This window comes from Galleria mellonella, unplaced genomic scaffold (genome assembly GCF_026898425.1).
Source record: "Galleria mellonella isolate WM207_F2 unplaced genomic scaffold, CSIRO_AGI_GalMel_v1 utg63, whole genome shotgun sequence".
In the NCBI taxonomy this organism is placed as follows: Eukaryota; Metazoa; Arthropoda; class Insecta; order Lepidoptera; family Pyralidae; genus Galleria; species Galleria mellonella.
The window spans coordinates 11,976,720-12,094,295 of record NW_026442130.1 but is presented as its reverse complement, the minus strand read 5'-3'; the positions used below and the strand labels follow the sequence as shown (position 1 = coordinate 12,094,295).

Below are 117,576 nucleotides of genomic sequence, written 5' to 3'. Positions count from 1 at the left end.
TTCCAGCAAATCCAAAGTGGAAAGGAGCATCAATGTCAGCGGATACAGCAGTGTACAATTTTTAAACAGCCAAAATTAAATGAATTACATTATATTTTATCGTACAAATACACATATACATATACATAAATATATACCTACATCTATGCATATACATACACATACATACACATATACATACAATATACCTACATATATAGATAAATAAATATATGTTCATAGAGATAGAAGATGCACTTTAAGTCTACTCTTAAAAATATTAAGGGATTGACTCACACGGATAGATATGGGAAGAGAATTCCATAATCTAGCAGCATGGACGGTAAAAGATTTATAATTTTTAATTAACAGAAAATATAGTTAATTTTGAAATTTTGCGTTGTTTTGCACATATTTTAAATATATTATTGGGACTTAACAGGATGAAAAATATTTTTTGTAGGTAAATACCATAATATCTGCATACCTGCTTCTTTATTGCAGACTTTTAAAACAGTTATGTAGGTAGGTACTATTTGTCTGCAAAAAATGTTTTATCGCGTTAAGCCCCGATAGTATATTTAAAAATAATATAAAAACATTTTATTTCCTTATTCTTGTTACAGTTTACAAGATAGCCAAAGATACAGAACTGATTTACACGACGAGAGCTATATGGCGTCCCATCAATAGTAAACATAATAATTATCTTAAAGCACACAGTAACAATACTAACTTCGCTATATCTGAAGATAACGAAAGGAACATGTTAAACACAAGAATAGTAGACACTAAGCATGGCATCACAGAAGATTACAGAGGATCCACATCGTTGTCTTTCAGACGAAAAGATTTGAGAGGGCATGTGCTTACAATGGGTAATGTGATCACCGACAGTAATGAAACGAGAGAACATTTAGACGATAGATTGTAAGTTAAATTTGTTTTTAGAATTTTATTCCACAGAAACCACCCGTACATTGCTTATTTTGCTCAACAAAAAATGGTTACTTCGATTATTATGAGGTCTCTGATCATTAATGATCAAAATGATGTCTCATAGACATGAATTTTTTTTTTAATCCAAATTCAAAGTGATTTTTATTTCAATAGACTTATTTAAATCTTCTTTCATCTCGTCTTCTATGATTTTAATTTAGAAGTCGCAATTATGTGTTTACTTATAAAATGTTTTGTACCGCAACAAGACTTTTTTTTTTGCTCTGTGAATAAAATGTATAGCTGTGGAAGATCTTTGAGAGAAAATTATTATGGAGTAAACCTAGTAAAAAAATTTAAAAATTGATTCATAATCAATGTTGTAAACGAATAACATAGCCGGAAAAAAATATACGAATGGATAAATTACCTTTTGGAATTCGGTTTAAGAAAAATAGAATAACATTTTTTTTTCTCCCTTAAAGATCTCTTTGAGTAAACTAGCATTTATATTTTTTTTTATCCTTTTATGATTATGAAGTATTATTATAAAGATTTGTGGTACCATTTGCTATAGCAAATAAGTTAATGATCCACACACAGAAAAGAGCCAATCTCACGGTATCTAATCTTTAACCATCGTTATTATGTTACGATTACTTACATTTATTTTATATTTTAGGTTACTTCATCAAGATTTGATAGCGAAAATATCATACGTTATTGTGAAGATATGCTTTCAGGCGCTTAACGTTACAGAACGACTTATTTATACCTCCTCTTGGGGATATAAAGATAAAAATGGCAACTTTAATGGACTCGTCGAATCTTTACGGATAAAAGATGCAGATTTAGGTATTCTTTTTTATTCCTCTACTAGGTTTTTCCAGTGACATCGTCCATATGGCCAGGATATATCAAGATAAAAACTAGTATATACGTATAATACATATTGCCATATTATATTAGCTGATAATTGTTCATTACTTAACATAGGCCTCCCCCAAAAGAAAAGTTTTGCCAATAGTTGCCACGTTTGGCAGGCGGATTGGCAGTTAGGTTTTAGTGATATTTTAAGAGGAACGCTGCTCCCCATTCCTCGACTATTAGGTTCCTTCAGTTGTCTCTTACAACATATACGAAAAAGAAAGGGATGGCCCACTCTATGTCAAGACCACACGGCAAATATATATTTATTTAATTCCGTTTCCTTAAACATTTGTTTAGTCTATATCATTAGCATCGTATAGATTTAGACTTCTGCCAGTGAAGCTGGATATCTTTGCCAAAGGAATATATGTAAGTCGAGAAACGAGAAAGAAAAGCTAAACGCGATAAAGTATCAGACCTCCTATAAAAATACGGCACGTCTAGCTGTTAAGTTATTATGGTAATTTTGTTGTCTCTTGTCAATTTTTAATTCCCATAAATTTCTGTACCAGTATATTTTAAGATAAAAAAAAAACTCATGACAAATTACCACTCAGTGTAAAATACATAATTTACATGATCAACACTGTGGAGACTATAATCTGTGCTCTATACCATCACAAAATATATCAAATAATATTTACAAAAAAATATATAAACATGTCGATAAATGAAAACATGGCGTGACATCATCGATTTTATGCTTATTAGCTGATTATCAGTTCCCTGCTCAATGACAGTTGTATATTTACTACAACTAAAGAATTTGCCTTGTTCTTAGATTATAACAGCGAGGGTCTGTCGTCTCAGTAACTGCAAGCTGCTTAGACAAAAATTCCCCACGCTTATAAATTCCTCTGATAATGTTACAGCGAACCTACTAAAATGTATTTGAATCATACTTTACCTTCGGCTGTTAATTGTCAATATGATGATCCTCTGGGACCGGCCATTAGCCTAGGAATAAACCCAATTATTCGGCTTCTAAATTCAAACTCCAATGTGTGATATTTAGACGACGGTACTCTAGAAGGATGTGTAAACACTGTACTCGATGACCTCCATGTCCTAATACAAGAATTTAAATATAAACTAAAATTTTCTCAATGTGGTCCCTTCATCCCGGATAATATGTCTAATAAAAACGGAGTAATTTTTAAATTTAACACCCTAACCCCAAATATCAAAATTTTAAATAAAAGTTCATTTCACCTCCTGGGATTACCTTTTTTTATATTTCCAAAACTTTGTGGAATACAAAATTAATAACGTCTGTTCAAGCTCCATCCGCCTCCTAAATATTAACACTTACATCGCGTATAACATTATTCGTTACTATCTTCTTGTACCTAACTTTACTTATGTTCTCCATAGTACACCGTAGTCCCTTTTAAAAATATCCAGAACTCACCGCAAAATTTGATGAAAAAATAAAGTCAATCTTGAGCTCCCCCTTTAATATCGCCTTCAAAGACCGTATATGGAGTCAGGCTTCTTTTCCTATCAGGCATGAGGCACTGCCCAAATCTCCAATATTTCTCTATCAGTTTTTTGGCGTTAACGCATGGTACGCACAATCTCATGAAAAATATACTAACACCATTTTTCAGTGATTTTGAGATAGATAACCTGCCTGAGGCTAGAAAAACTTTATCTGGCTTGCCCCTAACGTACCTTTGCCCTGAAATCGCAAAAAACCAAAGACAATTGACTGAGCCGATTAATGAACTGTGCAGAAATTTGCTACTCGACTCATCCCAGAACACCACTGAGTACGCCCGCCTACTGGACGTGTCCACATGAGAATCTGGCTTACGGTTACACACAATTTCCTCGCCTAATATCGGAACATTATTGGACGATATTTCTCTCAATCCCGCTCAGATTAGGAACCAAAACGAATGCTTCCCAGCACTGCAAGCGTAGGTACAACGTTCATGCCTTGGGACACCATGGCCTCTCTTGTCTTAAGAGCTCTGGGCGCTTGCTGCGCCACTCAGCTACCAATGACATTCTCTGTCGGGTCCTTATGTTCATATTAATATTTTTTATAGATATAATTAAATAAATAAAATTTACAATTTCACATCTTGACAGAATCTGTTTATTATTATTTTTTCAATTATATGACTATCCCCAAGAAGTTGCTATACACACAACACTTGTCACGGCGGGTGTGCTTGCTATCCTGGAACCTCTTGGTTTGATACGTGGCGACAGCAAGAGACCTTACGAAATGTCAATGATACCTTGGAGGACGGGGTGTCCGTTTGTATGGGATTTCACCTGCGTCAATACGCTGGCGCTGACATACCTTCCAAGTACATCCATGAGGGTTCGTGACGCTACCATACACCAGGAGGCTATCAAGCGCCATAAATATTCATCCTTGGAAATGGATATATATTTGCGGCGTTTAGAGTTAACCCGTGGGGTCCCGAGGCAATGAGTCTTTTTAAAGACTCATATGTAAAAAACTTGTATTTTAAACACAATATACCTGGACACCCATGAATCTCTTGTATTCTTATATATAAACATGAATTTTACGTAAACTAAAACAATAGACATATAGATACTCTTTGTGGATCTCCTCAAGAGATTACAGTACTACGAGTAAATTTATCAAAATGAAAAATTTACAAAATTCGAAAACATGGACTACATTTTTACACTTTACTATAATGCAAATGTGAAAGTGAATTTATTTGTTACATTATAGTACCTTAACGACTTCACTATTAAATTTAGTATACACGTACTATACGACATGGAAAGGAAAGGGTACTCATATCCTGGTCAGAAAGCAAATCCCGGTCCCGATAAAAGCTATTAATCCCTAAATTAAGGATCGTTCCTGACATTCTCTTTCTACGACATATTTTAATCAAAATATTTTTCTTCTCATATAGGTACTATGGCATTGCTTACTGCAGATCGCTTGGAAGTTATCGACTACATAGCCATGGTGGGATCAACAGGCGTCAAGTTTGTCTTCCGGAAACCTCCTCTCTCGAATGTCTCCAACATCTTCACACTACCTTTCACGATGGATGTTTGGCTGGCCATTTTAGTTTGTGTTTTGGGATGTGCCCTGTTTTTATACATTACTTCTAAATGGGAAGCCACGATGTCTCTGGTAAGCTATATTTTCACGTAAAGAACTCTTTTAACCTCTTAATTACTTATGTCTATAAAATCTGTAAAACATAATTGGAAATTGGAGGAGTCAAAGCAATGTTATGCCCCCATGGCGTTCCTTGGACTTGGAGAATTCTAGTATTGTTTTTACTCTTATTTATTTTGCATAATAATTTCAGAACCAATTTCAACTGGACGGCTCGTGGGCTGATGTCCTGATATTAATCATAGGAGCAGTTTTACAACAAGGCTGCACTCTGGAACCACGATACGCTTCTGGTAAACATTATTTTTTACATAAGTATAGAAAAAAGAAAAAAGATTTATTACTCATATATGCTGTTAATTCAACTACAACAGCAAAACTTAGTTAAGCCAAAAGCAATGAGATTTTTATATGTACACACTTCTGTTACTATTGTCAAGCAACTACGTTTATTTGCATGGTTGTACAGTTTGGTGGACGGTTGAAATCTTCATCATCATATCAGCTTTTTACTGTCCACTGCTTAACATAGGTCTCTACGTATTGGGAAGTATTGCCACGTTCGGCAGGCAGGTTGGCAATCGCAGTTAGGCTTTAGGCGTTAGGTTAGTTTTAAGAAGGACGCTGCTGCCCATCCTTTGATCATTTAGTTCCCTTAGTCGCCTCTTACGATACCTACGAGAAAGGAAAGATGGTTCATTCTATGCCGGGACTACACGAGATATGGTAATGAAATTGCAGAGTACAGGCATAACATCATAATTCTTATGAATGGCAATGGAATAAGAGGTACCATGTCCGTTATAGTTTATTCTATGATATCCATGGTGCTTTTTATATGTATAGGCAATGGTTACCATTTGCCATCATGTGAATTGACAGCTTGTTTGCCATTCCAAGTTGCATAAAAAACGTGTTCGTGTTTGATGTTTATCATATAATTTTCCAGGTAGAGCTGTAACTCTCTTACTTTTCATAGCTCTGACAATCCTGTACGCAGCGTATTCAGCTAACATTGTGGTACTGCTGAGAGCCCCCAGTTCCTCAGTGAGAACTTTATCTGACCTTCTCAACTCGCCTATTGAACTAGGAGCTAGTGATGTTGTATATAATAGATATTTCTTAAAAGTAAGTATTTATATTAAGTGAGCTAATAGATATTAACAAAAATAGATACATCTTACTAACATAATAAAATTGTAACTAGACGATGTCTGTACATTGGAGATATTTAAGAAAAAATAATATGAAGAATCTTTATTAACTCAATAGAACCGAAATAATAATTTTTAAATTTGTTTTCGGTCTGTACGTTTGTAATGGCATCGCGTAAAAACTACTGCATCTAATTGGGTGCAGTTTTCACAGTAGTATTCTCAAAAGTCTAACTTAAAATCTGTGAACTAAAGTAATCATGATACGCCATTTAGAACTCTTTCATTTATTTTTCTGTTTATGAAATCCACACGTACGAAGTTACGGACAATAAGCTAATTGACAATAAAAACTTTGTTAAAGATTTTTCCAGCAAATAATAATCATAATTGCCACACAATCACACTAAACGCCTGGTGCTGATGCAGTTCCGAGTATTATGGGGAACAGTTTAAGCCAATTCGAGAAAGTTCGCTTCTTAAATTGGCCAGCCCTGTAATTGAACTCGGAGACTCTTTTCTACAAAACGACGCACTCGCCACTACACCACACAGATCGTCAAATAATAATAAATAACATAATACTAAAAATATACGTAGTTATTTAATGTATTCCACTAGTTCAGGTATTTTTTAATCTAAATAGTGCAATTTAAATTATTAAGTCTACAATATATTGTACTAAACAACGAACCAAGCCTTAGATTTGTACTCTTCATTTGATTTTCTATAACGTGATTTTGTTCTCAGTATTAAGATAATTAACTAACAATAGAATAAATTTTATCACAAGATAGAGCTCTAATAAACCAGATATTGAAGTAATCCAATAATTTCAGCAATTGAACGACTCGCTACGGAAAGCTATATACGATACAAAAATAGCGCCTAAAGGGAAGAAACCTAATTTTTACAATATGGAAGATGGAGTAGAGAAAATTAGAAAGGCAAGTATTCGATAAATAGAATAGAATAGTATATCTTTTTATACCGCTGAGATGGCAAACAAGCATACGGCCCACCTGATGGTAAGCGGTTACCGTAGCCTATGAACGCCTGAAATACCAGAGGTATTACGCGCGCGTTACCGACCCTGAAGAAACCTCTTTACCCCCCTTTTGAAGAGCCCCATGCTTTAGTCTCTTGGGAAAACCTCGGCAGGGAGCTCATTCCATAACCTGAGTGTTCGTGGGAGAAAACATATAATAGGAATAGATTAGGAATAGAAGAGGAATAGTATAGAAATAGAATAGGAATGGAATAGGAATAGAATAGGAGTAGAAGAGGAATAGTATAGAAATAGAATAGAAATAGAATAGGAATAGAATAGGAGTAGAAGAGGAATAGTATAGAAATAGAATAGAAATAGAATAGGAATGGAATAGAATAGAATAGAAATAAAATAGGAATAGAATAGAAATAGAATAGGAATAGAATAGGAGTAGAATAGGAATAGAATAGAAATAGAATAGGAATGGAATAGGAGTAGAAGAGGAATAGTATAGAAATAGAATAGGAATTAATTTGGAATTGGAAAAGAATAGAATATAAATAAAATAGGAATAAAATACAATTTTATCGCTGCCTGTGTACATATTCATACAATAGTAAACATTGCTTGGCTTGGCATCAGTATCAAATCATTCTCTTATCGAACATGCAACAATTTCAATATGGATAATTAGCAATTATATAATATAAATACAAATTGATTGAAACATCAGTAAATATTCTTTACAGAAATGGACAAACTGACAAAGCTCATAATGGACAATTCATTCTAATATTGTTTAATACATGGTAATTATAATAATTATTTATTACTAATAACAACAAAGGCATTATTTATGTTATGTTCAGGGTCTCTTCGCATTTCACGTAGAAGTAAATCCAGGGTACCGTTTGATACAAGAGACGTTTCAAGAGAACGAGAAATGTGATTTGATGGAGATAAACTATTTTAATTTAATAGATCCTTGGCTGACCGGCCAGAAGAAGTCTCCTTTCAAAGACTTGTTCAAAATCAAGTAAGAGAGTTTATTAATTAAATTCTTGTATAACTGGGCATATTTGTATATTATAATATAAAATATAAAAAAATATTTTTGTTTTGTCACACAGTAACACAAAAATTTATGTTGAATTATGTTAATTGCTTTATGATGAAATCATGGCTAGCTTTTGATTATGGCAGGAAATTTGTGACTTGTATGTGGAAACTAAGTTACGAGTGATTAGTGGTACTGTCTCGCACACATGATTACAATGATTTTGCTCACCTTCATCCTTTTTAAATACTATTATTTTGATTCATTTCGTTGTGAGTTGTGTGCCAGAGATGCAATTAAAGAATTTATTTATTTATCTATCTACTTACAAACTTTTAAATGTATTCCCTGTACATAATATATGATTAGGTATCTTATATTAGGCAAGGTGTAAGATTAACGACGATTAACACCTTTTGCGTGCCTCATTATATAATAAGACGCATTGCTCTGTCTGGATGTATCTTTGGAGAAAAAGTCTTTAATCTGTGATATTATTGAGAGTGGTAAACAAATTGAAGAGAATTCTATGGAGAAGAACGTTATGCATATCACATATTACACTGGCTGTCCCTAGACAGAGACAAAATTTCACGTCCTGTTGATTTTTGACAGAAAGAGGATAGCAATATTGTTTTTAAATTGTGTTGATAGCAATCGACATTTTATACATACACATCGTCATTATACGCATCTCCATATCCAAGAATAGAATCGATCGCCTTCAAAGGTCTTGGACTCAAAATTATTAAATACAGTGCGTGCATAGTTTCTAAAGGAATTTCCTTTCGCGAAAACTCACTTTAAGGAAGAAGTTAAAACCAAAGGTTTTCTAAAAGAATTCGGTACAGCCTTTTGGTTTAAGGAGTTGGCTTTGGTGGTAAAATCATACAATCGTACTTGGGAACCATATAATTATTTAAATTATATATTAAATTAATTTTCTACAGCTTTATAAGGATTCGCGAAACGGGTATCCAATCCAATAATCACCAGCGTCTAGTTATACCCCGACCGCGCTGTTCCGGCCAAGTGGCCACGTTTAGCAGTATTGGCATCGGTGATATGTACCCCGCTATGTTGGCCACACTGTATGGCATGCTGATGGCGCCCGCTGTGCTCTTAGTGGAGATTGCTTATTGCAAATTGTAAGTTTCTTTTTAGATACAAATAAACTAATAATCTGGCCTTAATACAATATTTGATATCTAATCATAATGAGACTAAAATCAACTACATTTTTATGAAGTCGATTTCGGTCTCTTCTTTTAAAGACCATACTAATATATAATATTCGAACATACGTGAGTTTATCTCCATTTAAGTCACCATAAGTAAATCATTTCATAATTATAATTTGTTTCAGGATGAAAGCAAGAAAACAAAGAAAGCTTAAAACGATTTATCCCGAGAACAATTATATTGATCTTGAATAAGTTACATTATCACTATTTTAAAATATAATTAGAACTATTGTTATAGTATTAGATGGTAGTTGCAACGGCAGAGCAATCAAATTGACACAATTAGTTCAACAGTCAACTGCCATCCCTCGTATAAATACAAATGAATTCTCTCTCTATAAAAAATTTGTAAAATAATATTATGTATTCACACTTTAGTAGATGTACATTTAAGTAACGAGTTTCTAATATTAGACTAATACAATCTGTTATAAAAACAAAATATTACTGTACAGTTTGTATAGATTTAATAAACCAAAATAAGTATCTAACGTATCCAGACGTGTAGGCATACTTCATTCATTTGTTATTATTATATAAATGACGGTTGATATTTCTACAACAAACCACTCGTCGTCAAGTCGTTAATGGACATCAATATGTATAGAACAGTGATATTATTACTAATGATACATCTTGTTCAGTATAGAAATGAAACTGTGATTAATTTCGTAAGAAATGTTATCGAAAACGAGCAGAAACCAACAGATTTGGTTCTCAGCGGATTATGTCGGGAGAAACGTATGTTACTTAAGTATTCAACAAGTTTAATGAATTAGATAGGTATAGAGACATAGGAACTTTATTTATTACGGAAATAATTCCTATGGCCAGTTCAAAACTGGCTAGCATGTGTGACTTACCTACATAAAAAAGAAGCAGGCGAATTTGGGAGCCTCCTAGAGAACACAACCGTGCAAATACAGCTGCTTCACGGCAGTAGTGCAGAGATACCCATGAAGACGACTTTAATTATATACCTACTCTTTATTGCAATAAAACATACAGTAATAATAACAAATTAGTAACAAAGTCAGCAAAGGCGAACTTATTTCTAAAAGAGATTTCTTCCAGTCAACCTAACACAAGGGCATAGAGAGTATGAGTAGGCAGTAGGAGTATATACGTGTCATACATACATATATATATATATATAATTATGATAAATAAGAATATATGTTAAATACAATTATACATATCAAATAAAAGAGAACACAATGATGACAGTCTTGTAATTAATAATAGTAATAAAGTAACTATTCAAGCAAAATTAGAAAGATTATTTATTACGAACAATTCTGACTATCTACGGGAAGTTTATTCCACAGCTTTGCAGCATGGAATGCAAATGCAAACCAATAAAATGAGTTTTATAGCTGGGAAGCTTCTGTACCCTATATTGTTTTAAGCATAGACACCTAGGTCTGGAAGTAGGAAGTAACAATTGGAACCGGGAACGAAGATAAGTAAGACAACTGGGATCATTAAGAATATTATAAAGGACAGACAGGGTATGTATCGCATGAATAATCCCTCCCTCTGATGAAATAAATCTTTTATGATTTTTTTTTTCAACGCAGGGGGCAAGCGAGCATGCGGCTCACCTGATGGTAAGTGACTATCGCCGCCCATGATCACCCACAACACCAGCAGCATTGCAGGTGTGCTGCCGGCCTTTTAAAAAGGAATATACTCTTTTCTTGAAGGTTATGTTGTCGTATCGGTTCGGGAATTCTGTTGCTGGAAGTTGATTCCAAAGAATGGTTGTGCGTGGAAGAAAGTGCCTTGAAAAACGCACAGTGGAAGACCGCCACTCGTCCAGATGATTGGAATGGAACTTTAGTTTATGGCGGGTTGTACGGTGGTGAAAATCAGCAGCAGGTATCAATCCGAACAATTCTTCAGAACACTCTTCATGATAAATTCGGTAGAAGATGCACAGAGATGCAACATCTCTACGCAGTTTCAGTGGGTCAAGTCGGACAGTAAGGCGTTGATTAATAATCTTTTATGATTCTATTTTTGTCGTGTTATAACTATTGACACCAATCGTTCAATTTAAATACAATGGTAAATAGGGAAGGCCCAGTACTATACTCGTATATTTGAGACTCGTTGTTTGGGTTCTAGTCTGCTTCTATTAACTACGAGCATTATCTACATTTTGAAAAAAAAAATCAAAAATATTTGGAGGAGTACTTACTGTACAAATGTTCCTTTCCATGACTAAAAACTTCGTAAAATATTTATTAGATGTCTAAAAATTAAATTATTATTTCTATATGTCTTTGAGATAAAGACTGGCTGATAGCCTGCTGATGGAAAATAGTAACCGTTACATAAAGACATAAACAGCACAATAATGTCATCATAAAATATTCTTGTAATCTCTTTGGTACTTTAATGCTATTCCAAAGAATTTGACATTATACATATATGCGTACCTTGTAATTTTTATAGCCGTAAAAAATCACAACACAGCCATACAAGAACTGGTACTCTCCAACAAAAACAAGAGAGAGAGAGAGTATCAAGAGAACGAAAAATGAGATTTGGTCTAGGAAAATATATATAAATTTAGCAAGAAGAGGTCTCCTTTCAAAGACTTGTTCAAAATCAAGTAAGACAGTTTATTAATTAGGTGTCTATATTGCTTGGCAAAGATGTAAAAATATAAGAATTTCATTTTGTTTTGTCACAAAGGTACACACAAATTTATATTTATTTATTGTTAATTGCTTTGTATGAACTTAATATCTTGGTTCATATTAATTTGATTTGTTATCATTAGAAAGTTGTTTGGAAATTTTAATTCATAAAGTTGTTTTTGTTAAATTAAAGAGTAGCCACCAGTATTGGGTGGAAGATAGAAAGCACTTTAAATGTCTTCTAACCATAGTAATTTTATATTTAGTTTTAAAAAGAGTCATAATTTACATAATAAATGACAATTGTTAAATAGGCGTAATCAGTTACAAAAAATGTTTATGGGCGGTGACTAGCTCATAAATAGTAGGTTCAGAATCACTAAACATGTCATTACTCTTGCTTACCGAACTTAATATAATTTATACATTAACTCGACGAAGCAGTACATTTATGATCAAAACAAATTTATAAAAATTAGTAAACTAAATATTAAAAAAAGTAAAAATAAAAATACAAATGTCGATCATCGATCTCTACTAGACTCAGTTGGACTTATACAAACTTTCTTTGACAATAAATACATTTCAACCGATTTCAAAAAAGGTTGTATTTGGTTCCATTTTTTTTATGTCTGTCGCCGTCGTTTATAAACCGTTATGGAAATTTGTTCTTTTATCTAAAAAAATATAATATCATCCCATTATCCCACTATCCAATTGATCCCATAGAAATTTTATCAAAATCGGTTCACTGGTTTTATGTACCATGGGGAATGATCTAAGGAATCGTTAGGATTGATACCTGCTGCTAATTTCACCGTCGTACAACTCGCCACAAATTAAAGTTCCAATGCACTTGCTTCCACATACAACCACGCTTTGAAATCAGTTTTCCAGTTAAAGTATTTCCAAACCGATATGTTCGTAAACTTCAAGAAAAAAATCATACTCCTTCTTGTGTCGGCAGCACACCTGCAATGCCTCCGATGTTGCAGGTGCTTATGGGCGGCGATAGTCACTTACCATTAACCGCATAATCGTTTAATAGCTGTGTTATAAAAAAAAAAGTGAAATAGTTTAATATGATATTGTCAAAATTCCAATGATTTAACTTTACGACTGTACTTGATATGTCTGATAAGTACACACACTCGAATTAGTATTTCGATTATAAAAATATATACATTTATAATATCAACGAGAAGCAAAATAAATTATTTCAAAAGTCCTTTACATTATATCTCGATACTAGCTAGTGTTGATTTATGAACAGAAATATTAAAAATGTTTAAACCAAAAACAATTATTTATATTTTATTTGTATGTTTTAGGCTAACGAATTGTTTGAACAATAATGTGGTCAACATGATGGTATCGTTTTTAAAACTCGATGACAGACCCACGTCTTTGTTAATACCTAATCCATGCTGGACCAGATGTAAGTTACCATCTTTATTTATTGATATAAGACAAGTGATCCGGCCCGATTTCATACGGGTAGATATTTTTTTTGAAAATCATTTATTTACTTATTTAAACTTCAATGCATAATCAAACGATTATGCATTGAAGTTTAATTCTTTTAACACCTAATGCTGTTCTCTACCAGTCAACCTATGTTACTCAAGAATTATGTAGTGTTCTAACGATGAAAGAAATTTTTAAATAGTCCAGTAATTTTTGAGTTTATTCGTTATAAACAAATCAAAATATAATATCATCTTTTACAACAATTCAATATAATAGACATAATACTATTATTAGGCTGAAGGCTGCATGAATATATCAATTAGTGGCGTATACAGCTCTCACTGGTAAGTATTTATTTATACCATGGTAACGACTATATAACGAGTGAAGACTTAGTTATTAATCTATACTATTAATAAACTTAACAAGTTGTATTAAGGAATTACTAATTACAATATTTCATTATTAGGCCATAATTCGTTTTTTTAGATTTTTCATTCTTGTTGACAATATAATCCTTTTTTAAATACATTTTTGGTGAATTTGGATGAAGTTACAAAAACGAAAAGCATGAGCGTTTATAATAAATTTTTGCTTAACTTTAAATTTCTCTTTTTCAAGGACAACATACATTGTAAATACCCTCCATATTTCTCAATTCCACCATAAGTGTTGTTGTTTTGGTGTCTATATTACGATAGATAATTTTTAATATTCTTTGCTACCGAAAATGCCATCGTCAGTACGTCGTAAAATATACGTTCATGTGTAGTTTTTATTAATTGTTCCGACAGCAATGTATTTATTTTTAAAGTCTTAAAATATGTGATCTTGTAACCAACTTCTTTACCATTCTTAATAAAATATAGTTAGAAGGAAGTTCAGAATTATCAACCACTTTTAAAGTGTCAACCAAAATGGAACTGAATATCTCAACTTTATTAGACAAGTTAGTTTAGTAGGCCACAACAAAAAATGCTATAAAAACAAAATAATAAATTTGTTATAACTATCCTTCTATTTTCGCCTCAAAAATTCTTGAAAAACATCTAAAAATATATCTTCCGTGCATTTACTGCAGATTTTTATTGTCGATCGATTTCGCAGATCAGATGACGTCAATGGCTCGATCGATGGTTGAGAACAGCATCAGCGTCGCTTCCTCACTGCAGAGAAATAGGACGGAGTACTTTCTACAGTATATCGTTGTGTTCGCTGATTTGGATTGCCCTGATGCTAAAGGGTTTTTGTTGAAGGTATTTATGCTTACTATGATGTTATAAATGTAGAAGGAAAGGCTGTACATATTTTTTATACTACTTTGGTGGCAAACATATAGCTTATACTAGCAGTGTACAAAGGAGATCGACCTCTCACACAGTCTCTCCTGAAAACCACTTAGCAAATGAGCCAACTGACTGAATAGGCCAATCGACCTGACCTCAACCTTATCGTTCACTGGTACCACGTCACCGCATACCGTTAACATAAATTGGTGTACAATTTAAATTCCAGTTTATAAAAAAAAATGTTAGAAATGTAAAAATAAATTTGTTACTTTGATAACTCATCTAATCATTATGAAATTTTTATACATTTATATTCATAAAAAATGTATGCAAGTAAAAAGACGTATTTGTACAATTGCATGAAAGAAATTGAAAGTAAACTCTAGTAAGTAACATGTGAAAAAACAATATTCATGGCTTTTATTTTGCTTAGTATTTAGAAGCATACATCGACTATTTCCATTATGATGAACATGACTGTATGTAAACGTTTTTTTTAATTGAAGAAAATGAAGTAGTAACTTTGTCTGTGCTATTGATATACACTGGCGAGGGTGACGATAAGTGAGTATTTAAAATAGGTTAGTTAGCCTATCGTTATAAATTCATCTAGAATTAACCACGATAGTTTACAGGGGGGACCACACAAAGGTCAACCTGGTAGGGTTATTACTAGCAACGAAGTCGTTTTTTCTATGAGTAAAAATGGCATGGTAACCCCTACTGCGCTACCGGTATACACTGACTGTCTAGAGAGAGATGATAAGTGAGGATGAAAGCAGAGAAGTTGGCCCACTGTGATAATTTAAACAAAATTTATTATTTCCAGGGGAAACCGGGTGAGGTCGACCTGATAGGGTATATTGCTAGAAATAGGACCATTAGCCCCATTACTAACAATCCCTTTTCCCCCGCAACAGGGTCGTTACTACTCATTATTAACAATCTCTTTGCCTCCAATTTAACGCCAGCCCATATTAGAGTCCAGCCAGTCAGGCGGCGAGCCTAACGCCGTAAAATTTACTAATTTTCTTCAATTTAATTCAACCAGGCCAGTGAGGAGGGCTATTTCAAATCACCATACCGTTGGCTGCTGTTAGCACCTGATGACTTTAACAGGAATCTTGAGGTTTTAAACAATCTGGAAATATTGGTGGATAGTGACGTGGTGATTGCTGAGAGAAACGACTATGGATACATATTTACTGAGGGTAACGTATTGATTAGTGAAATAAATCATTAAAGTTTCAAAGCAGGATTTCCTGAAGAGATACTTTTTATTAATTCTTGTTAGTAACCTGATGAATAAGTTTCACAATTTTCTATTATAACTATCAATCACCGACTGCCATTTTGTTCACGCACATTTTGCGACACATGTTTCACCTCTAAACAAGATATCTTCAGGCAAATTAATAGATCGCTGCTCGGATCCTAATGTTAACCGTTCGGCACCTAAATTAAAAAAAATGTTATTTTTTGCAAATAAAGGGATAGCTACTATATTATCTATGCTCCCGTATTGATATATCTTTTTTTGTGTAGTAAAATATTAAATTAAGATCTTACTATAATCTTATTAAAATATTAAACTAATTTATTTACTTGTAAAGATATAAAATATTTCTACAAAAACAATACGATATAAGAAAAGTCACGAGCTATAAAGATAATGGATTACATAATACCTATGTAATTTAAAATTTTGGTTGGAAATAATTAGTTAAGGAAATAAACGTATTGAATCACTTTTTATTACGTCTAAGTTCCTGATACGCTTAAGTCGACAACTCTATAGGATCCAAATCGTCCTGTCTTGTCTAGATAATCAAATATTTGGATAATCGATGTTCGGATAATCGAGATTCTACTGTATGTTTAAATATAAGTTAAAAAAGAGTTTCCATTCTGTTCTACTGGTAGCTACACTGTGTTTGGATTACTCATTCGCCTTTTACGGGATGCTGAGATTGAAAAGGAGTAGAAGAAGATAATTAATTAATTACTTTAAAATATTACTGGTGTTATTTTAAGACACAATATAGGTAATTATGAAATTTCGCATTGTTTACACATATTTCAAATACACTATTGGGGATTAACGGGATAAAATATTTTTTTAAATAATACCTACAGACCTGCATCATTATTGCCGACTTTTCGAGATGGATTGTACCACGTCGAAAGCAGGTATTTAAGGTATTTAAAGTAACATAAAAATATTCAAATTTCCTTATTCTTGTTACAGTTTACAAGATAGCCAAAAATACAGAACTGATTTACACGACGAGAGCTATATGGCGTCCCATCAATAGTAAACATAATAATTATCTTAAAGCACATAGTAATAATACTAACTTCGCTATATCTGAAGATAACGAAAGGAACACGTTAAACACAAGAATAGTAGACACTAAGCATGGCATCACAGAAGATTACAGAGGATCCACATCGTTGTCTTTCAGACGAAAAGATTTGAGAGGGCATGTGCTTACAATGGGTAATGTGATCACCGACAGTAATGAAACGAGAGAACATTTAGACGATAGATTGTAAGTTAAATTTATTGTAGTATCAACCATTAACTATTCACTGCTGAACATAGCCTTCCTTAAAATGAGGGTTTTGCCTGTAGCTGCCCCGATTGGCAGACGGATTGGCAAGTGCAATTTGACTTTTGGTAATGTTTTAAGAGGCACGCTGCTACCCGTCCCTCCACCATAAGCTCCCTTAGTCACTACTTACGACACTCATTGGAAAGGAAGCGGCCTATTCTATGCCAGAACCTACACAGCAATTTTGTTGCATAAAGTTGAATATGTTTTTAGAATTTTATTTTACAAAATCTACTTGTACTTAGTACATTTTGCTCTCCAAAAAATAGCAACTGTGATCAGTATGAAATCTCTGAACACTGATGATCAAAAAGTTGTTTCATAAACACATGAAATTGAAAATATTGTTTTAATTCAAAATCAAATATTTTTTATTCAAATCGACTTGTTTCAATAGTCATCGTGTAGTATGTTACTTAGAAGTCACAATTGTGTGTTCACTTATAAATGGTTTTGTACCGCAACAAGACATTTTTTGCTAGTAAAATGTATAGCTTCGAGGGATCAGCAAATTATTATGGAGTAATCTTGGTAATAAATTACTAAAATCACAACGAGTAACATATCCAGAAAAACAAATAGACGAATTGATAAATCTCCTTTCAGAATTCGATTTTAATTAAAAATAGAATAAAAGACTTATTTTTTCTTTCTTTCGAAGGATCTCTTTGATAATCGTTAGTCGATAGATTACTCTTATAATAATGAAGATGATATCATTTACAATAGCAAAGAAGACACACAGAAAATAGCCAATCTCGCGGTATCTAATCTTTAGTCATCGTAACTACCTCACGACATTTTTTTATGTTTTAGGTTACTTCATCAAGATTTGGTAACGAAGATGTCGTACGTTATCGTGAAGATATGTTTTCAGATGCTAAATGCTACAGAACGACTTCTGTATACCTCCACTTGGGGGTATAAAGATAAAAGTGGCAACTATAATGGACTCATTGAATATCTGCTGAAGAAAGATGCTGATTTAGGTATTCTTCTTTATTCTTTTACTAGCTTTTTCCGGCGATTTAGTCCGCGTGGCCAGGATATATAAAAAAAAGGTAATATATACTTATAATACATATCATCGTTATCATATTAGCCGATATCTGTTCATTGCTTAACATAGGCCTCCACATAAGGGAAGTTTAGCCAGTAGTTGCTACGCTGGCAGCCGGGTTAGGCTTTGGTGATGTTTTAAGAGGGCTATTACCCATTTCTCGTCCATTATGTTTCCTTAGTTACCTCTTACGACATATACAAGAAAGGACGGGATGGCCCACTCTATGTCGGGACCACGCAGCAAATATAGATGATTTTTTTAATCGATATAGGTCGAGAAACGAGAAAGAAAAGATATGTGAGATAAAGTTTCAGGCCTCGCATAGAAAACACGGCACGTGCGTGGTCGGAGAATGATGGCTAATATGGAAGGTTGTAGAACTTATAGCAATAATAATAGTAGTCAGTCATCAAGTGTTGATAGTCGCACGTCGCTGTAACTAACCAGAAGAAAAATGGCATCTAATACCATCGCCATCGAAGACATGGTTTGTGTTCTAACACAAACGCGAATCCGTAGTTCTAGTAAGTGACACTTTGAGGTGTATCATGTAGTTTTTATTGGGTAGATCTTACATATCTCATCCGCTTTCGATAGCGAGTAATCCAATGTTAAAAAGTTTTTATACGTAAACAATTTATATTTTAAACACAATATACCTGAAACTTTTTATCTTGATCAGTAAACAAATCCTGGTCACGTGGACGAAGTAGGAGATATGACTTATTATCTTTAAATTAAGAATCGTTTCTGGTATTCTCATTCTTCAACATATTCTAATTACAATACTTCTATTCAATATTTTTTTTTCTCATATAGGTACCATGGCATTCCTTACAACAGATCGCTTGGACGTTATCGACTACATAGCCATGGTGGGATCAACAGGCGTCAAGTTTGTCTTCCGGGAACCCCCTCTCTCGTATGTCTCCAATATCTTCACACTACCTTTCACGAGGGATGTTTGGCTGGCCATTTTAATTTGTGTTTTGGGATGTGCCCTGTTTTTATACATTACTTCTAAATGGGAAGCCACGGTGTCTCTGGTAAGCTATATTTCCTTATGTCTATAAAATTTGTAAAAAATAATTGAAAATTGGAGAAGTCAAAGCAATGTTATGCCTCCATGGCGTTCCTTGGACTTGGAGAAGTCTAGTACTGTTTTTACTCTTATTTATTTTGCATAATAATTTCAGAACCAATTTCAACTGGACGGCTCGTGGGCTGATGTCCTGATATTAATCATAGGAGCAGTTTTACAACAAGGCTGCACTCTGGAACCACGATACGCTTCTGGTAAACATTATTTTTTACATAAGTATAGAAAAAAGAAAAAGATTTATTATTCATATATGTTGTTAATTCAACTACAACAACAAAACTTAGTTAAGCCAAAAGCAATGAGATTTTTATATGTACACACTTCTGTTACTATTGTCAAGCAACTACGTTTATTTGCATGGTTGTACAGTTTGGTGGACGGTTGGAATCTTTATCATCATATCAGCTTTTTACTGTCCACTGCTTAACATAGGTCTCTACGTATTGGGAAGTATTGCCACGCTTGGCAGGCGGGTTGGCAATCGCAGTTAGGCTTTAGGCGTTAGATTAGTTTTAAGAAGGACGCTGCTGCCCATCCTTTGATCATTTAGTTTTCTTAGTCGCCTCTTATGATACCTATGAGAAAGGAAAGATGGTTCATTCTATGCCGGGACTACACGAGATATGATAATGCAAATTGCAGAGTACAGGCATAACATCATAATTCTCATGAATGGCAATGGAATAAGAGGTACCATGGCCATTATAGTTTATTCTAGGATATCCATGGTGCTTTTTATATGTATAGGCAATGGTTACCATTTGCCATCATGTGAATTGACAGCTTGTTTGCCATTCCAAGTTGCATAAAAAACGTCTTCATGTACTTATGCTAGAAAGTTTAAAACTTTAATAGTTATTTGATGTTTATCATATAATTTTCCAGGTAGAGCTGTAACCCTCTTACTCTTCATAGCTCTGACAATCCTGTACGCAGCGTATTCAGCTAACATTGTGGTACTGCTGAGAGCCCCCAGTTCCTCAGTGAGAACTTTATCTGACCTTCTCAACTCGCCTATTGAACTAGGAGCTAGTGATGTTGTATATAATAGATATTTCTTCAAAGTAAGTATTTATATTAAGTAAGCTAATAGATATTAACAAAAATAGATACATCTTACTAACATAATAAAATTGTAACTAGACGATGTCTGTACATTGGAGATATTTAAGAAAAAATAATATGAAGAATCTTTATTAACTCAATAGAACCGAAATAATAATTTTAAAATATTGTTTTCGGTCTGTACGTTTGTAACGGCGTCACGTAAAAACTACTGCATCTAATTGGGTGCGATTTTCGCAGTAGTATTCTCAAAAGTCCATTTAGAACCCACGCGTACGAAGTAACGGGCAATAAGATAATTGACAATAAAAACTTTGTTAAAGATTTTTCCAGCAAATAATAATTCATAATTGCCACACAATCACACTAAACGCCTGGTGCTGATGCAGTTACGAGTATTATGGGGAACCGGACATGGACATCTGGGGTCGCAACCCAGAATACCCAGTTTAAGCCAATTCGAGAAAGTTCGCTTATTAAATTGGCCAGCCCTGTAATTGAACTCGGAGACTCTTTTCTACAAAACGACGCACTCGCCACTACACCACACAGATCGTCAAATAATAATAAATAACATAATACTAAAAATATACGTAGTTATTTAATGTATTCCACTAGTTCAGGTATTTTTTAATCTAAATAGTGCAATTTAAATTATTAAATCTACAATATATTGTACTAAACAACGAACCAAGCCTTAGATTTGTACTCTTCATTTGATTTTCTATAACGTGATTTTGTTCTCAGTATTAAGATAATTAACTAACAATAGAATAAATTTTATCACAAGATAGAGCTCTAATTAACCAGATATTGAAGTAATCCAATAATTTCAGCAATTGAACGACTCGCTACGGAAAGCTATATACGATACAAAAATAGCGCCTAAAGGGAAGAAACCTAATTTTTACAATATGGAAGATGGAGTAGAGAAAATTAGAAAGGCAAGTATTCGATAAATAGAATAGAATAGTATATCTTTTTATACCACTGAGGTGGCAAACAAGCATACGGCCCACCTGATGGTAAGCGGTTACCGTAGCCTATGAACGCCTGAAATACCAGAGGTATTACGCGCGCGTTACCGACCCTGAAGAAACCTCTTTACCCCCCTTTTGAAGAGCCCCATGCTTTAGTCTCTTGGGAAAACCTCGGCAGGGAGCTCATTCCATAACCTGAGTGTTCGTGGGAGAAAACATATAATAGGAATAGATTAGGAATAGAAGAGAAATAGTATAGAAATAGAATAGGAATGGAATAGGAATAAAATAGGAATAGAATAGAAATAGAATAGGAATAGAATAGAAGTAGAAGAGGAATAGAATAGAAGTAGAAGAGGAATAGTATAGAAATAGAATAGGAATGGAATAGCAATAAAATAGGAATAGAATAGAAATAGAATAGGAATGGAATAGGAATAGAATAGGAGTAGAATAGGAATAAAATAGGAATAGAATAGAAATAGAATAGGAATAGAATAGGAGTAGAATAGGAATATAATAGGAATAGAATAGAAATAGAATAGGAATGGAATAGGAATAGAATAGGAGTAGAAGAGGAATAGTATAGAAATAGAATAGGAATTAATTTGAAATTGGAAAAGAATAGAATATAAATAAAATAGGAATAAAATACAATCTTATTGCTGCCTGTGTACATACTCATACAACAGTAAACATTGCTTGGCTTGGCATCAGTATCAACATCAGTCTCTTATCGAACATGCAACAATTTCAATATGGGTAATTAGCAATTATATAATAAAAATACAAATTGATTGAAACATCAGTAAATATTCTTTACAGAAATGGACAAATTGACAAAGCTCATAATGGACAATTCATTCTAATATTGTTTAATACATGGTAATTATAATAATTATTTATTACTAATAACAACAAAGGCATTATTTATGTTATGTTCAGGGTCTCTTCGCATTTCACGTAGAAGTAAATCCAGGGTACCGTTTGATACAAGAGACGTTTCAAGAGAACGAGAAATGTGATTTGATGGAGATAAACTATTTTAATTTAATAGATCCTTGGCTGATCGGCCAGAAGAAGTCTCCTTTCAAAGACTTGTTCAAAACCAAGTAAGACAGTTTATTAATTAAATTCTTGTATAATTGGGCGTATTTGTATATTATAATATAAAATATAAAAAAATATTTTTGTTTTGTCACACAGTAACACAAAAAGTTATATTGAATTGTTAATTGCTTTATGTAGAAATCATGGCTAGCTTTTGTTAATAAGCTATGCTGATGACATGGTGTTGCTGGCTCCCTCGGTTAGTGCATTAAGAAAACTGCTCGCTGTGTGCGAGTCGTATGCTATTTCACACGGTTTGATATACAATGTAAAGAAAACTGAGTACATGGTCTTTAAGGCGGGTACCAGGTGTCCAACATATATAACTCCTATTATGTTGGATAGTGTTCCAATTAGAAGAGTGCATCAATTTAAATACCTTGGTCACCTGGTGACCACCAGCCTTAGAGACGATGTAGATATGGAGAGGGAGCGTAGGGCTTTGTCGGTCCGAGCCAATATGTTGTCCCGCCGATTTGCGCGATGTACAGATGCAGTGAAAATAACACTATTTAAAGCGTATTGTACATCGTTGTATTCGGCGAGTCAGTGGTTCCAGTATACTCGGGGGGCCTGCAATGCCTTGCGTATCCAATTTAATAATAGTTTCAGGTTACTGTTGCGGCTTCCGCGCTTCTGTAGCGCCTCAGCGATGTTTGCCGACGCTCGCACAGATAGTTTTGACGCAGTCTGGCGAAAAAAGACAGCTTCGTTTTTACGTCGAATACGCGGGAGTAGCAACAGTATCCTGAACATGTTTGTTAATAAATTGGATAGTCCTCTCGTGAAAATGCTCTCCGAGAGGACTAGATCATTATTAGTAATTAAGTATTAACATAGTTTTTAAGTACACTTACTAACAAGAATGGATCCCAGTTATCTAAAAATAAATAAATAAATAAATAAAAAAATAAATTATACGCATCTCCATATCCAAGAATAGAATCGATCGCCTTCGAGGGTCTTGGACTCAAAATTATTATATACAGTGCGTGCATAGTTTCTAAAGGAATTTTCTTTCGTGAAAACTCACTTTAAGGAAGAAGTTAAAACCAAAGGTTTTCTAAAAGAATTCGGTATAGCCTTTTGGTTTAAGGAGTTGGCTTTGGTGGTAAAATCATACAACCGTACTTGGGAACCATATAATTATTTAATTTATATATTAAATTAATTTTCTACAGCTTTATAAGGATTCGCGAAACGGGTATCCAATCCAATAATCGCCAGCGTCTAGTTATACCCCGGCCGCGCTGTTCCGGCCAAGTAGCCACGTTTAGCAGTATTGGCATCGGTGATATGTACCCCGCTATGTTGGCCACACTGTACGGCATGCTGATGGCGCCCGCTGTGCTCTTAGTGGAGATTGCTTATTGCAAATTGTAAGTTTCTTTTTAGAAACAAATAAACTAATAATCTGGCCTTAATACAATATTTGATATCTAATCATAATGAGACTAAAATCAACTACATTTTTATGAAGTCGATTTCGGTCTCTGCTTTTAAAGACCATACTAATATATAATATTCGAACATACGTGAGTTTATCTCCATTTAAGTCACCATAAATAAATCATTTCATAATTATAATTTGTTTCAGGATGAAAGCAAGAAAACAAAGAAAGCTTAAAACGATTTATCCCGAGAATAATTATATTGATCTTGAATAAGTTACATTATCACTATTTTAAAATATAATTAGAACTATTGTTATAGTATTAGATGGTAGTTGCAACGGCAGAGCAATCAAATTGACAAAACTAGTTCAACAGTCAACTGCCATCCCTCGTATAAATACAAATGAATTCTACCTCTATAAAAAATTTGTAAAACAATATTATGTATTCACACTTTAGTAGATATTTCAAATGTACATTTAAGTAACGAGTATTCAGTAATTCCTAATATTAGCACAGCTGTGCATCATGGAATGCAAATGCAAACCCATAAAATGAGTTTTAGAGCTGGGAAGCTTCAGTACCCTATATTGGTTTAAGCATAGACACCTAGGTCTGGAAGTAGGAAGTAACAATTGGAACCGGGAACGAAGATAAGTAAGACAACTGGGATCATTAAGAATATTATAAAGGACAGACAGGGTATGTATCTCGTGATTTTTAATCAATACCTCCTTCTGATAAAATAAATCTTTTATGATTTTTTTTATACAACTTAGAATGGCAAACAAGCTGACGGCCCACCTGATAGGAAGTGGTAACCATCGCCTATAGACATGAGCAGTACCATGGACATAACAGAGTATATTGTTTCGCCCATGATTCCCCCCGTGCGTTGCCATTCCTGAGGACTGAGGTGTTATTCCTCTGTACCCAGTAAATTCACGCCATATCCCACCCTTCAAACCGAAACACAGCCATGCAAACACAAATGTTTCACGGTTGAAAAAAATAATTTGTTATTAACATTAATTGTTTAATAATATATTTATGTTAAGTATTTATGATGGTTAATATAGTTTTAGACTAAATTCAATAATAGGTACTGATATAGATAGAAAATATATAATTTCATAACCGTTGAAACAGAATTCGCGAACGCTTACCAATGGAGACTATATTTTTTTCAGAATGAAAATAAGACAACAAAAGAAGCAGAAATCAGTAAATCCTGAAGACAATTATAATAATACTGAATCCTTCATCTCCACAGCTAACGTGTCCAATATAGAAGATAATGATTGAGATTAAAAGACAAGAAGAGCTATATTTTAAACAATAATATCACCAAATTAGAATAATCACTTGTAACAAATGTAATAAAATAATCCAATAATGATCAACATTGCCTTAAAGATTTCCAATAATTATATGCAAAATATCATATTGATAGGCGCCAAGAAAACAAATCCACTTTTTTAATTGACTCCATAAAAGTAGGAAGGTCCTCAATTCGGTTGTATTGTATTGTACTGTTAAATCTTTATTGTACATAATTTATAGTGAATACATTAACAGATTTAATACACAATGGCGGACTTATCCCATAAAGGGATCTCTCACAGTCAACCTTTGAGAAGCTGAAAGAAAACTGTAGAATGTACAAGGGTAATAACCATACAGCTAAACATAAACTCAATAATACCCAGTAAAAAATTGAATATATAATACAATAAAAACAGGTTGTATTTTTTTATTTGTTACTTCATCACTCCGTTATTAATATACCGAGTTGGAAAATTATTTTTTTCTAACAGGATATGCTTTCAGATTGATCCTAGAGGAATTTTATCAATATTGGTACATTAGTTTAATTTTTTATTCAAAATAATTGGTCTGACTGTTGATTGATTAAAGTCGATCTTTTTTTATAAATATCTTATTGAATTATTGTTGGTAAGGAGTTACACCACGAAAAGTGTCACCAATCTGACCTTTTAAAAATGTATAGCCACTTTTAAGCAGCGTAACTTTACTACTGTTACTATCCCTGTGAGGATATCACCCTCTGATGACAAGAGTTTCTAAAGTGCCCTCATTATATATGTAGACCCTGTAATATATGTAATTATTTACGAGGTATATATATATATATATATATATATATATATATATATATATATATATATATATATATAACATATAATACCTCGACTTACGCGGCCCTTACGCCTTACCTACACGAACCCAAAATTACGCAATCTTCAAATCTCGTCTTTATTGATATAATTGAACGATATTATTAACCTAGACTCGAAAATATTAAGTAACACTTACATAAATATTATATTATATTATTTACAGAATGGCATAATTTGTTCTTTATTATTAAATAGCATTGACATTGAATTGAATTAAAAGTATTGTTACTGATTCATTTTTAACATACTATTATGATTTTATTATTATTAATCGAATGAATAATTGATGTAACGTTAAGTATAATAACTTGTAGCTAGGCAATAATGATTTTGCATGCTTTAGACCATTTGTACACAAATTCGACTTACGTAATTATCGTTCAGTCCTATTACGTTATTACGAGGTATTATTAAAGTAAATATACCTAAAGAAGGCAAAATGATTGATGTCCTGACACGTACGTATTGTCAACTAATATCTAATTTTATCACGTTCACTTAAACTCTAGTCTAGACATATTTTGCACACAATACAATGTATCTAATTGAAAAATAAACGCGTTCCCTAGTAATTTACATGGCTTGTTTTATTTATTAACTGCGTATGGCCAAAGGATTATTTCATTGTGTATAGATATTTATTACGAAATATGTTACCTAACGTCTTGATATCTAGCTATTTAAGACGAGTCCTTTTATGTAGATGCCTACTTTATATGTATGTATCAAATTATATTAAATTTTAAACAAACATATATAATAAAAGGCTGCCAGCCTCCTTTACTATATTACTATATTCCTTTCCCGTATCCTGATCCGTTACTAGATATAAGAGATTATTTTTCTGATAATAAAACCATAATAATGTTAGAAGCTTTAGAAGGCCATCTTGTCATACCTAACGTTAACCCAAGTACGATTATGTTCCATAGACACGTAATGGACTTTTAATATGTAAATACATCGTTAAATTGTCATTATTCTGTATTTGAAAATTATACATTATCCCTATTTTTGTTATTGCTTGACACACCAGAGGGAGACTTTGTACAAAAGTCGATTGCTTGGGTACCTCTGTCCCATTCGTGTTTCAACCGTGAAGCAGCTGTGTTTGCATGGCTGTGTTTCGGTTTGAAGGGTGTGATACTATTGCGTGAATTTACTGGGTACAGAGGAATAACACCTGAGCCCTCAGGAATGGCAACGCATGGGGGGGTATCATGGGCGAAACAATATACTCTGTTATGTCCATAGTACTGCTCATATCTATAGGCGACGGTTACCACTTTCCATCAGGTGGGACGTTAGCTTGTTTGCCATTCTAAGTTGTATAAAAGAAAAAAATTAACAACTGCAGTTAGACTTTTAGTGATGTTTTAAGAGGGACGCTGCTGCCCATTCTCATTCTTATTCGGTAGTTATTGCGTGATGCCGGAACAAACAGACGGACGAAATTTCTATCATTATAATTTCATATCATACAATTTTCCCTTAAACATCTGTATAAAAAAAAAAAAAAAACTTCCACGTACAGATCTCGTTTTATTACAATTTTATTATATTTAATACTACTTATGTTTACATTATTCCTATAAATTTCAGTAAACACTTCTAATGTTTTTTTAATATCACAAGCTCACGCAAAGGTAATGATTTCTTCGATGCTATAAGGTAGACTGCAGTTGAATCACATAAGAACATATCGAAGATGTTCAAGATAAAAATAATTGTTACAATTATGTTACTGAGTTGTAAGTCAATAAATGGTTTAAATAGCAATATTAATAATATGTTAATTTCATTTTTAAAACTCGATGATAGGCCGACGTCATTGTTAATACCAAATCTATGCTGGACTAGACGTAAGTTATCTTTTTAATAATAAATAATAAAATTGTAAGGAGACAATATCTATAGGTGGGAAATATTTAAGAAAACTAAATATCTGAAATGTACTATTAAAACAATATATTTTAAAAATTTTGTTTATCTGTATGTTAATTCCGGTAATATGCAAAAGCTACTGCACAAAAATGGATGCTGTTTTCATAGATGTATGTCTGAAAGTCTAACTTAAAATCTGATAAATATTTCTTCTTAATTCGTTACCTAGAACAGGTCTCTTTTTGATTTTCCTACTTCTGAAATCTGCGGGTACGAAGTAGTGAAAATTTAATGTAAAATAAAATATTGTATAAATATTAGGTTTACAGTTTGTTACGAAATGTTTGTACAATGGCTGAGAAATTTGGCATCTAAAAGTATTCGATCAAAGATGTAACTGGCAACATATTAGATCCGAAACGGTTGAGTGTTTCGGGTTCGAATCCTGACGATCTATAGAAAGGTTACATATTTATAGAATACTAGGTTTTACTCGCGACTTTATCCACGTGACTGAGATTTACTGATCGGGATAAAAATTAGCCTACATCCTTCTCCATTCCACGTGGCAAGTGTATACCAATTTACATTCAGATTGGTTGAGCCTTTAGTGCATTATGAGATAGGTAACAAAGCAACAAATTCGCATTAACATTTATAATATTAATAAGGATTAATCAGAATTCCTAAATGCAAGATGCAAGCGTCACTTTTTAGGAATAGAAAAATTAAAATTTTCCTTAAGGTGATACTTTCATGAAGGTAAGATAAAATAATTGTAATAATTCCCAGGGAATTTTAAGATGCCGCGTGATCCCGGCATAGAATAGGCCACCCCTTCCTTTCCCATGGGTGCCGTAAAAGACGACTAAGAGAGAGCGAGGGATGGGCAGCAACGTCTCTCTTAAAACATTCCTAAAACCTAACTGCGATTGCCAATCTGCCTGCCAAGCTTTGCAACTACTAGCAAAACCTCCCAAGGGAGAGGTTTATGTCAAGCAGTGGACAGTTAAAGGCTGAAATAATTTTTATTATTTATTTAATTAACATGCAAATACATTAAAAAACTTTGGATTTTTAGTACCACTTAAACCTCTTGAGCTTGTGTGTGATGGCAATAAATGGCAATAAATAATATGTTATACAAAACATTTAAAGATTGGTATGATGACGATGATTATTTTAAGATGCACTAAGTAACATGTATAGGTACGCTTATTATCAAAAGTGGATCAAATTTTAGAAAATCTAAAAAAGCAAAATACAAATAAATCTTCAGTGTAATTAGTTGTTATAATTGATTGAATATTTTTGTAGATAAAATTATTTCAATGAGTAAAATGATGGCAGAGAATGGCATTAACATTGCATACTCAATGCAGAGAAATAAAACGGAGCGTTTTCTACATCATATCGTTGTGTTGGCTGATCTAGAATGTTCTAATACAAAAGCATTTTTGTTAAAGGTACGTTATTTATTTTAATTATTATTATAAAGACAAAATCCTTTAAAAAACTTGCTGAAAAACCCCTGGTCTGTTTTACTACAAAGTAAAATGAATGACCACTGATCTACGTTTATCCTAAATATATACTTCTTATGACGTGTGGTCACGTTCTAGAGTGGGTCACCCATTTCTTTCCCGTGATTATCGTAAGAGATGACTATCGTAAAAGGTATCGAATGGAACTTAATAGTAGAGGAATGGGCAGCAGCGTCCCACTTAAAACATCACCTAAAGCCTAACTGCGGTTGTCAACTCGCCTGCCAAGCATGTCAACCACTGGCAAAATCGCCCTTATGGAGGGAGGCTTATGTTCAGCAGTGGACAATTAACAGCTGATATGATGATGACGAGGATATACTTATTATACTTTAAAGAAGTTTCGATTATTTTATGTCCTTTTCAAACAGTTTATTAACTGCTAAGTCTTGGACGTCTTTACCAACACAAAGTGTGCATTGTCTTGTTTATTCTACATCTTCTAATTTATAATTTTCTACTACAATAGTGATGATTGTGAGTTCGTGTTAATCATGTTACTAATTGTATCCATATTTAATTGAAATAAATTAATTGAAACATATTTTAATACTGGATAATGAAATTTGTATATTGTCTTATTTCCTATATTGTATAAAGCAAATAAAGTATACTTATCATTCATTCATTCAAAGCATATTATTTTACCAAAGGGAGACTTTGTACAAAAGGCGTTTGCTTAGGCACGTCTGTCCCATTCGTGTTTCAACCATAAAGCAGTTGTGTTTGCATGGCTGCGTTGCGGTTTGAAGGGTGGGATATGGCGTGAATTTACAGGGTACAGAGGAATAACACCTGAATCCTCGGGAATGGCAACGTATAGGAGTTATAATTGGCGAAACAATATACTCTGTTATGTCCATGGTACTACTGCCTAGTCTATAGGCGACGGCTACCAATTTTCATCAGGTAAACCGTCAGCTTGTTTACCATAAGTTACAAAAAAATATAAATAAGAAATAATTAAAATAAAGAATAATTATTATAATAATTAGGCTAGCGAAGACGGCTACTTCAAATCCCCATATCGATGGCTACTTTTAGCACCAGAAGGCCTTAAAGATAAACTTGATATACTTGATCATTTGGAGGTGTTGGTTGACAGCGACGTGGTGGTCGCAAGGGATACTGGCGAAAAATTCATATTAACTGAAGGTAGGTAATCAAATAATAAAATACTAAATTTAATTATCACATCATACAAGTTTAAATATTTGACATAATCTGTGAAATATCTTTGTGCGATTTAATGTTCAAATATTATTATATTAAATCAAAACGCCAAATCTAATTTCGAAGACTTCATTTTGAAACCAACTCAAATAGATAAAATGTCTATAGATAAACAGTCCGTCCAACACTCTCATCAATTCTAATTAAAAATAATAATTAACAATAGTAAATATGTACGTACGATATTTTCTTTCTTTGATTATAAACTTTAATGTAAACTTTTTTTTATTTCATAACCATCTTAAAGTTCCATAATCCATAGTATTATTGATTATATTGTTTTCCTTATGCGTATAATTATATATATTTTTTCTAGTATTAGATACATATTTAACACACACATATATATATATATATATATATATATATATATATATATATATATATATATATATATATATATATATATATATATATATATATATATATATATATATATATATATATATATATATATATATATTGTATGTAGTAGTATTCTATATATACAACACTATCATACCTACTTGTACAAGAATTAGTCCATTACCCTAAGCTTGTCTTGAAAAGATTGCTCTCAGCAATAAGACCGCCTGTGTTACTGTACTTATACAATTGTATCGTTATATTTATTGTCTTGATTATTTCCCATATGTATTGTATAATGCAAATAAAGTATACTCATTCATTCATTCATAATTCATAAAACTTTAATCAAACAAATAAATTTACATATTGATACTTAGAAATCTAATATTATATTTGATGATGATGGTGAAACGAATAGGTATAATTATTTTCTCATTGTGATTATTTCTTGTAATTATTTATATTTATAATAAGTTTACTATTGTAATCTTTTGGAGGAAACAATAAAGAGTATCTATCTATCTATCTATAATAAGAAGCATTTTGTTCCAGTTTACAAAACGTCCAAAGATACTGATGTAATGTACACTTTGAGAGCTACTTGGCGTCCCATAAACTTAAGTCATTACGATGATCATGACGTGAATTATTATGGATTATCATTTGTAATTAAAAATAATCGAAGTGATATCCATACTAGAACAGTAATATCGAAGTATGGTTTTATAGAAGACCATAGACGATCAACATCGTTGTTTTTTAGACGGAGAGATTTAAGAGGGCATGTTCTCACAATAGCAAACGTGATTTTGGATAGCAATCAAACTAAAGAACACTTGGATGATAGATTGTAAGTTTGTACTACCTCTTATATATATCATAAAATTGATAACATTTGCTGTTACGAAGCGATGGACTGTGATGGAATGATACATAATAAAGACACGGATTTTAAAAGAGAAATGTATAGTACAGCGAATAAGAAAACGAAAACAAAGTCAAAAATACAAGATATATCAAAATTATAAATTAAAACATTCTAAAAGTAAATCTATTAAAACGTATATAAGAAAGGTATAAAAGAGTTTGCATTAGCCGTTCGTTTCATTAGACACTTGACTTTCCTCAGCAAATGAGTTAAAATATTTTTGCATGTTTATACAATAAGAGGGTTTCTATTAGATGTTAATTTTAATCATGGTTTTGGACAACAATAACTTGGGAATAAATAAATTTAAAAAGTAGCTTTTGATATTCTCAAATATTTGTTACGATTTTTGTAACTATAATACATAGTTGAATGATACTATGACTATCGGATTAATGTGCTTTCAATTCAATTTTTATATAGTCTTTACTCAAATGCTTAATTGTATAATTCTAGACACATATCCTTATCTTATTTTAGAATAAATCTGCAAGTTGACGATCGCGAACACACTGTAAATTGCTGTCATGGCGATCCTCACGTTTGGACCACATTACTTGTTTAACATCAGCTCACTCTGACTAGCCCCTATAAAAAAATAGTGCCTTTTTATTTTTAAAAGTTCTTAAAAATTCATTTTATTTTAATGTAATAACCACCGGTTTATCTTACGTGTAACTTGGTCGAACTTTCTCGACTAGTTTTGGAACCATTCGGAACCCTTAACTGTGACGCAAGCACGAGTCTGACTGCACACCTTAACCCGCTAAGTGCAAGTTAAATCGTTTTTAGTTAAAGTTTTTTATTCACAATTCGCTTTTCTTCTTCAGATTTCTTAAGCAAGACTCAGGGGCTAAAATGGCATACGCTATCGTGAAGATATGTTTTCAGATGCTTAACGCTACAGAAAATATTTTATTTCCCTACACTTGGGGATATAAAGACAAAAATGGCAACTACCAAGGGATTATAGAACATCTGCTGAAGAAAGAAGCGGATTTAGGTAATTTCGATGTGTTTTTTAGATGGTAAGAGCGCGGTATAATCCATTCTTTCTCTTGAGATGAAAGGGTATATGGACATCGCTACAAAAAAAAATTGCATATAGGTAAGCAAGATTGCGTAATGTTCTAATAAAAGAAGAATAATAAATAATAAAGAGTATTAAATTCAAATTGGTCTAGTATTTTTTTTATAAAAAAGGTAATAATAAAAATATATATAGTATGCGATATAAGTATGTATCAAGAGACGATATTCTCATTTAAATTTAATATAATTATATTTATAAACAAATAAATAATATAATAAAAACAACAGCATTATAAACAATATTTATATTTATTTGTTTATTTTTATAAAGGTTTAAGTTGAAATTTTTAATAATGTAAATATTATTTTTAAATTTTTAATATTTGTTCAAAAGTTGATTGCTTGGGTACCTCTGTCGCATTCGTGTTTCAACCGTAAAGCAATTGTGTTTGCATAGCTGTGTTTCGGTTTGAAGGGTGGGATATGGCGTAATTTACTGGGTACGAAGGAAGGGGTATCATAGGTGAAACAGTGTACTCTGTTATGTCCATGGTACTGTTCATGTCTATACGACGGTTACCACTTTCCATTAGGAGAGCCGCCAGCATGTTTGCCATTCTAAGTTGTATAAAAAAAATAAAAAAAACATTTAAACACACACCAATTGTTATAATTCTTATATTTTTAATTTACATTTATAATTATAATGCACTAAAAATATTATATAAATAGAAAAACTAATCATATAATTTTACTATTAAACGTATTCTAAATTAACAAAGCGATTGCGAGGAACGAGTCTGAACTGTTTGGTGTCTCGGACAATACTCTCGTTTTCATTTTGTCTATAAGTGGGCGATTACCTTACGCTCCACTACCACATTTCCAGATGTAATTGCCGAAAACTACAATTGAGGAGTTTACATAATTCTATCTATCTATCCTATTTAAGAGCTGCGCTCTTGTCGGTGGAGCTCTTGCCACTCACTACGATTTTCAGCGAGTCTTTTCACCTCTTGATACGACACGACACCAACTTCTTCCTTGATCTGCCTGATGTAACTATGTCTCAGTTTACATAATTACTTATTTTATATTTTCTGTATTGACAGGTACTATGGCATTCTTTACTGAAGAACGTTTGGAGATTATCGACTATGTAGCCATGGTGGGAACTACAGGCATCAGATTCGTGTTTCGGGAACCGCCTCTCGCGAACACCGCCAATATCTTCACGCTACCATTCACGAGAGATGTTTGGCTGGCCATTCTTATTTGCATTTTGGGATGTGCCCTGTTTCTGTATATCACTTCTAAATGGGAAGCCACCATGTCTACAGTAAGTCATTTAATTTACTAATTTTCATTTATATTTTTTTTCCACAATGAAATAATAAACAATCCGACTTTTTTATGCAATTTTGTATGGAAAACAAGCTGCCCACCTAATGAAAAGCGATAACCATCGCCTATACACATGAACAGTTACATGGACGTAACAAATTATACTCTGTCGCCCATGATACCCTTATCACAATTATATAATGCCTTGCCATTCTTGAGAACTAAGGTATTTTTCTCATATCTAAGGAAAATGTTAACAGTCGGTACAAATAACTCTAATTTTACTTGATGTTGTAATACATTTTTTTAGATTTCTCTAGCTATTAAGTAAAAAGAAGTAAAACAATGTTAAATAAAACTTATACTAAGATCGCCAGCAAAATACCCTTTTACATGGCTCCCTCTAGAGACCATCAGGGTAAATTATTTTTATATCACGATAGGCCAACTGACTTGTTTTCATCTTGGCCTATCATCTCTTATTACCGGGCTAGCCAGTGTAGAGCGCAGGCGAAATTAATCACCCTTTAAAAATATGTAATATATTACTTGTATATCAAATACTCTATCATACATAGAAGTAAAAACTGCTATCAATCCAAGACTTCGTTAAACCATGAAAATGTTTTGAAAAATTTGTGTTGTTCAAATCTTTAAAAAAACTGGCTCTTCTATTTCTTTAGAATTTTATTTTATTTTTATACAACTTAGAATGACAAACAAGCTGACGGCCCACCTGATGGAAAGTGGTAACCGTTGCCTATAGACATGAACAGTACCATGGACATAACAGAGTATACTGTTTCGCCCATGATACCCCCCATGCGTTGCCATTCCTGAGGACTCAGGTGTTATTCCTCTGTACCCAGTAAATTCGCGCTATATTCCACCCTTCAAACCGAAACACAGCCATGCAAATACAACTGCTTCACGGTTGAAACACGAATAAGACAGAGTTACCCAAGCAATCGACCTTTGAACAAAGTCTCCCTCTGGTAAATACTTCTACTAATTACTTCTAGTTTTTCGTTTTCAGCATCAAACTCAACTGGACGGCTCGTGGGCTGATGTCCTCATACTCATTATCGGTGCAGTATTGCAACAAGGATGCACCCTAGAGCCACGATATGCTGCTGGTAATTTTACGAGTGTAATACTTTTCTAATAGAGTTATTTATAAGAAAACTAAAAATTTTTTGTATAAGGATAAAACAAACACACATTATTCAGGCTACATAAGAATGAACTAGAAGGTTAACATAAACTCATATAGTAAATACATGTAACAGAATAGGCCACCCCTTCCCTTCCAGTAGGTGCTGTAAGAAGCGACTAAAGAAGCTTAAAATACCAGCAAAAGCCAAACTGCGGTCGTCAACACCCTCCCAAGCGTTGCAACTACTAGCAAAACCCTTCTTATGGGGGAAGCTATGTTCAGCAGTGGATTGTTAACGGCTGATACATACATACATATAGTAAATGAAATCCTTGTTTCAACTACGCTTTCAAGCCTTTTAAACAGAGGCGTAGCTGTTTTGGTCTTAGTGGTCTTAGATCATAGCTACGCGTCCTCCGTAAAAATGTCAATGAGTACTAATGGAGACTCCGGGAACACTAATGGAGTGGACGCCCAAAAACTCCTTGCACAGCGGAGTCTACAGATCAGTTACACCACTGCTCTTCGAGCAAGTATTACAAGAAGTATGACAATGTTGTATTCCAATTCCAATTTGGGTTTTATTATATTATATGATACATCAGCCGTGGGGGAAAAGGGATTGTTAGTAATGGAGACTGAGAATCCCATTGCTAGCAATATACCCAACCAGGTAGACCTCGTGGTTCCCCCTGGAAACTATCATGGTTAATTCCTGATGAATTCATCATGATGGGCTAACTGACCTGTTTTCATTTCCATCTATCACCCTTCACTGGTGCTCCGCCAGCGTATCCCGTTAGCGCAGGCGGGGTTATCATACCATTTTCACCCATCAAAAAAAAATATACATCAGTCGTTAACTGTCCACTGGGATGGCCTAAGTTCATTCTGAACTTAGGTCATCCCCTTAAAAGAGAAGTTTTGCTAGTAATTGCCATACTTGGCAGGCGGGTTGGTAACGGCAGTTAGGCTTTGGTGATGTTTTAAGAGGGATGTTGCTGCCCATCCCTAGACCATTAAATTCTCTCAGTCGCCATCCATGTGAAAGGAAGAATTTTTGTTTGCTTCCCTTATTTGTTTGCAATCATTAATTAAGAATAATTTTGTGTTAATGATCTATATATCTAATTACTTCCTAAAGAGGACTAGTGAGCAAATGATTATTGGGGTTATCATCAACATTATCGTCATCATCAACAACATCATTATCATGTTAGCTGTTAACTATCCACTGTTGAGCACACACATTCCCCTATTGGGGGGTTTTTCCAGTAGTTACCATGCTTGACAGGTGGATTGACAACCGAGATAGAGTTTTAGGGTTTTGATCTAATTTCAAGGCCCTTGAATCTGCTATGTGTTTTAATATGTTATTTTACCTAATTTTACGTTACATCATTGTGCACTTTCCAGGTAGAATAGTAACCCTCTTACTCTTCGTAGCTCTAACTATCCTGTACGCAGCGTACTCAGCTAATATTGTGGTACTGTTGAGAGCTCCCAGCTCCTCGGTGAGGAGTTTATCTGATCTCCTCCACTCGCCTATTAAACTGGGAGCTAGTGATTTTGTATATAATAGATATTTCTTCAAAGTAAGTATTTATATTAAGTGAGCTAATAGATATTAACAAAAATAGATACATCTTACTAACATAATAAAATTGTAACTAGACGATGTCCGTACATTGGAGATATTTAAAAAAAATCAATATTATTGATTGATTTTTATAAAAGCAATAGAACCGAAATAATAATCTTTAGAAATTTTGTCGCTCTTTACGTTTGTTCCGATATCACCAAAAATTACTAATTAAATTGAATGCGGATTTCACAGTAGTATTTCTAAGGGTCTAACTTAAAAACTATGTAATATACAACTTTTCTATTTCATTTATCATATGAATATGAAATAACGGGCAAAAAGCTAATTGTCAATCAAATCACAATTGCCACGAAATCGCACTAATCGCCTGATCTAGTAGAAGCTAGTTATGAATATTATGGGGAACCAAGCAACGAAAATTTAGGATCATAACCCAGAACACCCAGATCTAAGCCAATTCGGAAAAGTTTGTTTTCTACATTGGTCAGACCTGGAATTGAATTCGAAGCCTCTTTTCTACAAAACGATATACCCGCCACTACGCCACAGATATCATCAAATAATAATAAATAACATAATACAATAACTATATATATATATATATATATATATATATATATATAGTTAATTGATTTATTCCACACATAATGAAGGTATTTTTTTTATCTGTTCCAATGGTATTTTTTAATGTTCCAATTTTAATTAACAAATTTACAATATTTAGTACAACGAACCAGGCCTTAAGTTTGTACTCTTCATTTAGTTTTCTATAACATGATTCTGTTCTCAATATTAAGATAATTAACTAACATTAGAATAAATTCTTTCACAAGATGAAGCTTTAATAAACTCGATATAGAAATAATCCAATAATTTCAGCAATTGAACGACTCGGTACGGAAAGCTATATACGATACAAAAATAGCGCCTAAAGGGAAGAAACCCAATTTTTACAGTATGAAAGATGGAGTAGAGAAAATTAGAAAGGCAAGTATTCGATAAATAGAATAGAATAGGATATAATGAGATAGGATGGGATAGATTGGAATGCAATAAGATGGAATAGAATACAATAGAATTTTATTGCTATGTACATATAACAGTAAAGATTGCTTTGTTTTGGCATCAGTATCAACAATTAGATCCTATCAGGCATGTAATAATTTTAGTAAAGGTAATTAGCAATTATATAGTATAAATGCATGTATACAATTTGAAAACTCATTGAATATTCTTCACAGAAATAAACTAACAAAGCTCATAATAGAGAATCCATTCTAATATTGTCTAATATATAAAAATTAAAATAATTATTTACTATTAATAAAAGCAGAGATATAAATTATGCTATGTTCAGGGTCTCTTCGCATTTCACATGGAAGTAAATCCAGGGTACCGCATGATACAAGAGACATTTCAAGAGAACGAGAAATGTGATCTGGTGGAAATAGACTATATTAACATGATAGATCCTTGGCTGATTGGCCAAAAGAGGTCCCCTTTCAAAGACCTGTTCAAAATCAAGTAAGACAGTTTATTAATCAGGTATTGCATGGTGTAGATGTTTTTTCTTTTTGTTTAATACATAGGTACATACAAAATATTGAATTGTTAATTGTTTTGTGTAGAAATCATGGCTTGCTTTTGATTATGGCAGGAAATCAGTGCTTTGCTCGTGTAAACTGAGTCATGAGCAATTTGTGTTGCTGTATCGCACATGATTAAAATTGTTTTGCTTGCCTTTTTTCTTTCCTTTATGTAATTTTATTTTAATTTATTTACTTGTTTTGTGTGAGCTAGAGATGTAAGTATCTACCTATCTATCTACGATCATACATTATGTACAGAGAATATGTCTTTAAATATGTTACTTCCAAATAATGTATGAATAGGTGTCTTATATTAGATGTGGATACAGGTTTATTATCAAGGTCCAACGCCTTTAGCATACCTCATTATATAACGGGACGCATTGTTCTGTCTGGTTATGTCTTTGGAGAAAAAGCCTTTTTCAAATCAAATCAAATCAAATCATTTATTGCACGAATATGGGTACATACATTAGTTGAAAAAAATAATTACATGTCCATTATTCCATATTCTACCATATCGGCGTGTACAATATAAAATTATAGTAATAATAACTTATAACAATAAAAATAATGTCCTTCAGTTAGAAATTGAAGAAAATCTTATAGAGAAAGACGTTATGCATATCAAATATTACACTGACTTTCCTTAGACAGAGACAAAATATTACGCTCTGTTGATATTTGGCAAAAAGACGTTTTTGCAGTGTTTTTAAATTGTGTTGATAGTAGTCGACATTTTATACATACAGATAGTCATTATATGCATCTCCCAGATTAGAATCGATTGCCTTCAGACGTTTTCGAATCAATATGGTTACATACAGTATATGCATAGTTTCTAAAGGAATTTCCTTTTGCGAACACTAACTTTATGGAAGAATTTAGTACCGAAGTTTTTCTAAAAGTCTTCGGTATAGCCTTTTGGTTTAAGAAGTTTTGCTTTTTATTAATGGGTGAAAATGTAATAGTGACTCCACCTGCGCTATCGGTATACACTAGTGGGACACCTGTGAGGGACGATAGGTGAGGATGAAAGCACCTATCGTGATTAATTCAAAATTAATTACTTAAGTTTCCAGAGGAAACGCGTGAAGGTCGACCTGATAGAATATATTGCTAAGAAGTCAGTCAGTCATCAGTCAGGCAGTCAGGCCTCTTTACTAACAAAACAATCCCCTCTCCCCCCAGGAGTTGACTTTGGCCTTGAAACCATATGTACTTAGAGACCATATAATTATTAAATTATTTATAGCTTTATAAGGATTCGCGAAACGGGTATCCAGTCCAATAATCGTCAGCGTCTAATAGTACCCCGGCCGCGCTGTTCCGGCCATGTGGCCACCTTCAGCAGTGTTGGCATCACTGACATGTACCCCGCCATGTTGGCCACACTGTACGGCATGCTGATGGCACCCGCTGTACTCCTCGTGGAGATTGCATATTACAGATTGTAAGTTCCTTTTCGAATTACAAATAGAGTAATAGAAAATAATTTGTCTCAAATCAATACTAACTTCGGTAATAGTAGCATATGCAAGTGTACTTACCATTTCATTTTCAAATATCAAAATAATTTAATATTGTATTTCACAAAAAACCGACTTCAATCAGCGGTACATCAAAACCAGTTATTTTGATATAAAATCTGATACTCAATAATATAATAATCTAATAAACAACGAATACTGAACCTATTTTGAAAAATTTAAATTCAAAAGGTAAAAAAAAGAATTTTTCAAACTGATTTAGTCAATTAGACGGAGTTATGAGGTAAAAAACTCCTTCTTTTTAAAGTCGGTTGAAAGAAGCCTAAAATTCGATTATACCTAAATTTATGTATGTAATGTCGTAATTATAATTTGTTTCAGAATGAAAGCAAGAAAACAAAGAAAGCTTAAAACGATTTATCCCGAGAACAATTATATTGATCTTGAATAAGTTACATTATCACTATTTTAAAATATAATTAGAACTATTGTTATAGTATTAGATGGTAGTTGCAACGGCAGAGCAATCAAATTGACACAATTAGTTCAACAGTCAACTGCCATCCCTCGTATAAATACAAATGAATTCTACCTCTATAACATTTTTGTGCACCTATATTTAAATATTTTTTTTTAAGTATGAAGTTAGAATTCACACTTTAGTAGAGATTTCGAATATATATTTAAATAACGAGTACCCAGTAATTCCTAATATTAATCAAATCTAATACAATCTGTTAGGGGGGAAAGGGATTGTTAGCAATGGAGTTTGACAGCCCATTGCTAGCAATATGCCCTATTAGGCCGACCTCCGCGTGGTTCCTCCTGGAAACCATCGTGAACAATTCTTGTTGAATTCGTCACGATGTGCTAACTGACCTGCTTCATCCTCGCCTATCATCCTTCAGTGGTCCGATAGCGCGGGTTTTTTTTGTTGAATGAAAATGGATTGGTAACCCCACCTGCGCTAACGGGATACGCTAGCGGAGCACCAGTAAAGGGTGATAGATGAGAATGAAAACAGGCCAGTTAGCCTATCATGATGAATTCATCATGATGAATTCATCATGAAGAATTAATCATGACAGTTTCCAGGGGGAACCGCGTGGAGGTCGACCTTGTTAGGTATGTTGCTAGCAATGGGATTTTTAGTCTCCATTACCAACAATCCCTTTCCCCCCCGATAGCGCGGGTGGGGCTACCATTCCATTATCACTCATAAAAAAAATACAATCTGTTATAAAAACAAAATATTACTGTCTAATTTGTATAGGTTTAATAAACCAAAATAAGTAATTAGTGTTAATGTCTAAAACAAAATATTGTTAGAGCTTTAGATGTTTGCTTAAAATGCTTACAATGTTATTAAAAATTAAAAAAGATTTCGAATAAGTAGTACACATTTGACTTTTATTTATTTACAAGGTAATCGTCTACGTTTTCCCCATTACTGTCCGTCAACAAACAATTTTTCTGTTTGAAGTCTTATTTTATGCCTATTACTTTAAGCATTTAACCTAGCGTGTAATGTAAAATTGACTTATATTAAATTTTTAACTATATTTGACAGCATACTTCAGTCACTAGTTATTATAAATGACGGTAGATGTTTCTACAACAAATCACTCGCAACATTGAAACCTTCAGGTTGTCAATGGCCATCAATATGTATAGAACTGTCATATTATTATTGATGATACATCTTGTTCAATCTAGAGATGAAACTGTGATTAATTTCGTAAGAGATTTTATCGTGTACGAGCAAAAACCAACAGATTTAGTTCTCAGCGGATTATGTTGGGAGAAACGTATGTAGTTAATTATTTATATGAGTTTAATGAATCAGATAGGAAGTTTATCCATCACGGAACGTATTTCCATATTCGATTCAGAACTGGCTAAGTTGTCTATGCATAAAGTTTATATAGATAAGTTATGGCATAAGTCATAACTTATCTAGATAAAAAAAATACAGACGAAGTTGAGAGCCTACTTCTTTTTGAAGAATTATTATGAAAATAATAATATTTTTTAAAAGAAAGTTTAAGAAGTTATTTCCTTACAAAGTATTTATTATCAGTTTTTTGTCAGGAATTTTTTGTCAGTTTCACTGAGTTTTTGTTACATCTATAACTGTAATTGAAAACATTATTGCAATATTTTTTTCTGACCTTTTCAGATAACCAAATTAAATTGGTGAATACAGTATCAAAGATAGGCGTTAGATCATCAAGTTTTTCAAAGTTCAAATGCAAATTTCAATTTCATTTTGTGTTACTTCTTATAGACTTAAGCTGCCCTGGTACTGAACACGTTTTATTAAATGTAAGGACAATTCCATTTTCATTTTTCTATACTAATACTATTATATTATAAAGAGATAAAGTTTGTGAGTTTAAATGTTCGCGGTAATCTACGGTACTACTGATCTGATTTTTTGTACGAGTATGCAACTTAGAATGTCAAACAAGCTGACGGCCCACCTGATAGAAAGTGGTAACCGTCGCCTATAGACTTGAGCAGCACCATGGACATAACAGAGTATACTGATTCTCCCATGATACCCCCCATGCGTTGCCATTCCTAAGGACTCAGGTGTTATTCCTCTGTACCCTGTAAATTCACTGCCATATCCCACCCTTTAAACCGAAACACAGCCATGCAAACACAACTGCTTTACGATAGAAACACGAATGAGACAGACGTGCCCTAGCAAACAACTTTTGTAAAAAGTCTTCCTCTGGTTTCTAATGGATCTTTTAATGTTCACCCTTGATACTTCATACGTTGTTACTTCAAAAATTAGACGTCATATGTGCAAACCTTGCATGGCTGTAACTAGGAGGCGTGGCATTGAGGGGCGATGCCCTACTTTAAAAGGCCCAATTCCCTACCTTAACCCTTAATCAAATGGATTTTTTTTTTTAAATAAAATTATGAATTAAACATGGTTTCTAAGTAAAAGGGCTTTGTAGATTTCGAAAAAAACATCATTTTTTTATAAAAAGAGGGGAAATGGGGGTTTTACGGTGGGAAATTATTTCCCATTATCCAGTATGGAAAAGCAAAATATAATTAAGTGGGAAATTATTTCCCATCATCCGGAATGGTTACATTTTTTTGGGACATTTTTACTACAAATTCTATACATATTACTTACTCCTACTTTACTTGTTTATTTTTTTTATATAAAAAATTCAATATAACATGATTGAGTGATTGAATAAAATTATAAAAATAAAATGAAACTAGAATGTTTCAAATAATATTTTATTAAGAACTTTTCAAATACTATATGAAAATAACATTACTGAGTAAGAACTGTGTGAAAGGTTTTGAAACAGTTTTTGGCACAAAGAGCTACTCCACAGGAGGAACATACTATTTTTGTCCTCTGTTCTTTGTGCTTTGTGCTGCAAAAGCGACATCTTTTGTAAGTGGCACTTTCTTCAGGCAAGTGTATGCCAACATTTAGCAGCCGAATCTCATCGGGAACGCCAAACCTACCACCTTTTTTATTTTTTTTAAAAACTACATCTGTTTGTGTGTGAGTTTTTCGTGTCGTGTGATTATCTATAAGGGCACGTGCTAACCGTAGTCTGAAATCACGGTGGCCATGCAGGGTCGGGACATGGGAGTAGTTGTACGTTATGTAGGCATTAATTATAGATGCATCGAACAGAAAGAAGAATAGTCGCATCCAATATTTCCTGGATTTCCGGTTTATAGGGTATGACGATCTAAAATGGTCAAAAAGATCTACTCCGCCCATACTGAGCGTATATGAAGCAATTGCAGCCGGGCAGAGAATGTCAGCTCCAGAGCCATCCTTTTGGGTTCTTTTTATCATCCTTGTGTCTAAGGGCTGATGTGCTGTTGTCAGGACAGTAACTTCCTTTGTGTCAAGCCATTTAATGGCTGTAATTGGCTCTGCAGTAACCGCTGAAAACTGATGTTTATCTAATCGCAATGGTTTCGGTTGTTTTTTTTTTTATCATATCAGGTAAGTCCTTTCTGTTGCATCTGACTGTTCCCACTGCATAAATATTTTTATCGTAAAGATCCTCCATGAGGTTACAGCTAGTAAAAAAGTTGTCAAAGGCAATTAAAGTGTTTCTTGGTACGTTACTGCAGAGTTTCATGACAACATTGTAGCCTAACCCTTCATTTTCGGTGCTGTCGCCTTTTCCTGAATACACTTCGAATTGGTACAAGTACCCAGTTTTGGCGTCACATCTTGCCCATACCTTAAATCCTCTTTTGATGGGTTTTTTCGGCATGTATTGCTTTAAGGAGCTCCGCCCTTTAAATTTGACCATACACTCATCAATCGATTGTACTTCTGAATTGTATGCCTCTCTTTGATAAACTTTGTTGAGTTCTGTGAGGAGGGGTCTCAATTTAAATAATTTGTCATATTCAGGGGAGTTTCTTGGTGGTTCCATCTCGTTATCATTTAAGTGGAGGTTTTCTGTATTTTTTTTAAATCTTACTATTGGGAAAACCTGGGCAATTTCCTTATTGTAATAAAAGGGATCTGATGACCAGTAGAGTTCCATGTCCGGTAAAGGATTTAAGCCCATAAGGATTAAAACTCCTAGATACGCCTTAATATCTTGTAGAGTTACAGGTTTCCAGTTAGTACTATTTTTCTGACGGGCGTATCTGTTGGTTTGTTCCACAATTATTACCATCAGTTCATCAGGAAAAAGCCGCTCAAAAATACTTAGAGGTGATGTTTTATGAGTATCGTTAGCCTTGGGCTTAAAACGTTTTTTGAAAAGAGGAACTTCATGGGTTTCCGATTTTATCTCCCATACTCTTGGCTGAGAACGATCTCTGCGTACTTCGTTGTTAGTTTCAGACTCTTGCCCATCATCTGCCAAAAACTCTTCCATGGGGGCATCAATGACATCAAAATTTTGCTGAACTTCATTAAATGTGTGAACGTCAGAAGGCTGATCATAACATTGCTCAGTTTCAGTACCTAAGTGAGTTGGCAAAAGACTGTTGTCTGTTTTTGGTGTGTTTGTGAAATGCGATGTTTCATCTAAGACTGTCAGTAAGGCATCCGTTGAAATCTGTTGAGTTTGCATAGGGGGAGAAGGTGGGTCTTGTTTGTCTCCCGTCAATCCAAAGCCAAAGATATGTTCAAGACGTTGTTCAATTAGGTTATCATCGAGCTGATTTAGGTAACTATCGGAAGGAGAATGAATACTGTTGATAAAGCATGAGTCATCCTCAGAATCTGAGCCTGATAAATCAGACAAGTCGTCTAAATTTTGTACCACCTCTTCTAATAGTTTCTTGGCGAGCACTTTACGTTCCTTTCTTGCGTCCATATTTGAATAGCTGAAAGTAAATTATAAAAAGTTGGCAATTATGTAGTTTTATCAGCATATTGCACAAATAGTTACAAAAGTCCTAAAACTTATAAGTGGCTTCGTTTGGAATAAAGCATAGAAATCACATAAACGCAGTCACAATTTTGCAAAAAGCCACTAATTTGACTTACTCGCTATCGTATTACAAGTTCCTATACCGTTATTATTACAGCTGACAAACAATTTTATATATATATAAAGACACTGATGTTTATCAAAGCAGGAACGAACATTGGGAAATTATTTCCCACCTAATTAAACCTAATAAAATCCAAGAAATATCAGTGCAAAAAGCACAGAAACCGTAAAAAGCATTCAGAAAATAAGTCTAGTTTACATCAATATATTGTTTATGTACTTACCAGATTTTTTTTCTACAAAAATTTTCGAAAGTCCTGCGAGAACCGGTTTTGTGCACCAAAAAATTCAAATTGTGACTTTGACATTGACATACGATGACATTACGCAATTTTGTCCAAAATGTTGCCAAGTAAAATATTTAAAAAGTGTGTAAAATTATTTTGTTCCTGGATTGGTACTGATTAGAGTTACCAGTAAAGAAATAATAAAGAAATATTACGGTACTGTCAAGTGGGAAATAATTTCCCAATATTTGAATAAGGGTTAAAATGAAAAGCCCCAAGAAAATTAGACAGATTTACTTTTTTGAAATCCCTTAATTATGGCTTCTACCCTATCAAAAAGTTCTTTTGCCATTTAAACCGCTACACAGCCATGCAAGAACTGATACTCATCAACAAAAACACAAATAAATATTTAATTTTTCATTCAGGCAACTGATGAAAAACTTTTTGCGTCCCCATTCCGTTGGTTAGTTCTCTCTAACGAAAACTCTGGTAGGTCAAGAGAGATCTTGTACAGCAGACCACTGTTACCAGACAGCGAGCTAGTATTAGCTGAACAGACTGCTGAAGGATTTAAATTGATTGAATGTAAGTAGAGTTTCATTTAATCACGGTATTTTTTATATGACTTGGGATGGCAAACGTTGAAAGGAACTGACGTGACGTCCCTAAACCGTGATGGAATTTAACAATAACACTAATACTCTATTCATAGAATACTCATAGTAACTAGTTTTAATAGATTTGGTATACTGTGGTACTCTCCTTCACTGGTGCCCCGCCAGTGTATACAGATAGCGCAGGCGGGGTTACCATTTCATTATTATCTACTAAAAAAATCTGTGATACTCCTTACGCTTTGCCTCAAGTCTTTGCTATTCTTAAGGACGAGAGTATTGTGGGTCTGAACTCAGAATTTCTGCATTTCATTACCATATCCTACTCTTCAAACTGGGGGGAGGGGATTGTTAGTAATGCAGTTTACCAGTCACATTACTAGCAATATACTTCATGAGGACGTGATCCCTACTGGAAACTACAGTGCTGAACACCAAATGTATTCGTTATGATGGGCTTAGCCCATCATGACCTGTCATCGTGAGCATGACCTGCTTTTTCATTCTTACCTGTTATCCCTAACTAGTGCAGCTTAAACGAATTTACAAGCTAGATACATTGCACCAATTCCAAAATGAAATGATGATTTAAAATAGACTGAAATAATAAACAATATAATGTCTAAATTTTCACTGCACTCGTCTACGCGATAAATTCAGCACACAAGAGTTTACCCTAAAGTTAATTTTATTCCTTCATGCCCAGTACACAGACCCTCTATCAATATCTCGATGATATCAACACCGAGAGGCTTCTATAACGGGTCTTTGGTCGACACCAGACCTTACAAGAATTTGTTTCGAAGAAGAAGGGACCTAAAAGGTCATTATCTTACGATATCAAATGTGATACAAGATAGTAACACAACAAAATATCATCTTGTTCAAGAGGACAGACAGTAAGTTTTGCAAACGTATATAATCTAGTGAACCTATTGTCACTTAAATATAGAGAACGAAACAAATATTAGGCGACGTCCTCATTTTCGTAGAAAAACATGTTAAAGATATTTGAAAGTTACTGTAATTATTATTATACTGTGACTGTTTGTACCAAGCTGTAAGATGTAAGAGATCAAAGCGCGCATTCAGGCTTACATTCACGTCACGGCCGCTCAAGACTAAGAGTCCTGGATGATCCCGAAATTAGTAGAGCATTCTCTACTAAAATACGCGTGATATTTTTATATCGAAATACAGAGTAATGATCATAAATTTATTTTAGTGAGTCAGTGTATGTAGGTGGCTCAGGATTGTTCCTTATGACCAAACTATGGGGGAGACCTATATCCAGCAGTGGACAGATAATGGCTGAGATAATAATGATGATGATTTAATGGACCTTAATAGCAGTCGAATCATGGAACCACCTACGTTCATAGGAATGTATTTTAAGGTAATCGGTAGTCAAAACCTATCTTCAGCAGTTAACAGCTGAAGTAATAATGATGAACTAACAATACATTTGTGTATAGTGCATAAAGAATAAACCAGTCAATGTAATTTTTGAAGAGAACTCCAATACGATGCAGTAGCAAAAATTTGCTGGATATCTGCTCTACATGCTTTTGAGATGTTGAACGCAACTCCAAGATACATCTTCAGCTACAGATTTGGATATAAAGTCAACGGCCAGTGGTCCGGCATGATACACGATATACAGCTGAATAAAGCGGATTTGGGTAACAGTTTTATTATATTTACTATCCAATCTACTTATTAAAGATTTTCCAGAAGGATACTTTGTACAAAAGTCGATTGCTTGGGTATCTCTGTCCCATTCGTGTTTCAACCGTGAAGCAGTTGTGTTTGCATGGCTGTGTTTCGGTTTGAAGAATGGGATATGGTGTGAATTTACTGGGTACAGAGGAAAAACATCTGAGTCCTCAGGAATGGCAACGCATGGGGGGGGTATCATGGAAGAAACAGTATACTCTGTTATGTCCATGGTACTCATGTCTATAGGCGACGGTTGCCACTTTCTATCAGGGAGGCCGTCAGCTTGTTTGCCATTCTAAATTGTATAAAAAAAAATTTAAAACTAAACAAATTGTGAAACAATAGATTGGAAAATAGTAATTGTGCCGTACGTAATTTTTTTTTCAATAGACTTAAAAAAAGGAAGAAGTTGTCAATTAGGTTACCGTTATATTTTTTGAGTTTCTTACCTCGTAACTCCAGACGCTATAAACCGATTTAGAATTTTTTCCGAAACCATATACTTTTAGATTGATCCCATAGGAATTTTATCGAAATCGACCAAGTGGTTTAGTTTTTAAATTGAAATAACCAATCTTGCCACAATTGAAATCTTTTTATTTTTGGTGCAATACAATCATAAATTATATTGATACTAGCGACCCGCCCCGGCATCGCACGGGTGCACATTGCATAATATCACATTAGAAACCTCTAAAATTATCAATGTTTCTTTACTATATTATACATATAAACCTTCCTCTTGAACCACTCTTATCTATTAAAAAAAATGCATCTAAATCTGTTCGATAGTTTCAAAGATCTAAGCATACATAGGGACAGACAGACGGCAAGCGACTTTATTTTATATTGTGTAGTGATATAAAAGTGAAATGGTAAATACACTCGCCTATGTAACTCTTCTCGGCAAAATGGCTCGAGTGCTCGCTTCATCACAATTGTTTAAAATAAATATTCGACAAATGTCTCTGAGTATTCCGTTAGGAATTATGGGCTTGAATATATTTGTATCTTTAATTCTTATATGTAGGGGGGAAGGGATTGTTAGTAATGGGGATTAGCAACACCATTGCTAGCAATAAACCCTATCAGGTCGACCTCCTCGCGGTTCCCCCTGGAAACCATCGTGATTGGTTTATTGTTGAATTCGTCACGATCGGCTAACTGACCTGCTTCACCCTCATCTATCATCCCTCACTGGTGTCCCGCCAGCATATACCAATAGCGCAGACGGGGCTACCATTTCATTATCATCCATTAAAAAAAAAATCTTATATGTATACCTACATTAGTATATTACAAACAGGGAAGATTTGAATGTTTGTTTATAATGGATCAACACAAAAACTACTCAACTGATTTTAAAAATGTCATTCGTCTATAAAAAAAGCTACATTTTCAGTGAATAACATAATTATATGTATATTATTTTTAAAAATTCTATTTAACTATAGGAAACTGTTTCTAGTTTCTGTTTCTGGATTTCTAGCCCATTGTTATATTATATTGCTACAATCGCCGTGTCGACCCCGGCATAAAATAGGTCACTCCTTTCTTTCCCATGCGTGGCGTAAGAGACGACTAAGGGAAATTATAGTCGCAGCAGCGTCCCTCTTAAAACAACCCCAAAGGCCTAACTACGGTTGCCAACTCGTTGCCAAGCGTGGCAACTACTGGCAAAACCCTCCTTATGCGGAACGCCTATGTTCAGCAGTGTACAGTTAAAGGTTGATAGGATGATGACGATGATGAAATTGTTACAACTTATTATTATTTCAGGTACCAACTGCGTGGTGTTCATCGATCGCATGGAAGTGGTTGCATATACTGACACAGTGGCGCCCATGCGTATGCGCTTCGTGTTCCGACAGCCCCCTCTCTCTTATGTCTCCAATATATTCTCCCTCCCTTTCTCGAGGAATGTTTGGATTGCTATAGCCGTGTGCTCCGTGGCTTGTACTGCAACGTTCTATCTCACCAGCAAATGGGAACTCAAGTTTGAAACGGTATACTAAACCTAAAATCTTTCTACTAGGAGGAAAAAGGATTATTAGTAATGAGGATTAGTAACCACCTTTCTAGTAATATACTGTCAGGTCGACCTCCTCGTGGTTCTCCCTGAAAACTACAGTGGTTGATTTATTGTTAAATTTGTCACGGTGGGTTAACTGAACTACTACAGCGGCTCACGGCCCACCTGACGGAAAGTGGTAACCGTCGCCTATAGACATGAGCAGTACCATGGACATAACAGAGTATACTGTTTCGCCCATGATACCCCCCATGCGTTGCCATTCCTGAGGACTCAGGTTTTATTCTTCTGTACCCTGTAAATTCACGCCATATCCCACCCTTCAAACCGAAACACAGCCATGCAAATACAACTGCTTCATGGTAGAAACACGAATGGGACAGAGGTACCCAAGCAATCGACTTTTGTACAAAGTCTCCCTCTGGTGTCAATATAGAAGTGATGGTGGGGATAAGTGGGCTTTTTTATTGTTCGGGAGGCAAACGAGCATACGGTCCCCTGATGGAAAGCGGTTACTGTCGCCCATGAATATTTGCAACATAAGAGGAATTGCTTGTGCGTTGCCGGCCATTTTTAAATTTGGGTGGTAAGGAAATGTTGTCTATCCTTATCTTTGCAGAACCCAACACAGTTGGATGGCAGTATTGGTGACGCGCTGCTGTTAACAATGAGTGCTGTCACTCAACAAGGCTGTTACATTGAACCAAGAAGGATGCCAGGTAATACCTACCATGTTATATAGATAGATAATTTATTTGCATTACTTACAGCACACAAATTATAACATATACATAAACATAAAATACATATACATAAATAACATATACATAAAATAAAATAATTAAAAAAAATATATAAAGCTAAGCAAAAATTTCTTTTGTGCGTGTGCCATAACAATACATTCCATTTCCATCAATAATTCATCATGTAGATGTGTATATTTAGTAATTATATATTTTTTATATATGTATTAAGGTTTATTTATTAGGGTAGACAACGCTCTTGTGACGTTCCTAATGTTGCAGGTGTCCATAGATTAAAGTAACCATTTACCATCAGACGGGCCGTATGATTATTTGAAAGCTTTGTGGTATGGAAGGGGTGGGGAAAGGATTGTTAGTAATACAGACGGTAGTCCGCATTACTATACAAACAATCCATGGAAACTATCGTGCAGAAACCCAGGTGTATTTATCACGATAGCCTAACTGATCTGCTTTTTTCATTCTCGCCTGACATCCTTCACTGATACCTCACCAGTGTCACAGATAATATAATACTATATCCAGTGTATACCGTTAGCGCGGGTAGTAACATTTTCTTCAGATAGGTAGTTACTTAGTCTGTCCTGTTACTCAGACATCTAAATACATACATACATCAGACTCAGACATATAAATATAAATAGGAAAATATATTTTATACGTACCTGTAGTGTTATGAATTATAAGAGATATGAATAGAAATAAACGCGATCGTTAACTTGGGTTATCTCGATATTTCAAGTAGGTTACACCGACTGTGGTTTTTAGTAAACTGATGTTGCGACGTCATACCTTTTTTTCTCCTATCCATGAGTGAATAGGATCATACGTCATATAAATTGAAAAATTCAAAATTCAAAAATCATTTATTCATGTAGGACATTTTAGCCGCTTATGAACGTCAAATTTTTACATTATAATTTTATTTTTTTCCCTACCGTCCAGTTCGGTATATAGATCCAATTGAGAAGAACTGGCAAGAAACTCAATTGAATTACTTTTTTTTTTAAAGCCAGTTTATTTACAATGTATATTTATATAGGTGTCTATGTCTAACATTAAATGAAAATTCAGTGCATGAACAACTATTGCCATGCACACTCGTCATTCAAGTAATCGTTTAGTGAGTAATAGGCTTTGCTCAGTAAATATGATTTAACAGATGTTTTGAATTTATTTAAGGGTAATTCCAACATATCCTTTGGTATCTTATTGTAAATTTTTATACCTATTCCCATAAAAGACCTATTAACTTTTTCTAAACGATACTTGGGGACAGCAAGTTTGTCTTTAAATCTAGTATTAATATTATGAATATTGCTGTTTTTTGGAAATAAATCAAGATTTTTATGAACATATAGGATATTTGAATATATAAATTGAGAAGCAACGGTGAGAATATTTGCCTCTTTGAATTTCTCTCTTAATGAGTCACGACTCTTCATACAGTAGATCGCTCGAACGGCACGTTTTTGTAATATGAATATATTCTTAATATCTGCCGCTTTTCCCCATAGTAATATTCCATAAGAGAGTAAACTATGAAAATAACTAAAATAGACTAATCTAGCAGTATCAGTATCAGTGTACTGTCTAACCTTACGCACGGCAAAAGCTGCTGAACTTAGTTTCGCTGCAAGGCTTTGAATTTGTGCACCCCATTGTGTTTTATTATCTAGTGTGATTTCTAGAAAGACAGTAGATTCTATAAATTCGAGAGATTCGTCATTTAATTTAATATTGCAATTAGTATTAAAACTTTTAGACAGAGAGAAATTAACACATTTTGTTTTTTTAGCGTTTAACATAAGATTGTTAGTTGTAAACCAGTGCAGGAGACGCCGCAAAGCACTATTTACATCGTCATAATTATTAGTCATTCTATTAACTTTAAAAATCAATGAAGTATCGTCTGCAAACAATACTATGCCGCATCTATCCTGCATGGCATATGGGAGATCATTAATGTAAACTAGGAATAAAAATGGACCGAGAATAGATCCTTGAGGTACACCCATTTGCACAAGTGACCCGTCAGACGTAGCGTTGCTAATCTTCACTTTCTGTATTCTATCAGATAGATAAGATTTTATTAAATTTAAAGCATTGTCTTTGACGCCATAAAAAGCAAGTTTTTTTAGCAATGTATTATGATTAACGCAATCAAAAGCCTTAGAAAGGTCACAAAAAACACCTATCACATCCATTTTAGTTTCCCATGCAGCAAATACGTGTCTAAGCAACTCTGCACCTGCGTCTGTAGTTGAACGACCTTTGGAAAAACCGAATTGACTATTGTGGATTAAATTATTTAAATTGAAATAACTGACAAGTTGCATAAGGATTATTTTTTCAAAAATTTTACTGAGTGCTGGGAGTATGGATATAGGTCTATAATTTATTGGGTCACTCCTATCTCCAGAACTCTCCTATCTCCTATCTCCAGATTGTGTTCCTATATTAACAATAGTACCTACTAGGCATGAGTAATATGGATACCGATCCGATATCTATGTATTAAATTCCTCTGGACATTGATGACAAAAAAAAGATCAAAACACATTTAGTTATCGCCCATATCGGTCCGATATCTATTTTCGAATATATTAAAAGTCTGTTGTCTAATATTATTTTGTGGATAATAGACTTTTAACATATTCTTTATTGGATAAATATATAGATATTGTAACAAAAATAATTAGATAAGATCTTCCTCCACCAATTCGAAACCTGAAAAATGTACATACGTTTAAGAGTAATCTAAAAAAATATTATCTACACCAACAAAAAGCCAATTAAATTGATGGTCTCTGTCCGGGATCTTCCTTACCAGAGACTTTCTAACGAGTATCCTATTAGGTGCAGCTAGGAGTTCTATGATACATATATGAACAGTTATTTCACTTTAATATAATACACAATCAATAATATATTTTTTATTATTATCTAATTACTGGTTGCTATTGATTACATTATTGACATATTGCATATTGCAAGAGGAGCATATTGCAACTCAAGGAGGTAAGTACTTACCTAGTTTTTGTGGTCCTCGATTGAATGTGGGGATGATTCAACTATATTCGATATTTGGTTTCTTTAGCGTCTGTAGTATTACTACGTAAAAGGAAAATACTTATTCTATACCTATTTTATGTTTTTCGTGTGATTATTATTATTCAACATTGACAACGTCACAATTTATCATTCAATATATACCCACCACAAATTTATTATATTTATTTTATTTTTATTTTTTACACAATACACTTTAAGCACACCACTGTGTTGGTCAAGTTTTCAAACATTATTGTTATTATTAGGACTCCGCGGGTTGGCGAGGCGCGTGCTGAAAATCAGCGCTGTAGTGTCCCTGACACTACAGCATAATGCTGAGCACGCGCCTCATTTTGCAGGTATTGCGACGCACGCACACACACACTCATTTTTGATGAAATTGTTATAATACGAATCGTTTTATTTTTCTTTTTTAATTTTATATATATTTTTTTTTATAAATATTTTTTTGTGTTGTTTCTTTATTATAATTCTTAATATATGGATTTTTTTAACCCCTGTGTGGGTGCCGTCGCATATTTCTTGTAAAATAAAGTTTTTTTCTTTCAAAAAAAAAAAAGATAATGCAATATATTACCCACCCTAGTATATTCTTAACTAATAACTACCAAGATTGTCCAGGTCGAGTAATGGAATGGGTATTCTTTGCGGGATTAATGGCACTCTACGCAGCGTATTCAGCCAACATCGTTGTCCTGCTGCAAGCACCTTCCAACTCCATCAAAACATTGGCCCAGCTCGCTACTTCCAAAATCGATTTGGCAGCTAACGATTTAGACTACAATCGATTCGTGCTAAGTGTAATTATATACTTTCTACTACTATACATTTATAATGTACTGTATCCAATCAAATACGAAGAATTCTTTTTTTAATGCAACTTGGCAACCAAGCTTGACGACCTGGCTAATAGAAAGAAGCTACCTCCGCCTACGGATGTGAATAGCATAATGAGGAGAAACACTTGATGTCCATAGTATCGCTATTGCATTCCTGGAACTAGCGTTGTTTCCACACCCTGAAATTTTACTGCTATATATCCTACCCTTAAAATCGAAACAAGCTCCTGGTTATCAAAAATGCAAATGAAATGTACTTCATACTTTTCAGCCTGCACAAACTCTCACAGATCCAATACACCAAAGTATCCATGACAGAATCGACGATGGAAATGGAAAAGGCAAATACTACCACATTTACGAAGGAGTTGAGAGAATAAGAAAGGTTATTTTTAATTATTATTTAAGATTCCGTTAAAGACAATATAATATTACTGGAAAATGCTAAAATTTAGATATCAATAATTTTCGTCAACTTTCCATCAAGAATCTAATCCATCCTCATAAGATTTTCTATTAGAAATACTTATAGGACTACAAATAGTCACAGTTAATATAATTTCCAATTTGATTAGTAAGTTTCAAGCCTAGATTCGAGCTCACGATCTCTGGGGTACCAAATATAGATATTAGGTGGATAAAAGTCGAAGTAATGGACTGTTCTGTTTTAGAGGTACTTGAAACTAGACCTATGTTTAATAGTGGACGATAGATGAATAGTGGTGTGGATTGGCCATTTCGCTACAAAATAATTGCGGTACTGAGCCATCTGCATTAATTCATTCCTTAAAATATATATGAATTTAACATTCTCATCTCCTGAGGATTTTACACTTCTATTGTTTATTTGTACAGAGACACCTCTTAATGTTGCCAACAGAAGAATAACTAATTATTTCAGGGTCTGTTCGCTTTCCACTCTATAGTGGAACCAGTTTATCATCGCGTTGAGAAAACATTCCTGGAATCGGAGAAGTGCGATCTAACTGAAGTGGACTTCATCAACAGTTTTGACGCCGCCACTCCTGTGAAGAAAGACTCACCGTACATAGAACTGCTTCGAGTCGTGTTAGTTTAATGTGTCATTTACTAATTTTTACCTGCGATTTCGTCTTTCTCTATCCCAAACTAGTGTACACCAAAGTACACGACTCTATGGCAAACCATTAAAGCACTAAGAGATAACAAACAAACTCCCTTTCATATTATAAATATGGAAGTGAGTTTAGTTAATAAGAAGATAAGATACAAAAAAATTGTCCAGATGAGATGAGCCAATTGAATTGACACAATTTGAGATCCTTAGAATTATTTTCTATATCTGGTAGGTTCAAAATGAAATGGCGATCTTAAAGTATTGCATAGAGTCGTAGGATATATTTATTTTATTTATTTATTTAAACTTTATTGACCATAAAATGTGGTACAAAAGGCGAACTTAATTTTATAGGCATTTTTTATCAATCAACCTTTAGGATGTGCAGAGATACTATATGACAATTTAAATAATAAAATTATATACTAGTAATTGGCTTAGAATCATATTTTATGGCGAATATAGATGTGCGCTCAATAGACAATAATGCTTATTCAGCAATTTTACTTCCATATTTTAATCTTAAAACAGGAAGACAGTCATGCAAACAAATGCTTGAAACAAACATAAGTTCTACAAGTCTCTCTTAAATCCCCTTAAAATCTCTCTCAGTTTCATTGCATTGTTTTCAGATACAAGCAACTCCGTGAGGTCGGTATTTTGTCAGTGCTTAACAAACGCCTCCAAACACCGAAGCCACACTGCTCAAACAAGCTGGCAGCATTCAGTAGCGTGGGTTTGATGGACTTGATACCTGTTTTGCTGCTCATGATGTATGGCATCCTATTCTCGATCCTCATCATGCTCTTAGAGATGGCACATTACAGACTGTGAGTTTATACTTCAAATTTTGATATGCTAATCTTTGGTTCCTTGTTTTGATGCCTTTAATGGTATATCGATTTATCATACTGCCTTATATTCTAATAGTCGTGGATTTATTTTCCACAAAATTCAAACGTTTATATTCCCTGAAACTGTGTAGAAATGTTGCATCTCTATGCATCTTTTATCGAATATATGATGGGTAGTGTTCTAAGGAATTATTCGGATTGATGCCTATACAATCAAACATTTTTAACAGCATCAGTACAAATTATATGTATCATGACAAGTTGAAAAGCAAGTTTTCAAGTTTTTATATTGATAAGTAGTCTATTAATAATTATAAAATTTTAAAAACTTCTAAAGCAATTGATAAAACATTGATCAATATGTCGTCTAGACTAATACTTATAATGGGAAGCACTGATAAATACAAATAATTGTATTTAGATCAAACCAATAGAAGACAACCCCTACATCTTACCAACCTTGATGGCTTAATGGTTTAGCAAAACAACGTCCATCATAAAATAAATTTAAAACTGTCCCATAATGAATTAATGAAATTTTCATATAATATGAACGATATTGTTAACTCACTGTAAGTACTATGATTACTTTTTTTTTTCAGAAATAACTATTATCAAGTGAAAAGAAAGCTGAACTGGTGGTAGTAACAGGCCTAAGCGAAAAGGCATAAACTTTAGGCATCTATGATGCGTTAGACCGCAAATCAAACATTGGCATATTTAAGATAGAAATTTTCAAGCCTGACACTTTAAAAATGGCACAAATACATACTCTTAGACATATTTTATGTGCATAGCTAAAACTCTGCTCGGATCCTGGGTGAGCACCAGAGAATTCTGATATAAGAACGAAATTAAATATGCTTATCATAAGCATCATCAGAATTTTTTATGGTATTGTCGCTGCATTAAATTATACTGAAATTTTTTCAAAAGAGATTGGATCAGGTAACTTCGATAATGTAGTGCTGGAAATGCCTTACGCTGATAATTGTTTGAGTAAGGTCTTCCTTTAATGCGAAGAGTTACTTTCTAAGCCACTTTCGTTGTGTACAGATACGAAGATCTCTGATATGACTTACACAAATACACTTACGCGAACATGAATTTGTAAATTAAAAAAGTTAGATTTATACTTTAATGATGCAATTTTAGTTAGTGAACAATTTCAGTCTTGGAGGTTTGTATGTACTAATTCATAGCAAACACTGACAGCATCATATTACATTAGTCGATTATGTTCTATACTATGGTTCTATACTTGCACTTGTAAAATAGCCATTAGGTACTAAAGACTATTAAATTGTTGTAGTTAAATTTTGTTTCATTTCCCATAATTCATCAAAGAATTTATCCTCACACGCTAGAACCTAAATGATTGCATATAGTGTAGTTTCAAAGAAGTTTCCCCCCGCTCAGGCTGTAGAAAGAGGTCCCTGCTGAAAATTTTCCTTGAGACTACAATATGTTCTTCAAACAGGGTGTATCAATATTTCTTTAGAATTGGCAGCGTGCCCTAGATACCCCCAGTGTTTCAGGCTTTCACAGGCTTCAAGGACTATTTACCATTAGACGGGTTGTATGCTTGTTGATCACCTTTATGGTAAAAAAATAGATTTTATGTATGTTCAGGTACTTATCTATATTACTTATCATTTAATCACAGTATACAGAGCTTATGAAAAGTAGTTATTTCATTATCTACTTCATCTGCATTGCTAGAATGAGTTGAGTAAATTGTTTATACAAACAATTTACTATAGTAGATCTATCTATCCCGGAAATAAAAACTATATAACTATAATCACAACTGTATAACTATCGAATACTACAACTACTCTAGAAACTTAATAGTAATCTATTGTTTGCCGTGTGGTCTTGGCGTAGAATGGGCCATCCCTTTCTTTCCCGTGGGTGTCGTAAGAAGCAATGAACGAAAGATCGAGGAATGGTCAGCAGCGTCCCTATTAAAACATCATTAAAAGCCTAACTGCAGTTGTCAGGGAGGAAAGGGATTGTTAATAATGAAGTCTAATAGGTCCACTGCTAGCAATATACCCTTTCAGGTCGATCGCCACGCAGTTTCCCCTAGAAACCATCATGGTTAATTCTTGACAAATTTATCGTAGTGGACCAACTGAGCTGTATTCATTCTCATCTATTATCTTCCACTGATGCCTCGTCAGTGTATACCGGTAGCGCAGGCGGGGTTACTATTTTTACCCATTAAAAAAAAACTGCAGTTGTCAACCTGCCTGGCAGACATGGTAACTACAGGCAAAACTCCCCAAGTGCTCCCACTTACTTCTACTTGCCTATGTATATTCGACAGTGAACAGTTAATGGCTGATATATTGATGATGAATCTATTGTAATAATTTCAAATTTTAATATTTAGAGCACATCTAAATTTAATATATACGGTACAATTTTATTATTAGATAAAGAAGAACAATCTATATTGTTTACTATAAATTTATTCGATACTATGTCAATACTTTTTACTTAAATACAATACATTACTTGATTTTAAATATCAACGTCGGATCGTAATAATGGATTCGTATCTTCGTATATGAATGGAATTTTATATACGCTTTTGACAGCTGACAGTGACATATCACCCATCACATCCGTCGTAATCATCTGTCATTCATCACATGTGTTTATCTATTAATGTTTTACAGTATTATTTAAATAAATAAAACGATTTATTTTTCTAAAGTCTTCGCTTCGCTCGATTCCCTACATTTAACGTGGCTTTTAATTTACGAATTGTCACCAGACGTTTGTCAAGTGTCTTTGAAAAAATCTAATGAGAATTATGGCTGTTTTAAGAAAATATATAGGTAAGTAATCCTACCTTCGTCATTTCAACGATTCTGTATCCACTTCTAGAGGTATGGGGTCACCGGTTGCCTTTAGGCCTCCACTATAGACTGCTACAAAGAATAGCCCTAAATCCTGATCTCCATAGTTATAAGAAAAAATTTTCAAGTATTTGTTTTATCACACATATTTTGTTGTTTAATGTTTCTTTTTTAATGTATAAAATAAAAAAAAAACTAAATTACTATCACATTAGTTGCCTGAACCTTACGCTAAGATGCCTTGTGTTTTAAGAAACCTTTGGGGTAGTACTCACACTACTAAAAACTTATATTTAAATCTAAGCTTTATCTATTGAATGTTTAATATTTTTAAAAACTAAATATGCAGTAACAGTTTTTCAATCACTTGTTGATGAAGGTAAAGTCTTCAATTAAGAATTAAATTCATTTCCATATTTTAATCATCAGATATTGGAGCAAACCTCACAGATGAAATGTACCAAGGAATATATCATGGTTCAAAGAAACATGCTCCCGATCTCGACAAAGTACTTAACCGAAGCTGGGCTGGTGGTATGGACAAAATGATAATAACAGGAGGAAGTTTAAGTGATAGCAAGAAAGCTATTGATTTATCTCGCACCGATTGTAAGTAGAGAAATATAATTTCTCAACATCATTAATACAGTATTTTAAAAATTTTTGTTACTCATCAAACTTCCAAGAAGTTATAGGATTTTACATTTACAAGTTGCATGTATGAGTCATAGTCTTGTGTAAAGATGTAATTTAAAGATACTCTATCTTTTTCTTAAAATATCACCAAAGCTTAACTGCAGTTGCCAACCTACCTGCCAAATGTGGTAATTATGTTCTCTATATATATATATATATATATATAAATATATATATATATATATATATATATATATATATATATATATATGTTGTTATATTCCCTTATGGGGCAGGCTATATTTAGCAGTGGACAATTAATGATTGATATGACAATATCTTTTATATATATCTCACACTCCTCTCCTTAACCAGTACTACAGAGTGGCTAAAAGAAAATACTTCTATTTAGCCTGATCCCATTTTTAATCTTATAGACTTATCTGCTAATAGATTACAAACAAAACAAAATTATACTTTCTAACATCAAATTCTGTGCATTTGTTGACATTCAAGATAAATATGTGTTGTCTGATGATGATTGAGCAAATGATACACTTTTCAGCAAGATTATTCTCTACCGTAGGATGTCATCCGACGAGGTGCAATGATTTCGTGCCAGATCCGGACAAATATCTTAATTCTCTTAGAGAACTGATTGTGGAAAACAAAGATAAAGTTGTTGCAATCGGAGAGTGTGGCTTGGACTATGATCGTTTGCATTTCTGCGAAAAAGATGTTCAACTCAAGTATGTATAATGTAACAACTATTTCAAAAATACCTAGATTCTAAATAATTAAAAAAATATAATTTTTTCTCAACAAATGGAATAGAAATAATTTTTATTCAAGTAAATTTGTTTACAAGATTTCAAAAAGGAGATTTATGAACCATTGTTTATGGAATGGTAACTTTTTTATATGTAACTTAGAATGGCAAACAAGCTGATGGAAAATGGTAATCGTCGCCTATAGACATGAGCAATACCATGGACATAACAGAGTATACTCTTTTGCCTATGATACCTCCCATGTGTTGCCATTACTGAGGAACTGAACTCTGTCTGTGCTAATGAAATATGCTGGTGGGACACCAATGAAGAATGATAGGTGAGGATGAAAAGGCAGGTTGGTTAGCCAATCATAATGAATACACCTAAAATTCAGTACAATGGTTTCCAAGGGGACAATATAGAGGTCGACCTGCTGGAGTATATTACTAGCAATAAGACTGGAAGTCCATATTACCCCTCCCCCTCAAAAAGTTAGTAGTATACCGATTTGGAAAATCCTTCTCTTATATTTTTATAAAATCACATTAATTTCCACAGATACTTTGAGTTCCAGTTACAGTTGAGTAAAGAATTTAACTTACCACTCTTCTTGCACTGCCGCGCTGCCGCCGATGATCTCGTCGATATATTGAGTAGAAACCAAGATAAAATTGTCGGTGGAGTGGTGCATTCATTCGATGGTACAGAGGACGCATTAAACAAAATATTGGCATTGGGATTGTATATAGGTATTAATGGATGGTGAGTATTCCCGTTTTGTTACTTTAAGTAGCCAACCTTCTAAGATTGGGAGAGAAAGGGATTGTTAGCAATGGAGTTTGACAGCCCCATTTGCTAGCAATATGCCCTATTAGGTCGACCTTCACGTGGTTCCCCCTGGAAACCATCTTGAACAGTTCTTGTTGAATTCGTCACGATGGCCTAACTGATATGCTTCATCCTCACCTATCATCCTTCACTGGTGCCACGCCGGTGTATACTAATAGCGCGGGTGGGGTTACCATTCCATTATCACTCATTAAAAAAAACCTAAGATCTTCTTAACTATAACATGGAATGAACGAAATGAAAGCTATAACATGGGGTTCTACAAAAAACGTTTGTACAGAGTCCACAAGTGTGCGCATGACTCCTATGGTTCGTAGCCTACATATACATATAATGCAACTGGGATGGATAGGGATTGTTAGTAATATGAACGTTATTCCCATTGCTAGCAATATACCCTGTCAGGTTGACCTCTACACGGTTCTGCCTGAAAACCGTCGTGGTTCATTCTTGTTCAATCCGTCACAATAGGCTAACTGACCTGGTTTCATCCTCATCTATGACCAGCCGCTGGGGGCCTCGTGAGCGTATACCGATAACGCAGGGGTTACCGTTCCATTATCATACACTATGTACAATCATAGCCACGGTAACCATTTACCATTTTTTCTTATGGGTGAAAATGAAATGGTAACCCCGCCTGCGCTAACGGGATACGCTGGCGGAGCACCAGTGAAGGGTGATAGATGAGAATGAAAACAGGCCAGTTAGCCCATCGTGATGAATTCATCAAGAATTAACCATGATAGTTTCCAGTGGGAACCGCGAGGAGGTCGACCTGGTTGGGTATATTGCTAGCAATGGGATTCTCAGTCTCCATTACTATCAATTCCTTCCCCCCCACCATTTACCATTGGGCAATCCATAATTTAATTGCCACTTCTTTAATAGAAAAATACTTCTCCTTGAAAATTTATTATTAAGGAATTAAAAGAGTATTGTATAGAACAAAAGGCCTACTATTTAATTTCATGTTTTTTTTTTTTTTTTCATAATGAAACCGAACCAGTAAATGGAGCTTAACATGTCATTGGTCATAAATCCTACCATAAAAGACCAAAGAAACAATATTTTAGCATTTTTAATATTTTTAAACAATATATGTCATGTAATTTTAACATGTAATTTTTATTTCTATCAGATCCGAAATTTCAGAAAACCTTTCTCAGATTCTTCTTGCCTTTTCAGTTCATTGAGGACAAAAGAAAATTTAGAAGTGGCTACTAAAATACCAACAGAAAGGCTGATGATAGAAACCGACTGTCCTTGGTGCGAGGTGAAATCCACCCATCCAGGGTACGGCCATGTGGTCACCAAGTTCCCATCAGTGAAGAAAGAGAAGTATGATATTGGGACTGACAACCAAGTAAAGGGACGCAACGAGCCAGTTAATATTGTGTAAGTGTATACTCACAGTGGACATTCTGAATCTGAGGTGCTAATCCTATAAACTTGCTTTAACCAAATATCTTAATTTGATATAGCGAAATTACAAATTTTATGGAATATCATAAATTTGTAAGCATCGTCATCATATCAGCCTTTTACTATTCATTACTGAATAAAAAATATCGTAAAATATCGTTGCGTATTCTAAAATGAATATTTTTATTTCAGGCAAGTCTTGGAAATCTTAGCAGCAGTACGAAAAGAAAATATAGACGAGCTGGCCAAGTCTATTTATGACAACACCAATAAATTGTTTTTCTCTAACAACAGTTAGTAATTATCACTTGCTTATTATATCGATTGTAATGTTAAATCTTGAATCATGGTGCAATAGAATTATAAAAATTAAAGTATTTCGCGAATATTGCAGGAGAAAAAGAAATAAATCTAATTTATTAAACAATTTTTTTATTGATACTTTTTATTATAAAACCCGCCACAAACTAAAGTACCATCCTGACCGACTTATTTTTTATAAAAGTAAAAAATCATAAGTTTTGTTGTTTTCTTCTTCCATAGTTATCAGATTTATCTCTTAAGTAATTTTTTCTGTGTAATAAATAGTTATTATTCTCATTGAACAGTAAATTGGGTATAGACATCACAGTGAGTTTCTCTTGTTGTGACAAAAAATAAAAATGGTATGGGGTTTCAGTCTATAGTTTTCAAAGTAGGTACAATAAATCTTTCAACTCTGAACCTACTGAGAGGTTTATATTTATATTTTACACAATGGAAAATAGATAAACACGCTCGATAACATAGAAGACATAAAAAACATCTTTGAAAACTTGGCTTTTTATATTGAAATACCGTCTAGATCCAGTGTCCTCACAGTTGACTATGTACTCTTCCAAGGACAGTAGATCAATACCCACTTTTTTAAATGTACATATTCCAAAATCATCAAATATATTTAAATGTACTTTAGATCAAAATGCAGCTAAGTAGTCAATCTTTCTTTCATTAAAGTTTATCTTGCGCCAAATAGCTATCGTGTTTCACTTTTCTACTCTACCCAAAGGTTGTCTGGAAGAAAACGACGAAGCAATAAGACCGCCTTTTCTAATATTAAGAATACTCTTTTAGTGGTGCAATAAAAAGTAAATAAATAAAGAGATAGCTTATTTATCGAGTTATATGACTGTGAAAAAAGAATAACCCACTATTACCACTGCGTATTTATTTGTGTAATTCACATAAATAACACGATAAGAATTAGGGGAGTTTCAGAATATAAAAAATCAATAAATAAAATTCAGTCCTCGTACCAGATTTAATTTTGTATTAACACACGATCTTTCATCAACACAAAATAAATATACTACAAAAACTTACAACTATGCCTATATATAAAGAACAATGTTAAATGAAATTTTATATTTGGGCGACGATGAAAGGTAACTTGGCATAAAAAATATTCCACATAAATGCATAAACAGGAATGTCAATTTAATCAAATACATAGGTGCTATTTCTTTACCAATATAAGAGTAATACTTAAAATTTACACATTGTCATGGCGTTATGTAAAAATATAATTTGATTCACACAATGATATGATCGAAATTATTGCGTCTGATAAAAATTCGTTATAATATTTATTGTACTCGATTTATTCATTTATTTATTTATTTTTTGTAAATAATAAAAATATTTAAATTGATGAATTGATCTTGGGCCATGTGTTGATGGAGGATTAAAGTAATAAATAATTTGTGCATGAATGATGGATCATAATGATTAACCACAATAAAGATACATTTGTAGGCTTATAAAACATAACAACATGAGATCCGTCCCGAGAGGCTAGATATGATGAAATGGATTCTATTCTACAATTACTAACCACTTCGACCATAAAAATGTAAAATTATCCTCTTTATACACACAGAAATATACATTGTCTGTGTATACTTTTGTATGCACAGGAATATATATTTCATGTGTACGCTCCTATACACAGAAAATATATCATCTAATCTCATTTTTATTAAAATACTATGCTTTTTACTATTATAACGTAACGCCTAATGCTAGGCTATTTTTGCGCACTCGTCTATGTTATAATCTCTGACATGAAAGATGTGATGTTAAAGCATCATTCGTGTCTAAAGGCAATAGTTAGCTCTTCCCATCAGGTGCATCGCCAGCTCATTTATTAATTCAAATTGCAAAAATAATGTAAATAAAATGTTAGTGATTGCCCAATAGATACATTAATATTTGTCTATAGCCACTTGTTTCATGATATCGTGTATTACGTATCGTTAAAATAACATTAATTATAAAAATGTGACCATGATTATGATAATTTTGAAATTTTAGGCCTAATATTTTGCCCCGATTTACTTCAATTAATTTTCAACTTCAAACTAGATCTTTATTATACATTTTTAAGATTAAAACAATATCGCAATTCACCATTTTCAACTATTTTAGCATGTAAGATTAGTGTCGTTATGGCAGAATTAAATAGTTTTAGTGATAACACGAAAAAAAGGTATGAAATGACTAAATATACAAAAGTTGTATGGACAGGTTTGCTCAAAATGGTGAATTAGATTATATGAATAAACTTCAAAGTTCCTCCATCGGCACACATAATAAAACAGAATAATACAGATAACACTTCAAGGTATCTTCGAATATATGTGAACTTGCTCCCTAAACCAATGGAAGTACGTTGACACCTGTGTCCTCGTCACATTGAGCACCGTCTGCGTTTTATTCTGGAGTATTTCTGGAGCCCATTCACCACTGAAAAGAAATAAATTATAAATTTAAAATTTTTGTAACAAAATTGGTAAAGAACATGGCAGTAAATCCAATCTATTAAAAAAACACTCGGTAATTTCTATCTACATTAACACTAAAAAAAAAAGTCTAAAATATTAATGTAACAAATAAATTTGAAATTTATAAATAAGGGGAACAAATCACAGTGGGTATTGCAAAAAACAATGTAGAGACCAAAGTTTCTATTAAAAAATAGAAAAAATATTTCCAAATGACAGTCATAAATTGAAATTAATAGTTATAGTTTAAAATTAACAATAATACAACAGATTTATTTACACTATAGAAAAAAAATGGATAGATTTCATTAGATACTCACACAAAAACTTTAGTCTTCAAGTACTCGGCTGTCAACTGGTAATAGTCATTGGAGTATTTCTTCACCGCCTCATATCCACTGGATGCATAACTCTGCACGTTGTCCACCAGACCTGGTGCATACTGCTCTATGGTGCCCACAACTACTGGAGTTTTCTCTATTACATACTCTTTAACATTACCATAGAGAACACCAGTTTTTTTATAAGCAATCACAAACACATCCTTGGAAACTTGGACGTATGGTTTACAGACTTCGACTGTTTGACTGTAATATATGGGCGCGTTCGTTTCCAGCCAAAGGTATCCTCTTGCTGAAGTGGATAGGGTTTTCTGCCATGCTCGCTGACTCTGCTCCAAGATACCAAGGTCGTTCATGAGCTTTCCAGTCGCACTCTCTGTGAAAAATAAATTAAATTATCAATATTTATATACATAATGAAAGATTGTATGTATGCACGATTCAATCAAAAACTAACAGACGTATTTTGACGAAATTAGGTGTGGTGAGAACTTATTAATTCAATAAATCTGGTCAAGTATATTTTAATGTGGCAAAATAACCGATTCCTATGAAAAAAACAATAGTGAAGGCAAGTTTGTCAATTAATACTTATTTCTCAATACAAGTATCCAATAAACGAGGTTGTGAAAGGAATTTTCGATTATTTTTCAATATTATATCTTCATGTACATTAAACAATTAAATACATTGAACTAGTATGCATGTTTACAGACAGATCCGGAAAAAAAGCCTTGTAAGTCAATAATACTGAGGAACAATTAAGAACATCGAAGACAAAGTCAATTTAGAAGTACTTCCTAAATTGACACGACCGAGAATCAAAATCGTGACCTCATTTACGCAAAGCAACGTTCTCTACATTGTGCCATGGAGGTCGTCATGGTATATACTTAGTGTTTTGTATGTGTCGAAGCGAGCAAGTCGAATGTTACACATATCATATCAGAGGTACCAATTAGGTAATATTTCATACATCATAAAATTATAGAGCCGAGCCCTTTCGACCTCGCTGATTGTTTCCAGCTATCAAGTGCAATGAACGTTCTTATCATCTTTATTTACATAGACTTGTTTACAGAAATAACATTGAGTTTTTTTAACAGATACAATTTTTTTTTCTCTATTCAAAAACCTATAAAAATTTTACTTGCTCTTCTGAAATACTTTTGTAAGTCAATTGAACTATTCATTTAGAGTGTAAATGACAATTAGCGTGGCTAGAAACAAACATTTTTATAAACTATAATCATCATCATCTTAGCCATTTTCCACCTGCTGCTAAATATAGGCCTCCCCCATAAACTGCCATAAAGAACGGCGCTGAGCCACCTGCATAAACTTACTAAATAAATAAATAAATAAGAAAGTGAGCCTATTACCTCTTGACGCTAGTTTCAACCAATTGTCATGAAATTTGGTATACACGCAGTACTTGGAAAGGAGAAAGAAAAATCCATCACCCAATATCTTTGGGTGACATGGACGAAGTCGGGAGTAAAGACTAGTTAGTACTCGTAATATGTAAATGTAATAACTGATAACATTAATTCTTACACCTTTGTAACCATAGATATAATCACAAGCAAGCCACTCGATTAATTTTAATTTCATTAGACATTTTTATCATTGATTTATTGCCATTTTTACGTTAAGCTTTAAATTTTCGTAATAATGAAAGATGTGCTATGGATAATAACTATAAGATATATTTTTGCACATTCACATAGAATTTCCTTATTAGAACTATTATAATAATTCATTTCAACTATCGTGGATATATTTATTATATCTAATTGAACAAATCTTAAAATCATTAAATTTCTAATGTAAATAGTATATTCATTTATTTTAACATTTATTATATAAGTAGGTAGGTATTATATGTATTTATAGTGTATGTATTTATGTAATATTTTATTATCTATTTTAATATTTTATTTAACTGTATAATTTGTTTATGTATTAATAGTTGTAGCACTTCAGCTGCCCGCTAACGAAATGCTTTCTCATTGCATTGGGTTGACTGGAAGAGATCTCTGTCAGAGATAAGTCCACCCTTGCTCACAACTTAAAGTTACAAGTGCAATAAAGAATATATATAATAATACATACAATTAATAATTAGCAGCATTTACAACATATAAAGTATTTTTAAACATCATCAAAAGCTGCGGTTGCCAATCCCGCCAATTGTAAACTGTTATAAGGAATGGCCTCGTTCCTTATGACAGTTTATGGGGAAAGCCCATAAATTTAAGACAAAAAATATAGAATTACTAGCTTTTACCCGTAATTTTGTTTCGCGTAACATGGATATGTTTACCGACTGGGATAATAGCCTATAGCCTTATCCATCGCATAATACTGCTACTAAATTTCATAGAAATTGATTAAGCCGTAAAGGCGTTATAATACAACAAACAAACACTCACTTTTATGTTTATAATAGTATATATGTATTTCTATTTTTTTTTTGATGGGTGAAAATGGCATGGTAACCCCGCCTGCACTAACGGGATACGCTGACGGAGCACCAGTGAAGGGTGATAGATGAAAATGAAAACAGGCCAGTTAGCCCATCATGATGAATTAATCAGGAATTAACCATAATAGTTTCCAGGGGGAACTGCGAGGAGGTCGACCTGGTTGAGTATATTGCTAGCAATGGGATCCTCAGTCTACATTACTAATAATCCCTTTCCCCCTATGTATTTCTATTTATTTACTTATTATGGTGCATCCGTCAATTATATTTTCAATTACATAGTGTTAAGTCCGCCTTTTACACGAAGCGTTGAAGATCAATAAATAAATAATCATAATGCTATAATTAGTAGTAAAGAAAAAGTACATAGACTATTGCATCCTACTTTTTCTCGCTTCACTGATACACAGTTCTCACACAGCAAAACTTTCGTTAAAATTTTTATGGGCTATTTATAAAACCGGTTAGGTATGAATAATAAATAAGTGTCATCAGCAAACAGTACTATGTCCGTTATCTGTCCAAACAAGGTTACAAAGTATATTTAATTAAATAAAAACTTACAGAAATAGCATAAGTGTCCTCACTTATACATACATACCTATATAACACGCTTGTCTCCCTTTAGGATAGGCAGAAACAATAGAACGCCAAATGGTTCGATTCAAACAAACCTCTTTCGCTTCCTCCACATCTATCAATTTTTCATACACGCTCGCCAGTTACGTATTTTTTTTTATACAACTTAGAATGGCAAACAGGCTGACGGCCCACCTGATGGAAAGTGGTAACCGTCACCTATAGACATGAGCAGTACCATAGACATAACAGAGTATACTGTTTCGCTCATGATACCCCCATGCGTTACCATTCCTGAGGACTCCGGTGTTACTCCTCTGTACCTAGTAAATTCACGCCATATCCCACCCAAACCGAAACACTGCCATGCAAACACAACTGCTTCACGGTTGAAACACGAATGGGACAGAGGTACCCAAGCAATCAACTTTTGTATAAAGTCTCCCTCTGTATACTGTATACTTTTAATTCAGCCCTTCTTCAGCATGTCGCCTATTTACTCGACATATGTCCGTCTAGGGCGATCCATACCGATATCTCCCTTCTTGCTTGATAAATCTTTCGTAATTCTTCTTTCTCACTTATAACTACATATGAAATATAAATTCCATCGAATGCAAAACATCTCTATTTCAGTACCAATATTCATAAAAACACGGCAGACCTCTGTCTATGTATGGTAACAACACGACATTATTAAATAAATAAATACCCTTGGATATATTACAAAACACTATCTAATCTTAAATTAAGTATTTCTTGTGCAAGAATTTGTACTACATGTACTGACTTTTTATAGAAATACATAATGTTATACATAGAACACATGCAAACCAATACATACTGACATAGTTGTGGGTACAAATATATGTATTGTGCAGGAATCGAAGCCGCAAGAAGTGGTAGATAAGGTGTATTTATTTTAATATTAAATTTGAACGCATTTGACTACAATCTCATCTGATTTTAAGTGGCGATCAAGTTTTACACGCAAATTCAAATAATACCTTTTCACTCTAGGTTTGAAAGACTCTATGTTAAAGTAATCTGGAAACAGACGCCGGTAAACGAGTGGTGTGTTAAACTGCTGTTCATCATCATCAACAGCATGACAGCCTTTAACTATCTACTGCTAAGCATAAGCTTCCCTCTTGGAGGTTTGGTCAGTAGTAGCCACGCTTGGCAGGCGAATAGGCATGTGCAGTTCGGCTTTAAAGATATTTTAAGAGGTATGCTGCTGCCCATCCCTTGCCCTCCCTTAGTAGGCTCTTATGACACCCACGGGATAGGAAAGGGTGGCCTATTCTAAGCTGGGACCACACACGGCCATTGGTCATCAATAATAATACTCACTTGGGAAGTTGCCCTTGACTGTGTAAACATCATAAGCCACCAGCCCAGCGATGCTCAGGAGCAGGAAGAAGCTGGCCCATAGCCACGGGAACCTTCTAGTACTTGTCATTCTGTCTAGAATATCCTGTGGACAACACATCAAAATATACCTATTACTTGCTAATTGCTCTGAATTCTAATACCCACTTTCTTGTGCAAGAAGAAACAAAGTAGTGAATATGTCATGAATATGCTTTGTCTATAAATGATGGTTAACACTTTCCAATAGGTGGACTATCAGCTTGTTTGCTGTTCTATAATATATCCTCTATCCTATCCATCTATAATATATTTATTTATATTTATTATATAGTTGTATAAAACAAATTCAAAACCACATCATAATATTTTACATATGACTTTAAAATTTCCTATAAAAATTCTATATATAATTATAAAATTTAAACACAAATTTGCTTTTTTACCACTAAACAAATTAAAAAAAAAATACATCATTCAGTTATGGGGTCGATTATGAGGTGCCATTTCTCTAAACCTATTTTTTTTTAATTAAAATTCGAATTTGATATTGATTGTTTTAGAGAGAGATTGGTTTAAAAAAATGGTGCCTCAAAATCGGCCCCACCACTTTATACTTCCTATCTGATCTTCCTTCCTACTTTTTTTATTCATCTTTTTTTTTTCACTTTTAAATTACCAGTATCTTAGATACACAATTCTTTTTTTTTCTTATAATTATACATACCAGTTAAGTATTAATATATAATAAAATATTAATAAATTCACATTAAATTACTAAGAATTAACTTATTAAATCATACAGAGTATGCACAATACACAGTATCAAATAAAGGACCAAAGGTGAAGCCACCTATTATATCATTATCATCAATATTTATTAGCTGCCAGATAATTCAAACAACCTATCAGAAAACCTTATTATATATCTTTAGCTCAGGTCAATAATAAGACAGATAGGCAATTAAGTGCCAACAATGAGTATTGGAAACAAATCTTGTTATATATATATATATATATATATATATATATATATATATATATATATTCTATGTATTTTTCACTGACTTCAAAAAAATAAGTAAATTTTCGATTTGGTTGTATTTCTTTTTAAGTTTGTTATCTCACTCCACCATTTATAAAGATATTTGGAAACTTTTTTTTAATAGATCAAAAACAAAATGCTTTCAAATTGGTAAATCAGAGAAATTACATAAAAAATTAGGTAGTGGTTTGGTTTTCAAATCGAAATAACTAGTTTTACCATGATGTTGTGAAATTAAATCTAGCTTTTGTATATTTGTTACATTCACTGCTTGTAGGTCCGTCAATCTAGTGTAGTAAAATGGGTTTGATACAAAAGTTATCTATGTAAATAAAATTTTAAATAGGTAATTCACAGAAATTCTCATATTATAGACTAGGAGGAACTAAATTTATAATAAGCCTAACTCAAATTTATCATTTAATTCAAACAGGTCCTTATTAACATTTTTAACTATATCAATATAATAAAGAGGAAATATTCAATTGTTTGTTTGTAATGAATAAATTGGAAACTACTTGAACAATTTTAAGATTTCTTTCTCATATATATTAAAAGTAAGCACCATAGACTATGTATTATTTTAAAAAATATCTATTATTAATTATTAATATCTACCTAAGCAAAGCCAAGTATGATGTTAGTAATAAAATAATATAATTGTTTAAAAACAAAAACAGATTACAGATTTGAAAAAATTAAGACAATGAAATTTTTTATAGATGCTTTAGTTAACTAATAAAGTAATAGGAAGTATCACTGCACATGTATGTAGTACAAAATTTAAGTCATTAACCTTTATCAATTAATATAAATAATTACTTGTCATTAAATTTAAGTGATTTGTTTTTTATAGCTAAACAAAAAAACCTGTACAAGTAGTACAAGTGTCTTCACATGTAACTATCAATAACTATATACTTATTTTTAATGAGGATAGTATATATTTATGGTAAATTCCTTCCATTGGCTTCCAAAAATATTTTATCTAAAGAGTGAGCACAGACACATGTGTCTAATGAAAATGAACGAAGCATTTTAGAATAAGTACATTTACTTGAGTAAATATTTGCTTAATAGTTGATGTTATCAATCTAGGACACAACAAATATAACTATCTAAAATAGAGAGGCTAAACGCGGAAAATAGTCTTTTTCACATTCACATTCACTATCTAAAATGTAACCTTATAAAAATAACTCATTAATATTGTTATGATAAGAAAAATCTGATTTCTCCCTATAAGAGGAAAGAAATTAATAATATGTACAGGATGTATGATGTATGATATATGTAGATTGTATGATTTAACTGATTAAAAAAATTACATAGAAAATTTAAAAAGTTTCAAGAAATTAAGAGATAAAAAGGAATTATACTACATAAAAACTGATATACTGAAACAATTTGCAATGTATGTTTTTTGTATTACTCAGTATTGTACCCTAGAGATTATATTTTAATAAGTAGGTATTTTAGAACTTTCAAGTAGAGAATGACACATTTTGGAGGTTATCAAAGAATATCATGAATTTGAAAACAAATTCGTGATTGATAGGGTTCAATGAAACAATGAATACGAGCTAAATATAAATTAATATCTATAAATATGAAACTGAATTCATACCTGACTACAAACACAAGGTTTAAAAATAACACCACAAGCGACCACCTCCCGCGTTCGTGTTCTAACGGACCTTAGCACATATGCATTTACTGTTACTACAAATGAGTACACAAGGCCAAAGTTGTCTTTCAAGTCGTGATTCTCAATAAAAAATTACGCGCATCTTTGTATAGAACTACGTCTAATACACCGCCCTAGAGATTTTCAATACAGTAGTACAATTACGTTTTATGAAATATACTCTAATTAGATCGTGAAAATGACGTATATATATTACCTATTTTGGGATGTGATTGTAGGAAAACAATGTGGAAAAATTCCAAACTTGGAGGAATAAATAAAAATGTCGTCGTTCGTTCGAGTTCGGACTTCCTACTAATTCCTACTAATGCCAAACTGATGTGACAAGGTATATAGAATCTTAATCTTCTATGGCCGCTAAATGCGTCAATCAATGATTATTGTCTAACACAAGCAACTTCGCAATAACGCCGCGACGCATCTTTTGTTTGAAATCAATGTAAATAAACAGACAAAAATTAATATTAAACAGAATAAATATATGTTCTGAATGCATTAACTGTTCCCATATAACAGAAATTACTAAAAATGAAAATTTTTTTTATTGGTAACTTATCCCTAGTGATGTACGATCACAAAATAAAAAAAGTTTTTATTTTTCCTGTCTATGGTAATTTTTTTTTTGGCGGGAAAACTTGTAACGCGAGGGCGGAAATTTTAAATTTATTTTATTTGTTTAATATTTATTTGTTGCTTCTCCTAGTTTCTTTTACTTATTTCTCCAATTTAAGCCCTCGTGTGTTGTTAGAGGATATGTGCGAGTCAAGCGGAGGCAAGTTAAAAAGAAAAAAAAATACTTCCATATCTGATGAAGAGCCAGATGCTAAGATGAGTATTAAATTTACTCACTCAAAAAGAGGACTGTTTAAAGATCAAAATTACCTATATTCTGACACTACTAAAAATGAATATTTTATTCTGTTGTCTCCTATTGAGGGCAACAATGTAAACTTATTGCAAGTCAATTCTATTCTGAGGACTGTACCTGGTGTATTCTATATTCGTACTATGGGTCCTACTGCATTCAAAATATGTTTTTGATCAATGAAACAGGCTAATGAATTTTTATTAAATAAAGATTTATTAGAAAAACATAAACTTCAAGCTAGGATACCCAATAATCAGCTGGAATCTCAGGGAGTTATAAGAGCTCCTACTGAAATATCTGAGGAAGATCTCTTAAATAACCTAAAATCTACTGTAGACATCATCGGTGTTAAACGTTTCAAAAAAAAGAAAGAAGATGGAAGTTTTCATCCTCTTCCTACAGTTTTAGTAACTTTCCTCTCTACGCAGCGACCTGATCACGTAACGTATGACCATATTTGGCTGGATGTGCGTGAATTCATTAGACCTCTACTCCAATGCTTCACTTGTTACAAATTTGGTCACGGAAGCAGTTCCTGCAGAAGTAAGCAAGTTTGTTCCATATGTGCTGGTGCCCATGATTATAGATCCTGTATCAACAAAGAGAACCCTAAATGTGTTAATTGTAATGGACAACATGTAGCAGTATCTAATAGCTGTCCCACTAAATCGATGAAATTGTCTCAAATCAAAGATAAAATTCTAGGCAAAACATCTTATGCATCAGTGACTTCAAAATCGGTTAACTCTGTAATTAATTCAAATACCCCTGTGTCTATTAACAGCCCAATGCAAAATAAATCTCCTCAAAAAAGGGCATTAGTTACTGACATCATTAACTCAGACATTGTACTCAACACAATTACTAAGACTGTTTTTGAGCTAGTTAAGAAAGCTCAAACTAATTCTGATACAATTTCATCCAAATTAATTAAGGAAATACTCATATCTAATTTTTCAACATGACCATTACATCTTTAAAGGAAATTAATATTGTTCATTGGAACTCAAGAAGCTTTCTGTCTAAAATATTTCAATTTAAAAACTTTATTTACAACTTTACATCAAATTTTGATATCATTTTACTAAATGAAACTTGGCTTGATTCTAACAAAATCTGTAAATTGTCTGGTTACAATATTATTAGAAGAGACTCTGATCGTCCTCATGGTGGAGTAGCTGTAGCTATTCTCAACAAATATAATTACAAAATTATTGACACAAACTCTTCATATGACTTTCAAAATCTCTTAATATCTGTTAATCTTGGTTCACTCTCCATAGACATTTTATGTATCTACTGTCCCCCTCCTCCCAATGGAAACTTTGTTGTCAATAATTTATTAGATGCTTATATGAAAATTACATCTAAACACTTCTTAATTGTAGGCGACTTTAATGCTCTTCATACTTCTTGGGGTTGTAGAAAAAATGATAGAAGGGGTAATCAAATCTATTCTTTTATAGAGAACCTTAATTTAGTATGCATGAATAATCACTGTCCAACTACAATCGCCCCTTTTGGACAAGAAGGTAATGTTCTAGATTTAGTTTTAGCTTCATCATCACTTAGTTCCAGTTGCATTTGTTCAGTTCATAACGATCCCCTCAGTAGCGATCACTATCCTTTACTGCTTAACGTACATTACAACGACAGTAGTCGCAATGAAGATGAGCACAACCCTTGCACCAATGTGACTTCCCAACCACTTATTTCCTCTATTAATCTCAAAAAGATAGATTGGTGTGGATTTAGAAACGATTGTGATAGATGTTTTTCTTCTTTTTTAATGTGCGATGACCCCATATTAAACTATGACAATTTTATTCAAATAGTAAACAGTTCACTGTTGTCAAATTCATGTAATAAAGTCGTCAATGTCATCGAACTCCCAGTGCAGCCATAACAAAAAAATAAAGGTTGCGGTATGGTGGAATGATCTTTGCGATGAGGTAGTCAAAAAGTCTAAATTAGCCTTTGAGTCTTACAAAAAGTATCCTTCTTTAGAAAATTATTTGCTTTATAAAAAATTCGATGCTAATAAGAAGAAAGTTATTTTGGAACAAAAACGACAAAGTTGGTATAATCTTTGTTCTTCTTTCAATCGAATGACTTCATGTAAAGTTTTATGGGATCATATTAGAAAATTTAAACATTCTTTTTTGAATTCGGCTCCAAACAAACCTAACTTTTTCAATAACCCTAATAACGCATCTAACTTTTTAAACAAAGTAGCTTCATCGAATGATCATATTGATGTAATTAAATTACATAACTTTTTTGTAAGTAGCGGCCATAAATCTGCTGAATGGCTTTTAGAGCCGTTTTGTTTTGAAGAATTTGAAACAGCATTATATAGTAAGAAAGACACCTCTCCGGGACCAGATTCTGTTTCTTACACAGTTTTAAAATACCTTCCTGTCAATGCCAAATGCATTTTATTAAACATTTTTAACTTACTGTGGTCCAAAAATTGCATTCCTCAATCTTGGAAAGAACAAAACATAGTTGCCATTTTAAAACCATACAAAGATCCTAACGACATTGATTCTTACATACCTATAGCTCTTACGTCATGTCTTTCAAAACTTTTTGAAACTATTTTGAAAAATAGATTGGAATGGTTCGTAGAGAGTAACAATTTAATTCCTTATAATCAATTTGGATTTCGAAAGGGTAAAAGTACAATGGATAATTTAGGTTGTTTGATTGGCGATATTCGTAATAACTTCACTAAAACAGATCTACTCTAGCTGTATTTTTAGATATTAAAGGCGCCTTTGATAATCTTGATCACGTGTATGTTGTTGAAAGTTTACACTCGTTAGGAATTCCTGGACATGTTTTAAAATGGATATTTAATTTTTTACATCATCGTTCTATTTATTTAAAGACAAATTCCAATATCTTTGGTCCCAAATGTTCATACAAAGGTACCCCTCAGGGATCCGTTACATCTCCACTTATTTTTATTCTAAGTTTAATACAATTCATGAAACTTATTCCTAAACCAGTTAAATATTTATTTTTTGCAGATGATTTGTTACTATATATTGATTGTGATAATATAAAAGTCGGCGAAACAACATTAAATAGCTGTCTACAGACTATTTTCAATATTTTGAATAATTGTTTAAAACTCGAAGTGAATGTTTCTAAAAGCTGTGTTAAAGATAAAGATAAAGATAAAGATAAATTTATTTGCAAACATGTGTACATAGTTAGTGCAAAGACATACTTGTTGTTCATTGTAGGATTTGTATAGTCCTAACATGTTTTGCTAACATTAGCGTGCAAAATATTATTTCAAGGACAGTGGCAATTTCAAGTGCCTTACAAAGCAAATCCATGCCCCCTATCTATCCATGCCTTACAAAACATATTAATATTTTGTGAAGATTATATATAAACTAAATAAAAAGTCAAATGGAATTACAATGTCAATAGCAAATGTCGAAAGAGAAACATATTAAAGGTTGTCATTTAAAAATTCGTCAATATTATAATAACATTTGTCAATCAGTAGCATTTTCAGTTTTTTCCGGAATAAGTTTGTGTTTAAATTTTTATATACATCTGGAATTTTATTATAAATTTTTGGGGCCATACATATAATGCTTTTTTGCAATAAAGTGGTTTTGGCTGGATGTATACATAATAGATTTTTATTACGTCTATTTCGATAATTTTTATCAGATAGACGTGGAAATAAGATTGGATTTAACTTCACAAATAAGGCCATTTCAAATATATATAAGGACGGAAGAGTGAGGATATTATGTTTAGTAAATAATGGCTTACAGCTATCTGTGACATTCAATCCAAACATGGATCTTATACATCTTTTTTGCATCTTAAAAGCCATATCTTTATTTGTTGAATTACCCCAGAAAATAATGCCATATCTTAATATCGATTCTACTAAACCATGATAAGCTGTAAGTAGCACGTTATTGTTTACGGTCCTAGACAGCTTGTAGAGTAGATATGCCAGGCTAGATATTTTTTTGTTTATTTCGTCTATATGAGTTTTCCAGTTTAGTTTTTTGTCAATATTTAGACCGAGAAATTTAGCCGTGTCAACTTCATTTATAATATTATTTTCATATATTATTTTAATATTAGATTTAGATTGTGTTCTTTGATTAAAGTGCATAATATTAGTCTTTTTTAAATTAATTACCAAATTATTATTTTTTAACCAAGCAATTATTGATGTCAGAGATTTATTTATAATATATTCATATAAATTAATATCATTACAATTTACAGTAACTGTACTATCGTCAGCGAATAACGTCATAGGTTGGTCAACAAAGTTAGGCAAGTCATTAATATATATTAGGAAAAGAAGGGGACCCAGCACACTACCTTGGGGTACACCAAATGTTACAGTGCGCTGTTTTGATATAAACTTTTGTTGCTTTTTTGTTTTCCAATTTAATCTTGTCACTTCTGTAATTTGTTGTCGACCTGATAAATATGATTTTATCAAATTAAGGATATTACCCCTTATCCCATATGCCTCGAGTTTACGTATTAGGATGCTGTGGTCTACATGATCAAATGCTTGTGTCATATCGCAATATATAGAACAAACAGGTGAGGTTTTATCAATTTCGGACATAACTTTTTCCAAAAAATCATAAATCGCCATATTTATAGTTTTATTTTTTCGAAAACCCTTTTGTTCATTACAGATAATGTTATTTTTCTCTAAGTAGGCATTAATTTCAGTATATAGGTATTTTTCAAATATTTTTGAAAATATAGATATCAGTGCTATGGGTCTATAAGATTCCATTACCTCTTTATCATCCCTTTTGTAAAGAGGTTTAACTATGGTCTTTTTTAGTTGCTGGGGGAAAATGCCTGTCTGTATACTTAAATTTATAATATAGCTTAAATGAGCGCATATATGTTCATTTACCTCTTTAATAATTTTAGTTAAAAAACCATCATATCCAACACTGTTTGTATTTTTTAAGTTTCTTATGATTTTTTTTATATCTTGGGGTGTACTTGGGGCCATAAACATAGAATGTGTTCTATGATGGAGCTTTGCAGTTATATTTTTTCCACAGTTAGTCGTACGTACGTGTTGTTCCCTTCAATAAAAAGACTTGGTTTCATCCTAAAATTATTTACAATAACTCTTTAATTCCTGTTCAGGAAACGGTTAAATATCTGGGAATTATTCTAGATTTTAAATTAACTTGGAAATCTCATATAGAATACATTATTAAAAAAGCTGAAATGGGTTTAAACATTATGAAATCTTTAACTGGTCTCAAATGGGGCTCGGATCCTAAAAGTCTTAAAGTTCTTTATATAACTTCTGTACGTAGCCTTTTCGATTACGGTTGTATATTCTATACTGAAGCAGCTGATCATTTATTGAGAAAATTAGATATTTTGCAAAATAAAGCTTTACATATAATTCTAGGAGCTATGGTATCATCTCCTATTAACTCTCTTGAAGTGGAAGCAGGTATAGCTCCTTTACATGTTAGAAGATCTTTTCTAATTGACAAAAAGTGTTTAAAATTGGTCAGTGTTGATAATACAATAGTATCTAGATATTTGGAAAACTTCAATATCCCCAATTACAATTTAACTGATATACCAGCTTCTCCCACCTTGAGTGACTCTATAACTTACTTAAATTTTGAATATCAAGATGCTGTCTTTTGGTCTACATCTTTGCCATGTTTCTCATTTAATTATTTTATTATCATATTGAATATTTCTGTAACTCTAACAAAATTCAAGCATAAAACAGAGTTTCTTGAGTTTCTTAGTACTAAATCTAATTTTGTTAAAATATATACTGACGGTTCTAAAACCAAAAACAGGACTAGTTTGGCTTTTTATGATTCTCTTTTGAAATATGGAAAAGTAATGAAATGTAATAATTACTTTTCGATCTTTTCTGCTGAAGCTTTAGCTATTATTCATGCATTAGAATACATCATTGATAATTCTTTTACTACACATAAGAAAATATTAATATTATCAGATTCTTTGAGTGTGTTACAGGCCTTGAAATGCAAAATTATCTCTGCTAACACTAGTTACTTGATTTATAAAATAAAATATTACGCACATTTACTTATTAATCAGGGCATTTCAATAGAATTTTGCTGGGTTCCTGGACATTCCGGGATCCTAGGTAATGAAATTGTAGACACTTTGGCCAAATCTTCTGATTTATTAAGTTTTTCAGAATACAAAGTTCCTTACATGGATTTAATTCCTTTTCTAAAATTAAATATGCTAAGTCGTTGGACGTCCTCATTATCTCTTACAAGAGAAAGTAAAGGCAAATGGTTGGCTGTTATTTCGCCTGAGCCTTCAACGAGGGTTTGGTTTGAAAAATCTAATGTTTTTCTTGGTAGACAATATTATACTACATTAAGTAGATTGCGGATAGGTCATTGTAAATTTCCTGCACATTTGCAACGTATTAATTTATTGGATAATTCTATCTGTAAATACTGCCAAAATATTTTTTCTGATTTGGATCATATTTTTTTTGTTTGTCCTAAATTCTCACTTCAACGTTTACTTTTTATTTGTCAATGTCAAGATTTATTAAAATGTCAAAATATTCCTACTTCAGTGCAGGATCTACTAAAACATACTATTTTGTACCAAGAAATTTTTAATTATATTACTTCAACAATTGGTGAAATTTAAATATGTAATTGTAACTTATACTTTTTTACTTAACTTACTTTCTTAGTATATTATAATTAATTTATAACTATAATAATTTTTGTAATTTATCTTGTAATTTTATATTGTTACCTTGTAATTGTTACTTTTTGGCTGATGGCTTTCGCCAAAGTCACAATAAATGAAAAAAAAAAAAAAATGTCTATGGTAACATTTCTTTTTTTTTTATATATTTCGTATACATATAGGTTTTTGCAAAACATAATAACTATTTTACATACGTTGTGTCGTGGTTCCCCTTTAAATTAAAATTTTAAAAAATCCTTATCTTCCGCTTATATTTCCGTGTTGATAGTCAGTAAAGACAAAGATTTTATAATATAAATAACGAAATTGTTGTATTATTGGTTTTGTTAATTTAAGTGTTTTCTTTTAAGATCTTATAGATCGACCAATGCGAAGCGATGTCGAATGCAATTTTATATAGAAAAATAAATTGTTATAATGAATTATATTTATGAATGAAAAGTTGTTGAAAAATGGAGGTTAATCTTAAAAATTACTAGCAATTAAAGTCGCTATCGTACCCTAATACGTATCTAACGGTAAGCGATAGTCAAAAATGTCATGATATCTGTAATCAATCTTCAGCTTTTGAAATGTTTTATATTGCAAAGTGAATAACGAGCGAACGTTGGTGCTGCCTCTATAAAGCGATTTAGTAACTAATATTACTATTATGAATTAGTTCCATTTATTGCCACATAATCATTGTGACGCTGTTAGCGGATAAATTATTATTCTCGGGGCGGCGGTTGGATAGGGACATTCAAATTTTTCAGCGGCGTGTGGCGTATACCTTTCACGCCTAGATATTGAGTTACCCTTCATTTAGGATCATGTTAGTGTCATGGAAAACTCCGAAAGGGGAGCTCCACAGCACTTTCGTTTAGAATAGCGAGGAATACGATTAGTGTGTATGTAAAAACGGGACTATGTTTTTGTCGTTTCTGACAATTGATTCAACTTCAACTAGAAGTCTTCTTCAGGTGAGTTTAGCCCTAAATATGAATAGGTTTTTAGTCAGTAGGAATCTCTCGGTCATCACACATCATCTAAGGTATGTGATTCTGCATCATCTTTGCATTTCCCATTTATTTGGAGTTGACACAATACTGTCTACTATCATACCTGATTCACTCATATCATACCTCTTTTATACACATTATCTTTCACACAGTCTATCTGTGATCACATATCCATCACAGATGGACTGTATGACATAGGGGATGAAGAAAACCCCTATCAACTACCATACATGGATTGACTCCTCTTTTATGCACATCGTCTTTCACACAGTCCATTTGTGATAAGCATGTAATCACAGAGACATTCATACAAAATTGAATAAAAGAAAGGTGTTAAACCTTTCTTTTATTCAATTTTGTATAACATATTATTTATTGCCATCACACACAAGCCCAAGAGGTTTAAGTGGTACTAAAAACCATAGTTTTTTTTAATGTATTTGCATGCTAATTAAACAAATAATAAAAATTATTTCAGCCCTTAACTGTCCACTGCTGGACAAAAGCCTTTCCCATAATGGGAGTTTTGCCAGTAGTTGCCACGCTTGGCAGGCAGATTGGCAATTGCAGTTAGGCTTTTTAAGATGTTTTAAGAGAGATGCTGCTGCCCATCCCTCAACCTCCCTTAGTCGCCTCTTACGATACCCATGGGAAAGGTAAGGGTAGCCCATTCTATGCCAGAGCACACACTGCACATATTATGTCATGCAAAAGCTGTTAAATAGTATGTCATGCAATATCGAAGTAAAAAAAAAGGTTAGGTTTGCATGCTATGTAACACCATAAAATTGTATGAGTAATTTTTTATATTTTTAAATTTACAGAATGGTGCCATATGATGACCAATATTTGCTTTGACAGGTAATCATCACCGTGGCATTACTCTGTATATTAAACTCACCTGGCATAACTTGTTAGCCTTCACAACAGTTTCATCTTTCTTCTTCCCTTTGAGGGCGTCAGCTCCCACCTCCTTGTATTCGGCTGCTGTCTTTTTCAATGATTTCAATTTTAGTCTTGGACTAACTTCCGCCCAGTTGCTGTCTGATTAAAACAGTCCTTATTAATGAGAAGGAAATGAACGATATTCGTATTAAAACCAGTGAAACAGAATCCTTTTCTCAAATATAACAAATAATGACAAAAAACAATGCGTCTTGCACTATGATGCATAGGGGTAGTTAAACATTTTTTGTCATTTTAGAATTTTTAATTCATGTCTGTTCTAATACATTCTATGGAATGGGTACATTCGTTGTTTTACATTATAGCAAAGGACTTCGATTACACTCTTTATACACCTATGTTTAAGCGGATTTTTTTTTTATAAATAGATAATTATGATCTTTATAATTTCGATAATAGGACCGATTCTTATGCGCCATTCTCTAAACCTACTTCTAAAATAAAAATTTCAATTTGAAATTTCAAAACATCACAGGAAAATCATTATGCCTCGTACCAATATGAACTAACTTTCTAATAGATTTAAGTTTAAGTTATTATTTTAGTTTATGATGGTCCATAGAAGAAGAATGTCAAATTAAAATATTAGGTTAAGAAAAGTTTTAGAGAAAGGACACCTAGTTTAAATCCCAGACTTTTTTATACCACAATGGTGGCAAACAAGCATACAACACGTTAGATTTTTTTTATACAACTTAGAATGGCAAACAAGCTGATAGTCACTATAGCCTATGGACGCCTGCAACACTAGGGGTGTCACGTGCGCGTCGCCGACTTTGAAGAAACCTTAATATATCCCTTTTTTGAAGAATCCCATACTGTAGTCTCTAGGTAAAACCTCGGCTTAACACAGCTATTAAAGAAAAACTCGCTACTTACTAATATAATCCAGCAGAGTAGCCGATTGCTTCGTACACTTTTGGAAGAGCTGTCTCCAAGTGACATTGCAGGAGTCGTCCCTCTGTAGACAGTCTATTAGGCTCTCAACTAATACCCTGTTGTAGGGGTCCAGGGTACTACCACTGAGGAACTGATTGGGCAGTTTCTTCATAATCTGGTTGAAGGTCACTTGTAGCTTATTGCCGCTTCTATTGAAATATATATCCTGTGGAAACAACATTATTGAGTACCGCGAACTAGTGGTATACTAACTCCGACTTATTATAGACTGTAAAAGTCGTGGGTTTTGTTTCTGTTCGAAACAGAAAACTGGTAATATATATTTCTGACTAACTCTCCGATAATAGAAAACATCGATAACTAATAAAATCGATTTATACATAAATATGAGCTCAAAATGAACCCTTACCTTATATTTAATTAATTGCTTGATAAGGTCACTTGACAGATCCTTGGACAGACTATTCCTCTTGTTATTGACCAGATCGAACATGGCCAATAGCTGTTCCTGGCTTAATTTTGTGCTGTCCACGCTTGCGTGTTTGTCGAGAAGTTTCGATAAATATAACACAACAAATTTGGAGTAATTCTTCAGTTCAATTATTGGGAGGAAGAGTTCCTGCCAGGCTGTAAGAAAAAAAAAAAAAGAATTTTTATATTTTTTTAAGCATTAAAAATGGAATGATAACCCTATCTGTGCCCTCTATATAGGGTGCTTATTCAAGTAAATAAATTATATGAAATTTATTATGATTTGTGTAAAGGGAATTTCTTTATTTTTTTAGAACTATTAAAATTCTTTCACTATCAGCCAGCGCAATGGCCAATTTTATAAAAAAAAAAAATATTATTTAATTTACAATTTTTTTTTAATCTATGCACCGCTATTTACTCTATCTCTATTTAGCGTAATGGTTAACTGGTAAAAAATGCCATCAGGCAATAAGTTGCCTTGCTTATATATATATATATATATATATATATATATATATATATATATATATATATATATATATATATATATATATATATATAATTTTAATGTATGCATAAGTATAAATAAATAAATAATTAAAAAGTATGAAAGTTAAATTTTGACAAAAAAAAACTGTAACATTGTATGTGGCCCGTAACAAATCAAAACAATGAATTAATCAATTTCTGATTTATACTATTGTTGGACATTAGCAGACTGTCTATCATCAGGTCATTTATTAATTTGTTTACATTTTCATTAAATTCTATTGAAACAGACAAATAATAATAATAAAACTTTATTTTCATAAAATATAGTACTATAGTTATTAGTACAGAAAATACTATCTTACCTTTTAAACCTACTGCAAAATTATTTAGTCCTCCTTGACCAAACGCCCACAGTAACGAAAGTCCTATGGGTGGTCTATTCTGGTAAGAGTTACGAAGGCTGGCACTTTTCTGAATTGATGCGACACAGAACTCTGGATAGTCATTGGCCAGTATTTGCAGAAGAATCCTGTGCCCATTGACTGACTGTCCTATGAATGAGATATTATGGATGATAATATGAATTAATCAGATAATAGCTTTTTTAAATCATAAAGATTCTATGATTAATTATAAAAAAACATACATGAGTGTTTGGTTTTGTATGTAGGAGAGGAAAATAATACAAAATATGTATTTTGCCATTTTATAAAGTAATTTTATTTTAGAATGTTTTACTTTAATGTATAATGAGGTAAAAGAGGCATATAAATGTACTATTTAAACTAATTTTCATTATATATACATGAGGGAGACAAAAGTAGTTTGTTTGGGAATATATATTGTATTTCATACATTTTTTCTGTACTTGGTGCAAACTGTATATTAGAAAGTATTATGGATACTTACAATATACTTACTAATTCTTCTTTAAGTACACGGTAAAACTATATGTCATGTCTGTGTTATGTATAAGCATGTTATAACTATGTAATAAATAAATAAAATTCATCCACTGAATATTGTTTAATGAAAAAAAAATACAATAAACATACCTCTGCTCATATCATTAGCCAAAGCTGTGAGGGTGACATCAAAAAATAATTGAGCATTGATCTTTCCAGCGTCCTGCAGTACACCTTCGAGACTGCTCTTAATCTCCGAAGGTAACGCCGACAGTGGGTATGTGGGGGGATAATTTGAAAAAGTGGGGTCTTCAACATCAATCTGTGTCTTTGAATTTAAAAAATTGGCGACTTCTTTCAACCAAACCAGCGGTGCGTTGGAAAATCGGACCTTATTTGTTGCAATTATGTTAGCCAGCTCTATGGGGTCGATCTGCAATAATAGAAAAACATAAACAATTTACCCACAAATATCTTCAATATTTTTCATTGCATAATTACATTTCTGTGGGGGGAGAAAAGGGATTGTTAATAATGGAGACTAAGAATCTCATTGTTAACAATATATCCAACCAGATCGACCTCCTCCCGGTTCCCCCTGGAAACTATCATAATTAATTACTGATGAATTCATCATGATGGGCTAATTGGCCTGTTTTCATCCTCATCTATCACCCTTTACTGGTGCCCTGCCAGCCTATCCCATTAGCACAGGTGGGGTATGCACTCCATTTTCATCCAATAAAAAAAAATTACATTACTGTTTCCCAAAGATATACTACTTATAAATTATTTAATGCTATATAGCATTATATCCGCCTTATGTACCAAACCTTTTTTTGTAATGTTATCAATAAAGAATTAAAAAAAATTAAAACATAAATATGTTCAACACTAAAATCTGATAGAATACTGTCAGAGTCATTTTACTGAACATATTTAAATTCAACATGGGAGGAAGTGTATATTTTCATGAAATGTAATTATTATTACATGCTAATGAACTAAATAATGAAATGAACACAGCTAATGAACATAGGTACAACACTTGTTGAATTAGTTATTCACTTTCACATCTCTGAATTTTTTATTGTTAATTATAAAGCTTTTTGCTACATCTTGATATAATATCAAATTTATTAGAATAATAATATATGCAAAACAAATATATGAAATAAATAAACACAAATCTTTTCTACTGCTTTATGATTGTGATATTAGTAAACAAACCAATATCATAAATACCAATAATGATAAACAAATGGATGTTAAACATAAATGACTCTCAGATAATGAATTCTCAGAGATATAAAAATCTTGTTATAACCCACATGTAAAATCATGTAAATGCATAAAAATATTTGTTATTAATATACTAAAAATAGCTGTGTGTGCAAATTCCTTTGCAAATAAGTTCACAGCTATAATAAATCTTCTATCACAATTACAAAGTCAATTTTAAGTTTGTTAATTATTATTATTATTTTTAAATTTTACCAAAATTCTCATCTCCCCTCTTAAGGAGAGGAGATGGCAACTAACCCCCGGCAGAAGCACAGTCGGCCGGGGTTCAGGGCCCCAGGGAGAGAAACCGGCGTACAATGCGGGCAGAATCTAAGAGCACCGCTTTCTGCATCTTTCCCGGGAGTGAGCCGCCTCGGAATCCCAACCGTCTGAGATGTTGTTCCAGACTGGTTGGGATAAGACCGTTCACCGACATAACGATTGGGATGATTTCGGTAGATGTCACCCCCACATTTCGGTCACCTCGTGAGCCAGGTCGAGATATTTTCTCTTCTTCTCGGTTTCGGCTTTCACGAGGTTCTCGTCATGCGGTATGGTGACATCCACCAAAAACACCCTCGAAAGTGCCCGGTCCATCACCACGATATCAGGTTTGTTCGCAAGAACAGTCCTGTCCGTGATGATGGATCGGTCCCAGTAGAGCCTGACGCTGTCGCTTTCGAGGACCGGCTGTGGCTCGTACTTATAGTACGGCAACCTCTCATTCGCGAGGCCGTACTTCAGAGCTAGCTCTTGATGGAGTATTTTGGCTACCTGTTTGTGCCTGTGCAAGTACTCTGTGTTGGCAAGAGCTGAACAACCCGAAAGCACATGTCTGAGTGACTCTCCGGGATGGCGACATGCTCGACAGATGTCCTCAGTGCCATCCTTCAGAATGTGCTTTCGGTAATTGTTCGTCTTAACCACCTAATCCTGTATTGCACAGACAAAACCCTCGGTCTCTCCGAAGAGATCACCGAACTGTAGCCAGTGCACGGAGGTCTTCGTGTTTACGTACGGCCCGTGAAGGGCTTTGAAGAACCTTCCGTGCAACTCCTTCTCTTTCCATACGGCCTCCCGCTGAGAGGTACCCAAGACTTCGGGTTTTCGCCAGTCCTCTTTAGCCAGAGAAAGAGGGGTGAATCCTTTGTCACATTCTATGACCTCTCTATGCAAACCCTCGTCTCTTTTCTCCAGAAAATATGTCCTGAGGCTGTCAATCTCGCGGTTGTGCATGGTCTTAACGCTTAACAAGCCTCGACCACCAGCTTTCCGCGGGATATACAGCCTCATGACTGACGATTTCGGGTGATGCATTCTATGGAGGGTCATAGTTGTGCGGACTTTCCGATCCAGGGCTTCGAGTTCGGTTTGAGACCATCTGAGCACGCCAAAAGTGTAAAGGAGTACGGGTATGACCCAGCCGTTATAAGCTCGGATTTTATTGGCGCCCGACAAAGAACTTTATTATTATTATTTTTAAATTTTACCAAAATTCTCATCTCCCCTCTTAAGGAGAGGAGATGGCAACTAACCCCCGGCAGAAGCACAGTCGGCCGGGGTTCAGGGCCCCAGGGAGAGAAACCGGCGTACAATGCGGGCAGAATCTAAGAGCACCGCTTTCTGCATCTTTCCCGGGAGTGAGCCGCCTCGGAATCCCAACCGTCTGAGATGTTGTTCCAGACTGGTTGGGATAAGACCGTTCACCGACATAACGATTGGGATGATTTCGGTAGATGTCACCCCCCACATTTCGGTCACCTCGTGAGCCAGGTCGAGATATTTTCTCTTCTTCTCGGTTTCGGCTTTCACGAGGTTCTCGTCATGCGGTATGGTGACATCCACCAAAAACACCCTCGAAAGTGCCCGGTCCATCACCACGATATCAGGTTTGTTCGCAAGAACAGTCCTGTCCGTGATGATGGATCGGTCCCAGTAGAGCCTGACGCTGTCGCTTTCGAGGACCGGCTGTGGCTCGTACTTATAGTACGGCAACCTCTCATTCGCGAGGCCGTACTTCAGAGCTAGCTCTTGATGGAGTATTTTGGCTACCTGGTTGTGCCTGTGCAAGTACTCTGTGTTGGCAAGAGCTGAACAACCCGAAAGCACATGTCTGAGTGACTCTCCGGGATGGCGACATGCTCGACAGATGTCCTCAGTGCCATCCTTCAGAATGTGCTTTCGGTAATTGTTCGTCTTAACCACCTGATCCTGCATTGCACAGACAAAACCCTCGGTCTCTCCGAAGAGATCACCGAACTGTAGCCAGTGCACGGAGGTCTTCGTGTTTACGTACGGCCCGTGAAGGGCTTTGAAGAACCTTCCGTGCAACTCCTTCTCTTTCCATACGGCCTCCCGCTGAGAGGTACCCAAGACTTCGGGTTTTCGCCAGTCCTCTTTAGCCAGAGAAAGAGGGGTGAATCCTTTGTCACATTCTATGACCTCTCTATGCAAACCCTCGTCTCTTTTCTCCAGAAAATATGTCCTGAGGCTGTCAATCTCGCGGTTGTGCATGGTCTTAACGCTTAACAAGCCTCGACCACCAGCTTTCCGCGGGATATACAGCCTCATGACTGACGATTTCGGGTGATGCATTCTATGGAGGGTCATAGTTGTGCGGACTTTCCGATCCAGGGCTTCGAGTTCGGTTTGAGACCATCTGAGCACGCCAAAAGTGTAAAGGAGTACGGGTATGACCCAGCCGTTATAAGCTCGGATTTTATTGGCGCCCGACAAAGAACTTTTCAGTACTCTTGTAAGGCGCGCAAAAAATTCCTCGCGGACTGACTGTTTCATATCCGTCTCCTTCACACCGATGTTTTGTGACATGCCCAGATACCGGTATGTTTCAGCCTCGGAGAGGGTTTTAATATTAGAGGGATCTGTGGCGATCCCTTCAGTTTGAGTGACCCGTCCCCTCTGCACATGGAGGACCGCGCACTTGTCTATTCCGAGCGCCATCCTAATAGAGCTGCTATAATCGTTTACGATATTTAGCAGCTCCGTCAGGCGTTCGATGCTCGGAGCTAGCAGTTTCAAGTCATCCATGTACAGAAGGTGAGACACTCGTGTACCTCCTCTCCGATACTGAAATCCAGTCCCCGAATTCTCCAGTAAAGTACTGAGTGGATTCAGGGACAGGCAAAACCAAAGTGGACTCAAACAATCGCCCTGGAATATTCCCCTCTTTATCTCTATCCGGTCAGCGGTATCCGTCAATCGCTCGCCCTGGATAGTCAGGATCGTCGTCCACTGCCCCATGCATGCCTCCAAGAACACTCGAACTGTACCGTCGATCTTGTACAGCTCGAGTATCCTCCGGAGCCATGAATGGGGCACGGAATCGAACGCCTTTTTATAATCTATCCAGGCGGCGGAGAAATTCCGACGGTTCCGCTTGACCACGTGGCCAGCGACAGCATCAATGAGGAGCAGCTCCTTCGATCCGCGGCTACCGCCCCTGCATCCGTTCTGAGCGCCAGATAGGATCTTATTCTCGTACACATGACGAGAGATCTTAGCGCTCAGAACGGATGTTAACGTCTTATATATTGTCGTAAGACAAGTGATGGGGCGATATTTAGATGGATCCGCGGTATCGTCCGTCTTAGGAGCTAAATGAGTGATCCCGGTTGTAAGGAAGTTCGGGAGCGTCCTGTTTTCGAGGGCACTCTGGAATTGCACGGCTAAGGTCGCATGGCTGGCCGAGAACGCCTTTAACCAGTAGTGCTGCAATCCGTCGATCCCCGGACTTTTCCAGTTCGGAGCCCGACGGATCGCGGCAACCACGTCTTCCTCCGTAATGGCAATGGCGTTCATCGGCGTTATTCGAGCACATGCTTCCTCAACATCGTGCATCCATGCGCCCTCCTCATGTTCCACAGGTTCAGACCACAGCTGTCTCCAGAAGGCGACGAAATTGGCTGTTTCGGGTCTTTGTCCTGTGGGCTGTAGTTTTGGGCGCTCCAAGTTCCTATAGAACTTCCGTTGATCACTCATAAAGAGGCGATTCTGTTGATACCTCTCAACCCTCTCAGAGTACCGTCGGAGTCGCTTCCCCCATGCAGCGATCTTCTGCTTCAGTTCATCTATGCGCTCCGTAAGTTTGTGCCCGAAGTCCGGCTGGAACAGACGTACCCCTGTCCCAGCAAAGGCCTCTTTTACGGAGCGCATAATTCTCGGGCGTGTGTTGCCCTCCCTGAAGCAGAGCAGTCTACCAATGAGGACTCTGGCCTGGGCGATCCGTCGTTCAATCCTTCTTTTCCAGGCTGGTTTCATATTATCCCTTTGGATATTACGTCCAGCCCGGGGCATTTTTGCGCCGGTATATCGGCATACTGCCAACGCAGCGCCAAACAGGATTGAACTCGTCTCTCCCAGGTCACCGCTGCCCTCAAGGTACTGAGGCAGCAGTCCATTTGTGGCCTCAATGGCATCCCGCGTCGCCACATTTGGATATATCCGGGGAAGCTTCGGTCTCTCTTCGAGGGGAGTTCTTCGGATCTCTAGAATCGCCTCCTCTAGTATGCTCCTCATATGCTCTATATCCTGGGAAGTTGTTCCGTCCGCATCCGCTTCTGAAAGCGTTTCGGCAACCACCTCTACGCTAGGTAGCACGTCTGAGATTGGTTGCTCTACGGTCGCGGAGTTTGCTTCTGGAACAACTTCACTTCGCAATCGTTCGAGTTCGGTCGCGCTAAACATACCAGAGCGCTGTATGTACCGAACTCTGTCGGCTAGGTTCTGTTCCGAGACGGTTAGATCCGGTAAAAGACGCAGAAACTCGCGGTGCATTACTGCCCGGTATCCTGTTCTGCCTGTTTCTGTCCCTGTAGCCCTGAAGAACGCACGCATGAGGTCCTCATTCATGGCTCTTGTCCACCTCATGCGACGTGTACCACCAGTGGCGGGCACCGATTGCTGGGCCTGTGACGGCCCTGCCGGCGCCAAGCCAGCTGATGTCGATGGCGAGGGGTCGGACCGGCCAGGTGGTGGGGCCGGTCGGCTGGCTCGCATTCTGCCGCGCCTACCGCCAGTTGTAGACGCGCCCCGGCGACCCCCGGGCAGCGACCCTATACTGTCTCCGTTATAATTATTCGCCATCTTTATTTTTGCCATTGCCCCTTTAGCCGCGTAGGTTTTATTTATACGCGTGACCGCCTTCCACGTGAGCTAGATGGTGAGCTCGGACGCGGGGTTGGACTTTTATTATTATTATTATTAATATCATATTTCATATCATTTATTGATCCTGTACTCAACATTCAAAGCCTACTTTGCCTTTATTTAATGTTCACAGTAAAGAATATATTTAAAAAAAACTTTCACTTTTGTAGAATTTTCATAGATAATACTAGTAATATTAGTAACAAAATAAAGATATACAGAATAAAGATGCTTAATAGTAACAATAAATATAAGAATATTGCATTTTTTTCTCAATTAAATTCAATTAGGGAAGATATGAGATGTTCAGATATATCTATTCACATACATTTTAAAGTTTACATCTATATGTACATGTATAAAAAATTATAGAAAGTGTTTTAAATAATATTATATATTTATAGTTACATGTTGTCAGCAAATTATTCTTAAAATGTTTCGACACAGTTATGACTCATTTGAAATACATTACATCATGCCAAGTTTATGCTTATTCCATTTATGTAGTGAAATTGTTGCTGACCAATTTTAAATTTTATTAAAGAAACTGTAATTGTGTGCTATACATACATAGTTTAATATCTTTTTTATTACATTCTTTATAACTAAACATAATTCATTATGATTTTTTTAATTAATATACAAAAGTAGCTAACAAGCCTACAGACATTTTATTTACACTTATTTTACAATTTTAATTGTAAATATATCACACATTCTCTGTTAGTCCTATGGCTGACAAGTAGAAAATTCAATAAGTAGTCCAGTTTGCTCTGTTTCTAAACTCATGTTCTCCTTTTAAACATTTATATATACCTGGACAACAGGGATTTAATATATATGCTTATTTATATACTTGTACATTAAATAAACACTTACTATTATAAAGAATGTGAAAGTGAATCTGTTAATTGTCTCTCAGCATCTTAACAGTTTAAATAATTATAATGAAATTTAAGATGTACATAGTTTTTAAAATAAAGTAGGACATAAGACATTTTTAGCTTGGTTTATGAATATGTCAATTATGCAAACAAAACTCATAGATAAAAAATAGTAAATAAGTGAAATAATTATACATACAGCTTCAAAAGCTCCCTCCAGGGTTTTGGGTGGTTTTGGCTTTGGTGGTTCACTTGGCTTTTTATCCTGAGATTTCTTTGATTTTTTTTCTCCATCCTTCTTTTTCTCTTTTTGTGGCTTCTTCTCATCATCAATTTCCATTCCAGCATAAAAAGATTTTATTTGTGAATGTGGAACTGAAAGTAATTTCAGTTTAAAATTAAAATTTAATAATGAGGAAGTAACAGTATCTTTGGATCATAGAGTAAATATAATTTCAAAAAATTTTAATCACCTATATCAACAGCATGACCTTTATTATCATTACTGACCGAGTGAAGTAAAAATACTCATTTTCAGAATAAAAACAAAAACCATTTTAATAATAATAATATTATATTGTCATTAATAATAGTATGCCATATAGACATTAATAACATTATTTTTATAATAAAACTAACTTTAAAAAATGTATATTTATTTAGGTATTTAAAAGTAAAGCAATTAAATTATAGCTTGACTACAGCTGCTCTACCTCAATCACACTCATTGCATTTTGTGTGTTAACAAACCTGAATTTAGTCCTTGTATTCTGCAAGAAAATATAAGCAAATTCCCTACTCTTACTGATACTCACTCCTCAACAGTTTTAAAAATCGTATACAGTTTAATATAAAAATATTCTTTATAATGCAACAGATGCTAAATCTATGTCCATTTAAATATATCTTGGAATAGTAAAATTATAAATTAAGCACAAAATGAGCCTATAAATAAAACTTTCTGTGAACCTGTATCCTGTAAAATATTTAGCATCAAATGTGTCAGTATCCTGACATATTTGCCTAGATTTACACATTTGAGAATCAAAATTTAATACCTATTCAATAATAACATGTAACTATTTTTAATAAATGAAATAGTATTTTGTTAAAAATAAAATAGCGATAAGAAATACTTACTAAAGAGAATTAATAAATTGATACAGTACACAATAAAAAATAAAAACTGAACACCACTTACCGATGTCTTCAAGTTTAGGACCATTTTTGAAAGACTTTTTGTCTTCCTCCTTATTTTTGACTTTCCCATTCTGCGACTTTTTGCTTTTTCCAACAACTTCCCATTGACCGCTAGACATAATGCAAGGATTTTTAAATAGTTCAATTCAATCTTTTGTAAATAAAGGGAAAGCGACAGGTTACACGTCAAAATCAAATGGCACAAACAAAAAAGTCAGAAATAGAGACGTTTCTGATTGGTCGACAAATTCCACTTGGACAAAACGTGGCAAGGGCCAAAAATTGCGTTTTGTATCGCGGATGGTGCTTATTCTTATTTAACATAACAACTTTTAATAATACCGTAAACGGCTAAATTAATGTGATGTGCCAAAATAAAAAATGTGTATTACACATAAATTTGGTTAGCAACTTCAAATACAAATACAACTTAGAAATTAACTAGAACCCCATAACAACAATATTCTTTTTTTGTGTTAATCACGGATGTAATAATAAAATTCATTATTATATGTCTAAAGTGTTAATTTATATTTTCAAAATCACAAAATTTTGAAAATGTTACACTGAAAGTGAAAAAATTTAAGTAGTCTTAGATTATTTATTGCTCTAAAAAATTGGTAGATTGGCAATTGCGTAAAGACGTAAAAAATAGAAAACTTCTAATAATTTCAACATACCCGATTATTCTCCTAAAAAAAAACTCATAATCTTTTTCAGTAATTTTTTTCATACACTATGTTGCTAATAATATCAACATAAATGTGTATTGTGTGATTAAGATCCTCGTTATACGGTTATGATCTTTGCTCATAGATTTAGAATAATAACATAATCTATCGACGTGTGTAAGATATTCTAACAGTGTCATTTCGAAGACCTGTATGTCATTGACACCCAGTCAGCTGTCACTTTGTTTTCTTCAATTTACAAGTCAGTATAGTTAATCTTATAGAAGTGCTCAGATAATTTTTTAGTTTCCATTATTTCTCGTGAAATGAATTAATATTCCAAGTGATTCTAAATTTGATTACAAATTCGACAAAATAAGAAAGTGTAGCATTTTAGTGATCATTCTAATTGTGATAAATCATCTCAAACTGTTAGATAATGGAGAAAAAGAAAATGATGTATGATCTCTTGAGCGCCTTGAGAGAAAGGGTGTTTTTCGCAGCGAGGGATGGAATGTCTTTGACCCTGTATGCGTTGTTATTTGAAAAAAAATATGACGAAATTGATGAACTAGTGAACAATGTGAGTAAAACGTAACTTTCTTTCATTGCCCGTATCTTAAGTGTTTTGTTAGTGTCATATTAAAACCAAATGATAATAATCTATTTTTAACAGACCGCGTTACCTTTTGTGCGCTTTAACGCGTGTGTTATGAATTATTTTTCTTGCGTCGTCAAATCTAGATTTGCGTCGTATCACGTTGTTTTTACTGATGCATAACCTTGGTATCAGTCAAGGCCGATTACAGATTTACTCCATCAGTCTACAATCCCATTTACTTTATCTCATTCTATTTTAATAGTTCAATATATATCTACATTTAAAATTATTTGGGGTTAGTGTAAATATTTTTATGATTGTAACTTTGCTTATACTTAAGAAATTCTTGCAATGTCATCCTGGTTTTCAAATATTCTAATTTTAATAAATAATGTCACTTTTTCATACCACATATCTCAGAAAGTTGTTAGAATACACAATAATAATAAATAGTGGCTTTTTGTTATTACAACAATGTTTGGTTTATTTCAGCTTGTTTGAACCAGTAGTACTGCAACTTTTAAATTTAATCAATCTTTCAATTAATAAATTTATATTTAAAAATAAACTAATATAGTTATTTGCTTCTGAAAATTCTCATTATTAAGTATAATTAAAATGCACTTAATCATGCTGTATTGACAAATTTAGGATATCTATTGTAATTGATAACTGTTGCTTTTCAAATAATTAACAAAATATGTACATTATTATGAAAGAAAAATCATTAATTTCACAACAAATTTATTTATGTCTCAGTGCTGTACATGTACAGGTAAATGACATGTCGTTGAACTTGACATGTTATTTATGTTTTTGAAACAAATCTTCATATAGTGAAGATTGGATTGAAAATAAGATAAGATTTTATCTCAGAAGTGAGTTTATTCTCAGAATATTTTGATGTTTCTGTTATATTAGTTTAATTTAATTTATAGCAGTAGAGAGTGAAAAGGAATGTAAATTCTCCTGTGGTAATGAACTGGTGGGGTCCCAGTGAGTGATGATAGGTGAGGGTAAAAAGAGGTCAGTTATTTTTTTTATGCAATTTAGAATGGCAAGCAGTTGGCTGCCCACCTCATGGAAAGTGGTAACTGTCACCTATAGATATGAAAAGTACCACAGACATGACAGAAATGTGGCACCCATGATACTTTTAATATATTGTCATTCACAAGAATTAACGTGTTATGCTTCTGTACCTTGTAATTTCTTTGCATTATCCCATCCTAATGGATAAACCAAAACACAACCATGCAAACATGCCTGCTTCACAGCAGAAACATAAATGGTGCAGAGGTACCCAAGCAGACAACTTTTGTACAAAATTTTACCTCTATATAATATATGTATAAACTGTTTAAAAAAATAATCAAATGTACATTAGAAAATAAAATAGATCCCACTATTGGATATAATTTTATTTTCTCATATTTATCCACAGTAGGATTACCTAGGGTTTTACAGTCCCCATAGACAAATGGCTAATAAATCTATTGATAACATTGTGACTAACATTACTCATATGGGAAAGTACAAGATATTGGATCTTGCCATCTCATTCTATCTCATAGATTAATTTGTGCATTCAATAGGGAGACTTCTATGCTAATTATTTCCTCCTCTAATTATTTGCACAGTGTTGTTCAATTTTAATTTGTTCCTTTTATACTGTTTTTGTAGTAGTGTAGTATACTGTTTCGCCCATGATATCCCCATGCGTTACCATTCCTGAGGACTCAGGTGTTATTTCTCTGTACCCTGTAAATTTGTTGTTTTCCTTCAGTTGTTTATATAAAATTGAGTCACATACCATATTTAGAATATAATGGATAATTGCCATATTCTTTGTCTTTATATTACTTCCTTGAATGTAGAAGTGTTTTGGCAATGCATACTTATTGGATTAAACATTGAAAATTGTATAAAAATGTTAAGATTATTTCATTTAATTAAGATTTTTTTTTGTCATTTTAATGATAACAGATAATACAATACTAATACAATGAAAAATTACTTGATTAAGTTAAACTTAGAAATGCAAATAATACAAACTTCTTATGGAGCTCCAGTCATAATTAAATACAAATTATAAACAAAAAGGTATTTAGTTCTTAAAAATTTGAAGTGACAGTTGATACATTAATTAAAATAAAAATAACAATAAATACAAGACTATGATTTTTATTTTTATCTATCACATATAGATTCCTATTAATAAAATTTTATTTTACCTTTTCTCAATATTAATCTGTACAATGGTAAATTCCAGGACGTATGCTGTGATGGGGTGAAGTGTACACCTCTTATAGCTGCGGCGCGACACGGCAGGGAAGGATGTGTTAGGATACTCTTAGACAAATTCCGACCTCCAGTCAGAATAGAAACAGAAGGAACAGTGAAATTTGATGAATATGTTATAGAAGGTTAGTAGTTTTGTTACCTAACAATGACCTGGCTAATATCAATACCGCCCTGATATCTATATACTGAGTTTTTTTCTAGACATTCTATGCTGAAAAACCTACACTTAATCACACATCACACAGTCAATATTAATTTTAATTGAATTCTTCATTTCAGTATTATTTATGTATATTGAATAATCAATATTTAATATATCCATATTTTTATTTTATTTTTATTTATTTTATTGGGTCAATATGCAGATATATTTCATCCTTAGGTTTTATAGACAACCTTTTTGCCTATGCAAACTGGTCTAAAACTAGTAAAAAAAGGAACCTGCTGCAGCTGTTCCACTTTTAGAAATAGTTCCACTAGCTGATTCCAAAATAACAGCTTGTTGAAATGGTAATTGAATTTTTTTTTATACAACTTAGAATGGCAAACAAGCTGACAGTCCACCTGATGGAAAATGGTAACCGTCGCCTATAGACATGAGCAGTACCATGGACATAACAGAGTATACTGTTTCGCCCATGATACACCCCATGTGTTGCCATTCTTGAGGACTTAGGTGTTATTCCTCTGTATCCTGTAAATTCACACCATATCCCACCCTTCAAACCGAAACACAGCCATGCAAACACAACTGCTTCACGGTTGAAACACGAATGGGACAGAGGTACCCAAGCAATCGACTTTTGTACAGTCTCCCTCTGGTTGAAGTTGTTTGAAATGAACAAAGTCACTGACAGAGACTTGTCTATACCAATAATATTGTAAAGAGGATAGATTTTATTTTTGTTTGCTTATAATGGACAAATTAAAAAATTACTCAACAGAGTAGAATATTTTTTCACCTATAGAAAGCTACAATATACACATATAGGCTATATATTATTTTCGAAAATTCTATCTACCCATGTGAAGTCGGGCCTGATCACTAGTATATCATGTAAATAGACTCATCATTATGAACATAAGCCTCGAGGATTTTGCAAGTATTTGCCACACTTGGCAAGCGGATTCGCAACCGCAGTTATGCTTTGGTTACGCTTTGTTTAAGAAGGGACACCTGCTGTCTATCTTTCGACCATTAAGTTCTCTTAGTCGCCTCTTACGACACCCTCGGGAAAGGAAGGTATAATCCATTCTCTACCGGGACCACACAGTAATATAGGTAGATTATAGAAGCTAAGTTGTTTTTTTTTTAACAAAGTTATTATTGTAACGTACGTTCATAAGGTCATTGGCTGATTCGATTTAGATCTAAGAATCGGCAAACAAAGAATGTATAAATACTATATGGTACGCGTGACTTTGCGTGTTTTTTACGATCCTACTTTCCTTACTAATTAATATTAAAAATGACAGTGAATTTTTTTTTTATTTGTTTATACAACTTAGAATGGCAAACAAGCTGACGGCCCACCTAATGGAAAGTGGTAACCGGCGCCTATAGACATGAGCAGTACCATGGACATAACAGAGTATACTGTTTCGCCCATGATACCCCCCCCCCCCCCATGCGTTGCCATTCCTGAGGACTCAGGTGTTATTCCTCTGTACCCAGTAAATTCACGCCATTTTAAGTTTTTATCTCATAACTCCTCATATTATAAACTGTTTTATTTTGTTTTTTATCTGAAAGGATATACTTTCGGTTTGGTCTCATGTAAATTTTATTCAAATCGGTTCCTTAGTTTAGTTTATAAATCAAATTAACTGGATTTATTACAATTGAAGTCTGCTTTTTTGTGGAGTTAAATTATGGCTTAAACAATCGAAAACAATAGATATATCTATTTTTGTTTTAAAAAAATTTACATGGTTATAAAGGGTATCCCTTATGTATTTAGGGATACCAGTTTAGAAAATAGCGGAGAGATAGTAATTTTATTATAATATGTTTTATTTGGCCAATGTTCATGACGATGACGATGATGATGTTCATATGTCGCTCCATTCATAAGCTTCAACTGTCTGGCAGTTATTCACATACATTCATACATACATATCTGTCACGCCTGTCTCCCAATAGGGTAGGCAGAAACAATGGAACGTCAAATGCTTCGATACAAACAAACCTCTTTCACTTTTACCACATTCATCAATCTTTTCATACAAGCTCGCCGGTTACGGGTACTTTTAACTTGGCCATTCTTCAGCACGTCGCCTATTTGGTTGATATACGTCCGTAGGTAGGCCCCTACCGACATTATTTAATATTTAAATTAATACAGTATGATACAAATGGACAGACCGACATACCTACTAACATTAGAATTCGCACATTATTCATGGATAGATTGGTTTTTATCAGATGCATTGGTAGGTGTTTTCCTTTCGTTTATTTTTATACCGAGAATCTATTTTCGGTCAGCTGTTCCACTTTATTACTGTAATCTAGATAGAAACGTTTAGATAATTTTCATTGTCAAGTCCAACGAATAATAGCAATAATAGTCGATATATAAACCGCGTTGAACAAACAAACGAAATGCTCAAGACGATTTTGTTCCACTTTTTTTTTTGGGGAAGAAAGAACGTTGACTTACATTTTTTTTGTGTCGTCGCGCGCTTTCGCAGGTATATTTAGCCACCGTTTACATACAAAGGAAACGAAGTTGACCGGTTGTACTTGAGTTGGCGTATTGCCATACATCTCTCTTTGTTCCGTACATTTTATGATTTAGTGTAATTAATCGGAGTGGTTATAAATTCTCCCAGCGGTGCGTGCATTCGTTGGCTAGATGCAGCGCTGGCGACATTTTCGTGATGCATTCAACGTGTTTACCTTCCATCGATTATTTGCAACTGTGAATCATTTCTGTCGCTTTATAATACTCAGGAATCGTATGAATCCAATTATTAATCACGTATAATTATATACGTTATTGAGAATCGACTAGCGTGTGAATGAGTCGATGAACTTGACGAAATGGTTATTCATAGTCATAGAGGTGAGTTTGGAAGTCTTTATCCCTTAACTAGCTTGATTGGTTCCTTGACTTTGCTCGTAGGAAGTACTTTATGGAGCAATCTCAGGATATCTGTGTTTAATTTTTATTCGAATGCAATCAGCCGATTAGGCGTAGTTAACACTTTCACATTATTAATTCTCGCATCTTTTCTCTTTTGAAGTAGTTTATAAAATACACTGTGTTTTTTTTTCTACTTATAATGGTAAACAAACTGACGGCCCACCTGATGGAAAGTGGTAACCGTCGCCTATGGACATGGACATGAGCAGTACCATGGACATAACAGAGTATACTGTTTCGCCCATGATACCCCCATGCGTTGTCATTCCGGAGAACTCAGGTGTTATTTCTCTGTACCCAGTAAATTCACGCCATGTTAATCTAACATATGGTTAATCTGTTTGTAAGTGGGATTGAGTAAGAAACATCCAAACTGTCACGTTTATAATATTCACGAGCAAAATGTTAATATTAAAACGCTGACACATCGTTTGTACTGTTACAATTTGTCACCTCATTATTGTGTTACGTAGAAACACTTATTACTAGCGTAGGATAGGCATGTGGGTATTATTCAGAAAATTAATTTTATCCCTAATCTAATAATGCGTTTGTTTAGTTCAGTGACTGTGCGAGGGAAGCTCGTGGAGTGTTTGAAATTTGTAAATGTGCCAGTTTCACTCAAAATCTAATATCCATATAACGTGTTCTTGAATATTTGTTTATTAGTATTAGACTATATCTCTTATGATTGCGAATTGCATGTATGTATGAAATGTAAGTAGATATAATTAAATCAATGAAAACAGATTCTTTTTTAATTTATTTATTATTTATTTTTTTTTAATATTTATGTATTATTATTATTTATATATGTAGGTGTATCAAGTAATTTTTATTGTATTATATATTTAATTTTAACTAGATATTATTGAATTTTATTTTTAGCTGTATAGCTTTTACCTTGGACCATTCTGTAGTTTCCTATCAACTTCTCAAAAGTTAACTGTAATATCTCTATGGAATAAGTCCGCCATGATATATTAAATCTTTTGATGTGTCCAATGTAAATTATGTTGAATAAAAATTTTACAATACAAGGGAATGCTATAAAACATTATGATAATACCTGTGAAATGAGTAAACTTTAAGCCGTTATAATGAAGGTTTTTTTTTTTAATTTTCGAAAACAATTGAACATTTTCAATGTATCTGATTGATTATTTAAAAAGCGCTCTCATAACATAATAATGGTAATTTTTGAATTTTCATGGCAAACATTTCTTGTCCCATATAATTTGGTGTTGGCTCAATATATTTTTCTTCTCTTTTTTTCTCTATTTGTCATTTCAGTATTCGCTATTCCCATTCCCCTCCTTCCTTCTATCTTACCTTCTATTATAATGTTTATACATATATAAATATTTAATTCCAGGTGCAACAGCACTATGGTGCGCTGCGGGCGCAGGTCACCTGAACATAGTGAAGCGGCTGGTGCGCGCGGGCGCGAACGTGAACCACGCCACCAAAACGCTGAGTACGCCCCTCCGCGCCGCCTGCTTCGACGGCCGCCTCGATATCGTCCAGTACCTGGTCAGGCATGGCGCTGACATACACAAAGCGAACAAATACAACAACACGTGTTTGATGATTGCAGCATACAAAGGACATTTAGATGTGGTGAGTCCTATGTTTTTTTTACATCAAAGGGGGAAAACGAGCATGCGACTCACCTGATGGTAAGTGACTACCACCGCTCATAGTCACCCACAACACCAACGGCATTGCAGGTGTGCTGTTTATTGAAATGATAGGTTACACAGGCAGAACACTATGGTTTTCAAGAATGGCAACCCATGAGCGGCAGCATGGGTATCGCAGTATGTTCTGGGTTGTTCATGCTGCTGTACATATGTGTCTTCATGGCTGTCTATAGGCAACGGATTTTTTTAATGCGTGATAGTGAAATGGTAACCCCGCCTGCACTAACGGTATATGCTGGGGGGATGATAAGTGAGATTGGAAGGACAGGCCAGTTAGCCCATCGTGATGAATATACCTGGAATTCAGTATGATGGTTTTCAAATTATTAGCAATGAGATTGGTAGTTCGCATTACTATAATAACAATATATAAACCCAACCCTTTATAGGTGGGGGGAAAGGGATTGTTAGTGACAGAGACTGAGAATCCCATTGCTAGCAATATACCCAACCGGGTTGACCTCCTCGCGGTTCTTGGAAACTATCATGGTTAATTTCTGATGAATTCATCATGATGACCTAACTGGCCTGTTTTCATTCTTATCTATCACCCTTCACTGGTGCTCCGCCAGCGTATCCCGTTAGCGCAGGCGGGGTTACCATTCCATTTTCACTCATCAAAAAAAAAACCCTTTATAGGCGACATTTTCGATTAGTTGGACCGTCAGCTTTTTTTGCCACTCTACGTATCATTAAAAAATTTAACAAGTAAGTTTTGCACAGCTAAGAGAACGACTGCAGTCCTGCAGTCGTGAATACTCTAACAATTTTATTTTTTTATGACATAGACGCAATAAGTGGTCACCGCTGTCCATAGAGTAACATTATAGAAATTGCATGTGTGTTGCCGACCTTTTAAGAAGGAATACATACCTTAATCTCATATAGTATATAAAACATCACGTAATCTCGTGTAAGAGTGTACAGTTATACTCTGTTATACAATTATACAATATAGTTACATTCTGTAATGTAATATTTGAATATAGAACGTGGAAGAAGTTTCATGTATTTTTTTTATGCAAGTTAGAATGGCAAACAAGCTGACGGCCCACCTGATGGAAAGTGGTAACCGTCGCCTATAGACATGAGCAGTACCATGGACATAACAGAGTATACTGTTTTGCCCATGATACCCCCATGCGTTGCCATTCCTGAGGACTCAGGTGTTATTCCTCTGTACCCAGTAAATTCATGCCATATCCTACCCTTCAAATCGAAACACAGCCGTGCAAACACAACTGCTTCACGGTTGAAACACGAATGGGACAGAGGTACCCAAGCAATCGACTTTTGTACAAAGTCTCCCTCTGGTGTGTCATTGTTGTTTTAATTGTAAAGAAAAAAAAACTGCAATTAGCAGCCTTTGCTTTGCAGATAATACATTGTACTTCTTAAAAACCAACTGCACGTGGAGAAACCAGTTATTTTTATTTAAAAATTAAATTGTTTTAATTTTGTGATTATTGAAGCTGCAATTTTTATTCGAATTACTTCAAAAAGAAGATTTTCAATAAAAATTTTTTATGTTTGTTATCTCATTACTCTGTCATTTATAAACCGATTTGAAAAATTATTTTTTTATTTGAAGTAATATATTTACAGATTAGTCCAAAATCGATTAAATAGTTTGTTTTTTAAAATAAACGGGCTTTCTCGATTCAAATCGGTATTTTTTGGGGCAAAATTTTTATATAAATTAAATCAGTTAAGAACTATTGGGGATTAAGTATAAAAAAAAAATAAAAATGTTGCCGTAGGTCCAGTTTCTGCTAGACATGGGAGCGCGAGTGGACGAGCGTGCACTGTGCGGTGCTACCGCGCTGCACTTCGCGGCCGAGTGTGGCCACGCGGCCGTTGTCTGCGCCCTCATAGACCACCACGCTAAGATGCTCACCAATGAGAACGGTATGGCAAATTATTTTAATGCAGATTCTATACAATAGCAATACCATTGAGAGGGGAGGGGTATTGTATTGTATTGTAAAATCTTTATTGTACATAATTCGTACTGAATACATCAAAAGATTTAATATACAATGGCGGACTTATCCTATAAAGGGACCATACCTACATACGTAAATAATAAAAGTACATAAATAATAATATAACATTAATATGCCCTTCCTGATACCATCAAGAGACTACCGACTAAACAGTCATTAAAAAAAAAGTTCATGCTCACTTTTTCACTTTATCCGAGCAGTATATGCTTTATATTATTCTCAATTTCGTGTATAATATAGTATATGTCATATATGTGTAAGTATATTTGTTATTTATAGATATATTTATTCGTTTATATATGTAATTTAGTATGTATGTATATCAATAATTAGTAGTACCGCATTTGAGTATTCTGACACTTCCCTATGGCTGAACTGGGAGAGAATGCTTTCAGCATTAAGTCCGCCATGTACACATATATGTAGTAATGACTAAATAAATAAATGATACATAAATAAATAATAATAAATTTTGTACGATGCCGGCAGGCATGACGCCGCTGCAGTGCGCGGCGGAGCGTGCGCGTGCGTCGGTGGTGGAGGTGCTGGCGGCGCGGCCCGACGTGTCGCGCGCGCAGGCCATCGAGGCCTTCGAGTTGCTCGGCGCCTCCTTCGCCAACGACAAGGAGTACTACTGCCTCAGGGTACGTATACACCACACAACACCCGTTATCTGTCCACTATTGAACATAGACCTTCCACTTAGATTGTATAGATAAACCATCGAGCCTCAACAACTGGTCAACTTTTGTATGTATATATTTAATATGTAATTGTATATCCATATATATTAAAAGTAATGTTATTATATGTGTATGATTGCACATATAATAAGTAAACACAACTTGTGTCACTATAATTATGTCACAAATTTTTCACCACATCTGCCCTTTATACGCTTTCTGTTTTTACCTAATGGTTAGCTGGTAGAGAATGCCATATGGCATTAAGCTCGCCATTTGTACAAAGTTTTATTGTGCAATAAAAAGTAAATAAATAAACTTTTTGTCAAAAGAGTTAGGTAATTTGGCAATTAGCTGACTCTTTTTTTATTAATATTCTATATACTTACGCACACAATCTATCTTGACGTATCTGTATTTAAATAAATATAGATACGTCAAGATATATCCTTTCCGTCATATCTTATATTGCAGAACAAATCTTTATTTATTTAATTTATTAAGTATACATAATATTTTTGTTGCAGATGGCATATCAGTACCTACACAGAGCGATGGCGATGCGATACGACACACGGTATGGCCTGATGTTGAAGAAGCCTGCGGATCCGATCCCTGCATATGACAATTGGAGGGAAAGCACTACTTTAGAGGTGCGCATGTTTATATTTTTTATGGTATTTAGATATTATAATATATTGATAAGTTTTACATCTACATAATATTATTTTTGAGTTATAATAATAATAATAATGAACTCTTTGTGCACAAAAGAAATTATTATAAGTTTTTTTTTTGATGGATGGATACTATATATGTTATGCTTTGTATACAAACCCTATAGATACTTTCTCCTTCCTGTTTCTCATTTTAATTGACAGCGGCAAAAATATTCATATAAAAAGTTGAGCCGTTTTTATCGAAGCATTTGTATGGAGACACTGTATGTATGGGTATACGGCGGGCGCAGGAGGTGGAGCGGCTGCACGGGCAGGCGCACGCGCTGCACATGGAGGGGCTGGCGGTGCGCGAGCGGCTGCTGGGCCGCGCCAGCCCCGACCTGCCGCACCCGGTCGTCTTCCGCGGCGCCGTCTTCGCGGACGAGGCGCGCTTCGACCGCTGCCTCGCGCTCTGGCGACACGCGCTGTTGCTGCGCCAGCACAACCAGGTACGCACGGGGCTAATATATACTCGTACATATTGGGGGAAAGGGATTGTTAATAATGGAGACTGGGAATCCCATTGCTAGCACTATACCCAACCAGGTCGACCTCCACGCGGTTCTACCCTGTAAACTATCATGGTTAATTCCTTATGAATTCACCGTCATGGGCTAACTGGCCTGTTTTCATTCTCATCGATTACCCTTCACTGGTGCTCCGCCAGCGCAAGCGGGGTTACCATTCCATTTTATATATATATTGTAACAATAATAATAATAGCGTAGATATGTTCAACTTCAATTGACTTCAAATACAAAGAAAACGGACTCCTATCAATATGAATGGATTTATTCTAAACTTGTAATTGCTTGTATGTAACATAAGTCTTCCCTAGGAGGGTTTGCCAATAGTTGTCATGCTTGACAGGCGAATTGTCAGCCGCAGTTAGATTTTAGAGATGTTTAAAGAGGGACGCTGCTGCCCATCTCTCGCCTTAATCACCTCTTACGACACTCACGGAAAAGGGAGGGTAGCCTATTCTATGCCGGAACCACACGGCCATATAGCGGATATATAATGCGTTGCTATTGCGACAAGACTTTTTTTAAATAGATGATAGCGAAATGGTAACTACGCATGCGCTAACAGTATACACTGGCTAGGCACCAGTGAGGATATAAAGGCATGATGAATATACGTCTGGAATTCAGCACGATGTTTTCTAAGGGAGATTACGGGCAGGTCTTTTCTTAGTGGATAATAAAGGAATTGTAACTCCGCATGTGCTATCGGTATACTGGCGAGGCACCAGTGAGGAATGATAGGTGAGGATGAAGCAGGTTAGTTACCCCATGATCAATGACTGGTTTTCAGGGGATCTATTACCGACCTGATAGAGTTTATTACTATGTGGTTGCTAATTCCCATTACTAACAATCCCTTCCTCCCTGCGATAAGACTAGGGAAGTGATGGACTATCCATAACCGGATATGTAACTTGTTGCCACTGTGCGATTACCAGATATATAACATACTGCTATTTTGGCAAAACCGCATCGCTGATGCATCACTTTCTCTAGACAAATGGCAAGCGAATTCATTGATGGAATCGACGTCGCGAGCAAGTCCGTGAGATACAATGAGTTAGCAACATTGGATGCCTCATTCCAACTCACGGATTCGCTTTCGATATCGATTCCATCGATAGATACGCTTGTCACATGTCTAGGGGTCACATATACGTAACGCATCCTGGTCGCGGCACTACGGAAGCCTAGTTTGTTTCTTCCAGCCCAAGTTTTTTTAAATATTCAATTTTACTAACCTGTATGACGTTCAACTATGCGAGCGATTTCATGCAATAGTCCTCTTCGAGTTATATTTTGTTAAAAAATATATGTTTTTTTTTTTTAAATGATTGCAGGTATCGGTTGTAAAGGACCTGCTCAGATTTGCTCAAGTATTCTCACAGATGATCCACATTGGCATAGAATTACCATTAATACAGGTACATTATTATAAGTTATATAAATTATTTAACCAATTTGAATTGTTATAAAACCAATTATTATGATTTAAAAGTTAAACTGCTGAATCGATTTTGATAAAATTTATGTGAGACTAATCTTTATGTTCTTTCAAATAAAAAAAGAAATAAAAATCCAAATTAGTTTATAAATGATGGAGTTTTGAGGTAAAAAATATTTAAAAAAACAACCATATTGCTAACTTAATTTGCTTCTTTTTGAAGTCGGTTGAAAATAGTCATTGGCCTGTTCGTAAGGAAGTGGTGGCCCATTCTATGCTTAGACCACACTGTGAAATAAATTATCAAGGTTGTCAAATGTCAAATCGTAAATTTATACTGAGCATTGTTTTGCAGGTTGGTTACGTATTAGAAGCGTGCGCGGAGGAACTCAGGAGAGGATTAAAGAGACTGGAAAAGCCACAATTGAATCACGACCCTGAGTCGTTAATAGTATGTTCCATATTCGTGATTGTTTACATCATTTGGTCGCATTGTCATTCGCTTCCTAGCTACAATGGTTTATATGCTTCAGCTCGCTGCTTTGCATGATATTTTTTAAATGGTCCTGGAAAGTAAATGTTGCCAGGATAGAACGTGTTTTAGCACACACTATCAGTAAATTAAATTTTATTTATATTAATTCAATAAAAGTTACAGTTTCATTTTGGAGTAAAATCATTGTTATATAAGCCATAGTTAGTATTAAATAATAGGCAATCGTGTTTTGAATTAAACATTAGTTAGATAGTTAGTTTGCCATTACTAAAATATAATATATAAAATTTTTGTTCTTATATTTATATATTTCTTGTTATATATATTTTTGTTATCTCACTCGTGTAGATTACAATAGAATATTTTTGCTTATCTGACTATTACTATAGTCTAAATTTTAATTTTGAACAGTAAAACGATATCGGTTTTGACGCTACGATAGTATATTTAATATTTTTCAATAAAAGTACTTACCAACGTACTGCTTTGCCTCCAAAAAAATATTAATATTCTACTATGGATAATGTTATATGTAAGAGGTGGCACTGGCCTTATACTGACGAAACTAGAAAATGAATCTATGCAACCATCTAGAAGTATTAACACAATAAAATAAATGAAAATTCATAGCTTTGCACGATTATTTATAATAATGCCTCTGTCCAAAATATCGATAAGTATAATCAAAATACTTTGTAGTATCAACTTTTCAAATTCAATGTGAATTGGTTGCATAGATTTCAGGCAAACTTTTTTTTATATCCAAACTGACGCCCGCTTGAGAGAGACCAAAAATTTATGCGCGAAATTTTAAATATCGTTTTACAAATTCAAATTAAGAATTGGGCTATAGTGCTGTGCGTACATAAATACTAACACCGTCACTGTAACGTCACGGGTATTTGTCACGAGTATTGACGCGAAGAGTTTGGTGCGCGCTCTGGTGTTGCAGGACGAGTACGAGAGCAACGTGCGCACCGCTCTATACCTGGTCGCTGTGGCTGCGAGACTGTTGGAGAATAAGAATAGTGACGTATGTATAATGTGCTTAAAGTTCAAATTGTTTTGTCATTATATTCTGTTTGTTCTTAATGAGCAAATTTTCAAAAATAGGTATCAACTATCTGGTATTGAATAAGTGTAATTCGAGTTCATGTGAGACATATGCTAACCAGCAGTATAAGATGTATTAAAAAAAAAAAATTGAATTTAAAATGTCTTAAAAATATTCCAGAATCTTTCCTTCTAACAGAATTCAAAAACAAGGAGTTTTTCAATTTGCTTATATTTTTTTTTATGTTTCTCACCTCACAACTCCTGCAGCTGCAAAACGATTTGGAAAATTCTTTTTTTAACTAAAAAAATATACTTACAACTGGTTTAATAGAAATTTTATCAAAATTGACTCATTAGTTTAGTTTTTAGAGCAATATAACTGGTTTTGGTCACAGTTGAAGTCAGTTTTTTTATGGTACCCAATATATAATCATCATCATTATTTCAGCCATTATCCGTCCACTGCTGGACATAAGCCTCCCCTATAGACTGTCATAAGGAACAGTCTTGAACCACCTGCAATGCATTTGAGATCATCACTCCATCTAGTGATACTCCATTTATCTATACAATATATAATTATTCTTATTTTTTTATTTATGCATCTCAGCATTGAAAACTAGTTGACGGTCACCTCATTCCTGAATGGAAATGTTAACAGCCATCATATTTCCTCGTATTTTATTTATATACACTTTAATGCATTATTTAACGTGCAATTCAAAACAAACATGTCGTATGTTTATACACTTATTACTTTCTGACGGTCGGTAAACGGTTTTTTAAAAAACAAATACTATTTAACTTCACAATGTCGTTTAATATAATTTAACACAGAGTCTTTATTTAAAATTAGTAATTATATAATATTAGTTATATCTATGAATGGTGATTGATTCCTAAAATATACACCGTACGTCCGTGTCTTAAAACATCACCAATTCTTCCCACCATACTGTGGTTTTCCCTTTTATCAAATTTTCTTTGTAAAGTGTGTCTTCATTCTTTCTGGGATTCTTTGTGTGGGAACAGCTATTGTGCAATATGTATTGGTATGTTGTAATATGGTTTGGAAGGGGTTTGCACCTGTAACACACTAATAGGAGTGTAAAATGTTCTCTTTTTATCTATACCTATTATTTTATATTATATAATATTTGATTTGCAGGACGAGACGGCAAGTTCGATCCGCCGCGCGATATTCGGTCTAAGAAACACTCGGCTGCGATCCGGACAGACCTTGTTACATCTGGCTGCCGACAGGCGGACGCCCGTCGACGACTTCCATACTAGCGACGTTTGTCAGTTAGTATTTGAACACATTTTATTAGAAGCTTGTTCTATCTGTCGATAGATACGTTTTCGCTACTGCCGCGGCTGAGACAGAACGAGACAGTAGATGTCTCCGTATTTGTTTATTCTGCAGCGTGTCAGCGCTTACTGAATTTGATACGCTTAAATCTTTATTATAACATTTAAAGTTATACAATGACTTGCCTTATAGGTCTTGGCATAGAATGGGCCAACCCTTCCTTTCCCGTGGGTGTTGTAAGAGGCGACTAAGGAAATTTAATGGTCGAGGGATGGGCAACAGCGTCCCTTTTAAAACATCACCAAAGTTTGACTGCCGTTGCCAACTCGAATGCCAAACGTGGCAACTTCTGGCAAACTCCTCCCCCATCTTCCAATAGAAGGAGACAGTCAACGGCTGATACAACAAGGACCTCTGCGATGCAGTGGTGGACATATTGATCTGCAAAGATGAGGTTCGATTCCCTGTAGGGCCATATTAATTTCTGTTAATTATATTTTTCTGCAAATTATTTATCGACATCAACATATTTACAGATTCCCCTGTACAAGGTCACTGAGGTTGCTGCTGGAGTGTGGTTTAGAAATAGACGCCGCGGACGACTCCCGGAGGACGGCGCTCCACGTCGCGCTCATATCCTACCAAATTACACCAGGTATGAGTAATGAACATCAAAGCTTAACTGTGGTTACCAACCTGCCTGCTAAGCGTGGCAACTATTGGCAAACTCCTCCCCCACCCTTCAATAGAAGGAGACCTATGTTCATCAGTTGACAGCTGAAATAATGATGACGTTTAAGCCATACCCATCTCAGAATTGGCTGGTGCCCATCCCATAATCCGAACGAAGCTTCCTCCCTGCCCACTTGGAAAAAAAAAACCCTAAATATGTCAATATTCTTTAACAAGTTAGTCCTTACTAATATTATAAATGTGAAAGTGTGTTTATTGTCTCTTAGTGGCTTTTTTTTTACACAACTTAGAATGGCAAACAAGCTGACGGCCCACCTGATGGAAAGTGGTAACCGTCGCCTATACACATGAGCAGTGCCATGGACATAACAGAGTATACTGTTTCGCCCATGATACCCCCATGCGTTGCTATTCCTGAGGACTCAGGTGTTCTTCCTCTGTACCCAGTAAATTCACGCTATATCCCACCCTTCAAACTGAAACACAGCCATGTAAACACAACTGCTTCACGGTTGAAACACGAATGGGACAGAGGGTACTTTTTATCCTCATCAATGAACATTGCCCGGTTACGCAGGTGAAGTCGCGGGTCAAAGCTAATGTACCATAATATTTATTCTCTTATTTATAAAAAAACTAATCGATTAGCGAACCTATTTTAGTTGTTAAAGTATTTAGTCCTTTATTTTGTAGTATATTCTTACGGACTACAAGTCCCCATTGCTAACAATATACCCTGTCAGGTCGACCTCCATGTGGCCTTCCTTGGAAACCATCGTGCTGATTCCCAAGTGTGCTTATTACGACGAGCTAGTTAACTGACCTGCCTTTTTATCCATACCTATCATCTTGTCACCTATCAACACATCATTTCAAATTCATCAGGAGACCACACTGATTTTTATAGTGTCAACTTAATGGTCGAGGAATGGGCTGCATCATCCTTCTTTAAACATCACCAAATCTTAATTGCAGTTGCCAACCCACCTACCAAGCGTGGCAACTATTGGCAACCCTCCCCCACTTATGGGAAGATTTATGTTTAGTAGTGGATAGTTATTGTCAGACACATGTAAAACATTATTTATAATAATAAAAAAAATTAATATAAAATGAACGCCTGCTATGATGATGGTTGCAGACGAGCGCGAGCAAGGCAGTGAAGCAGTGTGCGGCGCAGTGTGCGAATTGCTCGGCCGCGGCGCACACGTCGATGCTATGGACGCGGACGGAATCACGCCGCTGGTCGCCGCCATTGGAAGTAAGATCTTTTAATTCTATTCAATCAATCAATACATACATACATTTACTTTATGTGTATATTTGATTATAAATATAATTTTCTATATTTTTTTTATGGAAAGTTGTAAAACGGTCGTAAAACTAAAAACCAAATCGTTGTAACAAAATTTTTGTAATATGGATAAAATCTAATATATATATATATATATATATATATATATATATATATATATATATATATGTATGTATATATATATATATATATGTATGTATATATATATATATATATATATATATATATATATATATATATATATTAGATATTTCATATTAGTGCATATGTGGTTGACTGGTACAGACAGCCTAGTTAGGTGTTATGTCCGCCATGTATACCTTTGTTATATATATGAAGTTAAATGAATAAATAAATGCATATCCATCACACCTGTTTTCCACTGAGGTACGAAGAAATAGTTGAACGCTAAATTCTCTATTTTAAATATACATCTTTCGCTTCCTCCACATTCATCAATCGCTCAATTTATTTTATAAAACATACGGTAGTAATTTGATTGAGAAAACGCGACTATTTTTAGCTATTGACGCTATTTTAATATGCATAAAAATAGAGAGAGAGACTTTGTACAAAAGTCGATTGCTTGGGTACTTCTGTCCCATTCGTGTTTCTACCGTAAAGCAGTTGTGTTTACATGGCTTCGGTTTGAAGGGTGGGATATGGCGTGAATTCACAGGGTACAGAGGAATAACATCTGAGACCTCAGGAATGGCAACGCATGGGGGGTATCATGGGCGAAACAGTATACTCTGTTATGTCCTTGGTACTGCTCATGTTTATAGGCGACAGTTGCCACTTTCCATCAGGTGGGCCGTCAGCTTGTTTGTCATTCTAAGTTGTATAAAAAAAAAACAAATCTATTTATTATGCTTATTAATATTATAAACATAACTTTGTTACATCTCAGCCTTTTAACGATCATAAAATTTGGTATGCATTCTATTTGGAATGGAGAAGGACATAAACTACTTTTTACCCAGTTACGCAGACAAAGTCGCGAGTAGAATTTAGTAAAATAAGAAACAATAATCTTCCCAGGTCCAGCAGAACACCTAGTCCGGGCAGCGCTAAGTCCGCGGCTATCTTGCCTAGCTGCGGCCACGCTGGCCATGCACGGAGCCAAGTACAACCCCTCGCAAGTACCCCGAGACCTCCATGGATTCCTCACCATGCACGGGGTAACAGCAATGCAGCATTAGCCTAATCTAGAATCTTCCAGCACATTACGGATTTCGTATCCAACCAAAGCGCTTATAAACACCATAGACAATAGTTTCAATTTAAATATAGAAGGGATGTGTTAAAAAAGAAAATAATTACATAGAATCAAATATATTTTTATCCTTCTAACAAGTATTTGTATCTCTATAGCATTGCGTAATTGACAGGTTATTATCGCAACAGATTGTATATCAATAGAATCTAACAGAACAGTAGATAAACCAAAAACGTGACCTTGGTTTAGTGATGTACAATGATAATATCGATAAAATATCGATGGATTGAATGATTGGTGTCAATTCTGAGTTGCCATTTCCCTAAATCGGAGGGAAACTCTGGCGAAACTGCACACACATTCAGGTCGTGTAATGATCTTTCTGCCGAGGTTCTCCTTAGAGACTACAGCATGAAGTTCTTTAAAATGGGCGTATTAAGGTTTCTTTAGGGTCAACAACGGGTCTATAGGCTACAGTAACCCCGTTTACCATCAGACGGGCTGAATGTTTAATAAAATGAATGAGAAGACACATATGAATTAAATTTGTAACAATTTATGATGGTCCATGAAACAATAATTTCGAGAAATTATTAAATTAAAATATTACGTTAAGGGAAAGACTTAGAGAATTAACGCCTCAGATTCGACCTCAATGTTTCATTTTAATTTTTTTTTTCATTTCAAAGACACATTATAGATTAATATTCTATGTATTCTATCTTGAATTTGTGTTACATGAAATGATCTGATTAATTTATTATTTATACTAGTTTTAGTAATTGTTATAGTTATTCATATAGTCACAAAGCGACCTCTGTATATAGGAAGCGTAGGAATCGAGAAAATTAATTTCATGTCTATGTAACTATTTACTAGTTTATGGTTGACTTATGGTAAAGTAGAATCGTGCCTTTAGCAGCGTAAATAGATATGACCATATAGCATTCAGACCTTTCTAAATACATTTTATAATAGTCATTGTATCTTATTTATAAGACATAGGTAGCATCGCTTTTAGGGTGTATCTTTATTGTTAAAAAGATAATATTTGTATATACAAAAATTAAATTGGAAGATTCTGCTTCTTTATTTAATTTGGGATTTAATTATCCTCTCTAACGAGTAAGATTTAGGTTAATCGTTGAAACGATTCTATTTCAAATTACTTGTCCAATCTTACATACCAATTATTTACACTTCTTTTTAATTTAATTTTTTTTCTATAAGAAATATCCCAGAATCCCTAGAAATATCCCTTCAAAAGCTTTAAAACTTAACACCAAAAGAGAAATTATTACATATAGTTGGCTACATAGAAATAACTTTACATCTCATACAAATTATAACTATAATTCTACCATTATTATGATAATACAAAGTGCTTCGAAAATCCGTAATGTGCATTTAAATTAATACGACTGATCGACTAATCTTATTCGATAATCGATACTCAAATCGGATTGAGCGACAATCGACGTTACAATGGTAACACTAATGCTTATTGGCATTACGTACGTTGACCGTCTCAACTGTATTGTTTAAAATGTGCTATATTATTTAATAAATATGACTGAGAGAAGTTTTAGATAATAATGTTGTATACTAAAATTGTTTTAATTCCTAATAGATTGCTAATAATAGCTTTAAATGGAAATATGGATGGAAAAATAAACATTATGCTTATAAAAATAGAATTCAAAATAATAAAATGACATGTAATTTAATAGCAATACAATTTGCTCGCCATATACATATATGAATGCCATATACAAGCTTAAATCGAAACAGGTAAGCTCTATCAGTGAAGATGTAATTTTTTTTTTCTAAAAAACATAATCCATGTTTCTTTAGAAAGAAAAAACTACAAAATCTGAGCCTTGATGATCTGAAAGCTGTTTTTTTTTTTTTCAAAACAAATAACGTGTTTTTCTAGTGAAATTGTACTTTTTTCTATAATAAAAGAAGAAATATATATGGAAAAAGTATTCAATTTCATTTGTAGAATGCCCCTTAAGTGGGAGATATTAAACTTGATTTTCAGTCTGTAAATTTTATATAATGCAATCTGCTTTCTAATCTCTAATACTTACCAATAAATGCTACATGAAAATTTTACAAAACGCTGAAAAATCACAGTATGAATATATATATATATATATATATATATATATATATATATATATATATATATATATATATATTATATAAATAGTCGATAATACAACGAGCGCTCTACTAATTCGAAATTCGATAATTCAAACCCCAAAATAGTGTTACCATCTACAGATACACATAAACGTTTTTATTAAAATTGTTCTTCAATTTTTAATACTAATAACAGTGTAACTCCATGACTTGCTACAAATTAACGAGGTTATTCAAATTGAGCGACCTTTTTTTTAATATCATCATCATATCAGCCTTTAACTGTTCACTGCTGAACATCAGCCTCCCCTTTGGGGGTATTGCCAATGGTTGTCACGCTTGGCAGGCGGATTAGCAACCGCAGTTAGGCATTGGAGCTGTTTTAAGAGGGACGCTACTACCTATTATCTACCCACGGGATCGGAAGGGGTGGCTTATTCTATGCCGGGACCATACACTAATTT

At 34.0% G+C, this 117,576-nt stretch overlaps 7 protein-coding genes across 8 annotated transcripts; 6 read left to right on the top strand and 1 right to left on the bottom strand.

Annotated features, from left to right (window-relative positions):
• Positions 1 to 625: 625 nt before the first annotated feature.
• LOC128201805 (glutamate receptor U1-like) lies at positions 626 to 10,559 on the top strand. Its single transcript, XM_052899840.1, has 9 exons — positions 626 to 909; positions 1,601 to 1,773; positions 4,761 to 4,987; positions 5,169 to 5,268; positions 5,925 to 6,103; positions 6,969 to 7,076; positions 7,990 to 8,156; positions 9,128 to 9,325; positions 9,544 to 10,559. The coding sequence occupies exons 1-9, from the start codon at positions 746 to 748 to the stop codon at positions 9,611 to 9,613; spliced, it is 1,386 nt and encodes a 461-aa protein (XP_052755800.1). The 5' UTR covers positions 626 to 745; the 3' UTR covers positions 9,614 to 10,559.
• Positions 10,560 to 13,405: 2,846 nt separating this feature from the next.
• LOC128201837 (glutamate receptor-like) lies at positions 13,406 to 24,853 on the top strand. Its single transcript, XM_052899992.1, has 12 exons — positions 13,406 to 13,507; positions 14,647 to 14,795; positions 15,880 to 16,039; positions 17,077 to 17,380; positions 18,260 to 18,432; positions 19,326 to 19,552; positions 19,703 to 19,802; positions 20,494 to 20,672; positions 21,510 to 21,617; positions 22,599 to 22,765; positions 23,945 to 24,142; positions 24,361 to 24,853. The coding sequence occupies exons 1-12, from the start codon at positions 13,435 to 13,437 to the stop codon at positions 24,428 to 24,430; spliced, it is 1,908 nt and encodes a 635-aa protein (XP_052755952.1). The 5' UTR covers positions 13,406 to 13,434; the 3' UTR covers positions 24,431 to 24,853.
• A 3,267-nt stretch (positions 24,854 to 28,120) lies between these two features.
• On the top strand, positions 28,121 to 40,493 carry LOC113521582 (glutamate receptor 1-like). Its single transcript, XM_052899927.1, has 11 exons — positions 28,121 to 28,220; positions 29,560 to 29,708; positions 30,782 to 30,941; positions 31,920 to 32,217; positions 33,126 to 33,298; positions 34,440 to 34,666; positions 35,708 to 35,807; positions 37,244 to 37,422; positions 38,313 to 38,420; positions 38,791 to 38,957; positions 40,278 to 40,493. Exons 1-11 carry the CDS (start codon positions 28,148 to 28,150, stop codon positions 40,477 to 40,479), a joined length of 1,836 nt encoding a protein of 611 aa, XP_052755887.1. The 5' UTR covers positions 28,121 to 28,147; the 3' UTR covers positions 40,480 to 40,493.
• A 1,636-nt stretch (positions 40,494 to 42,129) lies between these two features.
• Positions 42,130 to 58,538, top strand: LOC113521581 (probable glutamate receptor). Its single transcript, XM_026907151.3, has 12 exons — positions 42,130 to 42,320; positions 42,692 to 42,837; positions 46,690 to 46,849; positions 47,585 to 47,777; positions 48,391 to 48,560; positions 50,377 to 50,603; positions 51,249 to 51,348; positions 55,090 to 55,268; positions 55,579 to 55,692; positions 56,209 to 56,375; positions 57,036 to 57,233; positions 57,860 to 58,538. The coding sequence occupies exons 1-12, from the start codon at positions 42,167 to 42,169 to the stop codon at positions 57,900 to 57,902; spliced, it is 1,851 nt and encodes a 616-aa protein (XP_026762952.3). The 5' UTR covers positions 42,130 to 42,166; the 3' UTR covers positions 57,903 to 58,538.
• Positions 58,539 to 59,893: 1,355 nt separating this feature from the next.
• LOC113521855 (deoxyribonuclease TATDN1) lies at positions 59,894 to 64,236 on the top strand. Its single transcript, XM_026907511.3, has 6 exons — positions 59,894 to 60,106; positions 60,557 to 60,736; positions 61,329 to 61,512; positions 62,095 to 62,298; positions 63,574 to 63,783; positions 64,003 to 64,236. The coding sequence occupies exons 1-6, from the start codon at positions 60,073 to 60,075 to the stop codon at positions 64,106 to 64,108; spliced, it is 918 nt and encodes a 305-aa protein (XP_026763312.2). The 5' UTR covers positions 59,894 to 60,072; the 3' UTR covers positions 64,109 to 64,236.
• Positions 64,237 to 65,086: 850 nt separating this feature from the next.
• On the bottom strand, positions 65,087 to 95,274 carry LOC113521615 (transmembrane protein 214). The gene is made up of 10 exons (XM_026907199.3): positions 95,071 to 95,274; positions 94,069 to 94,244; positions 86,686 to 86,968; positions 85,993 to 86,181; positions 85,074 to 85,291; positions 84,644 to 84,869; positions 83,700 to 83,842; positions 71,394 to 71,517; positions 66,953 to 67,349; positions 65,087 to 66,594 (listed from the first exon to the last, which is right to left on the bottom strand). The coding sequence occupies exons 1-10, from the start codon at positions 95,186 to 95,188 to the stop codon at positions 66,468 to 66,470; spliced, it is 2,001 nt and encodes a 666-aa protein (XP_026763000.2). The 5' UTR covers positions 95,189 to 95,274; the 3' UTR covers positions 65,087 to 66,467.
• Positions 95,275 to 95,985: 711 nt separating this feature from the next.
• On the top strand, positions 95,986 to 117,105 carry LOC113521652 (protein fem-1 homolog B). Of its 2 annotated transcripts, none has more exons than XM_026907257.3 (14): positions 95,986 to 96,323; positions 98,614 to 98,767; positions 103,167 to 103,411; positions 105,255 to 105,402; positions 105,990 to 106,144; positions 106,711 to 106,836; positions 107,154 to 107,351; positions 108,770 to 108,853; positions 109,229 to 109,324; positions 110,295 to 110,402; positions 111,594 to 111,730; positions 112,274 to 112,392; positions 113,572 to 113,691; positions 114,787 to 117,105. In XM_026907257.3, the coding sequence occupies exons 1-14, from the start codon at positions 96,180 to 96,182 to the stop codon at positions 114,945 to 114,947; spliced, it is 1,995 nt and encodes a 664-aa protein (XP_026763058.1). In that variant the 5' UTR covers positions 95,986 to 96,179; the 3' UTR covers positions 114,948 to 117,105. The 2 variants fall into 2 exon arrangements, with proteins under 2 accessions (XP_026763058.1, XP_026763059.1); XM_026907258.3 differs by having other exon boundaries at positions 95,987 to 96,323; positions 110,322 to 110,402; positions 114,787 to 117,104.
• Positions 117,106 to 117,576: the final 471 nt, after the last annotated feature.

What these genes read in the sequence shown, in the direction of transcription:
- LOC128201837 (XM_052899992.1), top strand. Translation starts at nt 13,435, where the DNA reads ATGATGGTATCGTTTTTAAAACTCGATGACAGACCCACGTCTTTGTTA. An exon ending in ATAATAGATATTTCTTCAAA is followed by an intron (nt 20,673 to 21,509) that starts GTAAGTATTTAT and finishes CAATAATTTCAG; the next exon opens with CAATTGAACGACTCGCTACG. An exon ending in AAAGACTTGTTCAAAACCAA is followed by an intron (nt 22,766 to 23,944) that starts GTAAGACAGTTT and finishes AATTTTCTACAG; the next exon opens with CTTTATAAGGATTCGCGAAA.
- LOC113521652 (XM_026907257.3), top strand. Translation starts at nt 96,180, where the DNA reads ATGGAGAAAAAGAAAATGATGTATGATCTCTTGAGCGCCTTGAGAGAA. An exon ending in GATGCTCACCAATGAGAACG is followed by an intron (nt 105,403 to 105,989) that starts GTATGGCAAATT and finishes CGATGCCGGCAG; the next exon opens with GCATGACGCCGCTGCAGTGC. An exon ending in TAGAATTACCATTAATACAG is followed by an intron (nt 108,854 to 109,228) that starts GTACATTATTAT and finishes ATTGTTTTGCAG; the next exon opens with GTTGGTTACGTATTAGAAGC.
- LOC128201805 (XM_052899840.1), top strand. Translation starts at nt 746, where the DNA reads ATGTTAAACACAAGAATAGTAGACACTAAGCATGGCATCACAGAAGAT. An exon ending in GATAAAAGATGCAGATTTAG is followed by an intron (nt 1,774 to 4,760) that starts GTATTCTTTTTT and finishes CTTCTCATATAG; the next exon opens with GTACTATGGCATTGCTTACT. An exon ending in AAAGACTTGTTCAAAATCAA is followed by an intron (nt 8,157 to 9,127) that starts GTAAGAGAGTTT and finishes AATTTTCTACAG; the next exon opens with CTTTATAAGGATTCGCGAAA.
- LOC113521615 (XM_026907199.3), bottom strand. Translation starts at nt 95,188, where the DNA reads ATGTCTAGCGGTCAATGGGAAGTTGTTGGAAAAAGCAAAAAGTCGCAG. An exon ending in AGCAATTAATTAAATATAAG is followed by an intron (nt 84,870 to 85,073) that starts GTAAGGGTTCAT and finishes TTGTTTCCACAG; the next exon opens with GATATATATTTCAATAGAAG. An exon ending in AGGCTAACAAGTTATGCCAG is followed by an intron (nt 71,518 to 83,699) that starts GTGAGTTTAATA and finishes TGTTGTCCACAG; the next exon opens with GATATTCTAGACAGAATGAC.
- LOC113521855 (XM_026907511.3), top strand. Translation starts at nt 60,073, where the DNA reads ATGAGAATTATGGCTGTTTTAAGAAAATATATAG. An exon ending in TGTTTTAAGAAAATATATAG is followed by an intron (nt 60,107 to 60,556) that starts GTAAGTAATCCT and finishes TTTAATCATCAG; the next exon opens with ATATTGGAGCAAACCTCACA. An exon ending in AACGAGCCAGTTAATATTGT is followed by an intron (nt 63,784 to 64,002) that starts GTAAGTGTATAC and finishes TTTTTATTTCAG; the next exon opens with GCAAGTCTTGGAAATCTTAG.
- LOC113521582 (XM_052899927.1), top strand. Translation starts at nt 28,148, where the DNA reads ATGTTAATTTCATTTTTAAAACTCGATGATAGGCCGACGTCATTGTTA. An exon ending in GGGAAGCCACCATGTCTACA is followed by an intron (nt 34,667 to 35,707) that starts GTAAGTCATTTA and finishes TTTCGTTTTCAG; the next exon opens with CATCAAACTCAACTGGACGG. An exon ending in AGAGCCACGATATGCTGCTG is followed by an intron (nt 35,808 to 37,243) that starts GTAATTTTACGA and finishes TGCACTTTCCAG; the next exon opens with GTAGAATAGTAACCCTCTTA.
- LOC113521581 (XM_026907151.3), top strand. Translation starts at nt 42,167, where the DNA reads ATGGCCATCAATATGTATAGAACTGTCATATTATTATTGATGATACAT. An exon ending in CTGAACACGTTTTATTAAAT is followed by an intron (nt 42,838 to 46,689) that starts GTAAGGACAATT and finishes TTTTTCATTCAG; the next exon opens with GCAACTGATGAAAAACTTTT. An exon ending in CTTGTTCAAGAGGACAGACA is followed by an intron (nt 47,778 to 48,390) that starts GTAAGTTTTGCA and finishes TAATTTTTGAAG; the next exon opens with AGAACTCCAATACGATGCAG.